This window comes from Haliotis cracherodii, unplaced genomic scaffold (assembly GCF_022045235.1).
Source record: "Haliotis cracherodii isolate W230 unplaced genomic scaffold, xgHalCrac1.p SCAF_1, whole genome shotgun sequence".
Classification (NCBI taxonomy): domain Eukaryota; kingdom Metazoa; phylum Mollusca; class Gastropoda; order Lepetellida; family Haliotidae; genus Haliotis; species Haliotis cracherodii.
In genome coordinates this window covers 5,646,934-5,791,112 of record NW_027266264.1, presented here as the reverse complement: position 1 = coordinate 5,791,112, position 144,179 = coordinate 5,646,934, and the positions used below count along the sequence as shown (strand labels likewise).

At 39.0% G+C, this 144,179-nt stretch overlaps 1 protein-coding gene across 3 annotated transcripts; it reads right to left on the bottom strand.

Moving 5' to 3' along the window:
* Positions 1-42,296: 42,296 nt before the first annotated feature.
* Positions 42,297-132,654, bottom strand: LOC139471714 (gonadotropin-releasing hormone receptor-like). Of its 3 annotated transcripts, XM_071254202.1 has the most exons (8): positions 132,126-132,654; positions 131,415-131,976; positions 116,070-116,141; positions 98,941-99,588; positions 85,141-85,345; positions 75,608-75,709; positions 71,002-71,284; positions 42,297-46,562 (listed from the first exon to the last, which is right to left on the bottom strand). In XM_071254202.1, exons 4-8 carry the CDS (start codon positions 99,547-99,549, stop codon positions 46,241-46,243), a joined length of 1,521 nt encoding a protein of 506 aa, XP_071110303.1. In that variant the 5' UTR covers positions 99,550-99,588; positions 116,070-116,141; positions 131,415-131,976; positions 132,126-132,654; the 3' UTR covers positions 42,297-46,240. The 3 variants fall into 3 exon arrangements, with proteins under 3 accessions (XP_071110303.1, XP_071110295.1, XP_071110310.1); XM_071254194.1 differs by lacking the exon at positions 116,070-116,141; XM_071254209.1 differs by lacking the exon at positions 116,070-116,141 and having other exon boundaries at positions 46,398-46,562; positions 71,016-71,284.
* Positions 132,655-144,179: the final 11,525 nt, after the last annotated feature.

The window sequence follows — 144,179 nt, the reverse complement described above, 5'->3', positions numbered from 1 at the left end:
TCTTTGAATAAATGCAAAATGTAATCAAATCAATGACAATATAAGATGTTGTTAATGTTGCTCAAATGAGCAATAGACAATCCAGTGAATGACATCGTGAGAATCAACCCAGCCATTTGGGATATGATGAGTTGTAATCAGCCAAGTCACCAAGCCTGACCACCCTATCCCTTCAGTCGCCACATATGACAAACATTGGTCGCTGGGGACTTATATTCTTGCACGGAATCCTCATAGGCATATCAAATGCATTCTACTAAATAAGTCTTCATGACTTTATAGAATAAGTAATGAATTACTTTGAAGTTGGCGAATGCGTGAGTATGGTTTTAGGCCGCTTTTAGCATATAACCCTGCAATATCACGGTGGACGGACATCAAAAATAGGCTTCTAACATTGTACTCACGTAGGTAATCGAACCAGGGTCTTCGGCGTGACGAGCGAATGCTTTAACCACAAGGCTACCCGAGCGCCCCTCATTACTTTGGGGGATTATGTATTCATTTAGTAAACCAATGTGCCTATTTTGCAATATCATTGATCATTATCCGATTGTTCGTATACTGTGCGATAAAAGTAAGCACATTTCCCAACGGCGCACCAACTGGTAGAATAGTATCACCATATTACCGCAAGGAAAACTCGTGTATTTTGGCACGCCTGTCACAATGGACCAAGATTATTTTCGATGACACATCGCTTGTTATATCTACAACACAATATCTTTCGGAAATTTCATTGATCCAGAATCAAAACTTTCAAACAAAGGGTGGTATGATTCTAATTTTTTTTTTAAAAAGAAGTGTTTTCGATGGACGGAAAATAATAAAGATATCTGAGGGTGGAAGATGGATTGTCCTGTCACTTCGGAACACATATCATAACAACCAAAGAAATGATAAACATCATGAAGAAGCTGAAACACCTAAATAATAAAAGACACATAGCCCAAATTTGTAGCCTCATTTTGTATGCATTTGAAGTTTACCTGTAGGATGGGTGTGCCATTGAGAGAAAAGACAATGAAATTAGAACATAGAAGCCGCCAGGATTATTACCGATTAACCGAATTATGTTTCTTTAAAACATTTGTATATTGAAACTATTGGTATCACTTATTCAACCTTATAAATTCAGAAATGTTCCATTACAATATCAAATATTCACATCAGTAATTTTTTCATCATGAATAAGGCTTTGGCATAAAATGCTTGCCATAGGAACAGGAAGCAATGAAACGATTGCTAATTTAAATCAGCGATAAAACACATACATTTTACTGCCTAGCCAAAATTGAACATTATTCATGCTAAATTCGTGTAGCCAAATGACTTATAATATATTCTGAGTTAGGATGAAGCAATGGAGCAATTTGAATTTTTGGGGGGGTACTTGAAGTCGATCTTAAGAACTAATCCTAACCGGCAAAGTGAATTTTTCTCATGCTGCTAATCTAAGCTATTTTCAGTCCGTCCACGATTTGTTGAACCGAAAACATCCTAAAACATCCGAAAAAGATATGCTTAAATTAGATAATATATACTTCTATTTTCATGAACGTATGAAAGCAGTCTCTGCATGATGGAAGATCTGACCAAGTTCTCAGCAAAATGTGTTTGAAATGTTGGATGTTCATCACTTGCGCATAATACATCCTACTTATCCTAACGTGTACATTTTCCATATAATTTACAGAGATGTATGACGTGTATGTTTCGTTTAACTCAGATATTTAGTTCGCTTCCACTGATACTAAGATAACGGTTTTTGAAGTATGAGAAAATATCAATTTACTTAAATCTATATTTTGCATTGCAGAGTGATAAATCCCGCGTATAATCACATTCATTGTGTAAATTGCCGGTTATCTGCAGTTGTTCTTACGTCGATTGGGACGATTGTGTGGCTTATTACATCCCTGTTTGCATGCGTTTCAGTCCATGTTGTCCCAGACATAGTAGACAGTTTTCACTGCAAGTAATATCACTTGACGAGATAATGGTGAATTGATGCATTCATCAAAGGAAATGCATTTTTCCGCAAAGAACCATTTAACATTTGCCGTTTGATGTTGACACTTTATGTAACTCACTGAGGATATTATGTGATTAAGAATGAAGGTTATCACGTCAGTAACACTTCTACATGTAGCTGTTAGAAGATTATAGACATTATTAGGACAAATGCAAAAATTATATCTGAACATGTCATATCCAGCATATATATGATGAATGCGATTCACCCACATACACGCCATTTTGTGATGTCATTTTCTTTTGGTAGGCATATCTTAGAAGTATGGATCCTTATATCGTTGTCAAGGTACATGTGACAACAATTTAAGGATGTATAGCGAAACGTCGCTATTACAGTATAATAGACCGCCTCCGTGGTCTAGTGGTAGAGCGTCCGTCCAGAGAGCTGAAGATCCGGGGTTCGATCCCCGGCCGCGTCATACCAAAAGACGTTTAAAGATGTTACTTGTTGTTACCCTGTCTGGCGCTCGGCATTAAGGGGCTAAAACAAGGTCCGGTCGGCTCGGAGTCAGTATACTGTGTCTGAGTGGGATATTCATGTTAAACTGCGGCATGGTATATCCACGTGCTAGCACTATAAATCGGCATCAGTCCAGACTAGTACAAGCAGCCACACAAACACACACACGTACATGCACGTCGCTGTATAAGTGCAATAATTCTTGACGCGACGTTAAACCCCATTTCACCTCACCTCACCTACAGTATAACATAGATGCTGTTGTCACTATGCCAAACTTACATTGTATGGTATTTGCCATATACACTGTACCTGCTGGGGCACCGATGCCCATGTCCTCTATAGGAAGTGCCAGGATCCTTGGGTCTTGGGTTCGAATGCCGGATTCGATCCGATACAAACTACATGCCAGTCAGCACCGAACAAAGCTCAGAGGTTTAATTTAAATCGTAAACGTCTTTACACCAAACAAACTCAATTTATGATTTGCTAAATAAAGAAATTCTGAGGAGTTGCCTTTACTCCATATATACAGCTGTTTCTCTTTCCTTATACAATCAGTCATCAGTATCAAACATAAAAAGGAGGAGAAAACATTTCCGCTTAAATGGTTCAGGAGTATGGCTACATTGTTTGTTGCCTGTTAAAATGTGTGAGACCCATTTCTGGTGTCCCCCGCTGAGATATTGCTGGAATATTGCTAAAAGCGGCTTAAAACCAAACTCACTCACTCACACTGGAAATCAGACGAGATGTCATATTTTGAACCTGCCCAGGAGAGGAGAATCACAAGTAAGGAGTTACTATACTCAAGTCTTTTATGTGATATTGTTACACTGTGTGGGACATATCAGTCATCATACACTGTACCACTGTGATGTTAAATCATCTGCACGGACACGGATGGCGAAATAATCTGTTGGATGTGCCAGTATCTGTTGGTGGTGGGTTCGACGAATACATGGCGGCGGTGCTGAATATCTGTTGTTGGACTGGTAGAGGAGAGATTGATGCCTCGCCTGGTGAGGATGGACATGTCTGTTTTGGTTTTCATGAATACCCTTATGTTGTTTTTATTAATCTTTATCAGATGTATACACGCCTGTACTGTGTTGTCTTACTTCACTTGCTTGACAACGTCATAAGGACCTTTACCGAAACGTCACATTATAATAAGGTAAAGAAGTTATCTCCATAAACTATTTTGTCTTAACTGTTGCTTACCAACTTTGTATACAAAAATGGCAATCAAACAGTTCAGAAATTTACAATTGTATACAAACCTGGGGTTAGATTAGGTCCCAAGCAACGCGGGCTGGTCGTAAGAGGCGACAAAATGGAGTGGGCTGACTTTTTGGTTGCGTGTCATTCTACCATGACATTCATGAAAACTTGATTCTGATAGGTTAAAAAGTGGTTTCCTTTTTGCTACGGAAACCCCTTTCAAATATATAATTAAACCTTATCACACAAAAAATGTGCGTATGAATACATCCTCTATCGATTACAAAAAAATGGCTGCCGATCTGCCCCCCACCCCACCCCTCCCAACCGCCCCCTATGAACTGTAAAACGTTACACGCTTGGTCTCAAATACAAGCCAGGTCTCTAATTCACGCCCCGTCAAGGGCTCTCGAGAAATTAATAGACGGCTTAACGTCTAACAGCGAAAATACGGCAGTTTGATATCGGATGTTTTTGGCGTTCTCGATCGCAATCCTGGCTGCTACGTTGATGACATTACAAGATTTAACAAAGGCACATCTTTTCCATACAGATGAAATATTTATGAAACCGTTAGGGACATTTTATGCCGACCAGAATCGAAACAGGCTATTTCCTCATTGAAACAACCGACAATGACAGTAAAATATAATATTATAAATCATGTTTGAATGACAACATGTTGTTTACAAACCTTTTTGTGATATTCATTGCCTTCTCCGTCTACCATCACCGTAAGGATTTAGCAGGGGAGGATTTAAAAGTCCATCAGAAAACATTTCTAGATTCTCCAGCTCACTTTGAAAGGCGAAAACAATGTCCCGACATCACTGAAGTCACAGGCCCGTGAAGATCCGGGGTAGAATAAGTCTTCAGCAACCCATGCTTGCCGTAAAAGGCGTCTATGCTTGTCGTAAGTGACGACTAACGGGATCGGGTGGTCAGGCTTGCTGACTTGATTAATGCATGTCGTATCCCAATTGCGTTGATCGATGCTCGTCAATCACTGGATTGTATGGTCCAGACTCGATTATTTACAGACCGACGTCATATAGCTGGAATATTGTATATTGACTGAGGCGTTAAACAACAAATAAACTAACAAACACACAAACAAACTGAAAAAAACACTTGATCATCGCAAGTTCCGTGAAAACTTCATCTTGACAGGTCAACCCATGCAGGTTACTCGTGTCAAAATAGCCGGCTTGTCTGCAGCCGTAAAAGCGTCTTGTCTATAGCCTAAAAAGCATACTCCACTTCGTTTGGTAATAACATTGTACCAGCAGGCTCACTCCCAGTGAATCTACGGGCTAATGTTGAACCACATCATAGATCGGTGTTGTCATCTTGCTTCGTAACCTGTCTGCTGAGGTACGGAAAATGCAGCCATATTGACGGCTTTGAAGTGTGAGTAACATTTATTTTGAACTACGGCATGTTCTTAGATTGTGGACCTTTGTACCCTGTTTTGTTTAGTTACGCGTTGCAAGAGAGCACAAAGCGTTGTTGCCGTCATGGTAGAATGGTTATAAACTTACTGTGTTTTGAAATTTGATTTAGTCCCATTGTAGAGTAAATATCTCTTATCTATACGTTTGAAACCTCACGCTAACGAGCTCCATTCGAAATTAAAATAAGAGGTATCTACATCCAATTTCAAAACACAGTAGGTTTACCTCCTAATCATACCCCTACGACGTGGATGGTTGCTCACAATACCGATCATTGCATTGTCTTATCCAGACTCGATAATTTACAGGTTGCCGTGATAAAGCTGCAATATTATGAGAATGGTGTTAAACAAGAACCAAACAAAAGCATTGTATTTGCGTGAGTTCCACATATCCAGTTCATAACACTGCATACCCGTGACGTAACTTCCACGATACCTGTCCAATGTGAACAGCCACAATACAGACCATCACAAATAATTTCCATGAGCCCAATAATGAAACTTCATCTGGCAGTCACAACACATTCCATTGTACAAGAATGGAAGACTATCAACTCTGATTCTATTCCTGGTTTCTTTTGTATCAAACCCTCACCTCATGGATCAAAGTCGAAACAGCGTCATCAACGGAGAGTCAAAGGATCAACGCTCTCTCAAACCCACTTGCATTTCTCTGGGTGATTGGTACCTCCTGTCAACGCCTCGAGACTGATTGTGAGCAACATATATACTCTCCATAACAAGTATGGGATGAGTGCCAGAGATAGTCCCAACAACCCGAAACATAGCACGTGGACCATGCAATTCCTCCGTGCACATGGGTAGGGGGTGACGCTTGATTTTGACACTGTAGTGAAAGATCGTCAAATCGCTCTGAGCCATAGTATTGTTGATTTTCGTTATCCACAGTAAACTCCCTACTACTGCTTGAATGCATTATATGTGATCAGATTGGGAATGCGGCGCCTACAACATGATGCACACATGAGGGTTATTGGCATCACTCACTCAGGAGAGCATATTGTAAATTCAGAATATCGCTACACGGTTTTAAGATTAACATGCTACGAAAGTTAAAACATACAAATGAAGACTTGAGTCTATATCTATGTACCCACTGTAAAGGGAGGCAATTAGAGGATGAATTTCATGTTTTGTTTATATGTTCAAAATATTCTTCTGTCAGAAGCCACTATTTGTCTTGGTAATCCAATGTCAATCATGATAATCACAGTTTATGTAATCTACTCAACTCCAAAAAATATCAACATTGTAAAGGCTTTGTCCTTATACTTAAATCATGTATTTAATGTGAAATAAGACTACCTGTATTTATTTTCTTGACACCACGTGACGCAGCAATTATTGTAATTGCAATTGTACTCTTGGCCACATGGCCCAAAATACTGAATAAAGAATCTTGAATCTTGAATCTTGAATCTTGACTCTATCGGCATGGTTTAAACTGGTAGAACTCAACGAGACGTTGCCAATATGTTAAATGTGTCTGTGATTTGTAGACTTTGGACCAGGTTTCTGCAGAGAGAAAGTGTTAATGAGTGGAACAACACAGGCCGCCCTGGATCAAGTCCAGGATCAGATGATACGAAACCCATCTTCTCGAAGCACGGGAATTAACTGACTATAAACGTCCAGTTTCCACCCTTGCCGAACTAGACCGGACTTTACGGGTTCGATCGTAGCACCACCAGTGGTTAGTACGAATTGTCCCTTCTATGCCTCTCCTATTGACCAATCAGATTCCACATCTTGTATCGCTTGCATTTGCTTCAAACGAAATGACGGCGCCCAGTCAAGGCGATCTGAGCAATAATCAAGATCTATGTTGTGATAAAACGGGTCTTACATCGGAAAGTGAAACAAATCACGTGAGCACCAATGCACAGACTCGTAAGTCCCAGCCAACATAATACCATCCTAGTTCGGCAAGGGTGGAAACTGGACTTTTAAAGTCTGGTAATTCCCTTGCCTCGGGAAGATGTACGAAACCATGTTTTATGTGAACTCAAACAGCCAATCAAAGTCTCTGTTTACTTGCGCCAGGCCACCGGAGTTCAGGTTACTGACCAGATGATTACCACGTCTCGAACCACCATTAACAAATCGAGACATTCTGATCAGGCGCCAATGCTGTTTAGAATGTAGAAACTGAAGTACTCGCCGATGATCTCGTGTAATGATGAGTGTAGATTCACTCTGGACTTTCTGGATAGGCATGGACGTGTCTGCATCATGCAAGCATGTTCAACACACATTATGCCATTTTTCTGAGACGTTAAATCGTCTGTTCTAATCCCACCCGACAAGGCCATGTCAACGACCACAAAATTACATGATAACAATGCACAAAACGTTTTTATTCAGACATTAAACATTACAAAACCGGTATTTTTTGTCAGATCATTGATTATTATTTGATAATAAGCAACTTTCGTCGCGTGGTTGTGTGTTAAACGGAAAATAATGGTGACAAACCGGATGCCAAAATGACGGTTGACGGACTATTAAGAACGTCATGCGAACGTCAATGTAAGGCAACAGGACAGAATTTAAGGATGGGACGTAATGGTATGGGGCGGGATCACTATGACTACCAGAACTACATATTGTCCATGGAAGAGTCACTGGACAATACTACCGGTGCCAATAGTTGTGCCGTTTGCGCGCCATGTTGATCCACAGTTTGTCTTTAAAGGCGATAACACTTGTGCCAACAATGTACGTTTCGTAAATTAACAGAAATCAACAAGACATCACCAGAATGCTACAGCCAGCTTTCCTGTCCTCTCACCCTGAGATCACGTCTGGGACATGATCGGGAGACGTGTACACCGACGTCAAATGCCACCCGCTACGTGAGCCTCCCTCAAGACTCCCTCAAATTGGCAATTGGAGACCACGCCACGCCGTATAAACGAATGTGTGACCAATCTTGGGGGCATGACCCGTTATTGATCCAGACATATCAAACGTTCATTTTGTGACTACACACCCCTGCCGTCATTCTTGGCTGCATGCACGTTTCAATTCACCGCCAACATGTTCTGTTGCTATCAAGTTATACCTAGTCATTTCTCTTCCTTATCCATTCATTACTACCACTCGATACCTCTCTGTACTTCTGTAATCATCTGTTATTTGCGAATGTCTGAATGAATAGAATGAATTCAGGCTTATACATCCCAAACTGCACCAAGCTGCCACAAGTATCAATAACGGTTATTTCAACTACGATTTCAAAATTCATTCCATGACAAAACATGTTTGTGTGTGTTTAACACGATAGAAATCAACTAAGAGAGTCAGTGTATTTCATGTTTTAGAAAAAAACGAGTTTAAAGTTTTGAATTTTTCATTATTAGACAGTGACGTCATATCTTTTGAAAAAACAATGAGCGGCATGACGTCATAACCTTCCTGAAACAATGTTCACTTTATGTTGGCTTACCACGAAACAGTGCTAATGCCACTTTTAATGCCTGTAATTTATGCGAGTAAAGTTTGGAAAAAACAATGACCATAATATTATACTATACTTTGGTTTAATTTCATTATAGGTAGTTGTTGAATCAGATCGATAACCCACACAAAACATCAGACTCAACCAATGTCGCTTCACTTAATATCTTGCTTAACATCAAATTAATTGTTCGCTTTTACTTTATCACGGTAGAACGCCATTGGGTTCAAAACTCAATTTAGCACCGTTAAATCTTATCGATAGATACAAAAGAAACACGGAAAAGGATGCCCCACAACAGCAACAGCACAGGCCAACACAACAAAAGTGATTGAGTTGCCTTTAACGCCGCTTTGAACAGTATTTCCATTATATCACGGCCAGATTGACGCTGGATCACATCCAGAAGTGGTGCTGGTCTTAGATGTGAATCCATTTGGTGAAACCCATGAGAACGGGTATGTTGCTGACAACCATATAAAAATAATTAGGACAAACCAGGATTCCAATCCACGATCATGGGTTTCTGTTACGATTGAGGGGTGCAACTCTGCATTGTGAATTGCTACAACAAGGCGATTGGGCTACAACAAGGGCAACAAGAAGGTCGCACATGAACTAGGAAACTGAGAAGTTCATTCATCATGTGTACATGCTGTCCACGGATATATTTCCTGGCGGGATCAGCCGTAGGATATCACATATAACATGCCACGAGGATATCACATGTAACATGCCACGACAGTGTGGTCTGTACATTCTTGCTGTTAACATTTAAGTATCCAGGAACTGTGTTTCGGTGTATTTTGTTTTTGTTTTTTGTTTTACGCCGATCTCAGCAATGTTACAGCTATATGACAACGGCCTGCAAATAACCGAGACCAGACAATACAGTGACTGACATAGTGAGCATTGATCCACGCAATTGGGATACACTGAAATGCATCAACCAAGTCCTGACCTGTCCACCCGATCCCGTTAGTCGCCTCTTAAGGACAAGCATTTAACTGATCATAATATAGACTTTATATACATATATGTTGTTTCTATACGATACATATCTTAATTGTGGGGTGGGCGTGATACGATACATGATTCTTTACTCGAAACTCTGACACTTGACATGTCTTGGAAACTTTTTCATTTTATAGAAAATGAATAATCTGACCTAAACATATGTTGATACCATATCCAATGTCAAACTGTCACTTCGGACTTGCCGCCCACATCAAGCTGGTACGTCGTGATGTAACTTCTATACTGTTCAAGTCAGCATTAAATCAAATCATTCACTCAATGCCATGCTTATATTTCCTTGTATCTTTTTGTGTCGATGACCGACCGAATGGCAGATATTATCACCATGGACCAAACATTCGGGATGTCTTCAACTTACCAATATTTATTTTTTTCTCAAATATCGAGCAATTTTCCATCAGCTCCAGCCTTTGGTGTCTACTTTGCACAACTTTTGAGGTACAATCGAGCATGATCTCTCTACCAATTCAAAGAACGTTGAAGAAAATTGATTGATTAAGTTTACATAATTAGTACATTAGTAATTTAAAAGCATGCAAAACGTTTTCTAACAGACTTTAGGAAGACATTAAACCTTCTTAATGATCTTTGAACTCAAGCAATCTGGTGTTCTGGTGAACACTGAATTTGCCTTTGCATGTATTTGTGACGAGTGCCACTGTTGGAGCAGGATCACCACTAATTGATAGTGATTCATAAACACGTGCTTATGATATAGTCGGAATCTTACAGGGGACTTTTGGGTTTTGTCGCCATTGCCTAATGGAATTTCTTTCAAAAACTGAATTGAAAACTTGATTGCGAACACATAATGCCTTTTAGAAAGAGGTCAAATGTAACAAATGTTATATTTGGGATTTCAGAGTAAAGTACAGATTCTCGTACCTTTTTTTGTTGAGTCCCGTCAAGTATTCGAACCCACACTGCCAGAATGAGGCACCTTATCGCAAGCACACAAAGTTAGTGATCTGACCCGTTGAGCCACCGAGGCTTCCACATAAAAGTCCGACAACTGGTTGTCTAGATTACGTACTTTGTGTACCCCTCTGACAAGTGTAAATTGGCACGGCTCCCATGGCCGAAAGCTGTGAACACACAATGCCTTTTAGTAAGTGGTCAAATGTAACAAATTGATTTATCACAGTCACTTTCCGTGACATCAGCTACATGTGTCCATATATGAGATTGTAATTCCAATTATGTTTTCCAAACCTATAAACAGTAACCAAACGTAATTCCACCAAATTCTTAATCAATAGAAGACGTGTGCAAATAAAACCTACACCATATTCCATTAGACATCGAGCCAATAACCAGAAAGGTAAATATATCAAATTTTGCTTTTTTAAAAGGTGCCATACATGTATAAGAATACATGAGAATGTTTGAGAATATTATTGTATGAGTTCTGGTCAGGTCTCGTTAGTACCACATAAATGGTTTATTGTAACTAAAAGCGCCAAAACCCTTTCCATATTCAAAAATAAGACATCTATCATTCTTCCAACTCTTTCAGTTTGTAGACAGTAATAAGCAGTGTCTTAAGTTAAAAAATACTGCTAACAGCTTCAGCAGAAGAGCCATTAGTGATTGTGACGTTATGGTAACAATAAGGTCATAATGGTCTGAAAATCTTTGCGTTTCAATTTCATTGCAGCGATATCTACAATGTAGATATCACCTGATCTCACCCATGTAATATTTCCCGTGACAGCCAGTTTTGGATGATAAATCCCAATACTCGGACTCCTATCTGAGACCACGTGAGCCCTTGCTTAACTGTGTTTAATTATACACGTAATGTAGAACTGTTATTGTTTTAAGCCACAATTCCCTTCCAATCTCATAATTAAAGAACATATAGAAAATAGAGGAATGTCGTCTTATTCAAACATTCATTTTAGTATCAAAATAAATCTGCATTAAGATATACTTTACAGATACTAGCAATTTGAGCATCGCATTCAAAACCAAACCGAAGACCGAGGAGACCAGTATCTGCTCGTTAGGGCATATTGTAACAATTGAAATTACGAAGTCAGATTAAACCGAGCGTGCTGACAACGATTCCTCTGATGTTGCAACACAAAGTGTCTATGATATTTAGGAGCATTTATTTAAATATAAAACCTAACTCTTACAGGCAGAAGAGATATTTTGTTGAAGACTCAGTCGAGGTGACATAGACCTAAGTCAAATTGATAGGTTAATACAAAGAGTTCATCGTGAACTATCTGTTCAATGTGAAGGTTATGAATAGCTAAGATCAAGGTTTCTTTGATAAGGGATATAAAGTATTTCCTCACGACAACTAGCAGTTTAACGATTACAGCCTAAGGAAATCTATTTAACTTCAATCGTTATTTGCTCAGCCATCGTGGTGTTTTTTTCTTGAAAACATCGATAACTTGTTTTATTCATTCCTGTAACATCAAAAGACATAAAACGCAAACGCTGGGGAACTGTTTGGGAATTACGGACTTCATGAGTTAAATATCGAAGTTTTAGATAATACCTGTTTAGTGTTAAGTAACGAATATTTGCTTCTCAAATAGAAGCATGTACTTTAATAGTTGGGCTATTTTACTTGAATGGATTAAATCGCGCTTTACAGTTTTGACACAGGTTTTTCTACCTTCCTGTCTCTACTTTTGACATATAAATGTAAATCAGTGAGCAAGGATGTTTTGTGTCATGTAGATTGAGACTGTAATTTGGACTGATTGCGAGTAGGAATACCGTTGTGGTGGTGACAGTTTTTCCCCGTTTACTTTCTCAAATTCTGAAAGTCATTTTCAGGGTCAGCTGTCAGTGATAGATATAACGGAAGTTAAGTATTCTACTGAAGTTAGATTAAGGTATCATTGTTCTCACAAACAAAACAAGAGTAGAAGGTGACTGCTGTGCTTCTGTCATCTGTTTCTGTGGCAGCTTCCTCCAAGAACACAATATTTAATAGCATGGTAACCTGCGCATATCTAACAGATCAGCACGTGAAACAGTAAGTTAGTTAAATGTCGGAATCAGCAGTATTCAAACCATCAACGGCGGACTGTTAATAACAAACAGAAAGAAACAACATTACAAACTGCGACTAAAAGCATGAACAACAACAGGGACATGGAAATCCTAATGGCATGCTATAAATCATCTAACTGCCACATGTGTGCATGTTTTCATATCGTACACGTATAAACACTCTCATCACGCGATGCTAATAACATATCTGTCCTCGATGTGATATCATCAGTAAATCTAATAACAGATGCAGTTGTACAATGGTTCTTATATGCTCTGCGGTCGTGTAATGGTATATTTTGCACCGAGACTGACAGATATAACGGGTTTTCCAGGTCGAGGTCATTGTCTGGGCTGCAACACTCCAACATCTGGTCTGCCGAGTCCATGTTCCCGGGCGTCTGCGTTAACAGGTTACTTCAGAAAACATAAACCTTTCAGTCAAAGCACTTAGGTATTTACAGCGGCCATAGCAGAATCATTGTATTTGGTAGCCCAAAATGTAATTTCTATGAGCCAGATGGTGAGTCTATATTGATTTTGTTTACCTTAAAAAAAAATTATTTCCCGATTGGCTGTTTTCCAAACGAAGTCACCTGTCTGATTAGACCTTCGAACTCTTGGCATACTTAACATTCATTTTATGAATCTTGTCAGTCAGGTTTCTGTCAAAAGGGACATCCAATACAAAACGGGGGGCACGGGGGGCCAAGTCGTCTTGGGCACGCCAGAAACCTATGATTGTGGGTTCAAATCCCGGTTCGCCCCAAAAATGTTTCTAGGTTTGTCAGCACCATACCCGTGCTCATGGGTTTCATTGAATTTGTACACGTCTGAGATCTGCATCACTTCGTGCTTTCCTCCCACATTAAGCTGACACGCTGTGATATAACTGGAATAATGTCACTCACTCGCTCAATACAAAACGTTATCAGAAACGGCAAGGTCAGGTTTACTGGCAGTAATTCCCTGGGGCTCTATATGGGTGTTTTCAATAGCATGTTAAAAGAATAAGTTTCCATGACTCCCTTGACATGTTCAGGGTCAAACCTTAAATGGACCTTGGGATGATAGTCTCAATCATGGCAAAGCCAATAGAAAACGCCATATAGTCATGTCGTTTAAGATATGCTGTTAGTGCAAACATACCATATTCCTCAAGAACAACCGATTACAGGTGGGAAGTAAAATGATAGCCCTGTGTTACACTTTTAAGAACAGCCGACTTCATCAAGGCAAAGGAGTCATTCAAAATCCGAATTAAGTTCAGTCTCCAAAAATCAGCTCTCTCAGACCATATCCGTGACAACCCAAGCCACAGCATCAAGTGGGACAAAGTCAAAGCCCTCACGGCCAACCTCAAAGACTTCAAATTCATTAATTTACAAGAAGCCATCAACATCAAAATACTCCATCAATCAATCGTGACCAAGGCTAATACACACCACCGGCATACCATCAGCTCATCATAGACCCCAATCAGCTTTGTTTTTTATATTACTGGCTTCACCCTTTTGTTTATATTACAGGCTTCAACGGCCAATATGTTTTACCTTTCTGTCCTCATAACCGGCTCCTCCGCTTCAGCATTGTAACTGCATCTAAAACCTACTCAACTGTATAAACATTGCCTCCAATCCAGTATATATACTTGTCAACCATACTCTACACATCACTTGCTTGATAACGGTGTTAGAACCTACACCGAAACGTCGCTCCTAATTGTAATAAAGAAGTTGTTCATCCATATATCTTATCTTTACTTTGTACTCCAACTTCTAAATGCCTATCAAAGAAGAAATTGAGTTTCTGTTTAACAACCTTGGCACGCTTTAAATTACTGTGAAATTCCTTTCTCTCATTATGAGTCTTGACATGTTTCACCAGAGGATCATTTGATATAATATGATAAAAATAATTATGTACAAGAGTATACACTAAAAGTCCATCATAAATACCTTCCACATCAATCAACCCCGGCGTTCAGAACTGGCTGGCATAAATAAACGATGAAGAGAGGGTGGTAACATATATTATCAGACATGATCTTTCTTTTGAGCCAGTCAAGACTCTTGTTTCGTCCAATCAACCACTCCAAAGGGATGCGAAAGGACAATCAAGGCATAGGTATTTTTGGCAACCTTATGCCGAGCATATATCTCCAAACGAGATGATACATGAGAGTATACCATCCACAAAGCTGTTCTTTAATTGTTGACTTACCTCGAAAGTGCGCATCTGAATATGTGTAGGCCTAATCTTCCGCTGGATAGCCAATAACTGCTCTCGACGAAAACTCACTTGACCAATCTTCTACTGCCATGTCACTTTTCATGTTAAGGATATTGTACTTTTCACGTCGAATTGTCTTGCCTGTATCTTCAGAGACCTCGACGAGGAAACTGTTTAAATGAACTAAATTTTCCTTTAGTCAAGGAGCACGATGTCATTCATGTAAAGGAGATGTTGGAGAGATGGTATCAATGATAACACGACCTGACGATAGTTTAGTTTGTGAATAATTCACTTAAACAATTGTTATATTGTTTGCTTCTTACACAAATTTGCAAGAACTTTTGAAGCCATAAAAGAATAGAACGTGTACAATTATACAGCTGATCAGATGATTTGTTGTATTATTGATTTCCTAGATTAAGATTAGATACATTTGTGCACAGAAGTACATATATAAAGAATTCACACCAGTCGCACATATATAAAGACATTTACACCCTTAGCAAATATATAAAGAAGATAAAATAGTTGTAATAACTTCTCCCTTATCATTTCGTAATTACGATAGTTGGCTTACATGTATGGTGATGTTCTGATCAAACCAGCTTAGTCTCTCTTGTAGACCCAACAGCATATTTCTGATGAAACTTTCATCTCCATTCTATTCTCACCGCTCCTCAATTCTTGTCTGGACCAGATTGATTGACATCATGACCATCGATCCACGCAATTGGGATCAATGACATGTATCAACCAAGTCAGTGAGCCTGACCACTCGATCCCGATAGTCACCTTTTACGAAAAGCATAGTCGCCTTTTACGGCATTGTCGAGTCATTTTGTAATGATATTGGGATGCCCTTTGGGCTCGACAAATGCAACTTTCTTCATCTGAAATGTGGCAAGGAAAAAGAGGGAGGATCAGACAGTTTAATTGGGGGAGGAGTTATTGACCATCGGCTAAAAGTTCAGACCTGTACGTACTCAGGGATGCAGGTTAGGGACAAACTCCAGAGTGCCCATATCAAGGATAAACCTCAGGCTGAATACAAATGTATACTCAAGAAAATCTAGAGTTTAGAGCTGAACGCTCGCAAGAAAGCTAAAGGAACAAATACTAATGTTGTATCCACCCTTTAGTATTCTTTTGGTGTTGTTGATTGGGCGAAACAAAACATTCAGGGTATTGACACTCTCGTTCTTCCCTCAATCGCTAATATATTTACCAATCATATTGGGAGGACGTGCTTTGATTAACGTGGGGGTTCTTCATGATATAATTGTATTGTGCACTTTTGCACACATTTATGTCAAGACTCATGATGAAAACAAGGCATTCAACAAACGAGCCAAGGATGCGGAACATAATCTCAATGCCAATGTTTATTTTGTTGATGGTTCTGTACTGCTGGACGGTGCAGGCATGAGTGTAAGTTTTTCAAGGAGACGCAATCTGAACGACCACTGCATCGAGTTTATGTGCAGTGTTAAGAAGGTCAGCAAGCCTGTAGAGTCCTTCGCTTGGATGAAGTCGGCTGGCCTGGAAAGTGAAACAGAAGGCTTTCTGATTGCTGCTCATGACCAGTCACGTCCACTCGAAACCGTCAATGCCAGTGAGTCCAACATATTGTCAGTGGAATCCAAGCTTTGGATAGGCTTGATCATTTTATTACCATGCTTGTGGTTTTGACACAGAGGTCCATCCATGTTACCCTGAGGGCGTCATGGAAATAATAAATACAAAACTCTTTGGAATAGGCCCGTGTACAGCCTCAGGGGCATTTATTTATTTTAATCTGTTCAATATTAATGAATGATCTAGACAAGCTTTCAACTCATCCTCAATTGCCTGGGATATATTTCAAGACGGGTTTTTTTCATTTCAGATGTTAGGAAACGTTCAACCTGAAACCTTTTGTTGTGTTTCGTCTGTTTAAGACGCCTATGAAATAACAAAACACCTCATAATAGCAAATGAATTAAAACGAGTCATTTTCACACCTGTCTATCTATTTTTCATCAAATCACCAATGATACTATTCTGAAACGTCGCTGATAAGCCTAGAATTTTTAGAATGTTTTGGAAAATACACAAACACGAACGCTGAAGTGTACTTTCCGCCATGATGGATATAGTTATTACAAAAGAACATTTGACATTTAACACCAGTTATGAAACGCCTATTACATCAAACTCTGCTGCTATACATACATCCCTGAATTCCTCATACATTTCAGAATCAAATGTCAAATGGTCTTTGTTTGTAATGTGATGTAAACAAAGCAAACTTCAGATTTTACACTGTGTAGCGTTCTCTTCTGTTTTGAGGGATGTATTTGTCTAATTGTTGCATTTATTGGCTCACCTGTGAGAGAATATGCCCGAGAAGAGTATCGTAGCACAAATGATGGAATTACGAATATATATATTACAATGTTCAGGTAAATCAACAGAAATCGTAAAAGCTTCCGTCCTGTGTGAAGCCATTATTGACTGACGTAAAATGAAGCTCAACGACGGCACTAGGTATCTGCATTCTCCTGGTTACGTTGGAAAACAAAAAACAGTACACAGAGTGAGGTGAGGTAAAATGGGGTTTAACGTCGCGTCCAAGATTATTGCACTTATATAGCGACGTGCATGTATATGTGTGTGTTTGTGTGGCTGCTTGTACTAGTCCGGACTGATGCCGATTTATAGTGCTAGCACACTGAGATACCATGGCGCAGTTTAACATGAATACCCCACTCAGACACAGTATACTGACTCCGAGCCGACCAGTCCTTGTTTTAGCCCCTTAATGCCGTGCGCCAAACAGGGTAACAACAAGTACCATCTTTTAACGTCTTTTGGTATGTCGCGGCTGGGGATCGAACCCCGGACCTTCCGCTCTCCGGGCGGACGCTCTACCACGAGACCACGGAGGCGGTCAGTTCACAGAGTGTCAGATTGTATCTGATGACTTACATGGCTCTGTATATACGATTTTTCAATGGATAAACATCCTCCTCTGAAAATGCCGCGTAGTGTACACGTTGTTTTGTAAAAGTCGGTCACCTGTAGTGATGTCATACGACAGTAAACATTGATGTACATACTTTCTTTGAGGTGAAAATTATTGACTCGGCATCCAGAGTGTTCTTTGATTTAATCTAGTTTGCATTATCACCATCGCCTTGATAATCCACAGATATGGTGGAAACCTTTTTGTGTTGGGTCACATTATTTATGAGTAGAATGAAGTACGTCGATGCCGGCACTCATGACCGTTATGTAATGTATTAAAGCGCTACTGAGATCATGAGAATTGACAAAATGCATCGATTCGATGCTAAAAATGTACGATTTTAGGGTGTGTAAGAAACAGATTACCGCACTCATGCCTGCCAGATACCATTATCTTACAACTTGTCTCAAAGCGTTTTGAATAAATGGTATCTGACAGACACTGTGTAGTAATATCTATGTATATTATGCAAAGGGAGTTGAAGATATTCTTCGACCTCAGCAGAATCAAGTCATGTCCTCACATGTCCGGGACATATAGCTCCAGCTCGTACTATGTACACTGGGCCCCATAAATCACCGAGCTCTCCAGGGTAACCCACGCTTCTCCACGACAGAAGCTTTATAGCCGCCAATACAGCCAGCAGTCGATGTTATGAGCGTCCTCACATTTACAATTGATTTGCAAATATGCCTGTCCTCTAATTGAATGCATTTGTTCAAAGTTCTAAACAGACAGGTGATACACAGCAAAAAAAATGCAGTTTCCGGTATCCGGATACCTGCCGGATACCACCGGACACTTACCCAAAACGCGTCCGGGTATCCGGTGGCAGATACCTTGCCGGATACCAGATCCGTGGTATCCGGCATGGACACCTCACCTGAAAGTATGTCGCCTGGAATCCGGGTATCCGGCACCGGATACCTCACCGGATACATCAATCTGGGTGTCCAGGGATCCGGCACCGGATACCTCATTCTGAGTTTCCAAAAACATGTCACAATTTGGGGGATGCATTTTGTTCAATTAAGTGTGAAACACCTAAAAAATATATTGGAAACTAACCATGAAAATTGAACATTGCTGAAGGTATCCGGCAGGTATCCGGATGCAATTTTTCGAGATGTCTTTCTCCTAGTAAATAATGTTAGACTGGGCATAGCAGATAGCTGTAGTAATATTCTGTGTTATTTTGGTTGTAAATATCCCCTTAAAGTGACATTTATTTTTTTACAAGTCAACCAATCATTACACGTTTTATGAGGTAAACAAAATCTAAATAGTTCACCATCTGGTTCTCATAGGAATGACATTTTGACCTACCAAATGCAATGATTCTGTCATGGTCGCTATAAATATTTAAATGCACAGCAAATTGCGGCGCCTTAGACGACTTGGCCCCCCGTGATCCCCGTTTTGTATTGGATGTCCCTTTTGACAGCAACCTGACTGACAAGATTCAGAAAATGAATGTTAAGTATGTCAGGTGTTCGAAGGTCTATTCAAACAGGTGACATTCGTTGGGAAAACAGCTAATCGGGAAATAATTCTTTTTGAAGGTAAACAAAATCAAAATAGACTCACCATCTGGTTCTCATAGGAATGACATCTTGGGCTACCAAATGCAACGATTCTGTTATGGTCGCTGTAATTACCTAAGTGCTGTGACTGACAGGTTTATGTTTTCTGAAGTAAGCTGTTAACGCAGACGCCCGGGAACATGGACTCGACAGACAAGATGTCGGAGCGTTGCAGCACAGAAAGTGACCTCGACCGGGAATATCCGATAAAATATGGCAGTCTCGGTGCAAGTTATACCCTTACGAGACCGCAGAGCATATTAGAACCGTTGTACAACTGCATCTGTTATATGAGTTGGTCTAGTCCATAGTGTAAGATGTGCATGAAACACACACGTGGCAATTAGATGATTTAGAAGCATGCCATCAGGATTTCCATGTCCCGATAGTTTGTCATTAATATTTATACCGGGTAAACAGACCTCCGTAATGGCACGTGTTGTCATTTTGTGAGTTGGCGGGGCAATCATACCGAAATAGCGAGGATTCTTGTTCATGCTTTCAGCCGCGGTTTCTTATGTTGTTTTTGCTTGGTTGTTATGTACAGTTCGTCGTTTAAAGTTTGGATACTGCTGCTATATCATGCGCAGGTTAGCATGCTATTAATTATTGTGTTCGTGGAGATAGCTGCCAGATAAACAGATGACAGAAGCACATCAGTCACCTTCTACTCTAGTTTTGTTTATCAGAACAATGGTACCTTAATCAAACAGCAGTAGAATAATTTATGTCTGTTGTATATATCATTGGCAGCTGAACCCGAATCGGGACAATTAGGTATACTGTTTAGATAATAACTTTTTGAATTTGAGAAAGTAAATGTGGAAAAACTGTCACCGCCAAAACTGTATTCCTACTTGCAATCAGTCCCATTTTACAGTCTCAATCTATATGATAAAAACCACCTTGCTCACTGATATATCATTTGAATGTCACAAATAAAAAAAGACGGAAGCAAAACCTGTGTTAAGACTGTAAAGCTCGATTTAATCCATTCCATTCAAGTAAAATAGCCAAACTATAGAAGTACATCATTCTTGTTGAAAAGCATTCGTACCTTAACACAAAACAGGTATGATCTAAATCTTCGATATTTAGCTCATGAAGTCCGTAATTCCTAAACAGTTACCCAGCGTTTGTCGTTTTATGTCTTTTGATGTTACAGGAATGAATTGAAACATTTAGCGATGTTTTCAAGAAAAACATACCACGATGACAGCAAATACGTTTGAGGTTGAAGTTTGCATCAAGGGATTTCCTTAGTCTTTAACTGTTAAACTGCTGCTTGCCGCGGAGAAACACTTTATATCCCTCATCAAAGAAACCGTGGTCATATCTATTCATAACCTTCACATTGTACAAATAGTTCACGATGAACTCTTTGTATTAACGGATCAATTTGACCTAGATCTATGTCACCTCGACTGAGTTTTCAACAAAACATCTCTTCTGTCTGTAAGAGTTAGGTTTTATATGAAAATAAATGCTCTTCAACTGCATTGACACGTTGTGTTGCAATATCAAAAGAATCGTTGTCTGCACGCAAGGCATCATCTGACTTTGACATTCCAATTGTGAATGTCACAATTTGCTTCTATGAGCAAATACTGGTCTCCTCAGACTTGCAATTGGTTTTGGTTTTGAAAGCGATTCTCAAATTATCCGTAAAGTATCTCTTAATGCAGATTTTATGTTGAGACTAATATAAATGTTTGAACACGATTGACATACCTCTCTTTTCTATATTTTCATCACAGATGATGTCGGAAGAGAATTCTCTCTTAAAACAATAAATTACGTATCAATTAGACACGATTTCGCTTGGGCAAGCCTAGTCTCCGATAAGAGTCCGAGTATTCGGATATTCCAGGAGGAAGGATATCGTGCCATATTTGCAAGGAAGCTGGGATTTACTGAAGACGGGTGCCATTATTTTGCTGGTGTTTGTGCAAGGTACAAAAGGAAACACGCGAATTTCGTGTACAAGTACGAACGATATCAAATAGCTTGCTGTGTGTATCTACTATGCAAACTACGTGTATATGAAATGCTTGACTGACCAAACTTGTATGCATGAATATGGGTCGACCGCCTACATTCCCAATGGAATATCGGTTTGCTTTGATAGTGGGAATGCAGTTCCAGTTTATTGCCAAATGTTCTACTTTTAGACATGTTTACAAACGTGTTATAAACAAGATTCGTCAAAATCGTTATATTTTACTATTTTCTGATGATATAATTCAGATCCTTTACTTTCGCTTTCCAAAGCTGAGGTTAATATGTAACGATGGAAAAAAATATCCATCAGGAACAACTGTGTACTTGTGTGGACTCTACTTGTATTGTGAGATGCCTTGGTCATAATAGCCACATTTAACTGTTCCAGTTTCATCATATGTTATCTGTTTGTTCTCGGGTGATAGTAGGACAAAGGAGAAAAGGAATGAGTTGAGGGTAAAATCAGATGGAGATATTGCTTGAGAGGGGAGGATAGTCGGATTGACAGGCGAGTAAGAATGACCTAAAAAAAAGATTGAGTGGAGAGTAGGCCAGAGACGAGAATAAGATAGCTTGGAGAAAAAGACTGAGTGGAGAGTAGTGAGTGAGTGAGTGGGTATAGTTTTACGCCGCTTTTAGCAATATTCCAGCAATATCACGGAGGGGAAAACCAGAAATTGGCTTCACGCATTGGACCCACATGGGGAATCGAACCCGGGACTTCGGCGTGACGTGTGAACGCCTTAAACACAAGGCTACCCCAACGCCCCTGAGTGGAGAGCAATATTGAGTGGCGAGTAGGACTGAGCTGAAAAAAGTATTGAGCGGAGAGTTAGCTTAAATGGAAAATTGAGTAGAGATTATGACTTATTGAAGAGTATGATTATGCCTGTCGGATGTTTTATATAATTGGGCGTGTTGGCTGACTTGACGTCAAGTAGCATGACTGAACTTTCGGTCCTTCCTTACTTCCGGTTGTGCTCAGTTCAATGAGCGCGTGTTGTCTGCTAGCTGTCAAAGTCAAAGATATTTTTTTGCATGTAAGACATCCGGCTAATACACGAAGGAGTTACATATAATCAGTGTAACATATTTGGATGTACACTAATGTTTAACAATTTTTTTCTGATAGAAATTGCATTTATAACATATATAGCCAGTTTTGATATGACAGCATTATCTTTTGAAGAAAGAAGAGAAATAAAGCAGGTACAGGATAATTTGACAATAGCGTTCTGGTATAAACTTGGTTTTTAGATCAAAATAAGAAGAAAATACAAAAGTAAAATGAATTTCTTTTTCTATAGCTGAATGACATAATGGACATTTATCTTCCTTCATTTAACATGAGATCTAACAATTAAAACCTAAACTGAATAAATGGAAGTCCAAGGGTTCTTAATATTAATGCACATAAGTATTTTAGTGGTTGAATAAGACTCTTAAGTTCTATACAAGTCATAACTTGAACTGTTTTCCAGAGTTGAATGACATTCTTGGTAAAACTTAGTTGTAGATAGTTCACGAAATTGTTTCAAAAGGCGTTTAACATCACCAACTGTTTGGTTTAACCATACAAAGCGTAGCCATGAGAAAACAAATGGTTTCTAATATGTGATGCCGATGTTACTTTGCCAATGTAATCTAAATGTACAAGCATATTATAGGCAAGTTTGGAGATTCGGCGTTCATGCATTCCAGGGACATTAAACCAGTATTTCAAGCATCTGATTTGGGAGTTGTGTATAACGGGTATCTGCACCCACTCACCATCGACCAAACATTTGGGTGTTGATGAACCAACGGATAAGACATTTTACAGGCTAAAAGATATAGCTTTTCAAGACAATCGTATCGCTGAAATCCCCATATGTCATATCCTCGTAACAGTATTGTTTGGATATCGGCATCAAATAATCAAAAACAATATATTCGGTGTAAAAGCTCCGACTTGCTGCGAGGCAGACATGACATTAATTAATGCCTTCTTTGCACGTGATGGTAATTCTGAGACACTTTAACATCATACCAAAGTATGTATAATTATTTACAACATTTCACATTTACCATCGTCATATAGTGCCACCTGACCCCAGCTTCTGAAAATGACAATATTTGTTTTATCTTAGTTAACTGATAATTGTAAAATGTTATGTTGTTTTTGTAGTCCAACAACATAATCTGATACTAAAATGACGTCATCGGCAAAAAGAAGCATACAAATTTCTGTTACATTTTGGAACATTTGAATACCGTGTTTACCCTTAGCCAAAATTTCATGAGACAATTCACTGATAAAAAATGAGAACACTATCGGGCTCAAGATACATCCTTGTCGTAAGCCAACAGGTACCGTCAAAGACATCGGTTACATCGTCACCACATCGTACACATGATTAGATATTTAAATACATATCTTTTAATATAGAGTACATTTTCCCCCGAAGACCAGTAGGTCTTAAACAATATCATAGTGTATATTGAGATTTACAACGTGATAGACATATTTGGACTATTGCATATAATATGAATATATGATTTGATTAAGTATTTTATCTAAAACCAGCTTCAGCTTCAGGAATCTTATCTCGCATGTTAGCCCAATTCGTAATCCTGGAATTAAGTACTGATGTAAACATATTTCCAGAATACTCTTTAAGGATATTCCCCTATAAGTGTCTGGGTTGTTAAGAACTCCTTTCTTGTGTATTGGTATACTAACCGAACAAGACCAGCTTCTGGGAAATATACCACTGTCAAACATCCTATTGAAACATTTTTGAAGAAAAGACATCATTTCAAATTAGGAACATTTTATCATTTCATCCATAATATGGTCAAGGCCATCAGCTTTTCCACTTTTTAGGTGCATCGGCGTCCAGAATTTCACCCTGTGATATGGGTAATTCTAAAATAAGTTTGTCAACATCAGTATAACATGAAGAGGAAACATTCAGAATATCATCAAACAAATAACTGTCAGTGTTGAAAACTCAGCCTTTGAGATACTATATTTTCTATTTGACTGCTTTTATAATGAACGTATTTGTTTCCAAAAATTTGAGGGAGAATGGAAGGTATGACTGTGTGTTTTAGCCAGATTAATAAGTCCTACAGCAGGATATGTATTGATTTCTCTTTTTGCAGTATATATTTCTATTAGAGTCAGTCCGTCTACGTCTAAATGTTCTCAGTACTTTTCGACTATCTCGTCTAGTAATCTTACATTCGTCACTTATGGTGCCATGATATGTAAATAGTGTATAATTCTAGTTCTTTTCCTCATGCAATCTGCAGAATCTAAGATATCATGGACGAAATCATCTACAGCCCCATCTAATGTTATATCCAGTTTACTCAAAACAAGTTGATTACAAGACACCACTCTTGCCTGGAGGCTGTTCAGAAACGTTTTACAAAGGGATTCATTCCAAACAATCTTTTCTTTAAAAACAACCAGATGTTGGCTTTTCATTTTGGTTGTTCATATGTGGGAATTAACATGTCAATTCTAACGGTAAATGTCCAATGTTTAACATGTCAATGTATTGAAAAAGATAAAGTTATCATTCACACCACAGTCCTGGTGACCACAATACGTATATTCCCTTTCTGCCGTTAACAATAAATAACTGGAATGAATATCACCTGTCGAACAATATCTGCCCAAATCTGTTTATCACCCTGTCGTGGGATGTACGATCATCAAGAGGTAGATCTTCCTCCTCACTAAATGGAATGTTGTGTTTACCAAAAGCATCATCAACGTTAGCAAGTTGGTTGTTTTATTCACCTATACGTGCATTCATATCACCACAAATAACTGTGTTAGAATCAACTAATTTCTGAAACGATTTCTATTAAGAACTGATCAAGCAGTTCAATGTTACATTTAAATTACTTTTGTTATAGTATGGCGAACCAGACGGTGGGATATATGTACATAAAAAAATTATATTCTGTCAACAGAGAACAACTGTTTTGCTACTTTAATGCATACACAATTTTCAATATGTGATGTTATTAACATGCAGAACTTACTAATTGAACATAATATACAAACGCCACCTGAGAGTCGACCATACAGATAATTCAATTAGGGGCTGTAGAAGACATCATAACCATCTAACCAATTAATGTCTGACATATCATATACACATGTTTCTACAAGACACACTATTTGGAATTGCGTAGATCAGATATTAAGTCGCAGTCATCCACTTTTTGACTCAATCCATTTTTGTTCTAACACAAGAAAGTTAGTTTCTCATCTTCACTCACAATAGCGCTCATAAAATCGATCGCGTTACCGGTGTCTGTCCTATTACATCCAAGTGATATACTATCCGGGCCTCGGCCATCGTCCTATGGAAGTTGAGTATTCGACAATGTTTTAATTACAGCTTGAGCGTTTCCTGTTGAGGACGGGAGGTACCATCCGGACTTTCACGAGGTTTTTGTCACAAGATTACGGTTCTAAAAGTAACCAAAAAAGGTCGGCTTCTTTAGTGAGTGAGTATGATTTTACGCCGCTTTTAGCAATATTCCAGCAATATCACAGCGGGGAACACCACAAATGGACTTCACATATTGTAGTCGGCATCTTTAAGCGCATTCAGGTGTTGATGGTGGCATGTGGTCAAGTCACTTGATATTCCAAGCTCGAACCTTGTCTGATATCAGAAGCTTGGAAATAATAGGGTGTGGTTTCTCCGCATGTCGGCGTCTTTTTCCAAGGGGACGGGCACGGATAATGTCAGATGATTGCCACGTGTTAAACGTTACGTGTTCGTTAAAATTTGACATCAACGTTTTCTTGCAAACCATCGATTTCTCACCTTCTGCTTCGGGTATACCATGGAGAATGTCATCACGTCGACTAAATGATTCCAGTTTGTCCATATTGTCATTAATCTTCGATAGACGTTCTACGACAGTTTTAATTTTATCAGTAACAGCGTCAATGTCAGTGTACTTAATGCGATGATTCTGTTTCAAGTCGTGAATAACAGATTTGAGTAGTGCTACTGTTACCTCAAGTAAGTTGACCACACTTAGAGCTGATTGCGTTCACTTCACGTTTCAAAGTTGTAATTTGAGAGTTTAATTCTGACTTGACGTCGCATAGCTCCGACAAAATAGCACTTCTTACTTCTTCTAGAGAGATAGGTCCCGGAATTGTTTGAACGTCGTTTGAACAATCGGTGTGGAAAGCTCCACAGGAAACGCGTCAATACCGAGACGATACCTTTCATGTTCAAGCCAAGCGTGGTCATTTGAAAAAACTGCGTCATAGTCCACCCTAGTGACGTCACATGGCACAAAAAAGGAACTATTTCCTTTTGACAAATACCGATCAAAATTAGTTTTTTTCGAAAAAATAAGGTGGGCGAAGAATGCAGAGAGGTGTATTGCAAATGTAATGGTGCAAATGAGCAGTCTAAAATGAACATCAGTCCCAGACACGAATCGCGAGTCGGCGTCACTAGTCGAGTTCGACTCGGGTGGATGAAAGAGCCGATTCTGGCTCTGTACACACCAATCGATACTTTGTTGTTGTCAGGTGTGTTGATCATATACAAAGTTATCTCCTAGCGTTGGCAGTGTAGTATATGCTTCCTACCAAGACATATATTTTGAAAACATTTCAGCTCAACATTACATGTTGTTGTCACATCGAGGGACGTAACTCCATCTCAAACCATCTGCATCTGAGGCATTCTTGATGTTGTTTGCCTCTGACATGTGTAGTTACGGCAAACGGACAGTAGATAAGTTAAAAACCGAGCTAAAGATAAGAGGGGCAACTGCAAAGGATAGGATAGAAAAGAAGAACTGACAAACAGGTGAGTAACGATCCCAATGTTAACTCATCATGTTGTTGTGACTGTCCAATCGTCCAGTTGTCAGTGAGTATTTACATTTTTTTCAGTTCTATCGTGAATGAATGATACTTTAAACGATAAGAAATAATATTCTCCGCTAAATTTAAATTGTAAAACATAATCTCAATGCCAATGTTGATTCTGTTGATCTTTCTGTACTGCTGGACCGTACAGAAATGAGTCAACCAAGCCAAGTGCCATATTGGCCCAGACTCAAGGAGAGGCTATCTGAACGACCACTGCACAGAGTCCTCTGTTTGGATGAAGAGTGGCTGGCGTGAAAAGTGAAACAGAAGGCTTTCTCTTTTCTGCTCAGGACTAGTCACTTCCCACTCGAAACCGCCAATGTGTGATTTTGCATCAATATGTAAATATGAAATGTAGATTATGTAATGAATTTAATGAGACTGTCCAACACATTGTCAGTGGATGCCCAGCTTTGGCACAAACACAGTATCTCAAGCGACATGATGGTGTAGCTCGATCACTTTATTACCGTCTTCGCCAGGCTTGTGGTTTTGACACAAAGGTCCTTCCATCGAACGACCCGGATATGTAGAGGGCGTCATGGAAAATGATAATTACAAAATCATTTTAATAGGTCCGTAAACAGCCTCAGACATATCCAGGCCAACAAACCAGATCTTGTCCTTTTTCATAAATCCAATGAAATCATTTATATCATTTGATTTTCTGTCCCTTTTGACACTAATGTGATTGACAAGATTGAGGAAAAACATGTCAAATATGCGGACCTCGCTTTCGAAATGTCACGCTTGCATCCCAAGTCCCCATTGTTCTCGGTGCCTTAGGTTTGGTACCTCCAAATCTGTTGACTGACATTGGGAGAGTACCCGGGTTTGCTACCAGGAATACAGCCTTTCTGTTTTATGCAGAAGGCTACAGTGTTGGGGAGTCTTCACATTCTCCGAAAAGTTCTGGGTGGGTTTGACTAGGCAGCGCTTCCTGTGAGAAATCCTATTCTCAGGGCCTAGTCTGGGCCTTGTGCTGATGATGAGCATAACCAGCCTGACTATGCCAGGATCACCCAAACCCTCTTTGCTGCATTTTTTATTTTAATATGTAAATTTTAATAATAATAACAATAACAATAATAATATTGTTGTTGTTGTTTTCATCGATAAATAACTACCGTGGCAACCACAGTGGACAGTTAAGATCATAAAAGGGTAACAATTGCAAGTTATGAAACCAGTGTAATCTGACCATAACTAGGTGCGTCATATTGCAGGTAGTTATATGTTTAAATACAGATTAAATTGTTATAGCAGAGATTTCTTATGATTATGGAGAGCTTTTGTGTGTATAAATATACAGGCTTCGTCCATATGTGATGTTAACCATCACCCTCACACAAACTATTTTGTTTACAACCAATACTACTGCAAATGCACATAAGTAGCATCTAATCCCAGTTGCTTTACACAACGTAAATGGAAAAAAGTTATATTGCACAATAATGTACGAACGTCAGCAAGACTACAGCGTCATAATGACGTGTCGGTTGAAGCAGACCTACCCGCGGACAATAACTGCTCGCAGTTGGATCTGTTTTATTTCTGGTAATACTGATTTATTGAAACGTGGGTCACTGTACATAAACATTAAGCTTGTTGCAAACAACCCTTGAAGTGGAAGAGTGAATGCAGTTAACTTCATTAATGGCATTTCCAAAACGCCCAAGGATAATTGCCTATATACATAACGTTGCAAATTATTTGTCTCGACTTGGTCACGGAATAGAAGGCATTCGTGACCCAAGGTTTCGTGAGTGACAAAAGATGCTTCACGGTCTTGCAATAACCTCGCCAAAATGAAACTATATATCATCATTAATGTTAAACCTTTGTGGGTAATCCAACAACGCTTCCGTGGTTGTTACCAATGTACCAGGTGATCTATGCGACCTGACCCCATAAAGCGGCCAATTTGTAGTCTATCCAGAGGCCCACTTCCATAGTGAACCATAAGCAGGGATTTGTCAATACGTAATAGGTCTTATGGTTCATCTCACTCGTATCCCATAATGGAGAGTATGATAGATAGACTCTAATCGGACAAGGATAATGTCCCATAGATGTGTGTCCTCGGTTACCAAGTGCTAATAACCTGTAGTGTTTCTGTCGTTGCCAAAGTTGCTAACCATTGTGACGTCATGTGGCATAGTGCTTGCATGCGTATGGTCACTAAACCTGTTTATTAATACATGGGCATATGGGCATTATGGTAAGGAGTGGATTTATGATTTATACTTGATATTCTTAAAGCTATTGTCCCATGTCGTCGTCAAGTGTTCTAAAACCCTTAATCCATAAACGGCGGTGAGTGGGTTTACTGATTTGATGACAGAATTGTTATGGGATAAATAAACCATAATGTCACCGACCTGCATATGACAAATGATATTTGCAGTGAATATGGATTATTCCTGATCAGCACATTTATGAAGAACAATCATGCAGTATTCGTGTAATCCAGGTTCTCGTTCAGGAGTTATATCGTCTGTCGTAATCTGATGCATTTATCAAGGTCAGTCAGTTTTGGAGAATAGACACAAATACACATAACAGAAATTTTACACAAAATCCAAGCAGCTACAATAAGTGACGCAAACAGATATCCACGGAGCACTGAGAATGTTCGTTTCAATACAGACGCCGAGTGCATTTGATAGCGAATTATACACGATCTCCCAAGCTGGAAATGGATTAATGTTAAATATCCTGGCAATCTTGGACATAAAAACTGGAGGCAATAACCGACTGTGTGATCTTTTGACTTCTTAGTGTCACTGAGTAAGAACTCGTAAAATAGAATAGATAGAATTGATATTAACCATGATAACTTGGTCTTCAAAACGGGAATTAGGTTTAAGTTAGTGGAATATATCCTGTATTTGAACCACGTTTTCCTGATCAAAAATGGCGTTTTGATCACATGATTTAGATATTCAACCATGAAACAGTTCCCTAAAAGTACTCCTCCTTCAAAGAACGAGCAGGGCTTTACAGCGCTCATGGAAATTATTCCTACAATATATCACAGTGGGCCTGTTTGTCTGAAATATGATATGTAGCCAACTTGATCATAGGTTTAATCATATCGGTTCTATTTTATGCCTGTTTTGTCAATGGAATCTGCTCATCTTGACATGGTATCCATTTGTGTTTTTCCGTCAAGTGTACAACTTCCCCTAAATTTAAATATTAGTATGACCTATAACCTCCACAGTATCCCGAATAGTATAATAAAATATGATTGATTGATTGAGGTCTCAATATGACATTTCATGTGAACCATTACTTTGGACGTTCCATCTCTCATTGCCCATGGTGCACTGTGCCTACAGTACAGTTCCTCTGCAATGTAGTTACTGATAGGTTCTGGTGCAGTTCGCAATCATATTGCACCTCTAAGGTTACATTTGGAGCCGCCCCCAAAACAGGTTTAGAAATTTTAGATGACAATGGTTAAGATAATGAAATTAGGAGAATTAAAATAAGTCTTATATTCATGCCTATGGGTAGTTTTATATCATACTTAACTCTAAGTGTATGTCCTGAAGTCTGATCTTTCAGGAAGACATCTCCAAACGTTATGTCAGGTGGAATATATTGAAACCCTCTCCGATAATCAGTGAAATTGAGCATGACATAATGAAGTTTTGGGCAAAAAGTCTCTTTTCGTCATCCTCCAAATAATCCACATTAAAAATCAAAACGGGAATATGCCGGTTGTGTAGCAGGAACATGTTAACAGAAACAAAGGTTGACTTTGGCAAGAATAAAGAAATGCTAACAAATTAGGGCCTAGTACAGAGGCTGTCGTCCTTTTCAAGTTTATGCACTTATACAGATAGTGGAGTTTAATTTCTCATTTAACTCGTCAATCGAGACTGTTGTTTCGCAAAGCGCAATTTTTGTTACATGACCAGTGTGTATTCTTTCGCTTCCAACAGCTAGCGGCCTCCTAGTTTTCAAGAATATTTTTTTAAAGGTGATTTTGTATATACTTATATCGAAATGTATGACAAAGAATTTTCTTGACCCTAAATATTTTCCCATACTTTTGTTTACATTTTTTAAGATTTTGCAAACACGAAACTACTTTTTTAGTCGCAAATACAAGGGGTGGTGAACCGTCCCTGTGTGCTAGGTGGGGAGAATTTACGTTTTAAGGTTTTTTAATTTATAATGAAATAATTTAATTTTCCGGGAGAAAACTACACAAAGAGAATATAATAAATAGGATATTTCATGTGTCTCGTGAAATATCATGTTTCTCTAATCTCGTGACAGGGGAAAAAAGATATTTTCACTCGTTGCTATCCTCTATATATTTCTAACTTATTTCATTTATTATTGGAGGCGGTCGGGTAGCCTAGTGGTTAAAGCGTTAGCTCGTCACGCTGAAGACCCGGGTTCGATTCCCGACATGGGTACAATGTGTGAAGCCCATTTCTGGTGTCCCCCGCCGGGATATTGCTGGAATATTGCTAAAAGTGGCGTAAAACCATACTCACTCACTCATTTATTAATGATCCTCGAAACACACCTAATTAGCAAAACACGGATACTGTGAAAATGAAACAAAGAAATTGCTAACTAACAATAGCTAACTGAAGGCTTCAGGCGTAAATAAAGACCTTCAATAAAACACTATATCTAACAAGTGTAAAGGTAAACCTCACGTTTTAAATATCCAGCCGTCTCAAAATATTTCAATTCAGAAGTGATCGCATGGCCCCGACAACACCTGACATATTACCAAGCAACTGTGGATGCACGGAACACGGTAATCGTAAACGGGAGACCGCCTTTAATTAAATGATAACGGAGTTCCTTAGCTTAGAGACAAGAGCAGATAATTTAACTTCAAAATGTACAATGACAGGAGTGAAAATGATTTTGGCAACATGAGCTCGTCTGATTTGGAAATAGTGTGTGTCAGCTGCACTTTCGATAGCAAAGAACACATTTTAGAATTTGAAGTCACAGACCACATTGAACATACATACAGCAGCAGTTTTTCTTGCAAATGCGCATATGAAATGTTGTTTTTATGGGTTTACATCCTGTAATTAATAGGTCACAAAAACATGTATTTCCATATATATGTATTAGAAGATGATTACTCTTATCAAAGCGTGTACGGATCTATGAATAAACAGACTTTTTTCGAGGAACCACCAACCAGACTGACAGCCCATATGACATTTTCAACTGAGTCAAAAACACTCTGTAGGTATAGTGGAGAACCATCTTATCAATATTCCAGGCACGTGTATGCAAACATGCAAGTATACAAATGCTCGTCTTCCTGTAACTGCTTGCACTCTTCGCGAACTCGTTCTTATCAATAATTTACCTCAATCGCTGTCTACATCTGTTAAAAAAGAAACAGTGTCATCAAGTGCATGAAAAACATAGAAGAATCATAAAAGACAGAGATAGGTATCCGGATCGGTATCATTACAGATTGTGTAAAAGTTCAGTGTTCAAATAGCTGCATATAAACGTATACGTAATGATTGATAAGTGTTTCAGGTAACAAGACTTAATTGTTAGTTCGAACGGCATTGTTTGGAATCGGCGTTTCCTTTTGACAGTTAACTAACGTTTCAGGACTATAAACTCCCAGTCCGTCAATCATCTGACGGGGACCTAGACAGCGTTACTTTCAATACATCAGCGCGACTTCATCGACTACTCTGCTAGGTTAGCGGAAGCTTCAAACTTGGAACTGTTCAGTCGACATTCATACTCATTGCGACTGGTCACTGAAATAATAGTTATGGGAACTAATTTCACTCGTTATTGATACGGCTGTTTTTCAGTTCGTGTTCGACTTCTGTAATTAGTTTTTAATTAAACTAAACAAAATGGCTTACTGGGACTGTCTTGCAATTTTGTTTGTATTAATTTGTTTAGCAAAGTTCACTCTACAAAATCATTAATTTGTTTTTTTAGGAACACGAATACCCTGATAGAATAGTAATGATGTCATGGGTGACAATAGCATAGAATCCGAGTATGATCACTTCAGGCACTTGTTTTAAGAAACGGCTCTTGTATGTGTTTACATCTGCCAAAATCACGCACCTTGTGACTTTTACCTGCGACTGAGGTCATCAGTTTCCCATTCATGTTTTAAGATCGTAATAACAAAAGTACCGGGTGGTATTCCTTATTTGTACTTGTTCTTTATGTTCCCGCCTTTGTTCAGACTTAACTTCCCTTGCCTTTGCATGTCTCTGTGACGGTTGCCATGGGTGCGACAAGATACGCTCACATTTCGTGAACATCCGGTTTCACTACTATTTGATAGTTATTCATTAACACATGCTTTTGAAATAGTTCATACGATGGATCCGAGGTGTCTTATGCTTGTAGTAAGGTTCCATCACTTTTATTTACATCATTGCATTCTAATATATTTACAAAATCATTTAATTTAAGATGGTTTGAATTCATTCCAGATGTGTTCTCATTACAACTAAGTTGTCAGCTAGGATTTCAATTCAAAGATTGGACCACAAATTACTACGTCTGACATTTGTTGTTGTTAGCAATGGTCGACGAGAGTTGTACTTTCTAAATTGACAACTAGAAAGCAAAAACCAGCATGTGTTGACAAAAATATATTTTAGTGGTTTGATAATATTTTCAACAACATAATTAAAGGAAAACGAGTGTCGAAAACCTGAATAGAACAGAGATCCCAGATCACTTCGTAGAACATTATCGGCCCTTTCCTTTCAGAAACTCGATATTCCCTCGAAGCTGAAAAAGGACGATGCACCATTTTAACTACACAGATGCAACTTGAAAGTGTAGGCAGCTACTCGGAGTTTTCCTTTAATTACCTGACTTTGACAGTTATTTGTCCATTTTTAATTGATTAAATGTTTTTCATCGTAAATCCTTTCGATTTTGTGGTTAACATCTTACCATTTAAATACAATCAAGATTGAAAAAAGACACGCTAATCAAGGCTTCAATTCGAACTTTCTTTAAAAAACATGCGTTAATAAAACAGTGCACAAACAACGATTTTAATAAATCTCATATTAATTGTATGGTTAAAGCTCGCGTAATATTGATTGCTTTCAGGTTTTTCTATATTAAAGTTTTATCGATTGACTGTGTTAATCAGTGCAACAATGTTATCGAGTTAGGTCTGCTGGTGGTCGATCATGTAGAAAACCTGCAATTTATTACATATGTGCTGGTATGCCTAGCTCGTGGCACTGGTCCGTGATGATCTCGTTACACGCTGTAGACTGGCGTAACGAGCTGTCAAATCATATTCGCTTTCCTGTATTAAGTGCTGTAATACAAGGGTAGTTTGTCATGACGACGAAGGCAACCCCAAGTCCGTTCAGGAACTACAGCCACTCACCATACTGGGTAATTGCTTAACAGGTACATACTTCATTGCTTAACTTCAGCAGAAGAAAGGGATGTGGCAGAGCCAATCATCATGTTTCCAGTGTTTGTGAATATTGAAGAAGGTTTGGTGATGAGGACACGCGATTGTTTTGTCTGGCATAGAAGGGCAAGGGCGGTTAGTGCTATGTGGTGAGGCCCTTGAACTATTCCCCGATTGCGTTGGTGTGAGTTCAGCCATACTTTGACTTGCTTACACACTAAACATTATTTTCTTGCGTCAGCCTCGCCTCTGTCGAACGTCTATATATACCTTCAACCCTAGTAATGAAAAACATTTTGACAAGTTCTAAATTTGATTCTGCTGTCATCACTGCACAGGTTTCGAAGCGCGGTGACAAACGTTGCCTTAATTGCAGCAATATAATTGAAGGCCGTTCAGTCCGTATTACAAAGGACACTAAACTTACTGTAAAACAAAATATGACTTGTGATACTAGAAATGTTATTTACTTGATTGTTTGTAGTGGATGCATGGAAAAAAATATCGGAAAGACAGAACTTAAATTAAAAAGAAGAATGAATCTTCACCGTTCACAAATAAAGCAGCCACACAACCGCACGATTCCACTCAGTAAACATTTAGATACATGTGGAAGCGGCAACTTGTTAAGTTTTCCCGCTATATAAGCTAAATTTTGATCATGAACCTACATTGTTTAAAAAAAGAGCAACATTTCATTCATAAATACGCGCCTACGTTAAATGTAAAGGCGTTAGTTATTTGTCCATTGTCACCTTGATATTGTGACTCCTAAATCATAGTTCTCCTAAATATTATGATGTCACGAAACTATATGTTACTACTTCATGTTCGTTACTCAGTTATGGCCTGATGAGACTCGTACGTGGTACGAGTTGAACGCGCTAGCCAATTAAAACTGTGTTCAATCTTACTCCACTTATTTGATTAATACTATATTGTGCCTGAGAGTCAGAACTTTACTGTGCTCTCGCTCTCGCTCTCCATCATTACCTATAAGCATTACTTTCCCCGAAGCATGATAATACTTCAATACAGAAGGCATATACTACTACTACTACTACTACTACTACTACTACTACTACTACTACTACTACTACTACTACTACTGCTGCTGCTGCTGCTGAACTGTACTGAAATGAGTGTCAACTAAGCAAAGTGCCATATCAAAGTGGCCCAGACTCGCCCAGTTTTTCAGGGAGAGACTATCTGAACGAACACTGCATCCAGTATATGTGCAGTGTGTTGAGTCCTTCGCTTGGATGAAGGCAGCTGGCCTTAAAAGTGGAACAGAAGGCTTTCTGTTTGATGCTCAGGACCATTCACTTCCCACACGAAACCATCAATGTGTTTGAAATGTAGAATACGCAAGGAATTTAATAAGACTGTCCAACACATTGTCAGTGGATGCCCAGCTTTTGGCACAAACGTAGTATCTTAAGCGACATGATGGAGTAGCTCGATCATTTTATTACCGCCTTCGCAATGCTTGTGGTTTTGACACAAAGGCCCATCCATATGGTGGCCGAGAGGGGACATCGCTTCCTCGCTTTCTCGCGGTTAATTAATATCCCATCTTGACCACTATAGGGGCTGCATGCGATATCTGCTGCAATTGGGAAGTAATGTTGAACTTTTCTCCCTATTTACTTAAAACATAATTTAACTGTACAGACGTAGGTGATTTTAAAACAATCCACAGAGGTTTTGATTGATTTATGGCCCTATTCAGTTGTATGTGACTATCACGCCAAAAGCGCGTGGCAGATCATGGCAATACGCTCTAAATCAATTAGATTAAAATCTAAATATATACTTCTTTTCAAAAGAAGTTAAGAAGACTATGGTTAATTAGTCATGGCTGGTTGTTTTGCAAAAATACAATCTTATAATTGTGGGTGTTCTATAACTTGTTTTCGGTAGTATATGTTACAGTGTGTCATACTGTTGTCCGTAAATGTTCTTTTTAACATTTGATGTATGTTTAACTTGAATTGTGTTTCTTATACACTCAGTAACAAAAGTTTAGCAACACCCAAATCTTGAGCATTATTTGAAAATGAGAAAATGTCAGAAACGGACTAATGCACTGACTTCACGGAGAGAACATATCGCACCAACACACCAAGTTACGATGATTTGTAGTGACATCTTCATTTACACGTGCATTGCACATGATTTTATTCACATCGGGACTCCCGTGAATCTCGTCACATGAATCACTATAAAACCTCGATGAAACGTTAGTGGCACTCATTGTTGAAAGGAAAACACTGGACGCTACACGATTTAAATTATGGGTCGACGCAGAGGAATGCCTCAAAATTCCAGACATGAAGCCATTGGCATGTTAAGGGCAGGGATGAGCTTGAGACAAGTTGGGAGACACTTTAATGTGCTTTACAGCACCATTTCCCGTCTACAGACACGTGTTGCACAAACTGTGACCGTGAAAGATCGAGCCCGCAGCGGTAGACCCCGTAAAACCACAGCAAGGGAAGATCGCTACATTGTGACGTCATCACGACGTAATCGACTAAACAGTGCACCAGAACTTGCTCAGGCACTTCATCGCGCAACTGGAACACGTGTACATGCACAGCTTGTCCGTAATCGCCTCAGTTCAGCCGGTTTGCGGGCTCGACGTCCACTTCGACGCATCCCCTTAACGCCACGTCACATCCAAGACCGAGTCGCCTGGACACGGATCCACCAAAGATGGCGCCACGCACAATGGAGACAAGTGTTATTCCCAGAATGATGAATCCCGCTTCTGCCTTCGGTTTACGGATGGAAGAGCCCGCGTATGGCCACGACGTGGAGAGAGATTTGACCCTAATAACGTCATTCAACATGATCGATATGGTGGAGGAAGTGTAATGGTTTGGGGAGGAATCCATTGGGGTGGGAAAACAGACCTCATTGTGCTGAACAACACTCTGACTGCCCAACGGTACTGCGATCAGGTGATAACGCCAGTGGTTCTACCGTTCATGAGAGCTTACCCTAGACACATCTTCCAACAAGACAATGCGCGCCCCCACACAGCTCAACTGACTCAGCATTTGTTGCAACAACACAACGTTGACGTCCTCGATTGGCCGGCTAGATCTCCAGATCCTGCTCCCATTGAACACGCCTGGGATATCCTTGGGAGACGTTTAAGAAGGAACCATCCTAACGTCAACAACATTCGTGATCTTGGCCTTGCCCTCCAACAAGCATGGGCAACCATCACTCTTGGTGAGATCAGGAAGCTCATTAGAGGAATGCGTAAACGTTTTGTGGCGGTACAACAGGCCGGTGGGCGTCACACTCGCTACTGAGGGATAGCAACAGTCATGTGTGAAAATGGTGAACAAACCCCCATGTCCTTTGAGAGACTTTTCCTAATCTCTCCTATTGCTGTCACAACTGTGTCGAACATTCATGAATGTCACACTGAACAACACAATGGTCAAGATAATAAAAAAAACATTTCTCTGTTGAGTTTTTCTTATTTCGTGTATTTAAATACGGTGTTGCTAAACTTTTGTTACTGAGTATATTATCTTGTGCAATCTTCGAATCTATGTACTTGCAATAAGTAATTTGATAAACACCGCTGTGAGTGAGTGAGTGAGAATGGTTTAACGTCGCTTTTAACAATAATCCAGTAATATCACGGGGAACACCAGAAATGGGATTCACACACTGTACCTCCGGGGGAGGGGGTATTATGAACAAAATGAAAATATGAACAGTGACTATCTGTATTCTGTGAATCTTGCTTATCTACTACACTACATGAAAATATACAAGCTATACGAGAAAGAATTATGTGTGTATTTTGTAACATATTTATCAACTACAAGATGTTTAAACAAATTTAATCATAAGAGGCAAAATAACGGTGAGAATTACAGGAATGGACCACTAAATATAAGCAAAAACCGTTTTAATGTACGGCATTATGGGAAATATCGCTTTCTCGCTCTTTCGCTTTATCGCTCTATCGCTTTCTCAAATGACTAACCATAGTCATATGAAAGAATTGGGTGTTCTTTAACTTCTTTTGAATAGTATGTACTGCAAATCTTGAAATTAACGTTAGATTAACTTATAAATGCAAAAAATGAGAGTAGACTTAATTAATTATACTTTGCATTTATGTCTCAGAAATAAGATAAGACGTTGATAAGACGGGTTCACTGCACACTTTGAAATATCAACTTGAATATAAAACCAATCAACTATCTTTTTCCACATTACGGTTACTGAGAACAATATGTCATCCCAAAACTAGAAATTACATAATGGACATCCGGTAGTATTACCAATGCTTGGGTGAGGACTTCCACTTTGATGACATCTACTCCGCAAACAGAATAAACATTGATATAAGCGTTGTTTTTAGGAAAACACTATTTTATGAAGTACTTACTACTCAGCGCTAATGAGCGGTGTTATTCGCTATTTGTTAACTTGGCCTAGGGGTGGGGGGATCCAATAGCTAAATTGGGCCATAAATCAATCAAAGTCTTTTTTTACGCACAAATACGTGGGTTGTTATAAAAGAACCTATGTCTGTACTGTTAAATTATATTTAAGTAAATAGTGAGAAAATTTCTACATTACGTCCATATGTATAATTTGAAATGTGACTGGAAAAATCTCAGGTCTCTTTTATAATTAAAACCCACATCAGCCTCCGCCCACGTATATACTTTTTATCGTAAAGAAACACATAACACATGCAACCCATATAGTGGCCAAGAGGGAATATTGCTATACCGCGAGAAAGCGATAGAGCGATAAGGCGAGAGAGCGATGTCCCCTCTCGGCCACCATACATCCATGGTACGACCCAGAATACGCAGAAAGCGTCATGAAAAATGATATATGCAAACGTCTTTGGAAAAGGCCCGTATGCAGACGTATCCAGGCCAACAAACCTGATCTTGTCCTTTTTAGTCATTTATATTATTGAATATATTTATTGTCCCTTTTTACACGAATGTGATTGACAAGATTGAGGAAAAACATGGCAAATATGTAGACCTCGCTTTCGAAATGTCACGCTTGCATCCCAAGTACCAAATTGTCCGATTCCCCATTGTTCTCGGTGTGTTAGGTTTGGTACCTCCCAATCTGTTGTTAGACATTGAGAGAGTCCCCAGGTTTGCTGCCAGGAATACAGGCCTTCTGACAATCTTGGTAATGCAGAAGGCTGAAGTGTTGGGGAGTCTTCACATTCTCCGAAAAGTTCTGGTTGGGTTCGACTAGGCAGCGCTTCCTGTGAGAAGTCTTATTCGCGGTCTGGGCTGCATGTAGAGGGCGCAAGGGCCTTGAGCTGATGATGACCCAGACAAGCCTGATTGTGCCAGGATCACTCGAACCCTCTTTCCTGCATTTCTATTTTAATCTGTAAATAATAATAATAAATGTATCCATAAACATAAAAGTGTTTATATTGATTTTAAAAAATATCACTTAGTTCCTATTCACAGTTATTTATTAAGCTAACCAATCCTTGGTTTCCTTTTTCTGGCTAAGCCAGCTGGACATTAACTTCTCATGGAGTGAATCATTGAAATCTAGATTCTGTTTCAAGATGTAGGATCAGTTTGAATGCAGTGGAGAGTGTATATGTAAATCTTTTTAGCATTTGCTTGAAGATAGCCAGGAACGCCGAATCAGATACCATACTCGCCTGTGTAGTATCAAGCCCATCTCCGTCAGGTACTGCCAACATCATTAACCCCGCTCCAGATTGCCGTATCTCGGTGGCAACATCCTAGAAATATATCAACACAAACACGCCAAGGACGTTGTGCAAACTCATCCAAACTTTACCTTTAGTAACACTGTTCCATTAGATCGTTTTACAGTTGCCTATCAGTTATTTAGCTCGTAGATGTTTTTCTACGATGGTTCTCAACTGGTGCTCCAGAACCAGGTCACTGGACTTGTGTTGTTGAGAAGCTGTCCATGCAATATCATATCTATCTATGATATGCAAAAAGCTTATGGTAGCCGTTTGGAGGACATGTCCAAATTTGAAGCATTAGTGACTAAAACGATGTCCGATGCAACAAGCTATTTTGAATTAAACCATAATCATGACGATGGGAGTAAAGGACGAAAGGTGTGGGTACTTCATGGGTCCTTCAGTTCATCTTTTTATATCTCTGCGTTAGAAAGCTCCTGGTTCCTTTCTGCCCCGCAATCCCAACTGAGGCTCATCCATAGACATCCTTGGCGTGTTAAATAAGCTAGAAATAAAGTTGGGTCATTGGAGACCGTTCATTGGCACAGCAGGCACAGCATCTGAAGATAATGATTATAGCTCAGCCTGCTGGGTATCTTCGCCTGCCTCAATTTGCGAACTCTCTATCAACACTGCAGTCGCAAAATGTTTAGGCTGATTCAGTTTCAATTATGCTTCTTAGAAGGGAAAAGAAAACAAGTGTAAGAATATGGAATACCATCCCTGCCACACTGATTCGACACACTTCTGCATTTTTTGTATCGTCATTGGGCTGTTATGTAATTTCTGTTTCTCAGATTAATCAAACTCAAAGGATACAACAAAGGAAATCAACAGGCCTCGCATGGAGTGATTGGTAAACTCAGCCATATAAGAAAGATTCTGCTAAAAACTCTTACCTTAATTACACGTGAACGTTATTCTGATCGTCGTGTTTTCTAAAATCATTTTGGTGAACAAAGTAATCAGCACAAAGTAGGAATATTCGGAACTGAAAGAATCAATTACTTTAACGATACTGAATTAAATCGTTATTGAAACTTGCCTCATCATGCAGTTCTCTCATGAGTAACTCGAACGAAGGGAAATGTAATTTCTAAAAAAAATTGGGTTTGTTAAAGGCAAGCGTGAATCTGTTATTAGACCAAGAGTGTCGACTTGGCTCTTTGGCATGAATTTAATGCTAAATTAACATTTTGCAGACTGTCTTATCGTGTTGAGGTGATCCATTCATGAATCCCCCCCCCCCCCCCCCCCCCCCCCCCGCGCTGTTTATGCCTTTTACGGTTGGCGGAATCTGTGTTGGTGGCTGGAAATGGTTGATCTCAGACGTTGACGCTTTATACTGGTATTTATATGAAATTATCAGTGCAACACTATCTTGTGAATAGAAGGTGATCAAAATACATTATTGGGACGAAAATGCGATTGGAATCAACAAATCCAGGAACAGCTATTGGACGTACGTCTTTGGGTTGGTATTATGTCGTTAAATACATTTAGTGATTTTTTTTATATCCACCCTGTAGGTCTTGATGATAAGATTCAAAAGGAGTCCATTTAATCCATGAAAAACACAGAGAAAAGACACTTGAACAATCGATAAGTTTATTCATAATGAACAAATACCGTACTCAAGCAATTCACCTGTAGGCAGGCAATGTCACCACTTTGAGTACTTAGCTGTGTCATATAATATGGAAAGACGCGTAGAGCTAGGACAAAATCAACAACACCTACAACCAAGTACACTGACAACAGTTGTTAACATACCACTTAGCGGTAGGTACAAGATAAACCATTGTATCCCAATACATAGCGTCAATTAGTTTGAAAGAGTGAAAGTACGGAGCCGTGTATCTTATAATACAGAGGTTATCGTTTCAGTGTGTCAGATATCTAATCTCATCTTCCTCTTTCGCTTCTTTTACTTCAAGCCCATATGTGAGGACCATCTGCTACTTATATATATTTGTTTTGAAGTCTCCAAAAGAAGAGTTTTTAAGGTACGTATGGTAAGTTTTCTGATTGCTTATTTCCAGTATTTTGTATGTGTTGTTTCAGGTTTTGGGATCATGATTTTGTATGGAATGTTAACTGAAGTTATTATGCTACAAATTTACAAATTTAAAAAGACATCTTTGTAATTATGAAGTACTAGTATCCAGCTGGTGGGAAGGGGTCAAAAGGTATATATAGTGCCGGGCAAAAGAAAGTAAACAATGGAGAATTGCCGTAGACCAACAGATTACAAACGATATCAAAACATAATAAGGCTGATAACAATCGCCGAAACACTGCAAATTAAGCCTAGAAGACAACTATGATACCCGTATCAAATACACCACCGTCGATTAACCGTTTCTTGTTTGTTTCATTTTTAGACACCATCAAACATTGGTTTATGCTTTCTTTTGTCCGGCTGTTTCAAATCAACTAATGTTAATACTTTTATCAAGAAGTCTTGTTGAAGTCTAATATCACTCGCACTGAACATTCCAAAATTTCATGAAATCATAAAACAAGTGCGTTGAACATGTAAGCTGCAACATATTTTTGTCGCGGATCAATCAGTGAACATGCTGTATAATCCTATACTCAGTAATACCAACATATAAAAAATGAAAACTGCCACATGCATGAAGGAAGTTTACAGTCCATTCGATACACATATCCTCAACAAACGTACTGTTTAACAGTTCATGAGATAAACATAACTATGTATACTCTATCTATTCTTCTTAAGCGTCGTGTATTTAATTTGTAATAACTTGTTAGTACGTGTTTGACTCACATTCTACATTTTGTTAACAAGGGACAGACCTGGGAAATAATCTTGCCAAAGGTATCATAAACATTAATTCTTTAATGTGCTTCATAATAAAAAAGAATCTGCAGAGAAAAATATATACCTTGACCGAGAACATATTCCGTCACTCACAGAAAGCCACCAGGTCGGTCCCTAACATACGAATCACAAGCTTTAGAGAATATAAATGATTTTGCAACCACATGACCCCAACTATCTTTGAGATGTAAATATATGCCTAAAAACAAAATTTATGGATTTTCATAGTACCTTCATAGTGTACTCAATCGTTTTGTTAGTTTTTAAATCAAATTATATTCTAAAAAATACTACCATATAGAGTTAGTCTTTGAGTGTTGACTGAGCGCTAGTACTGTAATTGTTTTATATGGTATATGGTCAGTTGAAATCAAGCATATGATAAAATCAACTGATAGGTACAGTTTATTTTGCCCCTCTGTATATTGGATTGTAGCTACGACAAAATTTGCCTCATCCGAAATGTTATCCAAACAGTTTTCATGTCACATAGAATATATAGTTAAGGTTAGACATGGACGCAAACTGGTAAATAGTTCTCGATCGTATCTACGTCGATATTGTCTTTATACATCACCATAAAATGACGTGCATACGTCACCCCTTGATTTATATCACAGATTCAACCAGCTAGTTGTATTATGCATAAGCGACACACAGGAATATGAATGCCGTCATTGTGGAAGTCGGCTAGTTAGGGATGACTCGTTCACTGATCATGGTCTTTTTTGTATTCGTTTCCCACGCAGAACGCCATGCACAATGCTCATTTCTCAAATACATCTTGCAGTGTCCGAGTGGTGTTATTTCTCCCGTTTGAAATAAGAGGGATGTATTCTACATATATACTTCATAGGCTTCTCGTTGTCCATACTTTCAATCAGTACAGACAATTAAGAATCATTCAGCGTGTTATAGCTAAATAATTGGATGACGTTACGAACCTAAAGCATATAGCAGCAACATTTATCTCTTCACTTGTCATGCATATACGTTCAAGTTACCTTTCCAATACTTTTTGGAAACACAATGATAGTATTATTATCAGCCAAAGTGATTTTGTGACATAACAGGATAATGCTAAATGAGGAAATGACAGTCAGACATGAAATTAATGCAAATCTGCTAACATAAACATTTGTAAACTTGAAGTAAAGAAAATATAAGGAGAATATACCTTGCTGTTACCCTTGTCTCTGAGGTCGAGGGAGTGGTATTTTAAAGAAACATATAATTCACTCCAGAAAAGGATATGTTAACACTTTAAGAAATCTTGTTTTATGTCATACTTTGTGCTATGTGTCTCATGAAAAGAGAAACCAGTGTCTCTTGTTCGAACATGATCACCCAACACCACTTACGAAAAACGTCAGTTATGAATAAATGGGACAAAGTGGATTTTAAAACTTATGTTTAAAAAATCATTAAAGAATTCCTACTGACAATAACTTATCATAATTGACATCTTAAATAAATAGAGAGAACTTATCATAATTGACATCTTAAATAAATAGAGAGAAATGATATAATGCACATCTAGGAATGTATTGATGTTGTTGAGAAAGGACACATATAAAGGTTAATATATATTCTTCTGGACACCAATATCTTATTTTAAAAAATGGCTTCTATATACAATCATGAGATATTCAATGCTTTTGGACATGTGCTCAACTGATTCTAGACATTTGGCATCGATATAAACTCATGTATTTAAATTGTCCAGTGACCTGCATATTTTACCTGTACACTTATTGATTCTGATGTAATTCCGTCTGTGGAAGTTATCAAGAAACCATTTTATACTGGCTTCATGTTAAGGTAACTAACTAGCTTTGACTTCTCTTTGACAGATTCGTTTTGTATTTACGTATGGACGGCTACAACTGATCACCAGTTAACCATCCTAACAGCAGTGTTGTTCTGTTCATGTAACGTTTCAGGTAATCAAGCTGTCCGTAGTTAGGGTCTATCCATAACCACAGAGTTCAAATTCATCAATATGTGTACAAATTATCACCAGGAAAGAACACGTGTGTTTCGCAGGACGGCGGTCGGTTCGACAGGCACCGGACGCCACGACATTGTAAAAGCTCTACTGGCCCGAGACAGTTGAGCTCATCAGCAACATAATAATGTCTGGCATATGATGACATAATATCGGATACACAATCGGGGTTAGTCAACAGCCGCAGATATGCCATAGCCGTTGTGAAGTACACAAACTCATAAGTTATCTCAGAAGAATATCATCTGTTAATTGGTATCAAACATATTTCATGAAATATTCAGGTGAAAGATCAGGAAGAATGACGTCAGTGTAGCTTCTTCGAATTGACACTGACCAAATCTCTAGTCGGTAGCATTGGAAACACAGTCCTTGAATTTGAAGATATCAGGTTTGTGTCAACATAAATGTCATCTTCGGCAATATATCATACACTTGAGCAAATATTGTTCATTGACCATACCTAAATAGGTGTGTAACTGGAGTCAGCAAACTATTTCACAATCACATGAAATCATTTCCTTTATGTTTGCACAATTACGTAAAAAGTATCGTGTACGCTCGCCAACCTCATCCCATCACAGGTATGGACGTTTCCGTTTGAATTCGGAACATCAAAATGTCGAAAACAAGGACACAATATCGTAAGTTGACAAAAACTGGTCACTACCAATGTTGATATATATGCAGTTCCTTCAATATTCTCAACATGTGTGCGTAGTAGATTAATAGGCCATTTGGAATATAGCATTCGAACACTAGTACGTGTTGGAAAAACAGCAATACCGAACATCACCAGTGGTGAACCGTCGGTTCTTTCCGTTGTCACGTTTATGCCTGCATACACCGTTCTCGCAGTGACCTTTGTAGCGGAGGCGATGGTTGTTGTTGCTGCTGTTGCTACATCGACCGCAACGACTACACCGACTAGTGAAGATAAGCCCTCGAGTAGATCCCACTTGATGCGTGTTGTACGTTGGGTTGGTGTTGAGGCTAACAGGTGTGTCTCTGATAGAGCTTTTCCCCAAATTCCCGTTCAGTTTCAAGCTTGAGTTTGGCGACCCGCCTCTTCTCCAGGAACTGTAATGATAGAAAAAGATGAAATAAGAACCAGATTGCTATCGTTTTCTTATGACCGAAATTGACGTGAAACACCGCCAATCTTTTTTTGCTGCTAGCCAAATGTTTAATAATATCAAACAAGTATTTTTCTCATCTTTACAGTTACATATGCAAACATACGTACATGCGTAATTATTTCCTATAAAGCAAGAACATACTAGGAAGTAAAGGACTATATATATCTTCACACAGCAATTGAACTATGTTATTCATAACAAATGCTGTTCTTTTTTGTTTTAAAATGTTGTGTTTGAGTGAGAACATCTGCTATTGCTCTAATTGATTCATGACTTTCTATTGTTTTCTCACTGTCTTGAACACGTGCATCAATATCTCATACATCTGAAATAGATATGTCAACTTTTACCCTATTCAAAACGGTCATATCATATGTATTTATATATTTCGTACAATGGTACCAATCACCTAAGAAAACAATTGGTTCATTCATTCTGATTCTATGTGAAATGAGGAACTAAGATGATATAACAAGCACAAGCTATATAAGCAAAATCAGAACAAGCATGCCCACACATATGTCATGAAGATAGCATGGAAATTAACAAAGATATAAACTCTTAACAAATATGCTAAAACATGTTTGATAGCCATCAAGTGTTATAAATAAATGACATGACATGGCAACTGGAAACAAATACAATACACATCGTTGATAGCCATTATGAAGTGTGGTATACACCCATGACATGACATGGCAACTGGAAACAAATACAATACACATCGTTGATAGCCATTATGAAGTGTGGTATACATCCATGACATGGCAACTGGAAACAAATACAATACACATCGTTGATAGCCATTATGAAGTGTGGTATACATCCATGACGTGGCAACTGGAAACAAATACAATACACATCGTTGATAGCCATTATGAAGTGTGGTATACATCCATGACATGGAATGATAACTGGAAATATTTAGAAACAATACTTTAACAAAACCTTGATTGCTCTTATGAAGTGGTATACATCAATGATATGGCATGACAACTGGAAATATTCAGGAGTGAATGGATGGTGTGACGTTGTGTGAATACCCACAATAACGTTATCACACATAACGTTGTGTTGGCAAAACATCATTATAGGTTTCATAGTCATGTCACATCATAATTCAAAATAAAAAAAGTGTTTCAACATCCATTCTGACTATAAGAGCTGTAATGAAAAACGGTTCTCCCAAGCAACCTTTATCATATGCCATCGATATTTGGTAGTCACATCAGCAGGTGCAAACGTAGGTAAAGAACGTAGAAAAGACCACCGCCATGCTTCACCATAACGGTAAATATAGACAGGCTTATGGAATTTTCAAAGATCTACAGGGTAATTTCTGAGTTGTGCACCTCCTTGAATAATGGACAAATAAGTGGCTGAATCGTTGTTGCAGAGAATCTGGAATCTCTGATAAACACTCCTATCTGTCTGTTTATTCAATTTGAGCAAACCTCAAGTGATGCCAGATTATCTGCGTTCGGCATCACGCGATAAAATCTACACAGAAACACCGCTCGTCTGTTAAGGGGGCCATAGAGTGTTAGTGAGAGGACAATCACCTACTGATAATCACCTGTATTGTAAACCCTTTACAAAGGCCCATAAATAGGTTTTAGTAGTTATTCAAAGCATCGGCTTTGCTTTAAGTGCCTACGGTCTGGGGAAGGGATACGGGGAACTTTGCTTTGCTTGTATCAACTACTTCTCTCTGCACAGAGATCAGATCTCTGCCAACAAGAAAACAACTCGAATTTGCCCCACTAGAATACGGAACGGATGGTTAAATTGGTTCAAAATACTTTGCTAAGGTTTCATGTTCGTAAAATTTCTCAAAGTATACCTTCCTAGACATGAGTACGACGGACAACACAGGTACACATCTATCATGAACTTAGTCATCCTTCTTTTAATCATGTCCCCCAGACAATCTCCTCTGAGCTTTGGGCAGTACATGTACTTCAAGATGGAACAGAACCGAGATATAAATACATACAAATTCAACTTAAGAGTCTTGAGTTCGTCCTTGAAGCTTCTAAATTTGGATTAGGTAAAAACGTTGTTTACCAAGTTACGTAAGACATGGGTTTCGTAGAGTTGATGAACCTAAAAGTGCATTCTTTATGTCTTCGGTCTTATTTGAATATTTTGAACTATGAGTTTTCAAATCCTTTCTAAAAAAAACCTTTATAAATTATAATCATTTCAAAATAGTCATAAGAGGCGACTGACGGCATCGGGTGGTCAGGCTCGCTGACTAGGTTGATGCATGTCATTGATCCCAATTGCGTGGATCGATGTTCATGATGTCAATCACTGGATTGTCTGGTCTAGACTTGATTATTTACAGACCGCTGTCATATAGCTGGCATACTGCTGTACGCGGCGTTAGACAACAAACAAACAAACATTTCAAAATGATGTATACTGGCATTTCTATCATACACGACAGAATTATTCAAATTGTTCTTTGACCGTAGTGAGTGACTGTTATATACATAACATCATTTTGATTATGTAATATCGAATATCCAAATAATATTGCAATTCTTGAAGCACTATAATAGTCAGATTGAGTCCATTTCTTGTTTTTCGAGCTTGTTTTACAACGGAAGGATACAGAGATGCGGGTTCAGGACAAACATATCACAGCTACATGTATGTCATCTGAGTCCCTTGAGAAAATGTTATACAGTAACATACTTATAATAAATACTTATGTGCTTATTCAAAAAGTGCAAAGTACTACATACTTAACCCTGTCAATAGATCAGTGTGTATTTAATTCTGTCAGCTCCCTGGAGAATACACAACCCAAGCAGCCTTTGAGGCGCTAGAAGGTTAACAGTCATATTACCATCAGCCCCTACCGGGTACCCATTTACTGCATAGGGAGACACAATTGATGCTTCATGTGCCTCAGGGTTGGTCGGGAGCGAAACTCTCCGATTCAGTATGCCGAACGCGTTCACCTATCCAACTTATTCACCGCGACCAGCGTTGCTTAACTTCACCCGTTTGGTGACATGTGCGCTGAACACGGGACCGCGTACTTAAACCACTAAAACATAAAGAAAACCAATACCATTGTGCATACAGGTGAGGGTATTGGTTTCATCAGGTACATATTACCTCATATTGTTGCATCCTCACATTCTGTACTAATTGAACACCACAGATAGGAGAATAATATCTTATTCCATCGCTGATAGTGTCGATTTTAAGAGGTCCTTTCTGAAGTATAGGTTCCAGGGTCCGACTAACAGTGTTTTCAAGCCATACGTTAACAGTAACTAGACAAATGTCTGTCTTCAACATACAACGTTGAGAAACAAATTGTTACTATTCTTAGTTTGCCTGAACTATGTGTACCCATTTTTTCAAATAAATGTCTGAGACATGATTTCCTGAAGAAAAAGAACAAGGTAACACAATAACGTCCGTATAATAAAAAACTAAATTAGTCCAATTATGTTTTTACAAGCGTTACGAGCTGAAGGCTTCAAATTATAGTTTGTTCCATGAATTAATCATGTAATCGTTCTTTGTTTAAAACACATTGGCTGGTAGAAGTAGGCGATGTTGGTGCTACAGCCCACGTTTCCAGACAGACACAAACTGTAAATAATTCATCAGGTATATTGTACTCACAATTAAACAGACTCCCGTCGACATATGTGATTCATGTGAAGACCACACGATGATGTACTGACTAATTGGATACTAAATATGTCCCTAGAAGAATTCAGCTGACAGGCGGATATGTGCAACAAGAATAGGAGTCAAAATAAGAAACGAGACAATGATAGATTTTTCAGAGGGTGAAATAGCTTTCAGTAACCCGTTTGTTAAAAAGCATGAAAACACTATCTTTCAGTAAGTCGAATGGAAAGTACACGAACTTTCGTGATTGCAAAATCTAAAGTGTTGTGTGAGGCCTGTCGGTTGTACAATGTTGGCGTGTCATATTGTTGTTTGTTTGTCTGTTGTCTAACGTCGCATTCAGCAATATTCCAGCTATATGACGGCGGTCTGTAAATAATCGAGTGTGGATCAGACAATCCAGTGATTGACATCATGAGCATCGATCCACGCAGTTTGGATACGATGACATGCATCAACCAAGTCAGCGAGTTTGACCACCCGATCCCGTTAGGCGCCTCTTACGACAAGCAAAGTCGTCTTTTACGGCAAGCATGGGTTACTAAAGACTATGTTGTACGTGTTGCAGACCAAGATAGGTGAATGAAATATTTTGCCAGCAGAGCCTTTGAAAGACGTGGTTTGATAACATTTCTGTTCTGTTTGTTAAACGCCCCAGCAATATCTCAGCTATATGACTGCGGTCTATAATTAATCAAGCCTGGGCCATACAGTCTAGGGAATGAAATCATGAACATCTTTTGGGATACGATGACATGCATTATTATAATGTCAGTGAGTCTGACCACCCGATCCCGTTAGTCACCTCTTACGGCAAGCATGGGTTGCTATCCCGGATGTTTACGGTGAATGGAGGAAACAAATTATATGCGAGGACACAGTGCGGAACTCGACTATAAATATTTTTTTTTTATCCTGCCTCAGACTATGAATCCATATACATAACAATCCGTGGACACTGTAATATAGGATTAAACGTCCTGGAACACTGAACACTTTCCACTGTATTCATATACCAATACATTATACAGTTATACAAAAATACAATATAGGAACTAATGCCCACCGCTAATTTGGTTTAGATAAAATGGTACTTTTGTGGTATAAACTAAAAACGGTGTGCATACTGTGTAAGTTTAAGCAAAATGCACACTTGTATATATTCATAAACGCCAAAACTTATTGAAGTCAATCCCTAAAAATAAATAAGTAAACAATTAGAACTTCACAGACTGCGTATTTAACGATGAACACACAGACATTCGAAGAAGTGCTTATTTCTTCGTACAAAGTTTGGTCAAAAGGGAGGCAATGGCCTATGGATATGCATATCTTTCATTTGGCAATGACAAGCGATTAAGGGGATGTTGTATCCTTATATATATCCTGGCTATTTTTGACAATGAATTCATCATGAATGTTAAACGATTAAGGGTTATGTCGATTTGTTACGACTAAGAGTGAGTGTGAGTTAAAGCTTTACGTCACATCGGCAATATTTCAGCCATATCGTGATTTACGACAAAGAAATAGCCCGAAAAGTTGGTGATTTCAAATACATGTATTACCCTCAAGACTATAACTTGACTATAAACACAGTTGAGAGTAAGCATATTTTATATGGTGTGTCTATGTTGAGTGTAAAGAAGAAACATTTCTGTCATTACTTCATTCTTAAACTGTGAGCTACATGTACATGTACTATCCGTTCGTAAATATTCCATGCGAAATTGGTATCCTGCTGATATGGCCTCATTTCGTTCGGACTAATTCATGAAGACCAAGGTACGTCATGATGAGAGTTCATTTATGTTTTTTTTCTGATTGAGGTTGTGACAGGGCCAATTGATTCATGACCTCTTTAAAGCCAGGAGCCACACCAGTGTCGGCTTTGATGGGAGACCACCAAGAAAACTCGTTGCATTATTCCGTTTGAATTACAGATGGTTAGATGTGAATATATAACATGAGTGCATGGCCGTGACTTTGACAAATAAGGTATGTAGAAAAAAAACAGATTTCGGTTGAAAGACGAAAATATATTTGAACAAAGTTTTATTCAATCGTTTATAACGCAATCTACTTTTTGAAATAAGAATAGGTCGAAAGGCTGTTAAAATATTTTTTATTGATATGCGTGGTAGTATGTTGTTCTTTTAAGAATGATCCGTCCGGTCACACCTTGTTGGTTACAGGGCTTATAAGCATTGTCTACGAGCCTTCATTATATAATCGGTTGTATAAAACTGCTCCCGAGAAATGTTGCACATGGAGTATCTTTGGTTTATTCGAGTAATCAGGTGAGCTAACGCCACACAAACTTCCTAACTTCACTGATGAATATAGCAAGCGATAACAGTCCGATTTTGTTGTTGCACCGGCGTTTGCTATCGATTCAATAAAACCGAGGTGTATTTCTGTTTGTTTTCCATTATGTACAGGTTGTACACTGCACTCCAAAATAAACTCTTAATGACAACAAATATCGTAAAGATCTCGTTTCTTTTCCTTAGCTTTCATCTAAATGATTATTGCCCATTAGTCTGACAATGCTACTACACTAAGTACTTCACAGCTGAGTAAAGCTTTAGAAACACAACGATGTCCCGGTGTATGGATCCCGTTACTCTGAACTTGCGATAGATAGTAGGGCATTGCTTCCCATAGATAGTAAGGCATTACTTCAGGACCAAATATTCACCTTCAAGATATCCACTATTGCAGGTGCGCCTACGTATTGTCAATTTAGCACTGTTTTCTTTTCCGGTAGATGACCAACATTCATAAAATGTATGACGCTTTTTCTCGACAGGCTGAAATATCAAGCTATCACTGTTTAACTAACTGCTACTGACATGCACATTGTCCTCCAGTTGCATTTAGAAACTGTGTTATCAATGGAGACTGGACTAACGTTTGGGTTTCAACGTCCTTATTCTTTCGATGTGACGTTTCAGTAAAAGTACAAAGCCTTATCAAGCATGAAATCAACTGCAAGGTGCCACGCTCATATATGTCGCTGTGCAACCTTCGGCATATATCCCCTGATCTCAGTATGGTGGGCACGTTCCCTCTGTTCAGAGGCGACACAATGAGGGTGCAACTCATAACTGAAACGTCTTACTGTGAACGAAAATGTATATTTGAAGTAATGGGCTCTAAATCTAGCCTCAATGAGGGTCTTCCCTACCACCTCATCCTTGTAGCTATATCCTTCTTACGTCGCTGGATTGCAATAAGCATTCGGATCATTTTAACTCGTCAGTTAAAGAAAGTAAAAAAGGCCATAAAACAGCAAGTAACACCAAAAGCGGTGTTAGACAACGCAGATTGGCCTTCATAATAAGACGAAGGCATGTGCGCCTGGGATTAATCACAACAGGTCTTTTTCACAAGCAGCCTAATTACCCAGTAATGAAAGTGAAACACGCCAAGCTGATATTAGAAAGACGAGCTAGTCAGGTCCGTGTTTTTATGTTCAAACAACACAATCATTCCTCACCAAGAATGCACGAGGGACATTAGGCTTTGCACTAGTGTTTACACTCCCTTGATTTCATGCGGAGTGTGTTCGATCAACAAGAAAGAGAAACTTGCGACGTAATACAAACATCGTAGAAATTACATACTTTCGTTATATTTATGGAGTGATCTTTGCTATTTGCTTTCTGTATGTGTCAACAAACCAACTGAATGCAATGGTGCAAAACCTTGGTGTAGGTAATTCCAGAGTTGGTAAAGGGTGAGACGGAACGCGCCAGGACGTTTGCCGATGCTGATTTGATCTCTATGCAAACAACGATTAAAAGGAGGCTCTTCGGAGACGTAGGTGAAATCAAGGATCTGAACTTAGTACAAGAACCCTAACCAATGACTAATAACAAAACAGTTCTACATCAGTTATTCATCTAAGTCTCAAAAATTGTTTTCAGTACAGGCATAGTTAATTTCAAAATACTCGGATGGGGTGAATGTTAAACTCAGTTAAACATCAACAGCCACAAACATGTTCTCGGTAGTAAATTACTGTTCACAGAAATTTTGAAATGAAGAGTGAAGCAAAAAATAATTCGTTTTTCTATGGACGACTGTTCTTCAAAAGCATGATACTTGGTTCAACTATAAGATTGGTCTCTGTCCATAAGATATATATCAATTGATATCAAACGAATTATTTCTAATGCCACACCCCACCCCTTCTTAATTATATGTGCAGATCCAAAGAGAGCATAGCTGAGCACCTCAGATCAGTTGGGAAAATTTAAGTAGATGCAAGACGTATTCATTAAAAATGGAAAATATAATAACATAAAGGATCACCCGCAAAAAGAAGTGCATCCATGTGGTTTTACTTCATTAATGTATTTATTGACTACGTAAATATACGACTCTGATCTAAGGAAATATTTAATACACGTGGCACTGAAGACCTATTTTGCACAGACATATATGAATTCTACATTCCAACAGTGGCATGACGTGAAACCTGTCTCCGAGCTTTACACAATATTGGCAAACATCGTGTTACAAAGTGTTGACTATTTGCTAGAAATGGTTACAGGACGTCTGGATTTTGTGTCCCACGTAATAATCAGTGAAACATATGCATCGTTAGTTCATAGCATGGTCTATTTTGGATTAAAGTATAACTGCATAAATAGACGTATAAATGATGTCCATAAGGCCGTGGAAAGGAGACTCGTATGAAGGTGATCTGAATCAATTGACAGTAAGATGCTGCGCAGAAAATATCAGAAGATACTATATTGTATTGACAAAACTTAGAAGACTTTAGAAGAATTGTTTTAGTGCGCGCTGATGTATATCCAAATAATTCCTATTGTAAGTGTCTAGATATACGGATGATCAGATGCATGCATGAAGCGATTTGTATTAAGGAGAACCAGAACGCCACGATTGTTGCCATCACAATATAACGGGAATTGAACGCACGCTGACGTCATCTGTGTGTTTGCTGCTTTTATAAAAAGGTGCCTTTTTCAATTGGTATAATTGACAGTTGATAAAATGATTTATGTTATCACTTTCACGTATTCATCAGCCAATTGGGATCATCAACACATTTTGATCATAATTCAGGTTGTTTAAGTGATACTGTACTGAATTTATTTATAAAGATTGGCCGTTATTATGGTTCTGTTTATCAAGTTTATGAATTGAATAACCTATATTCAAAATTCGAGGACTCATATAGTTTGCACTTGGGTTTTTCATTCAGAAATCAACGAAAAGAAATATAAAAACTACATGTTTGTTGAATTTATGGTTGAACTCGATGAACAGAAACATAATAACAACCGGTCATTATGAATATTATTGGACTTACGAGTAATCATTCTTCAGTGTATCACTTGATAACATGTTAAAGATTGCTTGATGTTGTTCATGTTGTGAAGAGAAGTATATTCTATAAACTATCAGTTTACCAATTCATAAGTGTTAAATGAGAAGGAATATCAATGAAACAAAACAATATTTTCAGATGACCAGGGAACTAATGTGCATCGTCTATTCATATCGTTCATAGATTCCCACGGTTTCAGACGCCTCATTAGGCCAATGTGTGTAATCACACGGTCGTCCGCAAACTATACATCTTCATCGTGAATATCCTATTATATTCAACTGATAGGACTGATTCATTTGCTTGATTGACATATTCCTTCACATGTCCGGAAATTTGTCATTGCAGACTACGAGTAACGACCACGCACATCTGGCGTCTGCCGGGCAAGCTGCTCGAACCACTGGAAGTATATTGAAAGACGTTGGTACGAGTGCCTAGACAGAACGGGAATTTGGTGTGTTCAATGGAGAAGAGAGGCGACAGGTTCTATGGAGAGAAGCGACTTCACTTCAGTAGCGATTAGTCTGATGATCGTTAGTGACTATTGTCTTGACAAGAAATTCAGAGTATCCTCGCCTTGTGGTCGACACACCCTGTCGATGTCATTTGCTTTCATACAGGTGCTGTTGAGTGTGTTAATCATGGCCCATACATCACCAAACTCCTCAACAACCGTGTTCAAGCCAGTCGATGTGATCTATGAAAATTGTCTCGTGTGATGAAACGTTTAGTTGACGTCACCACAAAGGCGAGAGGTGAATCAATTTAATTATCTATAAAGGGTTTCGAAAAGTACTAAAGCATATATTCGAACGGGCGTAGCGATGTATTGGTCAATACAAGCTTATCATACTAATCAATGCCTTCATTTGATTTCTTTCCTTAACATGATTCCACGCTTAATCAGAGAACTAACTCGAGGTACAATTATCTCCACTACGTATTTTAACACAGCGCTGCTCACTGTACCTACACAACACAGCTCTTCATATCATGCACTTACACCGCTAGTGACAACGCTATTGATTTATAGAGTTGAGTAGAAATAGAGGAGAATCATAAGTAATTAAATACTGTCAGTTTCTTTGTCCATTTCGGTCTCAATCATTGAAGGGGTGCACTGGTAATAGGAGATGGTCACACACCTGGAACAAGTAACAGGCATCACATATTCGTTATCTTCACGAAGCATTCGTCCAAGCATGACATGTCCTTCAGATGCAGTATCGATAGGGGTCTGGACATAATGCCGATTAACCAGAAAGGACACAAATGAAGCGTTTATGATCAATATATGCTGATAACAATTTCTCAAACAACAGTTCGGGGCCGACCATTTGATATTAGGGTTGTTGGGGCGTTTGAGGGGCTAGCGCCTGGGATTTTATCTAATTGAAAAAAATATCATGCTTCATCCGATGTCGCCTCTTACGACCGGCAATGGTTTCTGGGGATCAATTCTGGCTCGGAAACTCTCAATGGGCGCAAGTACAAGTGGTACATATCGCGCACACATAACACTGAAGGTTAAACTGTGAAGCAGACGAAGCTGTGATATCCGGACACATACTGAGTTCCCTTAGTTATATGTCCACTGATGAGACAACATCGACTCCACAACAAGTCCTGAGGATAACACCAGGAGTTCACAGATTGATCATGTCAGCCGACTCTAGACTATGTCGAACATGACCCAGCCCCAGAGGTCTTCGCTGTCGACGTTTCATGAGGGTTCACAATCATCATAGACATGAGCCTATTTGAGATAAACAGCACGCTGTTTGAGGTGACATAGTGTCAATAAATACTTCGAGTCTCTATGTAAATACGTCCATGGCTAGACTTATCATTGGACAGTTGTTAGTTTTTTTTATCTTACATGTCGACCTTGATAACGTAATGGGCCAAGATTTCAAAATTAATAATTCATATTGCTTACCTTAAAAACATTTTGTCTAAGAGGTCACTTTGTTTTATGAAACTCGCAAAAGTTAAACCGTAAATGTCGACAAATAAAAATGAGTCATTCGAACTTCTATCATGTTTCTCACCACGGGTGGCCCAGTCGTGTAAGGCGGCCCAATTCGCTGCGCAGAAACAGATGATCGTGGGTTCGCATACCAGATTCGCCCTGATTATCTTTGCCACCATACATATGTACTTGTGGGGTTTATTAAAATGAACGTCTAAGACCTGCATTACTCCGGGATTTCCGTCATGAAGCTGACGCGTTATGTTATAACTGAAATTCTTTTCTGAGAGGCGTAAAACTCATCACCCGCCTGTTTTACTGTCCCGCTCAGGATTGAAAGAAATGGTTCTTATGTCCACCCATTTACCCACCTGTATAAACACCATTCCGTTTCAAAACCTTCTCCGCATATCTTATCGGCAGGATATTACAAGAAAATAAATAACTCTCTCTACAACTTCGGTAAGTTAGCTCTCAACACCTATTTATTAAATGTAGCAGGCGTTGCACCTCGACCAAGTAAAATACAGATACCGAACGCCTGAGTTTTATTAGCACATGCACCCGTAAAGATCCGGGTTAGAATGGCTCTTTAGCAACCCATGCTTTTCGTAAGAGGCGTCTAACGGAATCGGGTGGTCAGGCTCGCAGGCTTGGTTGATGCATGTCATCGTATCTCAGTTGTTAGGATCGATTCTCATGATGTTAATCCTTGGATTGTCTGGTCCAGACTCGATTATTTACAGACCGCCGTCATATAGCTGAAATTTTGCTGAGTGCGGCGTTAAACAACAAACAAACAAAACGATTATAAGCACATCCCGAGCTGAACTTGTGAACCATATTTTTGCCACATACATGCATTTACAACGAAAGACATATTGCTCTTGTTGTTTTCATTCACACACACGCCTCAATGGCGCTTTAAATGATCTTTGCGCTCTCTGGTTGTTTAACTGATAAATAGATATCGGAAACTACCTTGACAACAGTAGGGTTACACGAGGTACCTGTCTTCACTCCTATCCAACTTGTACCACTTTAAACAATGTCGATATCACGATGGATTGGGCTGAAAGAATGTTAACCCACAGTAATCCTCAGATTCCTTTGATTGCATGGTACTGGTAAATTAAAGTGGCTGAAGTTGTAGAGATTAGAGACAAAGCTCATGGCTTTCGTGTGAGTGCCAGACGTGTTATCGTAGACTTCCGCAAATTGGTGTTGGTAATTACTATACCATGTTGGACACCGCAGCATCCTGAAATACTTGACCTAAATTGTCTTTGTAAAAGGTGAACAGCTAAGTTGGTTCTTAGTATACAAAACCGTGACTAAATTTTGTATCTTAGGGTAAACTGGAATATTTGTAATGTTTCACAACGTGTACATGGGAAATGTGTACTTTATTAGAACGTTGGCTAATAGCACTCAATTGTTTTTTTGCCATTACGAAAAAGGATTTTAAATTGGGCGGGAAATGTTGCTGAAGAAATGAATCGGGTTGTTCAAGGATCCTAGGCTTACGTCCCTTCGTGCTAAACACATTGACAGCCCAGCTCATACAAACACTACTTTATCAACTAACACAAATGTTATTACGTATATTTCAGTCTAACAGTTATATGAAGAGCAACCCTCATACAACAGACAACATAAGACTCTTATTTCGCGGGACTTCTTCAAATGCTATCATATAGTAAGACATAAGTCTCTCAGCATACTGTGACTCATCGGCAGATGGTTTTCAAAAATCCAAAGTATGTTCTTGAATATTTGCAATATCGTAAGATCAAGTTCAATTCTGTCAAAACATATGACATTCCATTTTGAACACTATACCGCCCGACATCCAACGTTTATTGGGAAAGTCAAATGGGAAATAACGGAGAACCTTAACGTGTGGCATTTTGGGATGAGGTATTTGGTCGAGAAGTCCCCACCCCAAGGACATAAATTGTGCCTCCACCCTTGCTGACCAGTGTCTCCTTGCATACGAGGGCTGATCAAAACGTTCTACGAAGAGTAACTTTCAACAGTTGGTCACAACAAAGTAGTGAACTAGTCAATGTAGTACATGGTTTAAGTAGTTCATTACAAGTGTATTTGGTCTGTTGAGGTCGTTTGTATATTCGTGACAGCCAGTTGAATGTGACAAGGGTTAAATGGACACATAAACGGAAAAGAACTAGTACCGAGACATCATCAATGTTTTTACTCAAGAGAAAACACTCCTCAAGAAATTCATGACCGCATATCACAAGCGTATGGGGATAAGTGCCCCAGCTATTCCATCAGTGAGATAGACAACCTGAAACTGTCAGAGAGACGTTTTACCATTGCTTGAGGAAGACACAGGTCTAAGCCATGGATGATCCATTGAATTGCTTGTTTGTTGCTTAACTCCACACGCAGCACTGTTCCAGCTATGAAACTATTATTCATGAACATTTAGAGATGAATAAGATATCTGCACGTTGGGTGCCAAAGTTTCTAAATTCTGATCTTGAGGAAAAGAGAACTGAGAACTGACATTGCCAGAGAAAATTTAGAGCTAATTGAGGAGGATTTCGTCAAATTCACGGGCGATGAAACATGGATCTACCACTGTGACGTCACTCCATGGAATGGCACCATTCCACTTCTCCTGCATCAAAGGATTTCAAGTCTTATAGACCAGTGAAGAAAGTTATGGCCACTGTATTCTGGGATGCAAAGGGTGAGATCCTTGTTGATTACTTAGAAAGTCAAAAGACGATTACCGGTGCCTACTATGCTCATTTGCGTCATCATCTGGGAGATTCTATCAAAGAAAAGCGGCGAGGAATGCTGACTGCTGGAGCTTTACTATTTCATGACAATGCCTCTTCTCACATCTCTCGACTTGCAAAGGCTGCTGTGCGACAACGTGGGTTTAAAGCGCTTCCTCACCCTCCAAACTCTTAGAACTGTTTGACCAGCCCTCGTATAAATCGGAATTTCTGCTCGGATTCGCAAAATCGAAACACGCGAATTTGACCTTAAGATCTTATCTTAAGCTTCAGGTATATCGATGATCTGATATTATTCAATAAGGTTAAATATCCAATTCCTTTCCACTGTTTTATCCATATTAACTAGAAATTAAGACCATGAAACCTCCTCATTTTATTTCATATTTAGATCTAAGCATAATTATTCAGAGTGACAATACCTACAATAGCAACTTTCTGTTTATATCGAACAGTTTTCAAGAAAACTACGTTTACAGCTTTTGATGTACAATCGGGGATATTATTTCTATGAAGATTTTAAGACCAACTCAGAATACTCAGTATTCACCTGATGAAGGGACAAGAAGAGTTCTGAAACGTCGTGACAAAGAATAAAAGAAGTTGCCATCCATAAAAAATGTCATGTATATATATAAATATACCCACTTTGCAGGGTATTTCCCAAGAGCAACACTATGCCCTGTGATACTCCTGCAAAACGGGCTTCAGAGCAGACCTATAAGCAGCAATATGAACCCTTTGGAAGTGATATATAAATAACTGTCAAACCATTTAGCAAGTTTCCTTAGATACCATATGATACTCTTTCCTACTCCTGCCACGAGGTCATCATTACTCTTGTATCTCCTGTAATTGATCATGGTCAGCTCGATTCAATTATCTCGACATGGAACCGAAAGCATCTGTACAGGAAATGCGGTCAAATATCGGAACTGCGCTTGTCTGAAACTTCGGTTAAATCGATGCATTTTCGATTGCTCAAAAGTGAACGAGGTGTCATTGTAAATATAAGCAACAGAGCTCTTTCCATAATAAAAAGCTTGTCATTGTTCATTGTACGATTCCGACAATAACTTTCAATAAGGTGATGATACCAGGTTGTTGTATTTTCGAAAAGGTGAGCGTATCCTGTCCCACGAGTATCACCCGTCATAAACACGTGCAAAGGCAAGTCAAGTGAACAGTTAGTCACAAACGATGCATTTACGTATCCTGCAACTGTTTATCCTTTTAGGGGAGAATGAGAAGGCGTTTTAGACAGGAGTAATATGGATGTAAACATTTCACAACATGAACATAAAGATACACTCTATATATGAGATCAACTGGTACTAACAAAAGTTTCAACAATGGTAACTGTAAGTACACACCAATACCTGGAACATGACCTGACTAAAGCAGTATATCTGCAACACAGTGATAGAAGCAGTCATCTATGTTTTCATATTACCGGCTTGTGTGTCTTTTTACATACACTTAAATGCATCTGATAACATTTTCACCGACCGAATGCAGTTTATGGGCTTAATGTTGAGATGATATAGCAATCATATCTTCAGATTAAATCTATTCTTCAGATACCTTTGCCACAAAACCATTAAATAATGACATTTAATTTGTCGTTTGATACGATCAAAAGAATTATGAATAATAACAGCGGATGCAAAAGAAGAAACGAACGTATTAGCCTTTTGTGTTGAGATGCAGATGACCTTCTCATATAAATGTCATTGAAGCGGTTCCACTGCCATCTCTGGCTGAATTAGCTCTGGGAAAGAGCTACTTTCAATGCCAATTGAGTACAACTGATTCTGGTGGCATCTATAGAATGAGTAAGTAGTGCAATGCAAGGTGAACACGGAGCCAAATATATAGAACATGAAATTCCCAATGTGCATTGTGACAAATGTTACTCTTCCATACATTGCACACCTGCACCCGGGGCTTTTGCCAAGTATTCTTGGGTAATTTAGCACCGACATAACATAAAATATGTAACACCCTCAGTTGAAAAGGATGGCTGGTACCTGATACCCGTTTGGCCTATGTTGTGCTCGGTAAGCCGCATGCAGCATAATATTTTAAACCTACGGGAAAATTCACGAACACTTTCGTGTTAAATGTTATGAAAAGCCTCTTGGGAAGTTCCCAAGTTGTATAATTTCATTTAAAGGAGCACTTATCTCTGGCTTCTTTTCGGCTGTCTGACACTGGCCGCTAGGGCCGTGAGTTGATTTGCTCGCTAACGCGACTGAGCTTAACAAGAGACTGGGCTACCATCTGCAAGACCAGCTGAATAAACTTTGAGGCAATAAAAAGAACGACGGAAGTTCATCGGATGTCGTTATTTGGAAATACCCCTGATGGTTATAGTTTAATAATAAAAAGTATCCTTGCAGTGAAAGCATTTTCGGATTTCTTATTGCGTCATTCATGTGTTCTGCCATAACCCTACACGTAAATTGTATATTCGTCGTCATTGACTTGATGCTCAGTTTAAGAATTTATTACAGGTATATTTAGTGATAACATAACTCAGATTACCCGACAAAGGTTCCCATTCGGCATTTCGTGTGTCTGGGGTAATTATTCAATCTAAATCCAGGTTTGAAGTGAGGTGAAATGTGTGTCATGTGATATGCACGTGGCAGCCCAGCAAGAGATGAATGATCAGTTGATTTACTTTTTTGTAAATCAACGGATCGTTCCTAGTCATCAAAGGATCAACAGAAAATGCGTTGACTGATTAATCACTGTTATCTTGCACAGTGGATATAAAAAGAGTAAGTGTTTAGGTGTAGGTTTACTGAAGAAAAGGGAATACACTCATTAAATGGCGTGAAGTGCCGATGTCTAAACAACACACCTTGTTTTACGGTTAAGGGTTAAAGGGTTAACCGATAATACGTTGATTGAGTGCTCATTGTTATTTGACTCAATGCATTTGTTTAAAGAACCGTTGAATATAGTTCTTTTATGTGGATATTCACAGATACATTACTCGAACAAGGAAGCTGCCTAAAATAATGACTTTGTTAGGTTGTACTTATGATATTTGCATTTTGTTTTCATTCATTTGCTGTAGTAGCATTGAACAGACTCATTCTTGTTCCTCTACGTTCTTCGATGCGCCACAGACGTTTTTTTCACAAGTCTTTTTTTTCGTAAGTGTGTATATGTTACAGTCAATGTGTAAAATGTGATTCACTCAGGCACCTATGCTAGGATTAGAAGCCAAACAATATATAAATGTACTTTTAATCCTAACATTTTCCGTCACTTGGTGATGTTATGTAACATAAAAATGTTTGGAACTCGTTATCATAATAATACAGTTGGACATATTTTCAGTCCATTTGTAAAATAACTGAATATGTAGGCGTTTAATAAATTTCCTTAGTAAAAATTTGGCACATTTTGACTAAAAATATAAACATGATAAAATAGGCAATGCTCAGGTGAAATATTTACTTTGTGTTGCAAGTCAAAATATTGTAAAAAATCGCACAATTACCAAGCAAGGGACTCATCAAAACTTCGTCACCATTACCGATGCTACCCACAAAGATACTTACATTACCTTATTATTTCCCAAACTGTTTTTCATTTTGTTGATAATGTGCCCTCATACTATCAATAAAAGTGACAAATGCGCTTACGAGTGGCGCAGCACAGGTCGCGAACTAGTCTAGATTCCTGATATATCATCCGGGTACTCACGGGGTAAAACAATAACAAAAGCAACAACCAGTCCCGGGGAATTGCTTTAGATCAGTGCCCCTTTAAATCATCATCACTAACATTGGAAATGATTATTCTGATTTTCTTTGTAACATACAATTTGTTTCATTGCCCAAGTCATATTCATGAATACAGAATCTGAGGAACACTAAATGTTACATACATATAATACTATATTTACAGAGCGACTTTGCCTCGGCGAAGTTATTACACTAGTTACAGCTTGGTAGAAGCGCACGGGGAGTATGTGACACTGGAGGATGGCTTCGCTCAATTCGTGAGCCTTAACATTTTGCAAAAGTAACAACAAGGTTATACCTGCACTCTGTAAATATACACCTGTATGCCTCATGTGTAAACGATTATGTTTCATTAATAAAGTTGTAATCTGTCCTTCAGTAACAGCCACAAAATCATTTCCATCTTCACAAGAAATCTGTGCCAAAGGCAGAGTCGATTATTCGATTCTGACCTATCAAGAGAATGTGCTTATGAATCACTATCAAATAGTGATGATACCAGGAGTTCACCAAAAAGGTGAGCTTATCCTGCCCCGCCGGTGGCACCCGTCACAAACACATGCAAAGGAATGTCACATGTTTACCTGAAAAACACCGGAACATATGGTACAAGTCAAAATAGGGAATTGCCTCGGACATATTTTTTGTCTTATTTGGAAATGTCCTCCGCGTATGTATTTATATTGATAATCCAAAGTCTTTTCAATTCTTATGTTTTACATGAGAGGGGAAAAGAAAAAGGTTTCTGTTTCTACATGTATAATATACGGGTTTGACCGAGATTTTTAGAGGACATTGCCAGTAATATATCTGCCAAATTCCCGATTATTTGTTGATGTAGTTTGTACTTATGTCTACATATAAAAATACCCTTTTATGGGATGTACTCACATTACCTACATTAAGTTAAATATTCATAATATGCTTTAGAAAATGGAAAGAAAACCAATGATTATCCTGTTGTACATCTTTGTATAAATGAGGATTCTTCCCAGTAGAAAGATTCCCCAAAAAGCGAAGACAATTTGCTTTGACAGTTGATATCACTACAAAAAACTAAACTGACAAGTTATCGTGACGCATCTCTGCCACGAAAATTGAAAGGAAGTTAATGACTCAAAGAACTATCAAATTTTGCATGCAACTTTATTTTCCATTAGTCCAAATGGGAGAAAAAAAATATCGGTCAACCTGTTTGCCTGTGGTGAAACGTATACTTGACAAAGTTGTTTGATAGAATTGGTTAAACGGTAAAGTATACCATTACTATCAAGTAAATTAATGAATTATATAGACAAAAGACATAAGGCGTATCTAGAAAGAAAAGTAAGTTAGAGTATGGATGTATTCTTACTGTGCGTCACAATGCGTCAGTGTTTATTAATTTTTGTTGTTGGTGATGATATTGACACGATTGTCATTGTATGTTTTTCATATAATCTTCACTGTTGATAATGACAATGATTCCCTTGTGTTGTACACTACAACATAATTTTGAATCTCATACAAAGATAGAGTTTTCTCGCAGGGATACCGGGTAGGTCACAAGTGACAAGTGACAAGTCATGCTCGCATGAGGTGACCAAATGGATCGGGTGGTCACGCTCGGTGACTAGGTTGATTGCATGCCATAGGACACCGACTGCGTGAATCTTTGCCCGCAATATCAGTCACTGGACTCTCTAGTTGAATAGTTGCAGATCACCGTCATAAAGATGGAATATTACTGAGTGTGTTTGTAACACAACAACTAAACACAAAGAAAGCTTACAGACACGCTATTGTTGAAAAATAATCAAAGTATAATTATTCCTATACTAGTAAACAGCTGAAAACGTTCATAACGACTTATAAGGTTTTGCTTCGTTTTTTAATTATGCAGATCTCGTGGACCAGATCTTGTATCTTCTTGTTCTAAGATATTTTGAAAGTTTTCACAGTCGTTCGAGTAATAATACACGAAGGGTAATTGAATATCGGTGGGCACTCATGGTTGGTACCATGTGCATTGACTTGAATTATTGTACAACCTGATTCAACAGTGATTAACGTTTGCAAGCTACAGTACATTTTAATTCCGCTTCTACCGAGTATTCTCATGGTCTTCAATGTCTTTGGTTGCTTCAATGGCTTTGTACTTGCTATAATCTAACTAACAACAACAAAATGGTCTTGCGCGATCCACTTGTGACATGATCAATGAATCTCGCATTCTTTTGTGAGCTGTACATCTACGAGTAATTACATTGTTCCATCGCAAATGACTTCAGATAATTAACCCGAGCAAGAAATTTAATTATCGCTGTGGGAGACATGTGATTAAGATTCCCACATGGCAAATCAGGCATGTTATTAACACCTTCTTCACTGTAATGTGTTTGTGGAGGGACATGTTTCCTTTTCAAACCACGTCCTACATGCATGGGTGTCTGGGAAAGTAAGTGTACTCGCATCGCAATGAAGAAGTATTACTGGAACTGTCATCCTCAGGAAGCAAAACGTATCGCGTTAAAAAGGTTAGCGAACATAGCTTGACAGTCTTTAATGAGTTCAGTGCAGTAACTGTTAAGCCTTCATTGGGAAGATACGTTGAAATAAATATGCTTGCTGAGCCATTCTTGGCCATTTCATAAATGCCTTCCGAGATTTTTCTTCTGGTTGAGATTAGATTTGCTGACATATAAGGAGCATGCTCACGATTTATTACCACTTCCTCTCCCTCTTTGTGGTTACAGCTCATAGGAAATTATATCCAGGGTCTTCGTGGGCACTTTCCGCTTCCACATCTGGGTCTCTCTGTTGTACTAGCATTTGCTTCTACGAGATATCAGTTTGTATGTGTGGTATGTACAGCCCATATATGGCCATATCAAATACCTCGTACAAAGACTATTTCCAGAACAAAATTTCAGTTTTCAAGAATTACTACTCATAATTCATTTCCATAGGATCGATTTCTACCACCTTGGCTTTGTGAGGCAGTATCAGGACATGTTTCATCATATTTGCATTGCAAGTAACTGAGGGTTTCCTGTCCACACAGGGTTTTTTTATACTGACTTGTGGTTGTCAAATAGAGATAGGACGCTTTCAATGTACTCTCAGTGTGAACGACTGGGTTTTCTGAAGTTGTGAAAAGCGATTTGTCATCGCAATGAACATAACACTTGATATTTCACTCCAGTGAAAATAGCAGTTTGACGGAATTATTGTCATACCAGAGCTACCTCTTGGGGTGTGTGACCCGAACACTTCCTTTTGACATTAGTTCCACATTGACAAGGCAATGTAATGACAAATGTTCATTTATGGAGTAAATGAAGTTCTTGCGCTTCTCTTGAAAAAGTTTCGTTTTAAAATGTAAATGTTTATGTAACTCGTCAATCGAAACTGTTCGTTTCGCAAAGTGCCCTTTTTGTTACTTGACCAGCGAGTAGTTCGCTTCCAACAGCGGTCTCGTAGCTTTCAAGAATAGTTTTTTTAAGTTGATTTTGTATGTTATCACATCCAAATGTATCATAAATGAATTCATTGACCTCAAATATAATTTATTACTTTAGTTTATACTTTTTAAGATTTCGCAAACGCGGGACTACTTTTTAAGTCGCCATTACAAGGCCTGGTGAAACGTCCCTAGGAGAACTTACGTTTCAAGGTTTTACATTGGTAAAGAAAACACAAATATTTTACGCTACACAAGAAGTATATAATTTATAGGTTATTCCATGTGTCTCGTGAAATGTAATTTTTGTCTCATCTCGTGTCGCTGGAAAGGAGACATTTCACTCGTGGCAACGATATCTTCTTTGCCCCGTCATTCGATGAGAGAAATATGATATTGACCTCGACACGTGAAATATCCTCTACGTATTAGCAATAAAATAGAACAATGGCCGAGCATGACTGATCACGTGATAAAGAGAGGTGTCTGCAAGCTTACGAGTATGAACAGAATAGAAGGATATACTTAACACGATAACAGTTTCAGGTTGGATTTCTGTTGAGGACCAAATTCAATTAAAACTGGTGGTATCAAAATGTGTTGAGAGACATTCCGAAGAATTTGCGGGTGCCATCGGTAGGGCAGGATACGCTCACCTTTTCTCAAACAGCTGGTATCATCACTAATAGAAAGTAATCCATAAACACATGCTCATGATATGGTCGGAGTTTTATAATCTATGTAGAATGATATGAAGAGGGGGCACGGGTCTAAGGCGCCGCGATTCGCTGTGCAGATTTGCGTCCCTTGGGCACCCTAGAAACCTATGGTCGTGGGTTCGAATCCCGCGGTTCGCCCTGATTATGTTTCTAGGTTTGTCAGCACCATACCCGTGCTCGTGGGTTTCACCGAAGTGGTAAACGTCCAAGACCTGCATCACTTCGGGATTTGCCCCCACATTAAGCTGACACGCCGTGATGTAACTGGAATACTGTTAAGGAGCGGCGTTAAACCCAACTCACTCACTCACTCACCTTATGAAGAAGGATTATATGAGTGTTACAAACACTGAAACAAAAGTTTCTATGATAAATGTTCCTCAAAAGATTTGACACCTATTTTTGGCGAAATCACATTCCATGACAACAGAGTGCATATACATAAACAAAACATAATCTGGTTTGAAATTAGAAACGAATCATACGTAACTCGTTTACATTCACCACACAATTGAAATGAAGATTAGTTGCAGCCATGAAACTGAACTAGGTACATGTATGGCACAAAAGCATAAGGGATGAGATCTGACACAAAAACAGTAGGAGGGTTTACACTTGAATGACACAGAATAAAACATTATCCGGAACATATAAAGTGTGTGACAGATTCCGGTTCTAAAAAAGGCACCTCAAGAGTAAGCCGTGGTGTGCCACACGAGGAAAGTGAGTGCGAAATGTGCCGCAATTAATACACAGTGGGGTGAATGCAAATATGAGAAAATCAATGAAAATAAACAAGATGAATAGAACCACTAGCAGGTCATTTGGAAGCTCGGTGGTATAGGCATCGTTAGTAGACCTCTCCGTACTTTCATGAATGTAGAATTATGCTTGAAAGGTGGATTTTTCTGCACCACCACATTATAGCTAATATACCAGTCTTTCTACCTTTCTTATCCGCGGTTATCGGCACGATCGTGTAAACATTGTTTTCGGTGCTACTGCATCAATATTTTGTAGGGTGGAAGTGCCAAAGGACAGCCTATACGAGCCATTTGTAAAGGAGAGGGTCATATTTCATCTACCTTGGGTCAACGTGGTTTGAATGGCACCAATGAGTACTCAGTGTTGATATTATGACAGTTAGCATTATATTAGATTACTACAATAAGTATTTAAGTTGCTATTGTGAATTGAATGAAACGTGTCAATATATTGTTATGATTAGCATTAACGTAAGCATACAAAATTTGATCAATAACGTTTTGAAAGCACAAATCTCACGTTCACCTTTCATGCACTGGACCAGAATGGGAATTTTCTGTGGCATAAATGATCGAATTATTTCTCAACATTTCGGTGAGGTATTTGTTGGAGCATACTAACTCTTCTTAAGAATATCTCATACAATTACTGTCAGAGAAACGCATAAGCTGTTTATACATAACGGTAACAAAGATACAGGAAGCAGCTCACACGCCAGTGAGTCTAGAACCACCACAGGGTATTAACCGGTCTTGTGTGGATTAAATGATGATTAGTCTGTCTAAACGTGGACGTTGAAATCAGCGCAGCTTCGCACCAACTTAAGCTCAGAAGGTTACAGCCAGTCAAGCTTTAAGGACTAGGACATCAGCAAGAACGATATATATCAAGTGTTCTAGGTCAGTTGGCATAACTAACGAATATTATAAATACAATATATGGAACTTTATGGATAAGCCAAGTGTACCATTCTTCTTTTCTGTTTCACTATCCTAGAGAAAAAAACACAAAACGTAGCTTTCAACCAGTACCATAACCTGAGATCATAGCTTTGATACGTGGAGACATTTTAGTACCCGTCCAAAATAACTAAGTCTTATTAAGCAGTGAAATTGGTCCTGTCGGCAAATAACAAATTTAGTTGTGCAAAAAAACCTTTAGAAACGTAAAGGTTTCCATCAACAGACTGATGTGAATTGTGTTTGGAGCAAATCATGCATTTCTTTGTTGTTGATAATACATTTACTGTAGGGGAACGTATCAAAATGATCGCCGCGTGATGCCTTGAAGCAAACGATAGCGTTAGGGATAAAAGAATTTAAGTGATGATAATCTCTTCTACAATGCTATTAGGAAATAAAATAAAGGAGAAAATCGTTTAGTGAGACAGGAAATCACCGACATCTGTATCGCGTGACCTGATTTTTAAAATTGAACCTGAACATTTTAATCGGGTAAGGCCCCAGACAATTAATCTTTTAAAGTTTTTTTTTCCAAAGTGAGGACACGGAGAAGAAGTTCGGCGATGGATTGTCATTGTTTGTAGGTTTTAAAGCACATGAATGACTAGATAATGATTGTTAGATTTTATTTTTTATTTTTTGTACAGACCCTACACGTCAGCTATAAATGGAGGATTAATTTTTGGAAACACAAAACATTGTTTAAATTGAATTTAAAAAGGATTGATGAAATATTTTTTTAGATATTTTGTTAACTTATTTCGGAACGAGTCGAATAGTTTTTTTTAAATAGAAAGGTAGAACACCGAAAGAACGCATATCAGGCATATATATATAATATGCTGGGATAAGTACACCATGAGTAGTAACACTGATGATGGATTAAAGGTTACTAATGGGGAATTTGTTAGTACTCGCCCTTTCAACTTCCAAATGCCTTCTCTACAAACTAACCTTGCTGTGTTCACCTTGCATAGCTGGAAGGCTCCGTAGATCATGGGATTGAGCAACGAGTTGGTCATCCCGATGAAAAATAACCACAGGTTTGTCCTTGGGTTAAATTCTTCCCAGAAGAAGGTTGAACAGATGAAGAGAACGTAATAAGGAGACCAGCAGACGACAAAAGCTAACACTATCACTATGGACATCCGGAGGGACTTCCGCTTTGCCTTGCGCAGTAGATTACTCCTCACGGGTCCTCGTGAAAACTCGTTCGATAACGATGAGGTGATAGACTCTGCAAATATAATATCATTGATGGGTAAGCATTAAGTTTAAAATTGACTCAGGTACTCGATATCCCTCCTTGATGGTATTGTTGAAGAAAACCACAAAATAAGGCATTATTAATCTTAGACTACCTTGTTGAGATACATAATAGATAATCATTGGGTCAACCAAAAACGCTTTAACACAAAACTTAATTCTCTACCGTCCGAAATTATAGTGTTAATAAGGGTCTAATACATAAACGCTGCCATTGAATCTGTTACGTATTTCCAGATAACCATTTTATAGATGAAAGGGGTTTGGCAGCATCATACCCATGCTCGTGGGTTTCACTTAAGTAGTGAACGTCTACGACCTTCATCACTTCAGGCCTCCCTCCCACATGAAGCTGACACGCCGTGTTATAACTGGAATACTGTTCAGAGCGGCGTCAATACACAGTTCACTCACTCACGCTTGAATATAACTTAAATACTTTAAATAAGAAAACACGTCTTATATGTGTAAATATCAACTAGTTCACATGCACATTGTGAAATTGCCATCACCCCCGGGAATGTTATTACCTTCACATCTCATAAAGTTCAAAGAGTTAATTAATGTTGGCGCTTAATCTTAAAGTGCAAGTGTAAATCTTTCTGTGCTCATTTGATTGGAACTTAATCGTTGCTTAAAAGACATAAAGCAAAAAACATTTAAACATTTAATACAAAACACCAAAAAAAGTGAACTAAATATGCTGCAATAACGTTTCATGCAGGAATACAATTTCAACTCGAAAACGTTGCTTTAAGGACTTAAATGGATTGTAACGGCTTGCTTGATTGAATGTATTTGCTCCTTTAAAGAGGCGTCTTTTGCATTCACGAACAAATACCACTTTGATGATTGTAAGTTACGCCTGGGGATCCTTTGAACTGTCGATGACTGATTTTACTTGAACCACAGAGTGATGGCCTGAAGAATGATGATCCAATGTCATTTAAGAGAATGTGTCTTTCAAAGCCGGGGGTAGTCTAGGCAGTCCATCGATGGTCATTTCAGTCGGCCAGAAGAGCTTAGGACCAATTCAAGCGAAAACAAATCCTTAAGACAAGGGTATCGACTGGGCAGAAGTATGATGTCCTGAGGTCAACTGCCTTGATCTACGTCGTGAATGGTTTCATGAGTTGTGAACATTTCCTTGATGTTATATCTTAATACACATAATGTGGTTATGCCTTTTATGACAGTTATTTTTTATTACGAGACATACTGTTGGAGGATATAGTCTTTCACTGTAACGCACGCGATTCAATGCCGCATAGTGGCATTAGGGGCCACTCATGCTATCTTTGTGGTTGACATTCATAGGAACAGATTGTATGGTTGTCAATATTCATGTTCAAGTGACCCCTCTGACCAGTGAGTCAGTGAAGTCACACAGCAAACAATACTTGGGATACAACATTGTTTGATTGATTTCATGTGATACTATGGTTATCAGAAAACACGTTTAGGATTAGTTTCCGTTTGCGATACGGTTTAAACGACACTCATGATAAATATCATTACATTGTCAATTGCTTCGCAAGTTGGAGCTTGGGTGTACTTGTAAAGCAGCGGATTGGATTAATACATAATAAACCACACAAAAGTAAATATTATTTAAACATTTGACCATAATCTTTTGAAACGTTGATGGTTCGAAACATGTCAACTATGAATGGTAGTATTAACAACAGCAGTTGAAATACCATCATCGCCGAGCTTTGACATAGCAGACATAATCACATCTCTAACGAACTAAGGAGTGTCTTGCGAAAAGGTGAGTGAGTGAGTAAGCGATCTTTGCTCAACGATGGACTATTCTACTCTGCAATCCTATTGAAGGTTTAGAAAAGGTTTCCTCAAGTTCACTGGGCGTTAGGATTGCCTAGTTGATAAAGCATTTGCTCGTCAAGCCTAGGGCTGGGTTCGATTCCTTCAAGGGTGTGAAGGCAGTTTCTGGTGTGCCGTGATGTTGCGGAAATGTTGATAAAAGCGGCGTAAAGCCATTTTGACTCACTCACTCACCCCTAATGTGCATTGACATTCCGTGCGTGGTGAATCTTCTGCACTGTTATAAACACAATTCAATTTTTTTTCATAGGAATGATTCGTTCTGCGGTATTAATTGTTTTACAGATTTGACAGTTCAGCAACCTCCTACTGGACCCTTGACAACATCCTTTTGCATTCCCATTAAGTAGCTCTTCAATAACCACATGAGAACTTTCACAACTTTTCTCTTTTAATTTTAATGCAATATTGCTTTTGAAACGATACCGTTTGTAGAGCATTGATCCGACACGAGTAAATCAGTATCGACGTCTTAATAGGCACGTCGCTGCATTCAGTGAAGTTTGAAGACTATGTAACCAAACTCTTGAAATAATTTGCGTTGCCAGCAGTTACATCCTTACCCTTTTAAGCAACGTGGGATTATTTATGCATGCATAACCAGCTCCTGGTGACAGAATGTGGACGGGGAACAGCAAATAAGTGACGTTTCATCATGACCACCTTCTTTCCTAATTTGATTTACTTCAGGGCTCTTCCACAAATCAACCAAAGATACATTTTTTGCAAGTCGACAGAAAGTCGGGGAATAATACACATGGGAAATAATACAGGATGAGAAGTGCTTTGTTAGGAATAAATTTCATGATTACAGTTGCATTTCTCCAGAGATATATTGGATAATATTAACAAGAAATAATAAATTTAGTTTATTATTTCTTCAAACATGTTTTGGTATGACAGCGATCACGTAAATTACGGATATTTGCGGAGAGACTTGCTGGATATAAACATTTAGACTTACGTCAAAAACAGTTTATTAAATGCCTCTGGACGGATGTGAACATCTTCCATACACGTTTGTGACCCGTGAAGATTCGGGGTGGAAAAGGTCTTCAGCAACCCATGCTTGCCGTAAAAGGCGACTATGCTTGTCGTAAAAGGCGACTCACGGGCGGTCAGGCTCGCTGACTTGGTTGATGCATGTCATCGATCCCAGTTGTGTGGATCGATGCTCATGATATTAATCACTAGATTGTTTGGTCCATACTCGGTTATTTACAGGGCGCCGTCATATAGCTGGAATAGTGCTGAGTGTGACGTTAAACACCAAACCAACCATCCACGTTTGTGGCTACTAAGTTCTGACGCTAAATGTATCACGCGTATTAAGTTTTCTCATGTCATCGTATCCCAATTGCGTGGATCGATGCTCATGTTGTCAGTCACTGGATTGTCTGTTCCAGACTCGATTATTTATAGACTGCCGTCATATAGCTGGAATATTGCTGAGTGTGGCGTTATCAACAGACAAACTAGCAGAAAGTAGAAAATGCATATGCCCATGTCAGAGTAGAGATGCTCATGTTGTTTAGGGCATGACCTTCCATAATATGTCAATCAGGAGGTAAGGTGAGGTTAAGTGGGGTTTAACGTTGCGTTCAAGAATATGTCACCCTCATAGTAACGTCATACACGTGTGTGCGTGGCTGCTTGTACCAGTCCACTGATATTCCTGACTCTGAGGCGGTCAGTCCTTGTTTTACCCTTTGCCGGGTGCCAGTAAGGGTAACAACAAGTACCATATATTAAGTCGTTTTGTATGACGCGGTTAGGGGATAGAATATTCAGGTGTCCGGGTAGACGCTCTATCCACTACACTACGGAGGCGTTTTGTCCAAGGTGTAGGTATTTAGAGGGCAGAAACATTGAATGTATCATCATTCATGCCATGCCTTGAATGTAAGGATAGGTAGATCCACAAAACACCACAACTGCCAGTTTTTACATCCCCGAATGAAATTGTAAGGGTAGAAAAAAATATTTGTCACATTGAAAATGGCTTCTTTTCTTCAAATATGCATGAATACGTACCATATGAAGCAGCTGGAACAGTCAAAGCATGTTGTGTCCAGCAGAAATCATAAAAGAGAGGTGTCATGTGCTGGACGCTAACCCAAGAGACTTACAGTAATTGTGTTGTCAAGAAAAGCATACACAACAAGACAAAGATGCAACCTTTGCTACCCACAAATAGTCTCTAACCTATCACAACAACACGCACAGAAACAGTAAAAAGAAGAAATAGTCTACAAAAAACGAAATAGGTGACTTTGAAGTAACTGAAACTGAATAATGACACCAAAAACGAAATAACAAAAAATAGAACTGAAAATCATGTGTCTAAATCGGAAAGCTGTCGGATCTGGTGATCAAGAATGATAACTGTAGTTATCAAGAACGACAACTGCGGGGTACATGCCTGGTTCTACATCTACTGTACATGTACCTTTGCTGCCGGTGCAGCCCGACATACACATGATGCCTTGGTATGTCTGCCATTGATCTGCACAACGACGCCTCTTGGCGAGGCACGATATCCCATCTAAAACTGAACAAGAAATCATTATGAGGTAAATTCATTAGATCATGTTATCCCAAGAATAAATTATACATAGCCAATTTGGTCAGGCTCTTTGATGCCGTGTTAATCTCCTCTGTTGCTGTGATGGCGGGAAGGTAAACACGCTAAAGTATCAATCAGGCAAACTTGGGTTAAGAAGTAATTGACCAGCACGATATCATATTAATTATAGAAACAAATCTTTACAAAGGATATTATGAACTCCTCTCACTAGTAGAAACTAGACAGAAACAGAAATTGCTATTTCCATTTAATGGTGTTGTGGGCGTGGGTCCGAAGTAACTCCGATAATTTAATCACACTAATAAGTACCAAGACGATACAGCGTGTACCCTGCTTGTATTTTCGTACGAAGGAGATGAACGCCATAAAATCGATGGTGAGTATTTTGAAAATAGCAGTCTTCTTCAAAACGCAACATAAATGCCAATTAACAACAGATATTCCCCCAAAATATCCAACAAAATGGATTATCACAAAAAAGAACATCCAAATGTCGGGACAATTATGATTAAGTGAAACGCACAGGCAAGCAAATATTCCAAGGTGAAAATATATTTCCTGCAAATTGTCATTTAAGCAGTCTGAATATGACTTATGGGACATACAGGGTTGTGACGTCTAACGTTTCTATACAAAACATTTCAATCCAATGAAAATATACCGCTATTGCACAACTGTTAATATATAACCCAGCAAGCCATTATAACACAGGTCGTATGTCGATCGAGGTGAGGTGAGTTACGTTTTGTTTGGTCTCTCTTATATGCGATAGCTTGTATTCTTCGTGGACTTCAACGATCCTTGATACATTTATACATGTACACTTGCTGGAGTTGGCGCAAGGGTATACTCAGCCATGACGCTATTCATTATTCGTATCCACATAATGATGGGTACTCAGCTTCGGTTCAAGTTAGTTCTTCTACTACATGATTACTCACTACACATTGTGTAATACATGTGTGGGGTCTCGAACGAAAGGTGACGTCATTCTTTACTATTTCAATGGGGCAATTCATGGCGTCATGCTGCTTATACTAACTAATCAGGATTGACGATCACTGAAATTCAGTGAAAAGTGATAAAATCGAAGTGTAATGTTTACAGTCGATATCATGAAAACTATTAACACATGCTGCTGTAAATTCTCAATTCTCAATCAAAGGTCAATTGACACTTCGCGAACGTCATGGATTGTAAAACCAGACATCACACAAACATTCTGACATCAATAATCTGGACGAGGACATAGTTAAGTGATAGGAACAAATTGAGATTAGACAACACACTGATGGCGTTCCAGACCCAGCGAGATCCCTCGAGATGTTTCAGATAATGTCTTATATATCCCACACTACGAGGACCAGGGTGGCCGTTGTTGGAATAAATATCAATCAACTAGCAGCGAAGGAATTCACGGAAGGCATATTTGCCCGGAGTTGTTGTATTCAGAGCACGGGGAAGCATAAAGCGAGATTGATCCTCAATGTTATCCCCAATGTTAGGATGTGCTAGATTAATACAAGAAAAGGAACTGACGCCAAACATCTGAATGTCATTTGCATGTCTGTGCGTGTGTATAGGCTTCGTAACGCGAAACAAGTTTATTAAGCAAATGGGTAGGCTTTCACTCCGTCTTGAACAGTATTCAAGTTGTTTGTATGTTGTTTAACGCCGCAGTCCGCAGTATTCCAGTTACATGACGAATGTCGTATTACGTAATATCACGGTGTGTCAGTTTGCCACTTTGTTGAAACCCAAGAGAGCGGTTATGGTGTAAAACCTAGAAATATAATCGGGGCGAATCTGGGATTTTAACACATGATCATAGGTTTCTGGCATGCCCGAAGGACACAACACTGCACAGCGAATTCCGGCACCTTTACCCCTGGAGAATTAAAACAATATGTATGTCCCCAGTTGATTAATCAAGAATTATCCAAACACTTTTCTAGTTCATATTATAACACAGTGACGCCTCATTAACAGAGTCAGTATAGTTGTGAGTCAAGCTAAATTAATGTATGTGTTAAACGTATTTTCCATGTAACGATAAATATACGTGATCGGCATTAATCGTCCGGCTGTCTGGGTTTTCGGATTAACAAGTTATCACTGTAATTGCTTCCAGGTCAAACTGTACATGGATTCGTAACGATTAGGTTAATAGGTGCCAATTCTATTTCTTGGTCGTCTCAAATCAATCTGGCGCCAACGGTTTATCGCGATCATTGCGCATGACTGGATATAAGCTTCATATATGGTTAGGTGCATCAGTGGCACAGGACGTGACCTTTATGCATGATGGGATACCTCAGTAGCTGAGGACGTGCCCTGCATGCATGATGGGATACATGCATGACTTTCATGCATGGCGGGGTGTACCTGACGTGACCTTGCATGATGGGAAACCTCACAAGCACAGGATGTGATCTTGCATGCTAGGATATCTCACAAGCACTGGATGTGATCTTGCATGATGGGATACCTCACAAGCACTGGGTGTGATCTTGAATGATGGGATATCTCACAAGCACTGGGTGTGATCTTGCATGATGGGATATCTCACAAGCACTGGATGTGATCTGTCATGATGGGATACCGCACAAGCACAAGACGTGACCTTCATGCATGGCAGGACACCTCAGTAGCACAGGTGATAATCCGATGCTTCTCGAGCACCTGTGGTGTTTTAATCATTCTGAGATTAAATACCAGTATATCGTTAATTGTTTTAACATATCACTTTCAGTTTATCACATCTGTTGCTATCACTAAAGCAGTTACGTTTAGAGGCGTAGTCTTACACACACACGCGTTTCACACCCTTCAGATTTGATACAAGTGAATGAGGGGATAAATATGGCTTTCTATTGTTGAATCAGCAATGTTGCAGCCATTCGCGGCAGTAGCAAATAAAAGTGACAAAACCATTTCCATAATCATAACAAACCTCCGATAAAAGTAGAGACCGTTGTACGATTTCGAATATATCATAAGCAAGTCGTTATTAATAATTACCAAATAGTGCTTACAACACTATTTTACACAACAGTACTGGTTTCCGGCCGTGTGACTCGTATTTGGGTCATCTTTCCTCAGGGACAAACACTCAATATATGCTTTGACTAAAAGTCGAAAGTGGTAACAGTTTCATTATATATTTTACTCTCAAACATAGAAAAGCTAACAATATTTTTCTGAAAAAAACTTCGGTTTTATCCATAAATCAATCTCACACCTAATCGCATACTATTTGACAAAACATTAACTACATTAAAAATAACAGGTTAAGAAATCTGCTTATCTTCTTAATTTGATTTTCGAAAGTTTTATCGGTAATAGGATAACTTTAGTCACTAAGCTGACGCTTCGGGCTGAGTTGATTATGAAAGTAATAAAGAGAATGTGAAGCTTGATTTTTTCCCCAGATTTTTGTGCAATATTACGACAACATGCATATAACTAGGGGAAGATGAATGTATAGCCCGAACAATTGACGCAAAGTCAGTAAAATTACACATTTTAAGGAAGTGTAATCAAGATCTATTCTGATAAAGCGGTTAGTATTTGCCTTGTCTAGCTTCGATCCGGTTTATCTAACATGACGTGCGCATTTCCGCGAGAGTTATTGTTGAGTGTATTTGCGAGCAGCAAGTGTCAGCTCCAGCGAGTATTTTATGTCTGTCTTTTCTGTGCACAGTCCACGTACTTGTCGTCTTTAACGACAAGAATTGTTTTCGGTTTCTTTCTTTCCTTTTTAAATCAAGTCTTAATCAGACTCCGTCTGTGAATGATGACACATTATCACCAGTGTAACCCACCATACCCACTCGATCCATTTCGACTGGTTATTGGCCTGCATTGACGTTTTTTTTTATCTAAACGGGACTGGGTCGATGTTTCATAAATTCAGCAGCATTTATCCATGCTGAGTCAACTACAAAATATATGTTTGGGCAGAAACATTAAAACTGCCCCCACTGTTTTGCAAAACGAATATATTTCTCATACATTTTTCTTTTATTATAAGAAGCAGAATCTCTGCACTTGTTCATACACAGCATACGATATTCAAAATTAACTATCGCTTTCATTAGTTTCAACAGAATCGTCAAATGCACTATCATGTCACGGGCTCTTCTGGTCGGTCCATAGATCACTTGATCACCTGCATGGCAGTAACACTGATGTCCGGCGCCAGGCAATACATCGAAAGAATACTTATTTTTTATGCAATTTTTTTTAATTTAACAGCGGATGCTACCGGTGTAGGGTGGGATTTGCCTTCCATAAACAGTGGTTGCTGGAGTTCTGTTCCAACCCAAATGCCCACGAGGTTTTACGAAAAGTATAAGGCACTGGAAACCTACGTGTACTCTGCCCACGGTCGAAAGTAATAATTGTTTATCCAGTTATTTTACCCGTCACAAGTATACAGCTTCCTCGTCAGTTCCTGACAGCTGCACATGGACTCGCAGGCGTGTCTCTTTTTCTTTCGGCTGCTTTTTGAATTTCACGGTATTACCTTTCAACACTGTACGACAAAGTCCCGCTAGCCGAGCGCCTACGTATAATGATGTTTCTAATCACAGGATTTTGTATCCGTTCCCGTTTCTTTGTACTGATCAACTTGAAAGTTTCAGACGGTAGTTGCTTCTAACTATATTTTGATCTTGACATTTCGTTACGTCGTTGTTTGCATCAAACTCGAGGACAACAATAAGCGTACATAATTGTCATACGTTGCTTTTAGACATATAACATCGCGACGGTCGAGGGACACTTAGGGCTTCATAAATGTTTTGGATGTGGTAGATCGATCATAAGATTAAAGTTTAAACACCATAATTTTATCCAAAAGTCTTTAAAAATGAAAATGGAAAAGTGCTGTTCGGCAGTTCGTTTTGTTGCCATATGACGTACTTGACGTCAATTGCATTCCCCGTGTCACGATAATAACTGGTCCGGTCAAGAATGATGTCTTCGTCTACAACATCATTCCAGAATGAGATTTCATTGACTATGTGAGTGGTACAACAGGCAATACAATACCTTCTTATCCTTACATTATACCGCTAAATGGAAACAGTGGTGAAAGGAAATATGATCCAAATTGGACTGGGTTGCACTGTTGACTCGGACAGCATCAACGAGGATTTAGAAAAATATAAATAATAGAGATACCATTATATGGATGTGTTTTTGATCTTGGGATTAGTAAAATTGATAAACCCTGCTATGCTTCTGGAATATGCAATCTGGGAAACTGTCTCTGAAGTTGATAGTCTAATGTTTTTGATGTATCACCGGGGGCGCAAAATCCCATCCAATCAAGCCGTGTAAACCTGAAGTTGATCCTTATTTGTTGACAAATAACAGCAAATCTGTTTTATGGAACACATGAAGAAAACACGATGGTTAAGATTACACTACAACAAAAACGCATCCAACTTTAACGCGTTATCCTTTAGTTCTGCCAAGCATTTCCAAACTATTACGATTAACCAAGTCATTTATTGCACAGCGCTGAGATAGACGAGAGAATGGTCAGACCACCGGCTCCACCTCTCTCACTACCTACAGGTGTGCCTAATGGTGCATATAATAACGGACATGAGAGTCTTAGGTCTTCAGGAATTGAACCAAAATCAGCGTGGGCGTAATCAGTCAGTTGAAAGAATGTTTTCTTGATGATGAATTCAAAATTTGCCTTCACATTACCTGATGGACAATATCAGTCTAAGAAACCACTCTACACAGCACCTCATCACATCAGACAATAAGGAACAACAAATGAGGGTTCACTTCTTTGATTGACATTTAGATTGAGATATATTGTTATTAATACAAACAATAAAGTTACTCGTAATACGTATCTTCGTAGATTCTTTTGGAAAAAAAACTCATAGTAAAATGGCCATTAGGGCGAAACAGATAGCAATATGGTTGCCTTTGTCTCCCATGTAATTATAACGCACCCATCAAACGGAAGTACCCTACCAGTTTACTGGATAAACATAACTACTGTTATAAAGTTATAATGTGATAAGGAATCGAGTTAACAAAAAATCCCGATACTCAGTAATGATCACTAGCACAGAAAGACGGACTTTCTGAAAATGTATTACCTCTGTCTGAGATGATTAGCAAGGATAAAAAGACTGATTCAAGTCAGTCACGAACGGTTTTCAACCGTTGTTGTCTAATGAAAAAGGGTAATTAGGTACCTACATTCCGTCATAGGGTTGTCAGAAAATGATTCTATTGCTTTATAAGGAGGCAAATTCACAAGATTTACATCACATTTGAAATCAATTGCCGTGTATGCTTTGAAGACTAACCCGAGGGACATATTTCATCGAAGGTACAGCTGAGAGTTGAAATGGCTTTGTACATTACAGATCCTAAATGAACTCGTTTTATCGTACACGGCGAAGTAATATGAATATTACATGGCTTTATGGTAATTATAGTCATTGATGTTACCGATGTAAACCCAGTCACTTTAAACTCAGTGAAAGCATAGATAAGGTGCTGTGCTGTTGGTATTTCAGTTCTCTGACTGCATGCTGATATATTAAAACCGCGACGAGAGGGTTAAACGGGACTGAGACAACAAAGGGGACACAGAAAGAATTCCATAACTTGTACCGATGTGACGGATTGAGCCTATAACATGACGCTCAAGGACTTTAACACTGTGGGCACCGGTGGCCCAATCATCTGATGGGTCGGAATTCGCTGCGCAGATTCGTGTTAGAAACCAATGATAGTGGGTTCGAATCGCGGTTCGTCCTGATTATCTTTCTTTTTGTGACAGAACTGTACCTGCGGTAGAGAGTTTCACCAAAGTGGTAAAAGTCTGACCTGCATCACTTCAGACTTTGCACTCAAATCAAGCTGACACGCCGTGATATGAATTGAAAAGTGTTCAAACCGCTGTACTGACTAACTATAATCACCAGGTTACCTAATCCACAGAATACAACGTTTATATAAGATAATCTTCAGTTGCCTGTTTTGGTGAAATTCCGATATAACGCGCCTCTGTAATCATGTTGTAATAAAGAAGGGGAAGACGGTGCATTAATCTGAGAGTTAGCTATGTAAAATAACCTTTTTGTTTCGCATGCGTAATTATGCTTTTCAGAGGCTGATGAAAAAGCCTATTCCTGGAATTTAAACGAAAGCGATTCAAACTCAACTCTAATTAGAAGATTAGAAAATGTGCCTTTCATCAAAACTTTGATCGAAAGTTAGTTTTCTTTACGACATAACACGAAGCTAATCAAGATGGAAGTATTAGATGTTTTTTTTCTTTCTTTATTTTGACAGCTGGTTCAAAATACAGATAACCAAAAATTAGGATCTTTTGTGCTGGTTGGAATCACGCGTGTTATTATTGAAGGCGAACTATTCATTTATTTTCCTTGGAACTTGAGAACAGGTGCGACATATTTTTGATCAGTACAGTGTTATTTCGTTGTTCGTATATGTATGACGTAGATAGGACAGCAGTCATTATTGGCATTTTTAAAATATCTTTGTGTCAGGTGCTACCGCTGGGGATCATAACAAGTTGATAGGGATTCCTTAACGCATGCTCAGGATACACTGGATTGTACAATCGGCCATGCGTTCAGCTGATGTTTCGAATGATCATGGAACGGGTTTTGTCGCTTTTAGTATCTGGTTTTGTTTTGATTATTTGTTGCTTAACGCCGCACTCCGCAACATTCCAGCTTTATGACGGCGGTCTGTAAATAATCGAGTCTGGACCAAACAATCCAGTGATTCATATCATGGGCATAGATCCACGCGATCCCGTTAGTCGCCTTTGACGGCAAGCATGGTTAACTGAAGACCTATTCTAATCAGGGTCTTCACGGGTCTTAAGTATCTGGTGTAACACTTGAATAGGAACATATATTTGCAATGTATCAGCAGTTTGATACCATTAGTGTTCTTTGGCATCTCTGCATGCATATATTTATTACCTGCTAGCAACAAGTGTGAGTTGTAAGGAAGTGAGACACTGTTTAGCAATATTCCTGCAATTGTGGGAACATCACAAAAGACCTTGAAGCATTGTACCTATGGACTGGCATCCAATCTGTGTATCCGACGAGCCAACATTTTAACTTTAGGGTTATATCTGACTCCTTATAAGAATAAATCGTTTCCGACCATTTGAGTAATGTTTCTGAAAAGAGCTTCAAAAGCTGTTACCACAGTATATCGTAACCCATCTCTTCGACGGTTTCATATTTTGATACATATCTATTTATTGCAATTCAGTCTAATATCTTGTATCAACAAGCAATGATACGTGAGGCTCGAGGAACGTATCCTATATCCCATACACCATTGTGTTCTTATTGATAACGCTGGTGCTACACTAGGTCAGTCAGTAGGGCCTGTCCATAGGCAACCGTAAACATATCCTTCACACGTCTCCTATGCACCCATTAAAAATGCTACATTGACCTTGCAAAATAATTCTATTAGAATCGAGAACTGTCATAAAACCTCTATAAAACCACAGTGGGGATTCAGGATCAGTATTTTTGTACGTGTACATTTTCCTGTCGTTCTCGCCGACTTAATAGAGCGTGTTGTCAGGTTTGGAGACACACCGCGACTGTGTTGGCCTTTGCTCCTAATATCAGTCACTGGTTTGTCTTGTGCAGACTCGATTATTATTAGGGTGGAATATTGCCAAGTGTGGCATATAAAAACAAACACACACATACTCTATTAAAACATCAAGTTGCACATGCATCAGCTACGATATACAGTGAAATCACGCAAATGCTGCGTGTTCCGTGACCTGTATAGATTTTCAAATCATTATCGAGTATTATGTCTCCTTATATATGGGAGCAAGTAATCGCCTAGAAGGCTGGGGTCCTAGAGTAATGGGTTCCGGTTCCGGAATAATTTCGCCACGTCATATTTTGACCGTATGAGACGTGATAATTAGATAAACGTTTCAATCCGTTGTGTGATGAACACTGTACAAAATAACAGATTCCATTGGATTCGATAATTCGAGTTTAGAGTGAATTGGCTACATCAGCATCGTAACATTCTTCTCGGCTTTAAAGAAATAATAAGGTACGCTTAATTATAGATTATAGCGGAAGCATAGCTTGGCTTATTCCGACAGCTGAATTTGCAGACTACAAACCCGCAGCTATTAAACTGCACTGGCGCGACTGAACAAAAAGAGATCTATCCAAATTGATCGTTGTACAAACACACCCAATATTTGGTGAAGAAACGAATTCAGTTATTTTAGTTAATACATGTAGTAATAACTAATATTAACTTTTGAATAATGTAACTTAATTTCATGTCAGCTATTCCAAATAAAACCACTTTATACGCACCTGTGAATTCTTTTGACTTTCTTGATATAGTGCAGAAAATTAATCCATAAGCCGTTCCTATGGTAACAAGTGGAATGACAAACATGAGCAGTAGGGAGGCGACTGTGTACAGTTGGCTCTGCCACTCTCCAGCGTACGATCCGAACGTGACACACTGGTAAAAGTCTTCTACAAATGGTCCTTTTTTCACGTTGAATATAATGGCCTGGAACGAGAAAGGGAACATTTAATTAATACCACAAACATAAATGACACATCTGTTATTAGATATCTGAATTTATCGTGCTATAGATTGAGGGACACAGGTAACATGCTTACATTCTTGGCTCACTTGGCTGAAAGTCAAATGAACTTATGTCACGGCTTACTGGTCCATTGTCCTCTGTACACGTTTTCTCTGGACCAAAGAAGCAACCATTTGCATAGATGCAAATAAAGACGTTCCTTTTTTGTGATATAAATATTTTGACCTTGGTTTGACCTTTGCAGATTGACATCACCCGTACTTTCAGAGTGCATATTTTACTTTGATAAACACCTCTACTGAAACTGCTAGGCTGATATTCGTTAAACATATTTACACGTTTCAAGCCTTGGGAAATATAAACTTTGTGTAAATGATTTATTGTAGTGACAATGTATAATCAGAAATCTGCATTCTGATTGTTCCGCCATCTACGTTAGACCATGATGTTGCTGATCACCGCATCAGCGAGAAGGAAAAGAAACACTTCTCTCGATAGAAAATTCAAACGCTGACTTTAGAAACGTTGCTGGATAAAGTGTCGAAGTCTCCAGAGTATTGATAGTGTGGCAATATGTCTTTGATGGAAAGCTCGAAGAACAACGACTTGTATCTCCAAATTAAGTAAATATGGCCCACTGCAACGCCATGTCTTTCTCGTCACAATGTTTATATTACTTGTCTTTACGACATTATGACATCATAAGAGGGGTGTGTACCTAACGTTGTAAGGGCCGCTCCATTTTCTTGAATGGGTTTTTAAAAATATTTGAACGTCATTGTTGACAAGTAATTCATTTAAGTGTCATTTTAATGTGTTAACATTATCAAGTGAGCTACACTTCATCAGCCCAACCTAGAAGTTTGTCGACTTTCAGAAACAGTTTAAACCTGAGGGGACGTCTTCTCAAAACGGGAAAATATAAACGAGTGCCTAATTTTTCGGAGTGCTGAATGTTTTGACGTTTTTACCACTTTATGAAAACCCTGGTCAAGCTTGGATTGACGTGTACGATTGATATCAAATCTGATGGATTAACTCTACGTGTAAATTCCACTTGATGATTTATACTGTTATTCGTATTTCAGTGAATTTGTATGAACTTCTAAATAACTTTTTAACTCTTCTGAATATATTTCAGTTTAATCTGTCAATAACATTCAATAAAAAGGACGTTCACACTAAATAAGTTGACAATTTAAGATTCCGATTGGATAGTCATTAGCTTCCGTCATATAAGATTGGTCTTCTGATTACATCTTTGAGTTATGAACGACCTGTCTTCAAGAAGTCTTAATAAGGTTTGTCTTTTTATACTTCAAAGTTATGTTTATGTAAAGTTTTGTATTACCAAATACTCACGAAAAGTAACAAGATATTCCTAAAACTGCTGTAAATGTCGCATAGCAAATGAAATTCGCTGTCGTATATACTCAGTAACAAATGCACAGTAAATATATTGGTGTGCTGAGGTGAAATGGGGTTTAAGGTCGCGTCTGAGATTGTTAATGACTTTTTTTATGCGAGTCCATTATCAGTATCATGTCGCTGTTTAACTTGAATAGAACACGCAGGCAGAACACACTGATTTAGAACTGGGCCGACGGTCTATCCGATACATTACGGAGGCGATCCTCACTTCTTAAAAACAGTAGGCGCGTTGGGGGAAACGAGAAAGTGTAATATATTTGTGGATATGCCACGTCTGTCCCAGTATGACTGTTGGCCTGCCATTGGGACGGTCGTACTAGCACATGTGTGAATCTTGAAATATCTTTTTCAATTTCCGTTAATTTCATGACATTTTATCTTTCAACTTCCAGATGTACTTTCAGAGCTGTATAAAGATGGATATACGCTTGCCAGGGTACACACTCGACAACACCGGTTTGTCCGTACGGTGAAGTCATGAACAGAATTATCATATTAATCTTGGCAATCAATACCAACTCTCCAGCAAATGAATAATATCTTACAGTTGAAAGATTACAGTATATGCACCTTGTTTTATGGCGGTTTTCATGTGAATCTGTTGTCGTATTTGGAACTGGATTTGTGTTAATTACCGAGATGCAGACCTTTTCTTTATTAGTCATTGTGGTAGAATAGACCAACGGGTAAATTGTGACATTTCTGTGTATATAAGGGTCTCAATTAAAACGTGATTTGAGTTTAATATAATATTATAATTCAAATTTATCATAGATACTCTTCGAAAGGAGTCGATCATTCACATCGGAGTGTCTCGCATTTTAGGATGCATTATAGATAATGAACATCAACGATCAAATGACATGCAAAATGATACCCTGACTCATGCAAGGTCCTATAATGTAGATGACTACAAGCACTTATACACCAGTTTAGACACAAATAAACATGTAAACATGTACTCTGGACAACAAACTGGACGTTCTGGAAAAAATGTTTTGTGCGCCCCCCTGCATTCTATCGCTGACACTATCCAAGTTCCTACTGTCTATGGTTTACACTCCACCACCCCAGCCTGCATTCTAACTCTAACACTATCGAAGTTCCTATCTCTCTGTCGTTGACACTGATATAGCGACCTATCAATGAAAACCTTTGTCTGAAAGAAGATTCAAAAGGCTCCCTGCCATGTGGCCATGACATGTATATCTAGAATAATTCAATTATTCTAATTGAAATATGCTTATCCCAGTTGTTAATCCTCATCCCCATTGTGGTGCACATTTAGTGTCTCCTTGACACCTACATTTCTGCTATTCTTGACAACTCTTCGTTCTTTTTCGCGGCTCCTTCCTACAACTGGCCATTGCAACATTATCTGGCACTCACACCCGAGGGCGACCCAGCACAATGTATAATGAATGTTCTTTGCCTCGGCTCATGCCCTGATAACATCGTGTCTGAACAGACCACCAAAATATTATTCTAAACGACAATTTCACACCTGCTAGATTCAATTACTTTCAAAGTTGATCTTTCTCCGCTCTAGTGAAACAAACTACTTTCATTCACTAAAGCTGACAGTTATTCAATATGCAAGTAATTGTAATTTCTACCCTCACTACAAAAGTGACATGTAACTTAAATAGCTTAATCCATCACTAGGGCTGCCTTGACAGCCGATATGTTGATACACACTTTAAAAGAGTTTCTCTTTTTCCATGTACATGGGCTTCTGATAGTAGTCTTCATATAAAAATAACACTTTCTTCATTGGTTACAATTCCATTCTTATTACAATCGGGCTTCTTCAAAGTGGTGAACGTATAAGACCTTCATCAAATGGGTTTTCGTCCCAAATTAAGTTGACACGCCGTGATATAACTGACGTACTCAATCCAATAAATGTAGTCCAAAGTTGTACGATGTTTTATTATTACTTAAATCAGGAGCCAACTTGAATACAAAGGCTACTAAAAACCTTAACTGTTGTTAAATGGCAATTCAAGGGACGGCGTCCAAAGCATCACCTGATCCGGAATCCTACATTTATCTGGCACATCCTATTTCAACCACGACGTGAATCTAACAAAAAAAAATTAAATTAATGCTTGATAATGTTTACTTAATAAACACAGTCATCGAGTATTTATTGATTTATCCATCCATATACTTGACCCATCACCTTTTTTCTTACACTTCACCGTTTAGATGAACGCTCCAATTGTCTATATAAAGTGAGGCCCGCCTCCGTAGTGTAGTTGATAGAGCGTCTACCCGGAAAACGGAAGGTCGGTGATTCGATACCCTGGTCGCGTCATATATAAAATGATCAAGCACTCAACGAAAGTGTTTATTTCTGGTAAGAAGAGTCCACTGATAGACTAGACCTTGAATTCTGTAGGGGCTTGGCAGAATTACGATTAAAGGAGTTCAATACAGATTATGTAATTGACACATATAACATAAAAGCTGTGCATTAAGTCAACTCAATACTCAGATCCATTTAAACCTCATCACCACACATAGATTAGTTTCTGATACAAGGCTGCTTAAGCGCAGCCTTATATATATTCAAAACAGATACTATCAGTAACATAATTCAGAAGGCAGTTAAATGCATTAAAGCTTGTTTAGTGTTTCCTTAATGAGAAGGTTATATCGACCACATACATCGCATGATAAGCAGTGCTCTTCGGGAAGATGCTCATTTAATACACTCATTTGCTTTGATGTGAGCACGTCAGTGTTGCATCTTATCACTAAAGTCAAATTCTCCACGCCGGAAAAGGAATTTGTAGAGATTTTATTTCCACCAAATGGCCATACAGGCACATAAAGAGCACGGTTGACCCAGATTACAGATGGGGGTGATGCTGCTTGGCACAATCTGTAGGTCCTGTTAATGACGGAATCGATAAACATCAATATAATGTTAACCATTTCCCCAGAATCTGTGGAAAATGCGGGCATGGGAAATAATTTTTATAAGAAGTTTATAAGAAGTTCTAGTTTGTATTTACGATGATACTAAGTGCAGTGGTCCGAACAGAAATCCGCCAAGTGGTCCGTCCAGTGGTCAGTACAGAGATCCGCCTAGTGGTCCATCAAGTGGTCCGTACAGAGATCCACCAAGTTGTCCGTCCAGTCATCCGTACAGAGATCTGTCAAGTGCTCCGCACAGAGATCCTCCAAGTGGTCCGTCCAATGGTCAGTACAGAGATCCGTCTACTGGTTGTTACAGAGATCCGCCTAGTGGTCCATCCAGTGCTCCGTACAGAGATCAGCCAAGTGGTCCGTTCAGTGGTCCGTCCAGAGATCCGTCTAGTGCTCCGTACCGAGATCCACCAAGTGGTCCGTCCAGAGATCCGTCTAGTGCTCCGTACAGAGATCCGCCAAGTGGTCCGTACAGAGATCCGTCTAGTGGTTCGTACAGAGATCCGTACAGAGGTCCGTAGAGTGGTCATTGCCATGGTCACACCTTTGGTGCATAACCGTGTGTACATGACGGGAACCAGAAACATTATCAATTACTCAGCAGGCCAACGCCAGGTGCCTTGATGAAATCTAGCAACGCATTATTTACATACATTTCTGTCGGGCCATAACTCATCCAACGTGTGACGTTATACATGAAAATCTGTGACAACATTGTAACAAATGTCATTATACTGAGATGCGCTTGTTGAAATGACATCATGACATTGGGTTACCAGTCGACCTCCTCTTGACAAACTGGTTGTTCTTCGTAAACGGCTTTCGATTTATTGTTCCTGTTTCCGTGAGCGTAACCAATACAAGCTCCACATTATGACAAGTTACCCCCAAGGGTTATGGAGGAGCTTTCCGGGCCGACTCGATGTCGCGAGCAACGTTAAATAAGTTGACAGTGCCTATAGGTTTGTCTGCACGGACGCACGCAACAGAACCAACCACGTGAGATCCAGAACAACAACAGTTCTGTGAAGTGATACGTGTACATAAAATAGTCAGTGAATGCATCAATATCAATGTTGCATTTGAGTATCTATACATGTTAAAAACGTCAACTGGATGCACCACACTGCGTAGTGTAGAGGAATGAACAATGGGGTCCTAAGTGTAGAACGAATACTCTTCATATGCTGACCATATTCTCTGCAATCAATCACATGTCTCGCGAACGCACGATAACTCAGGATAGCCACTTCCGCAAAAGAATCCATTTGCCAGGACTGGTCGGAATGTAAAATGAAGTCAGGGGCTAGGTCAGCCAACTATATGTAATTGTTTCGTCTCTCTCAGTTATTATCAACTGTCATCGGTATTCACGAGAGACGTGTTTGTCTGGTTGATAGTATGAAGCTAACAGTTCGCTGAATTGTTTCATTATGAACACGAACAATCGATGAACTGACCTTAATAGTCAATTTCGTGAATCCGGAATGAAAGAAGATGCACCTTTCTCATCACCAGTAAGCACACCAGAAAGTCACATCTGTAGTGTGATGTAGTTTCAGAAACATTTGGAGATGCAGTTTAACTGACAGTGGAACTTTGGTTATGATAGTAATACGTTTTGTTTGTTGTTTAACGCCGTAGTCAGCAATATTCTCAATATATGAAGGCTGTCTTTAAAAAAGATAATGCAAAATCGATAACCGTTGCCTGCCATGATATATGCCCATACTCACAGTATTTATATTACACCCACTCTTTCCATTTACAAATACTGACAACTGGTTTCATCGAATGTACCCCGTGGGACTGATACAGGATTTCTTATTCTAAGATCAAACAGAAAGGCGATACAGGGTAACAGCATTAGCTAGTTAAGGATCCCTTGGCAAGCAAAGTCAACATTTAGTCACTTAAGCTTCGCCATGTGAGCGAAGAAAGTGACATTGAATTATGGATGAAGAATTAGAATACAAATGCGACGTCATTTTAACTTTCATTACTGCTTTGAATTAACTAATTCAAAGGCAGCGGCATATTCGGTGGCGCAGTGAGCCCTGGTCCAAATAAATCATCGTGCAAATTTTAATCCTAAATGCCACATCCACATATGTTATTAAAATTAGGCGGTACCACATGAACAGATTGTCATTGATGAAACATTTAAAGTGATCTTGATATGCTTGTTTATCATTTCATCAAACCTCTTTAAGCACGAGCCTTACATAATCAGGCCACGGATGAATATTTTATTAATACCTTTTTTTTGTTTCCGAAACAAAGTCGTGAATCTATATTCACAGAGAAACATGTTACTGTCTGTCAAACAGTAAAAGTGATTACTAGGGTTTAAATTACTGTCGCAAACCTTATGTACCAGTGAGACAAGGCACGTCACATATTCTTAGTAAAGTGTTCATCAATTTTGACAAATATAGATTCATAATTTCAAAGAACATGGTGATCTCTATGTACATGAAGCCGATTAAGAAAAGTCAGGCAGTCTGGTTAATACCCTAGCTTAGTTCCATATCCAGGGCCCACTTGCACAAAGCAATCTTAGCGCTAGACTATTGTAAGCCTAAGTATGGGAGTTAGCTTAGCGCTAAGATCGCTTTGTGAAAGTGGGCCCAGGACGTCATGCAGATGTACTCGAAGACGAGCACTTGGAGGAGGCACACAATTGATTATGTTCCTGTTATATGTAACAAACGTCAAAATCACTTGTTATTCTGAAAATAAAGGACCCGCTTCTCAAACAGATCATCTATGCCAAAACATTGTAAGGCGAAACGTGCAAATGTAAATTACACAATGAATTAACACTAAGCTCAAAGAGTTTTCTGTTTTTTTGTTTTTGTTTTACGTCATATTCAGCAATATTCTAATTGTATGAATGCGGTCTGTAAATAATTCAGTCGGACCCAACTATCCAGTAATAGACATCATGAGCACCGATCTACACACTTGGGATACGATGACATGCATCAACAATATCAGCTGCCTGACCGTTAGTCGCCTCTTCGTCGTGAATACCTATTCTAATGCGGATCTTCTTTGGTGGAGTTCACAAGTTGAACATAGCAGTTCGTGCATTTATCAGCGTCCCTTTATACCGCCGAGCTACCAGTCAGTGATAGTTCTTCACACATTTGAAATACCTTAAGGTTCTTACCGTAGAGGAGACCCGTGAAGATCAGGGGTAGAATAGGTCTTCAGCAACCCATACTACGGGATCGGATGGTCAGGCTCGCTGACTTCGTTGATGCATGTCATCGACCCCAATTGCGTGGATCGATGCTCATGATGACAATCACTGGATTGTCTGGTCCAGGCTCGATTATTTACAGACCGCCGTCATATAGCTTGAATATTGCTGAGTGCAGCGTTAAACAACAAACAAACAAACCGTAGACGAAAGAGGGTTATTTAGTCTCCTCACTTCGATAAAAAATATGTGGTTCTGGCAAATGTTGTGTCCGGTCAAATCCATTATAGATTGTTCAAGAGACAAAACTTTTGAATAGGTGTTAACTACGCGTATGCCCTTTTTCGTAAAAAGAAGCTTCCGCATCCCCGTTTGCTTGATTGAAATAGAGAAAAAACATGCTATCAAACCACAAGTCTTGTGTTACGTCTAAAGGTTTTCGGCGGTGCTGAATCTTATGTATATAATAGTATTCATTTTGTGTGTAATGAATTACATTGTTGGATGAAACTACACTTACAATATTATTCGGCAAACCTCTTATTCAATTATGGTGGCGTTTGTTAAACCATTTGAAAATGGTAAAGGAAGCATGTATCAGCAATTACTTGTAATAACTCCGGTGAAACGATTTGTAAAAGCGTGGAGCCATGTATTCTAAGGACGATCCAATATTTTAAAATAAAATGTAGTTTCGATGTGCACAGGGGGCACTTGCGCAACGGTTGGCAACCACTTGCACGATTCCGTTACACAAATAAATTAACCAGACATGACCCCTCCATAAACAAAAGAATTCTCTGCTTCAAGCAAAGTCCATTTTGCGATTTCGAGTGTATAATAAGGATATGAAACCAGGTATTCGCCAAATGGTTAGCTTATCCTGCCCCACCGCAGTAACTCGTCACACCCGTCCCGGAATTATTATATTGCTCGACATAAAGGAAAAGCAGACTATTGGAAAGCAGAACTCATCCCTCATGTCATACCGACTTGCCGTGAATAGTTTGTTGTCACTTTAATGAATGTTTATGCACAGGTCTACATGTGAAACTGGGTTCTTTTTCCCGTTCAAGTGGATAAATCTATTGCATGGCATTGGCCTTTTTATCATTAGTGAACATGAGACTATCGATGTTCATAAACGTTTAAGTTATTTTTGTTGTTGAAGCTCCTGTGTTTTGATGTTGCTAATTCGAGCAAAAAGTCAGATTCATATGCATACACAAAGCAAAGTTGGTGTCGTTGGGATGCCCACTTCATGCCTAAATGTCCAATCCCCAAATTTCAGATGATATTTGCTTTAATTTTTGGTTCTTTTCTGGGATTGCAAAATCCATAAATTATTAATTTCCACTCAAATCCCTCCTCGACAGAAAAAAAGAGTAAGGTTAATGTTTAAGACGAGAATTTGTTGATTCATTTGCTGAAGCCAGCATTAAATTTATCTCATTTGCACGGATAAGGATGGACCCTTAGAATCCAATATGAAAGAGGTATTGACATGTCTCAAGGTTTCAAGGTAAATTCAAAGGTTGATAGTACTGTTACAATTCATCAGTAACTATCAGTAGTTAATTAGAAGGAAAGATATTGTGGTTTTAATGTGGAGGTACGTTACCCTTATATATATAGGTAATGTACCTCCGTATTAAATATATATATATATATATATATATATATATATATATATATATATATATAACCACGCCAAATTGAACAGAAAGTCTTAAGTCGAGAGCGTTAAATCTACAGGTAAACTTGCTCGGCATTGAAGACACAGTATCGTTTGTCATTTCTATGAAAAAGCTCGAACTCTTTGGTGGTAGAAAAAGTTAAGCTCGAACTCTTTGGTGGTAGAAAAAGTTAAGCTCAAACTCTTTGGTGGTAGAAAAAGTTAAGCTTGAACTCTTTGGTGGTAGAAAAAGTTAAGCTCGAACTCTTTGGTGGTAGAAAAAGTTAAGCTCGAACTCTTTGGTGGTAGAAAAAGTTAAGCTCAAACTCTTTGGTGGTAGAAAAAGTTAAGCTCAAACTCTTTGGTGGTAGAAAAAGTTAAGCTCAAACTCTTTGGTGGTAGAAAAAGTTAAGCTCGAACTCTTTGGTGGTAGAAAAAGTTAAGCTCAAACTCTTTGGTGGTAGAAAAAGTTAAGCTCGAACTCTTTGGTGGTAGAAAAAGTTAAGCTCAAACTCTTTGGTGGTAGAAAAAGTTAAGCTCGAACTCTTTGGTGGTAGAAAAAGTTAAGCTCGAACTCTTTGGTGGTAGAAAAAGTTAAGCTCAAACTCTTTGGTGGTAGAAAAAGTTAAGCTTGAACTCTTTGGTGGTAGAAAAAGTTAAGCTCGAACTCTTTGGTGGTAGAAAAAGTTAAGCTCGAACTCTTTGGTGGTAGAAAAAGTTAAGCTCAAACTCTTTGGTGGTAGAAAAAGTTAAGCTCAAACTCTTTGGTGGTAGAAAAAGTTAAGCTCGAACTCTTTGGTGGTAGAAAAAGTTAAGCTCAAACTCTTTGGTGGTAGAAAAAGTTAAGCTCGAACTCTTTGGTGGTAGAAAAAGTTAAGCTCAAACTCTTTGGTGGTAGAAAAAGTTAAGCTCGAACTCTTTGGTGGTAGAAAAAGTTAAGCTCAAACTCTTTGGTGGTAGAAAAAGTTAAGCTCGAACTCTTTGGTGGTAGAAAAAGTTAAGCTCGAACTCTTTGGTGGTAGAAAAAGTTAAGCTCGAACTCTTTGGTGGTAGAAAAAGTTAAGCTCAAACTCTTTGGTGGTAGAAAAAGTTAAGCTCAAACTCTTTGGTGGTAGAAAAAGTTAAGCTCAAACTCTTTGGTGGTAGAAAAAGTTAAGCTCGAACTCTTTGGTGGTAGAAAAGGTTAAGCTCGAACTCTTTGGTGGTAGAAAAAGTTAAGCTCGAACTCTTTGGTGGTAGAAAAAGTTAAGCTCGAACTCTTTGGTGGTAGAAAAAGTTAAGCTCGAACTCTTTGGTGGTAGAAAAAGTTAAGCTCAAACTCTTTGGTGGTAGAAAAAGTTAAGCTCGAACTCTTTGGTGGTAGAAAAAGTTAAGCTCGAACTCTTTGGTGGTAGAAAAAGTTAAGCTCGAACTCTTTGGTGGTAGAAAAAGTTAAGCTCGAACTCTTTGGTGGTAGCTGAGTGTAGCGTCAAGGGTTGAGTCCAATGACCAATGATAATGAGTAGGTTGTCTTTCTGACTTGAGGAAACATCGATAATAGCCATTAAGCAAAGTTTGGTGACATATGCTCAAACAACGTAAGTATATAAATGAGACGTTCAAAATGTGTAGCACGGCAACATCGTAGGCCAAGTTGACTTGGCCACGCAAGAGAAAATCAAACAAACCTGGCAATGGTTAGTTCCCCACCTGACTATTATGACGCAGAAAATATTACTTCACTGTCGGCTATATTTAAAAGAGCCAAGCTCTCTGTGGTTCCTAAAATACACTCTCTTGGTCGATTCATGTAGTGTTTTCTGCCCAACATGTATTGCCACTGTGACGCTTACCTTAAATGTTCTTGCACAATGAACTTTTCTATGAATATAGGCTTAAGAGGGGATGCGGACGTCAAATCGGCTGGTTTTATCAGAGGTAGTTATTGTGCTTTGGTATCTCTGATTAACCAATTAGATTCGAGTAATTTCCACATTGATGGTAGAATAAGAATGACAAACACTTTTGTATTGTTTAATCGAAGATATGGACTTAAGACATATTAGATAACTCAATCTAAAGCTGAGCGATGTTTCAGTCTTTATTTCGTCCCCTTTTGCAAGGCCTTGCACTCTTGCAGCTGTGTGAAAAGTACAAGCTACAATGGATGAAAATAGAAGGGCATTTCTAAATTTCATTTTTTTGTGGCAACAAGAAAAGCAAGACACAGATAGAATCTTCTCGCCATTGAGACGAGGAACGTTTGTCTAAACATTCACCAATAGTATAACGTAATGTAAAATGCAAGGCAATAGTTATAATGCCAGCAGACTTAAAACGACAAATGTTTTCTTCATGTTTAACATACTCGTAAGTTTCTTGAGAGGCGAATGCCACAAGCGTGGTAGGATAAAGCGCAAACAGGATGGTTTGGCATGTTATTGGCAGCGAAAACCTACAACAGAGACGGTTAATTTCGCGGTTAGAAAATGTGATTGAGTTTCAGATGCCTTTGGCGCACTAGAGCTTGTACTTTCTGGTCATCCTGGGAGTTGTCACATGCGCGTGCAAAAGATTCCTGAAGGTGAACTAGTCCCTGGCTGCCTGCAGACAGCTGTTATAAACTGAGTAGAAAGGTTTATATGAACGAAATGTAGTGATTAGACGAACACTTTCAAGACCAGATGTGCTGTGTTGAAACTCCTCTTTCCTCCCCTTGTCGTTGCATTGATAATTTAATAAGAGGCAGTGTAACACTGTTTACTGCTAGGTGTTAGCTTCGTTATTAGATAACATGTTTACGTTGATAAAAGCGTCACTGACGTACATTCGACAGACAGTAGGGAAGTGTTTTGTTCTTCTTGATAACGGACGCTAAGAAATGTGCAGACACATGATTATATTTAACTCAAGGTTTTTCATGTTGTACAAAACATAATATTAATATACAGCAATGAATTCATAAATATTAATGATCAAAACCAAGAATGTACGAACAACGTACTTTATAGTTTTTCCAAGTATAATTGACTAAAAGTATGTTTCACTGAACGTCCGAAATAGAATGTCCATTTTCGTTTCACTCTTGAGGTCATGCCTGAGTGATTAGTTCTCAATTAGCGTTGTCCGCGTTGTTATAACGATAGTTAATTAATAATCGATCGTATTGTCGCGCTTTACATCACTTCCTGTAATGAATTATGCATAATCAATATGCATACGCCAATTTGGGTCAAGTGGGTTCTTTTCTAAATAATTACGAATGGAGGTGGGGGTAATGCCACATAAATAAAACGTATTATTAAAACAGTGAATGGCACAAGAAAGTATACCAAGTTTTTATTATGTAATTGAAAATTGAAAGAACTGTTGTTAAATTTGATTATTTCTATTTGACAGTAACTCATGACAATCAATATAACCATAGAGAAGTATACTTTGAGTGCTGACCGAGCGCCAGGAATTTCATGTTTTGGATATAATATTACCAACTTAATACATTTTCATCTGAAAATCAAACATATGATGAAATGAACTGAGAGGTGTAGTTTTCTTTGCTCTCAGTATATCCTTGACAATCCACCTTGACAACCCGCAGCAAACCCTGAATTTGATCCAGCAATGAAATATCGTGCTTAGATTTGATTAGTCAACAGCCAACGGGGGGCGTAGATAACAGCGGTTTTCGCAATAATATAGAGTCCTCGATAAAGTCCGGGTATAAAATAATCCTCTCTTGTTTTGTCTTTGCCACCGTGCGCAGGTGTTTACTATAACCATGTTAGCTGATTTTTGCCACCTCATGATTATGGACATGTCTACGGACAGTTATGGACGATATGCAAATTTCAATTGGAGACATAAGTAAACAAGTTATTTGAACTTCATTCAAATTCTATCTTTAACGTACTACAAATGTGCTCTTTAAAGTCATCATTGCACAAGAAACTAGCTTCTAATTTGATGGGGAAACACCCTCTATGTGCAGTCATAATATTTCAAATCTGTAGCTTACTATTCATATGGAACAGGTACGAGTTTGTATAATCTCGGCTGGATTTTGTATGGAGACTAAATATTTGTTCAGCTTTATCTGCTAAAGCAGATATTTTTTCTTAAAGCTATTAGCCTAATTCTTTAAAGCAACGTGCAATAATGTTGTATTTTTGTTTCTTTGTTTCCAAACAGTCTGAAGAAGAATAATAGTTTTTCAAGCAGTTCATGGGACGATTTATTTTCTTCCATATAATAAACCCCTTCGGTTTATAACATATAACAAGCCGGTGTTGTAATAGATAAAATTCAATCATTCACTATGCTCTTACCTGAGGCACGCTGAATAAGGCACTGAATATCCATGCGAGGAGAATCATCACTCTTACTCTGACGGTTGCCCCGTTCCTTCTCATAGGATCCAGGATGGCCACACACCTGTCAAGGCCTATAGCCACAGTTATATAGGTGGAGAGGTAGAGCCCAAACACCTGCATGTATTTAACAAACTTGCACATCACATTACCCGCATACCATTGAACAGTTGCTGCCCAAACAGCCTCCCCCGCGATGCAGAAAAACGTCACAAATAAATCCGCTATCGCAAGGTTCACTATTAATGTATTGATTGTTGACTTTCGTCGTCTCATTCGGTACATCTGAATCAATGTGGCCACATTTCCGACGAGGGACATGACAAACATAGCCCAATACACAATTGTCTTTGTCATGCTGACTTCGTCAAAAGTCGGCGCTGTTGCCACTGTTGTCATGATGAGTTGGGTAATGTTGTCACTTCCGGGATCTGTACTTCCGTTGTCACGGAGGACTCGGGTCGTCATGGCGGCCATGTTGACTTCGTGCTGGAGCAGATATAGATATGACGCATTTACGCCGTCCATCGCCCCATTGTTGTCTGCGGAAGCGGGGTCCTCGTTCATCCTGACATTTGGGTTATCTTCCCCTTGATCCCAGGACACCTGAAGGAAACATATTGTTGTATTATCATGATAGTTGTCAGCATATATAAGGAAACAAGACATGTATTAATTTTGGTCAAAAGTGAGGAGACATGGAATGATGCACAAATTTGGTATAGGTTGGACGACATTTGGGTTTTAGTCTTGTTCAAGATTATTGCAATTATAAAACGGCTAGCATGCATGTGTGTGACGGGCTACTGGTAAATGGCCAGACTTTCCGGTTTTATGGTGCTACCCACTGATATACCAAATGATACCTGACTCAAACATAAAATACCCAGAGACGGCCAGTCCCTGCTTGTCCCCTTAGTGCTGAGAGTAAAGCAGGGTTATAACGTGTTTTCTACAGTGGTATCGAATTACTGACCCTCCACTACCTGGACTGACCATTGAACAAATTTGAAATATATCCTCTGACAGATATTGAAAGCTTATCAAGTAATGGTTACAGATGTTTCGCATTAGACATACAATTTTTTAGTTCTAGTTCGTGAAACCAATGATCATCATGAATACCTAATATACCCATATTACGGATATATTGTATCAAGTATACGTTTAAATACTTCAAATTACATTAGGATATATCTAGATCCTACAATTTCGCACGCGTCGAACGTTAAGGTGGTCATACCATCATCAGCATACCATTATATATCATTATCATCATTAAACAAATAAATAAATAATAAAATGTAACAAAGGTCCCTTTGAATCAAAGTCCCATGATTAATAGCATTTAAGGTCATCTTTGAAACATCAGGTCCTAAAGAATCAAAGAAAAATAAACGAGTTTCACTGAATCGATCAGAATCGCAAGAAAACAAAAGAGAATCATCGTTTGAAACATATTCCGACACTAATGAACATTACAGTAATGGCATCATGGAATGGATATGCTCGACAAACAGTTCAATGAATCATTTAAGAAGAAACAGTATTTTTACTTTGAAAGACTGCTTTCCCTTGGCCTCATCAATAGTCTTTTCAGTGAGGCAGATGTACGAATCTAACTGAGGACCGGTTTTGAAATTGAATCCATCTGAGTAAAACATACACTCTTCAAAAAAAGAAAGGCACATATAGATTTTTAGTAAATGTATTGTACCTAATAAAGTCGATATATTTAATTTTATTTCATAGATACAAAAATGACATTTTGGAGCTCGATAGTCATATATTGTTTGTCGTTGTACAATGGCACTGAAAACTGGTCATTGTCATGTCACATGAGGCAACAAGGTTGCACAGAACTCTGTATCTCGTGTGACCGCCCCGGGCAGCAATCACGGCTCTGCATCTCCTCGGCACACTGGATAAGTGTACGAATTCGACGACGATAAACACGTTGTCTTCCATCTCGCCGGTGAAGAAGAAATCGTGATTCATTGCAAAAGCACACTCCTCTCCAGTTTCTCAAATTCCAAGGCTGTAAGGTGTGGCACCAACGCATGGCCGCTGTCGATGTATCTGTTGCAAAACAGGGACGATAACTGGTCTTCTGGGTCGGATTCTTGCCTCGCGAAGATGGTTCCTGACAGTCTGGTCCGATATCCTCCTCAAACCAGGGATGCGTCCTGCAGTCTCCGTAGCTCTGGCATTGCGATGACGTAGGTGGAGCAGTCGAATGTAGCCATCCTGTGCAGGGGTGGTAACACTTGGTCGCCCGTGTTTTGGACGGTCTGCAGTGGAATTGAACTGTGTGTATCGGTCACAAAGACGGCAAATGGTGCTGTGGTTGACGTTGAAGTGGTGTGCAACAGAAGACTGCGATTCCCCTCTTTGGATACGTCCTATGGCGATGTTCCGATCGGCAGCGCTGAGTCTGGGCAATTTCGAACTTAAATAATGTTGACAATTGAATGACAAATTATTGGCATATGCTTGCCTTTTTATAGCCACTACCACGAGTTACGAATGCCATAACTTGCACGTGCATTTTGCTTAACTTTTGTTCTCCATGGATTTTTTAATAAGTATGAAAACAATGCCGTTTAAGACATTCCAAATCGACAATGGCTACATTTTGACGCACCGTTTGTCGAATATTAATATTTACAATAACATATATTCAATGTATATACCGGATTTTTTGTGTAGTCAGGTTCAATGAACTACATGCTACCTGCGCGTTTCGTTTTTGAAGAGTGTATTATACTCATTAGTCACAATGTCTTCAAACAATGTGTAAGTTATCCAACAAAGGTTTGTAGTATATTTCATTCATGACGAGATTTAGGAATAATACGGTCGGGGGCTGTAATAATAGCATGATCGATGTTGTTTCCTGCTCACGTAATGCTACGTATCATCTTGATATACGGCGTTTAAAGTAGCCTCAAACTTCAAACGCTCTGACACTCGCACACCACAAACTACACCGATACCATTTTGGCTACAGAGGAGATGGTTATCTTCGACAATCACTACCGGATTCAACGATCAAGAGACCCTTAATATGGAACACATTTATTGTGATTTATCAGTTTACTTCCTCAACAAAAAGATCCAAATACGCAAACGAAAACAGGAATCAATAGGCAATCAATTAAGCCAGTCTAAAATGATAAACAGCAGGCTACTAATGCAGTGGCTTGCAAATCTGCAACGACTTGATGTAAAATCTACACAGTTGACAAACTGACATTGCACTGGTAAGCTGCTTACAAAACTGCCTCCACGTCAGGGCTTTTCTGTACTAAATATATAACACAATGTTCCTAGGTTGTTTGATATTTCCTTGAAAGTTGGGATAGAATCGATGGACATTAACGTTAAAGGTTTATCATATAATATCACAAGCCCTACGCGGTTACCATACCACAAAAGGCCGCGGTTAAGACTTTAAAGAAACAATAATTGCTTCCCCATTTGGAAATCAATACAGCCATGATGTTTGACGTAAACATCTACATCTGCATGTTCATTAGAGCTACAGATTCCAAGCAGGTTTCAAAGTCAAAGGCAAAAACACATTACTGTGTCTTGCAGTGTAATTGAGGACGTTGATATTGCTATCCAATTTTACGAGAGACAAAAGCTTGAAAAAGAAATCTGATTGCAAAGTAACTCAATTCTATTAACTACGTGTATAGCGATGACGCATTTACATACTATTATTAGTCTTTTGTTTCTTTGATTTAAGAGACTACAGTTTCAACTTTTATATTGTACATTGATAATCTTCATTACATATCTTCTTATATACATCATCATGGCAAAATGGACAACAATACTCTTCTGAGTGAATCTATTGTGGTATTCACACCTGCGATGTTGAAATATGGGAGCAGTTAGCATAGCATTTGCAAAAAGGATGTTTCAGACATATGTAGAATATGACTACTAAATACTTTCATCACTGGAATAAATAACAAATGGATCAACCTCAGTATGTCAAATACATTTGCCATGCAGTGTGTTTCAATGCTGGTAAATGTGGACAAATGGACAGTTGTTTTAACACGGCTTTGAAGAGTATTAAGTTTTGACACAGCGTGTCAAGTCTCAGATATTTATCACTTTGGTGAAACTCACAAGCATGAGTTCGCTGACAAACCTAGACACACAATCAGGTCGAATCTTCGAGATTAGGAACTACGATCATGTTTCTGGCACGCATAATGTAAGGGACACAACTGTGCCCAGCTAATTGTGGTGCCTTTGACGACAGTGCCTACATGTGCCCACATGTGCCCCAACGTTTTCCATGTATAATATGCGTGTAATAAATTATGTATGTGCGAGCAAGCGTTGCTGCCACGTGTCTGCCGTTGCTTCATGCATGTACGCCGTGGCTACAGTTTTCAGATGGGGTGAGTGACTTGAGTCAACACTCCTCCAGGTCTACATGTAACATTATGCAATTCCATTCTCGGTTGGTGTACATTTTTGTTAAACGTAGTTTAATGTTACGTAATACGTCTCTCTTACATGAAAAAAGTTGCGTATCACAGTATAATAAGCTAATGAAAATGTACAAGAAGTACATTCAATTATCTTGGCTGGCTCTAAACGCGTTTTATTGAAACTCATCCGTAGACACCATGTAACACCAGGTCAATCGCAAAATCGAAATTGAGTATATTATGCATTTTGCTCACGGCTAAAACGGGTGTCCACGGGATCAAAATAACATAAAAGGCTCTTTTACAGAACACTCTATTTACCCATTATCTGGTGGTTAAGCCGCTGTGGCATACTAATGCTTTTCAGACGTCAAATATTACGAGACACGTGTGATATAACCTTTACGTCACTCACCCCGTAGCTAATTGCAATAATTGTTGACGCATGTAAGTTTAGCATCAGGTTTTGATCGCAAGATGTTTGCGAAAATGTGTCTGAAGTATTACCTTTATCAGCTTTCAAGAATTTCCCAAACGTGGATTCAAGTTCACACCATCCATGTTTTAATTCTGAACGAAATTTGTATCATTGATTCCCTCCAACCCAAATTCGAACCATTCTCACCTGTGATAGAATCTCACACTTACATCCCTTTGAACCGATGACGTATTTACCAGCCTCTACTGGCGAAAACATTAAAGGACCATGACATCAATCGTTTAAGTCCTATTTCTGATCGACAATCCGACCAATGTTGCGTGAAACATAAAATATAAGTAAGGTTGTCGGAATGATGTTGCGCACCGAAACAGTGCTGTTTGAGTCATAAATCGTCAGATGCAGTCACATGGATGTGCAGTTGTTATTTATCATGTACTAATGTTCTACGCATGAAAAGAACTCACAACTGCCCCGTTAGCTACGCCAAAATAGAATAAATATATGAAGAAAGAACATATACGGCCAAGGTTATGCAAAAACAGCAGGAATCACTCACGCCACCATTGGTTTCTTTTCAACTGTTCCTTTTTGTAATTTGAGACGCTTTCGGCTTCCATTCAGGTAAACCTGTAAACACTGTACAGGTGTACGTTTTTGAAACTGATGCCATTTAAACCACTTGCTGATGAAGCAACGCCCAGCGTGTCGTGAAAACCTAATATTGTTCTCTGGAGAGAAATACAACAGCTGTTCGGTCTACCTACGTCATCGTACGTCAGTTGATTTCAGGTAGATATTCCATGAGTTATTTAAAGCGGTGTTAAGAATAAATCTGAACAAACCCGATTCACTACAGACAACTTATTAATCAAATGGTGATAGTCTCATTTGTGCTGTTACGAATTCCGATGCAATCTCATTAACAGCTGAGTGAGATTTTCGAGGAACATCTCAGATAACTACAACGGCCTCCTTTCTGATAAGAGCTATATGTGAGAAAAAAACTATATTTATATATCAAACAACATATAACAATATTTTAATCATAAGTGAAATACTTTCGTGCCTGTGTTTAAACTTGTACAGGGGGTCCAGGTGATCGGAGTAACAACCTCCCAGTATTGTGTCCGGACGTGACTATTTGCACGGCGCTTCTGCATCATCGTTATGTACAACGTCGGCTTTTCGCCTGCGTGATTTTATCAGTCGTATACAAATTGTCTGCTTAGTGCCACACACTCAGCAAAGCAACTCTGAATTATCAAGGTCAGCACTCAAAGGGGGTATATGTGTTGCGTTTGGTTTTTCCCGTTTCTAAAGTAGTATCAACTGCGACTATCTGAACTGGAGTATAGTAGGTACAAAATATCGAACAGTACAGCAATGATTACCGGAAGAATTCATTCAAATCTCATATTAGAATCGGCATTTCAGGTATGTAGCCTATTCCGTATTTGGCCCCGAAACGACTTTTCGAAAATGATACATATTGACTTTCTCATGGCTACGGCTTTGTTTGGTTAAACCAAACAGTTGGTGATGTTAAACTCTTTTTGTAACAATATCGTGAACAATCTATAGATATGTTTTGTCAGGAATGGCATTCCACTCTAGAAAACAGTTCAAGGTGTGACTTGTACAGAACGTTTAAAAGTCTTATTCAACCAGAAAAATACTTATCTACATTAACATCAAGAACCCTTTGACGTCCATTATTCAATTTAGGCTCTCCATTGAAAAGTCGAAGAGGCTGTGCCCATTATGTCATTCTGCTACAGAAAGTGAAATTCATTTTACTTTTGTCTGTCCTTATTATTGTGACCTAAGAAGTAAGTTTATACAAGAACGCTATCTGTCAAATTATCTTGTACCTGCTTTTATTTCTCTTCTTTCCTTAAAAGATGCTGGGGGGGGGGGGGGGGGGGGGGGGCCTTGCATGCAATAAAAATCCTTGACTCCTGACTCTTGACTTGAAGAAATTACTATTTTTCAAAGTAAAAAAAGTCATGTAATGAATGCTTGTGTGGTGTATATGTTCATTCCAATAATCAAAAGTCGAATCTCATGTTCAAGAACTCTTCAAGTTTCAGCATTTATTTACGAGAGATTTGTGCCAAAAAAACACAGTGGACCACATTGGTAGCCCAATGATAAACGCAGTCCTTGAAATAAAATTTTACTGGACAAGATTGCACACACACAGTTTCATTTCCAAATTCCACTAACGGTATCGTATTTAAAAGGTATTCCGTTATGTTTCTTTAAAATTAATATTATAATTTGATATATTGGCATGAATATTGCTGGAAAAAATACCCACTTAAGACCAATGCGCGAGTTTAAAGCTGGTTTGACAAGCCCCTAATCAACAAACATAAAACTGGAGATTTGTCATGGTAAACTCAAATCGATGTTAGAGTCTTGTCATGCTTACAAGACTCTTATAATTAGGTAGATTTGTCTTCCTACAACAAAGCCGACTAATGCGACAACCCCAACAATATACCTAGTCAGACTTATCCAGGCTCTACTGGACATGTGGCTGTAATTGGTAAAGATGTCTACACACATATATGTTAACATCAAGGCAGCAATTACAGGCTTCGCTACGCACTGGTATATCAACGAACGCCTTTTGTAACTGCCAATTACCACACACATAGGTAACAAATGAACTGGGCTACCGTTGTTAAACCGTGACTACACCTCAATTCCAATAACACCACCTAGATACCGTTGAAGTTATATCTTGCATGTAACTTCAGTCTTTATGGATAAACTATATTAATGAGAAAAGCACTCAGACATGAATAAGCTATAATTTTCTATGTTTCCTAAATCAATTCTGATCGTAAGAATTACTAAGGTACAATGCCAAACACATCGCACCTGCTGAAAATAGGAACCTTAAAAGAATATTCATGAGCCAGCGCTATCCAATAATAGTGTTATTCTATTGATTCACAGGGTAATAAACATTTTAGATATTTATCGTTATGATATAACGGTAACTGATCAGACAAGACCAAATCTACTTGTCAAAATCAGGAGCCACACGTGTGATGGGACTATTTATTATTTTTATGTTCCGGATTCAGCCACACGCAGACAAAGTAACAGGACAAGATATATTGGCGTAGGTCCACCTTCATATAAACAGTTGGTGACGTTAGATCAACCCATTCACTGAGTGACCTTCTGAATGGCTGGAGCCGCGTGATTGCCGACTGGTACTACGCAATGGAGAAAACGAGCAGAGCGTATAGTAAAGTTTAACCAGTTCCAGTCTCCTGCAGCCTGTTCGTATAGGGACGGAACTGTTATGATAAGAACAGGATTGCACAGATTACATGGCAATCATTATATAAATTCAAGGGCGTGTGTGCAGATGACGCGATGGGACATAGGAACAGAGATATAACACAAGAATCATTTCAGATTCAGGATAAGCTTGACGGTATCGACGTTTCACAGGTGCCACAAACACATTTTACACCTCGACTTTGATCTCTATAACATTCATGTAATCAACATTGTGTATCGTATTGCTTACGGTAGACCAAAACAACTTGGCGTAATTGCTCTCCATGGATCAGTTTCGACTCCAGCCTGTCTCGCGATGTGTGACAGTGACGCCGAAAAAGGAAACATGTCCACGGACGCCCACACTGAAAACAGCCGTGAAGCAACACAACATTTCTAACTAATGTTAAACCACCCAGCCGCCATATTCCAAAGGGATACTGATGTGTATCTTGTTTGACACACGTGTTGTATTGTTAGAAGATTTATGCATAATCCATGTGTACATATGGCATGCTCCTAAAATATAACTATGATAAGTCAGTTTCTTCTTTTTCCGTTTCCTTGATACTGATAGTAAAACTGCAACCATCAATTTTACATCTTAACATGGAAGGCTGTTGGTTGGTGGGTTGGTTTGTTGTTTAACGCCGCACGCAGCAATATTCCAGCTATATGACGGCGGTCTGTAAATAATAGAGTCTGGACCAGACAATCCAGTGATTGATATCATGAGCATCGATCCACGCATTTGGGATCAATGACATGCATTAACCAAGTCAGCGAGCCTGACCATCCGACCCCGTCGCCTTTTACGGCAAGCATAGGTTGCTGAAGACCTATTCTACCCCGGATCTTCAGGGGGCTTAACATGAAAGGACCATAAGTTATTAGGTATCAGACAAATTCTTTGTACGTAATCGGTAAATACACGATACAGCGGCAATGTAAGATGCTGAGATAATAATACAAAGACATTTCATTGTGGTTCTATTCTTCAAACAAACCATCAGCAAACAATGTTTTTTGACAATATAATTAATGAATTTCTCCATCATGACCCAATGACAAGGCTGTTATTGATAATCAAAGAATATATATTTGGTACCGACCTCCAACATTCCTCTCAATCCATGGTGTTGGTGTCTCCAATGAAAATTTGTTTTACTTCAAATTGAGGGTTTATTGTATATCCATAATGTATAATTACGTATACGGATATGCAGGTGTATTCAAACATCATTAACAAGGAAACCGACATATGTTGTTTTCAAATATTTATTAATATGTTTCAGAAATAGATAGTGTTCATTGAATCCTGTGGTTAAGTGGAAAATAAAGTTGAATAAGAACGTCAGGATGTATACGCCTGTACCTCAGTGGTAGTTTATGATTAATGTGAAAGCAAAATATTCAAAAACCTACACAAATGCATCACTGTCAAACCACAATGACACATGTGTTCGTAAAGCCTTTTGGAGGGGCGGTCGGATAGCCTACTGGTTAAGCGTTCGCTCTTCACGCCGAAGACCAGGGTTCGATTCCCGACATGGGTACAATGTTTGAAGCTCATTTCTGGTGTCCCCCATCGTGATATTGCTGGAATATTGCTAAAAGTGGTATAAAACCATACTCACTCACTCACTCGTAAAACCTTTTGGAATGTCTAGCTCTAATAGTAGCTCATCGTCCACCGAGATGTTGACTTATGCTGACTTCTTCATTAACACACGTTAACTAACATCTGTTTGCAGTTTATCAGCGTTAGACTCACGCTATGAATGACAATAACCACTACCGGTTAGCAAGGAGCAAGGCATGAAGCATCGAAAATTAAATAATTGGATCTACTAACACTTCAAGCAGCACTGTTAAAATGTGTTACAGTTCACAAATACCGTATAGCAGCCCTGTGGCGGGGGAACGCAACGTGACTAACTATTAACGCAAAGATCGCACGTTCTGGATGATTGGCTGATCTCGGTGGACAGGTACAAAGCATTTACGTGTCTTGAGAACATGACTGGGAATTAGTCTATTGGTTGCTTCAACACACATCAATTACATCCGTCCGTAATTATCTTCAGTTCTGGCTCTCCTTATGCATCAAGGGGGCACGATAAGCTGGTTGGGAAAGACGCCGCAATGCAGCCAACAGACCTTCTTTCATATGATCCTTTATTTGTCAGCACCCAAGAGGGACCCGAAGTTGGCAAGACCATACTTATGCCACCAACTAAAGCCTCTTTGACTTACCCGACTTCAAACAATGCGCCATGTGATATATTGTTTGAACGTGAAATATTGTCAATCGTTGGTGTTTTATGCATCGAGAATGTCAACATGAGCCACACTTAAATACCCAGAATGATGTATTGTGACACCTCATACATAAACAAAGCAGCCTTGATTACGATAACGACACTGACTATGTCATAACAGTATTCATAATTAGTACAGTGTGTGGATAGCGTAAAAGAATAGTTATCAGTATTATCGTGGCATTAACTATGGGTTTTGGCAACATCGTTAACAAAATCAGGTCACATCCAGAAATAAACTGCAGTACGTTGAACGCGGAGAACGCATTCCTTTGAAAGACATGTCACTGACAACTTGTAAGCTCATCACAGGGTGTATCATGAGGATTTGCGTATACCCCGACAGAGATATTGTTCACAGATGTACGTGAACTTCCAAGGTGGTAAACACGAAACACAGTACTACTGTTACTATCAACAAACATGATTGACATGTAAGTTAGGTTTCTGCCTTCTGACAAGACATCCCTGTGTACATTTAAATGTATAATGGAATAAAACATTTGGTGCAAACCTGGTTAAATTAGTTTTTTTACACTCATGATAACTGGTTAAATATGTTACAGGACAACCGTGTTTGACATAGTGAAATCGAGGCTTACAATGTAAACGATAATAATTAAGTATAAATGAAATATTCTGGTTCCTGTCCCATCTCGGATAGTTTCAAATTGCGTGAAACAACATGTTCCATCTAATCGAACGGGGACATGATAATAGTCTTCCCTTTGGACATTAATAAATGTAATGTTGTAGATCAAAGGAGATAGATTTACTCAAAGGATACATAACAGACCACATCGCATGATTAAGTGCTGTCTTTGACGTGCCCATGATGTAGGTTCAGACACATATTTAGGTGGTATCATCACAAACTGACAGTGATTCATAAACACCTGCTGATGATATAGTCTGAATCGTACACTGGACTCCCAAGGTTTCTTATGTATATGGAAAGGGTTAGGCGGTCGTATTTTGCTTGCATGTGTGGACAATTTCTCTCATTTTTACCGGCATCCATCATCATGTCGTTTACCCTTGCATGTACACCTGGTGTCGTTACTGATTGTCAGTGATCCATTCATATAATTTTGCCTTTTACGATCAATGGTTTATGTTTCGCCGATAATCGTCGTTATTCGTTGTATCTGATATTTATTTTGTACTGATACGCCGCAGTTCGCTGTGTGCCCCTTAGGCACTCAAGAAACCTATGATTGTGGGTTCGAATCCCAGTTCCCCCCGATTATGTTCCGAGGTTTGTCAGCACCATACCCGTGCTCGTGGGTTTAACCAACGTGGTAAACGTCTGAGACCTGCACCACCTCGGGCAGTCCTCCCACATCAAACTGACACGCCGTGATATAACTAGAATATTGTTCAAACTGACGTTAAACCCAACTCAGTCACCCAGTAACACAGAACGTCTATAACCAAACGTCTACCTGAGCTGATTAAAAGCATTTTATTACAAATTAATTTTCTTAATGTTACAAGGAGCGAGTGAGTGATTTTGATTTAACATAGCTTTTATCAGTATTTCAGTTATATCACGCCGTGTTAGCTATAGCTTGCTATTGGAAGAACATTGATGTGATGCAGGTCGTTTTTCAATCATGTACCTCTCCTACCAAGGACAATAAGAAAGTAGCTAGCGTTTGATCTAACAATCAAATATCATGAACACAAATTAACTATTTAGTTTATTAAATACTTTCACGACCACATTGTGCTATTACATTGTTAAATGTAGCAAACTATCAAGCTATTCCGTTTTCTACTCTAGATCGTATTAAACAGGAATCATTTCAAAAGAAATCTAAGCATCACACAATAAGAGCAAAAATCAAAATTGCATGAATGAACTTTTAAATTAAATTTTCAATATTATCAAATACTGAGTTATCCCCGTTAACGTTATTTTTGTGGTCAATATTTAATCATGTATTAAAACTTTGAAGCACAAGAACTATAACCAGGATTTTACAATTATCTCTGGCAGACACAGTCCGCTTCCATAGTTCACAACTCTTGTAATCTCATCACTTGATCATTAAACACACATAGCTGCCGATCACCCCGACTTTACGGTTAAGGGCCTTTGTTCTTAACCCTTAATGTGTCCTTCAATACCCTTAACTACGACCTTTGATCGAATGTCAAAAGAATCAATAGTAGGTAGAAATGTTTCGGAAGCTTTTGCCAGCAACCCCAAGGCATTTCAAAGCAAAAATACTGGCACAAACAGTGTTAGAGAAGGAACAAATTTAAACCTAAAAAATCGCGGAACATTTTATTGCCTGTACTTTTATTATATTCTTTTCGTATATGGACCTTAAAACTCACGTATTGAAGGTTTTTATGTCCATGCTGATATGACTTCTCCAGGATAATATCAAATAATGCGCTCTGAAGCTTGTGTTACGAATGTGTCCTGGTCTGATGATTTTGAATTGTGAAGTTAAAGTTCAGGTAAACTAAACTAAAGGTATCAGGAAACTTCTACATTTCTGTCAGAGCAGCACGATGTGAGGGTTTGGAGACGTTTTGATCGTGAAGGACATTCAGAGACATAAAGATGACACACAAGGTGATCTTCAATACAGAAAACGCAGCTATGAATTCCTTAACTCCTTCCTCCTTTTCGTAATGAATGCTTTCACGACACTTTCATATATCTAAAACCGGACGCTTGATACCAAGGCATGTGATGCTTATTTCTTATGAAATCGTGCACCTGTGTTATGCAGATGTATCACATCTCCTTCAGAAAAATGCATTACAAGGTCCATTTTAATAAAACATTATATTATTATGTTTTTCATGTGGGGTTGTCACTGTTTGTTGTAATACAATCTCTGTATTTGATCGAATTGCAACAAAGCAATCAAATACCATGCCCTGATAGCTATTATGTTTAAATTTAAGTCAACACAAGACATGTTGTACTTTAAGCCTCTTGCTCACACATCAAGTTACAAAATCTTTACTTTTGTTCTTAGAAGTAAGACGTGGGATGTTTATAGCCCTAACGTTTGTGTGAGGATATTAAAGATGCAAATGAATATATTAGATACATTATGGTATCAATTCTTCTCTAAAATGTTGATATTCGACACAATCAAAATACAACATGACACTCATCATGAGCGTTAAGGTTTGACTGTTTCCTAATTTAGATTTTATCAATCCCAAGATATATGCATATACATGGACCAATATCGTTGCTTGAATCATCTCGCAATGTACATGATACTAAGGGGCGATTGTTGGCATTTACGATATCTGATCGATGTTCCAGTCACATCGTGTACATAATACAAAGGGCGAGATTGTTGGCGTTTACGCTACTTTATTAGTATCTTAGTTATATATCGGAGTGACACAGTGGTGTACATAATACTAAGGTCGAGATTGTTGGCATTTACCCTACTTGATTAGTATCTTAGTTATACATTGGAGTGACACAGTGTACATAATACTAAGATCGAGATTGTTGGCATTTACGATATCTGATCGATGTTCCAGTCACATCGTGTACATAATACTAAGGGCGAGATTGTTGGCGTTTACGCTACTTTATTAGTATCTTAGTTATATATCGGAGTGACACAGTGGTGTACATAATACTAAGGTCGAGATTGTTGGCATTTACCCTACTTGATTAGTATCTTAGTTATACATTGGAGTGACACAGTGTACATAATACTAAGATCGAGATTGTTGGCATTTACGCTACTTGATTAGTATCTTAGTTATAAATTGGAGTGACACTGTGTACATAATACTAAGGGCGAGATTGTTGGCATTTACGCTACTTGATTAGTATCTTAGTTATAAATTGGAGTGACACTGTGTACATAATACTAAGGGCGAGGTTGTTGGCATTTACGCTACTTGATTAGTATCTTAGTTATACATCGGAGTGACACAGTGTACATAATACTAAGGGCGAGATTGTTGGCATTTACGCTACTTGATTAGTATCTTAGTTATACATCGGAGTGACACAGTGTACATAATACTAAGGGCGAGATTGTTGGCATTTACGCTACTTGATTAGTATCTTAGTTATATATCGGCGTGACATCGTGTACATAATACTAAGGGCGAGATTGTTGGCATTTACGCTACTTAAGTAGTATCTTAGTTATATATCGGATTGACACAGTGTACTTAATACTAAGAGCGAGATTGTTGGCATTTACGCTACTTGATTAGTATCTTAGTTATATATCGGCGTGACATCGTGTACATAATACTAAGGACGAGATTGTTGGCATTTACGCTACTTGATTAGTATCTTAGTTATACATCGGAGTGACACAGTGTACATAATACTAAGGTCGAGATTGTTGGCATTTACGCTACTTGATTAGTATCTTAGTTATACATCGGAGTGACACAGTGTACATAATACTAAGGGCGAGATTGTTGGCATTTACGCTACTTGATTAGTATCTTCGTTTACTTATATATCGGCGTAACACAGTGTACATAATACTAAGGGCGAGATTGTTGGCATTTACGCTACTTGATTAGTATCTTAGTTATACATCGGAGTGACACAGTGTACATAATACTAAGGGCGAGATTGTTGGCATTTACGCTACTTGATTAGTATCTTAGTTATATATCGGCGTAACACAGTGTACATAATACTAAGGGCGAGATTGTTGGCATTTACGCTACTTGATTAGTATCTTAGTTATACATTGGAGTGACACAGTGTACATAATACTAAGGGCGAGATTGTTGGCATTTACGCTACTTGATTAGTATCTTAGTTGTATATCGGCGTTACACAGTGTACATAATACTAAGGGCGAGATTGTTGGCATTTACGCTACTTGATTAGTATCTTAGTTATACATCGGAGTGACACAGTGTACATAATACTAAGGGCGAGATTGTTGGCATTTACGCTACTTGATTAGTATCTTAGTTGTATATCGGCGTAACACAGTGTACACAATACTAAGGGCGAGATTGTTGGCATTTACGCTACTTGATTAGTATCTTAGTTATACATCGGAGTGACACAGTGTACATAATACTAAGGGCGAGATTGTTGGCATTTACGCTACTTGATTAGTATCTTAGTTATATATCGGAGTGACACTGTGTACATAATACTAAGGGCGAGATTTTTGGCGTTTACGCTACTTGATTAGTATCTTAGTTATATATCGGCGTGACATCGTGTACATAATACTAAGGGCGAGATTGTTGGCATTTACGCTACTTGATTAGTATCTTAGTTATATATCGGATTGACACAGTGTACTTAATACTAAGAGCGAGATTGTTGGCGTTTACGCTACTTTATTAGTATCTTCGTTATATATCGGCGTAACACAGTGTACATAATACTAAGGGCGAGATTGTTGGCGTTTACGCTATTTGATTAGTATCTTAGTTATATATCGGCGTGACATCGTGTACATAATACTAAGGGCGAGATTGGTGGCATTTACGCTACTTGATCAGGATCCACTATATATCTCGGCGAGACAAAGTTTACATAATACTAAGAGCGAGATTGTTGGAATGTACGTTACCTGGTTAGTATTTCAGTTAAACAGCGGGGTGACACGGTTAATAAATTCCTCAGTATCAGCTGGTCTTATTAGATAAAAAGTCATATACAATTAGAAACCAAAGGTCATAATCAGGGCGAATCAGCGGGTCCTTGAACAGCTAAGAAATGCATTTTTGCACACTCAAAGAAATTCGGAGCATGAGATAACTGGGTTATCAATGCCCCACCTAAAACAAAAGTTTGTCAACAACATGGAAACATTCAGGTCTTCGCAAGTGATTATACTCGCTGAACAGGACAGTTCGTAAGAACCATGATATCTCTTCAGAAAAGGGAAAGGCCCCGAGTTGCCCCTAACACTTTCAGTTAACCCAGTGTGTTTGGTAGTGCGACGACTATACAAATCCGGATCCGTGCACAAGTTTCATTTTTAAAAGGGTTTTCTTTGAATTCACATCATTTCCCATCACGAAACCATTACAAAGTCTGAACAAGGTACAATAGATACATATATAAAACAGCCACGGATGTTATGGTGTTGTACTCTCATTATGTGAACCCCTTGGCCATAATTGAACAAGGTTATTCCATTAGGAATCGTTAGCGATACAACATAGGTGTTGTGTAGGTAATGTTCCTTACAAACGAACTCCACGCATATATTGACGTGAAACATCAATAGCGATGTATCTTTAAAACAGTACCGCTTCCTCTGTGCGAACTATGCTAGTTGCGGCATCTTCCTCTATGTATAATGTATTCACACAAGAATGGCGTTCAGGCTCCAAGTGTCTGCGTTACCTAATTGGAACTGCCTGAATCGGATGCTGATTTGTGGAAAATCGGAAGCATTATGTTCAAAGGGGAGAATTAGTCTGCCGGTGCTTAATGCACACATTAATTCAATTGAACTGCTGATATCTTTTGCTGATATACATTAACAGTTAATTTGACACATACACTGCTGAACGTTAATGAACACCTGAACGACGAATCACATGTTCTATTCATTTTGTAATTACGTGTCTGGGTGAATTTTGTATGCAGCACTTCGGCGGCGTCCTCTGTCGCCTACAGCCACTTTCACAAACATCCTGAAAGAAGAATGTCATGTTACAATGACCTTAGGTGTTGTTTGTCAGTATAGCCGACATAAAGTGTCGGAAACGTAGATTGATTTCTTTTAGAATTTCCAAAAAGAGTTAAAGACCGTTGTGTTCAATCTCTTTTTTCAAAGTTAAATGAGCATTTGAATTTACATTTTTACTCCACTATTAGGCCAACTTTCGCATTTGAACCATATTTGCTTCAAGTTTGCTGCACCAAAGAAGATATTTTACATTAATAATTGGATAATTACAAATTATGAAAAATATAGGTCGGAGGGAGAGTGTAGCTAGAAACCTTAGATTTTTGTCCTTGTTCATAAACATGTTGTAGAGGATGAGTTACACTTTTTTCTTAGTATGCCCAACTTATGATATTTTTAGACACGCATATTTTTCCAACACTACCTTACAAAACAAATATTCTCTGAGAACTACAAACCCCTAACACTGAAACCTTGTCATTTTGTGTTAAATACATAAAAGATGCCCTATCTTTAAGTTCTTCATTATTATAATTCTAATTTGTACTCTGTACCCTTGTTACTGTACGACAACCTTGCATAAAATACACGTATCTATGTTGTACTTGGGCCTGTGGCCTTTATACTGAAATAAACTATTAAGATATTAATATACTCTGGTGAGATTCAACCGTCGTCTTCGTTTGCCCAGACTCGTTGCGAATATATACATCTCAATGTATATACTATGACTCTAAGGTACCTCATAAACAGCATATTTTGTTATAACATGCTCTCATTATGCCCATAATTAACTGTGGACTAGATCAGTTTTCATTCGCGGGAACGCAATATAAACAGGTAATCACGATAATATTTTTCTACACAGTGAAAACGGAGTTAAAAATGGTCTTCAGCAACCCCTGCTGGTCGTAAGAGGCGACTGACGGCATCGGGTGGTGAGGCTCGCTGACCAGGTTGATGCATGTAATCCATCGTATCCCATTGGCGCAGATTGATGCTCATGATGTCAATCACAGGATTGTCTGGTCCAGAGTCGGATTTGTACACACCGCTGTAAAAAAGCCAGTTGGAGGAATATTGCTGAGTGCGGCGTTAAACAACAAACACCAGAAACACAGGGCTACGTTTCTGCACACGTTTACTGCAGCTGCGAGCTCCAAAAGTTTTTCAGTCAGCAGGGAGGACGATCAATGTTGAAACCTACTGTATACTTGGAGGGCCAGTTGCAAGCTGTTCTGTGCCTTTCATATATGTATGGTAGTACAACAGCTGTCGTTTATTTTCAGTGAAACTCTGTTGCGAGGAATATTCATTGACGATGTCTATGAATATGTCGCAGCTGCTACCACTCAAACATTAGCAATTACGACCATATTGACTACTACTACTACTACTACTACTACTACTACTACTACTACTGGGGGCAATGGTGACCCAGATGTCAAAGAACCACAAATCTCTGTGTGGAATTGCTTCCCTTCGGCGCGTTAGAAACCTCTGAACATCTTTTCGTCAAAATACCCGTGCTTTTGGGTTTCACAAAAGTGGTAAATGTCTAAGACCTACGGCCTTTCCTTCCACATCACGCCGACGCGCTTTGGTATAACTGCAAAGATGTAACATAATGTTCTTGGCGAAAGCAAAGGTCAGCACGCGTATCGCTCCTTCTCAAACGCATGTTACACACGTAAGGCAACACGTGAGACAAATACAGTACACTACGGCTATAGCGAACTCAAATTTTAGTTCGTTATAACCGTAGTTCGTTATAAGCATCTATACAGCAAATGGCAGGGACCTAAAAACCAGTTCGTTATATTCGCCAGTCCATAAGAAGCGTGTTCGTTATAAACGTGGTTTACTGGATGATCAATACCACTGAACGCAAACTCTAAAGCAATAATATATTCTGATTGCACGAACCAAATTATGTAGTAAACGGGAGTGTGTAATGCAATCTGATTTTCTAAGAAACGTGATTGAATAGTTAAACTAACTGTGTCAGACTATGACGGTGGAAAATAGCGGGGTCACCATGGCTAATAATTATATATTACGTGATTGAATGGCCCCTAAAGTACCGTTCGTGGTCATCATACGCTACAAATAGTATCTTCTTGTAATTATACTCAGTCTGAATAGAGTGGTTAGAGAGTTCGCACAGAGAGCGGCCGGCCGGTGGTTCGTTCGATCCCAGCTGCATCATAACAAAAGACGTAAAAGGATGGTACTTGATGTTTCGCTGTCCGTCATTAAAGGGAAACAACACTCCAAGTTCGAAAGTCTTGAAATATGGATTTAAAATGTGCTTATTATGGACCATAATTTCGACTGGTTGGACTTGTGTTCGGCGCTATGCTTGCTGCGCAGCCTGTCAGAGGAATGAGAAGCCGTATATCACAACAAAGGTTTTCAGTAAAAAGCTACAGCCAAACTGACATGTGTTTTCGTTGTTGATTAATACACTAACCACTTAAAGGGGTTATGCTACAACATAAAATAATGTACAATAAAAATAGTACCACCACCACCCCCTCTCCGAGAATTAAGTAAACGAACAGGCGGCAACAAACTTCGCTACTACAAAATGTGAAATTTAAGGGTCGTTGCTGTTTTGAGAGAAGGAACTTAATATCATTGTTGCAAACAAAATACGTACACGTATGTGCTGTATACTACATAATTGTACATACACATTTACACACGCTGACGGATTTTGCGTGGTGAAAGATTTATGGGGACTCCCCCTCGCTGTCAAAGAGGTGGTCCGAAGAACCAGTTTGTTGGGTCGCTGAAGCTGATTTTCATCTGGTAATTACGCGGGCTAATTAAAACGGCGCCGGCACAAAGACTGAGAGTTGTAATGTTGTTTCCCTTTGAGGATATAAAACATGAACTGGTCGACTCGGAGCCAGCATGCCATGTCTGAGAAGAGAATACGTTAAACTGCAGCATACTCTCTCTCTCTCTCTCTCTCTCTCTCTCTCTCTCTCTCTCTCTCTCTCTCTCTCTCTCTCTCTCTCTCTCTCTCTCATCATCTCTAATGATGCTTCTCCAGTTTTGTATTACAGCTAAGACGTAGTTGTTTTCGTGCCCTGTTTCAACGGTCGACAGTGCAGTAAGGTATCTTCTTGTCAGACTACCACACAAATTTTATTCAGTTTCGCATTTGTCATTCAGGCCGTCATAACAGGTCTTTCAAAATAAGCTGCCATGGCGGAATAATGCCATAAATTGTCTCTCAATGACTGGGATCAAATTACTCTTAAGTATTATGCATCCAGACAAAGAGTTCGCTTGACAGATTCTTGTAGACTGTCAGATGACTATTTGATCGCAGGATTGGACCATATGGCCATATTTAACAAAGCGCATGAATAGGGACGTAAAGCAAACTGTAAAGGCATAGTACATATAGGTTATATATTAAGTTATTAAACGTCTCTTCATAGAAACATTTGCTTTTTTATCATAATTATTACAATGGTGTTCCATGCGTTGCAAAACGTAAACTATGTAACATTAATGTTCACAATGTTCTAAACTGTTGGTATGTCAATTTAGAACATAAAGTCGTGATTACAATGGAATAAAAATCACCGAGTATTGGTATTTTATCGATTTAAGAACATTCTGTATTATCTCAAGACTCTGAGAGTAAGTTGAAATTTAAGTCCCGTAGACAATTCAGCCATTTATCACAGATAGCATGAATTTGAATTTTATTAAATAATTTGATTTCCGAAGTTTAATTATGTATTAGTCCTAGATGTTTCATAACATGCAAATAATAAATTTGTGACGCGATAAAAGATTGTTGTGTTCATCTCGATGAACACAAAATGAAAGAAAATGCTCTGTATACTCATATCCAATCTATTTATCTGATGTATATAGTCCAGCAAGTATGTGTTCATTCGTAAACTATCGGGAATATGAGTGAGTGAGAATGGTTTTACGCAGCTTTGAGCAATATTCCAGCAATATCACGGCGGGTGACACCAGAAATGGGCTTCACACATTGTACCCATGTCGGGAATCGAACCCTGTCTTCGGCGTGACGGGCGAACGCTTTAACCACTAGGCTACCCGACCGCCCGTCGGGAATACGAACCACGAGGAGTGAAAGGTTTATGTTTAGCAATATTCCAACAATATCACCGTGGGGTGAATCATTAATTGGCTTCTTTCATTGTAACCATGTGGGGAATTCGTATCAATCCAGGCCTTCGAACGCTGCAACCACTAGGCTATCCTACAGCCCCGACGCACAAGATAGACACACCACCGGATGTAACCGGAAAGGTTTCATCTGCCACGTAGAACATGTTGTCGATACCTTGAGGGCAAACCTCATAAGTATGAATATATGCAACGGATCGCATGTCAAGCATGATGTCAATACCTTCAGGGCAAACCTCATGAGTATGATTATATGCAACGGATCGCTTGTCAAGCATGATGTCGATACCTTCAGGGCAAACCTCATGAGTATGACTATATGCAACGGATCATGTCAAGCATGATGTCGATACCTTCAGGGCAAACCTCATGTGTATGAATATATGCAACGGATCGCTTGTCGAGCAAACCTCATTCATACGTTGACTGATAAATATGCAGAAACTCAATGTGTATAATATTCCACAGGTGCGTGCCTGGTTGATATCAATTTGATCAATTATTTAAAACCAAATATGCCATTATCGTTAACCTTAACATCGAGTACTTCACTGTAGTATATAAGTATATGCTATTGTTGTTGCAAGGCGCATACTATGCGGTTAGACGTGTACACCATATGGCCGACTGTTTCATACCCTAAACGCTTACGTCAGTAATAAGCTGGTTACCAGATGCAATGAATTTGAAGTATATATTCCTTTGAATGTTTGAATGTGAAATATAATCGTTTAGATTTGACGTGAAAGTACAACATAACCACACGATATATAAACAGCACATTAAATAGGTTTCAAAACCACATACTCATCAAATGTATATATGTCATGCTCACAGATATGCGGTGATAAATAATCATACGAACACACAGATGTCAAACAAAGTAAACCTCACCCAAATTCCTCCAACCCGATATGCATTATACGTAAGAACGCCCCACTGAATCATAGCGATGATTTACCACAAGAATGTTCTTTCAGTTCTTTTCTGACCTCAAAATTAAGGTAATATTGCCGGGCACTACCCTGATCTACGCTTCTCGCCGGGCATATCATATGCTAATTGATGATCTGTAACCCGACAGATATTTCAACCATACAGACAAATAAGCCGTGCAACATACATATGCTTTTGACAAAGTAATCTCCGCTCTTGGTATACGTGTTTTTTGTGAGAGGGGTTGGCATTAATGGGGCTACTTGTTGTAACATGAACACTGTCAGGTATATCTTGCACAATGTAATCTTTCAAGTCAGGCTTATTTCATTTGCCATATGTCTATGTGACCCGTACACAAAAGCATGCGAAATATTAGGAAAATCTTTTTTCAAAATATTAGGAAAAAGAATATCTGGGAAATGTCATAAGCCATGGTGCAAATGTCCTTTGTCATGATGACGCCATGAAACAAACACAAGCAAGCGTATCGAATTGGAAATGACATTTGAGGACCTTGTATTTGATCAGTTGGCATGAATGTAACATATTTTGCTAGATAGAGTCTCACTATCTGTGAGTCTCACTATCTCCTTGTCACGTCATTGTTTTATTAACTAACAAATCGACAGTTTTAACTGCCAATTTTTTGGGTATTTTACGACCTGGTAATTTGTTCATTAGTCCGAACAAAATACAACCTCATGAATAATAATATTTCGATTTCGTAGGTCAAATATTTCAAAAAGCCCTATAACAACAATATTAATATACACTGTTGTGATAATCATTATTGAATCATTCGGCACAACGAAGTTAACAAATTCGTTACCCGAAAAATCGTTATACATTATTGCCCCATGTAATATCGAAAGTGGCTAATGTAACATTTGTTGTTGACATTTTATTGTATAGCCTTGAAAGACACATTAGACGTCTCACCTAGACACATTAGATATATTGACAAGGCTACATTACTTGTAGCCAGGTGTGGCAAGTAGAAAATGATTTATTACAAACATTAATCGTTCGTGCCCCTGTTAAAGAAATACCAGCTGTTTCAAAGTTTGACAACAATTTTATTTTAGTGTCAAATATGAATGGTCATGATCATGAGCACCTGTAAATTTCGCCTTTTATAAATTACGCCAATATTTTGTTTCATTTGAGATATGTTACTGGTTTTGTCCCTACCATGTACTCGTCAGGCCATTCATGTTATGCGCCATGCTTTATTTATAACGCAATAACACCCGGCACTAAATTAATTGAAGTTCTAAAGGTTATGATTATAACCACCATAAAACATCAAACAATCCAATAACAATTAAAGAGCTAACTCATAAGGGACTTCTATCGTGTATTCAACACGTGTATGTTCAACAGTTAATCCTAGGAAAACATAAAATATAGTTACAATTATTGAACTAACATTATATTTCCGTATTTGAGTTGTCAATCAATCAATTCTTGACTTCAATTGCTGTTTTGCCTTGATAAAAAAAACAACGACAACAAAACGTCAAAGAGATGGTTAATCATTAACACAACAATGATATTGAATTGTACTTCGTTCAAGCGGAATGTCATGTCAAGGTAAGTGCAAGGTAGATATTTTGTGTTATATCAGAAAGTTTTTTTTGTCAAACTGTTGAACTTGCGTTGTGTAACAGTTAGCTAGATAGAGTTTGTCAAACTGTGGGAATTGTCACTCTTCTTGCATTGACATTATGTCATAGTTACCTAGACAGGGATAGTGAAAATGTGCGAACCGTCACTCCTGCTACCAGCCAGAGCATGTCACACCAAGTACCCTTCCCTAATGTCACATTTCTACCAGCCAGAGCATGTCACACCAAGTACCCTTCCCTAATGTCACATTTCTACCAGCCAGAGCATGTAAAACTGAGAACCGTACCTAAGTCACATTTCTACCAGCCACAGCATGTCACACTGAGAACCGTACCTAATGTCACATTTCTACCAGCCAGAGCATGTAAAACTGAGAACCGTACCTAAGTCACATTTCTACCAGCCAGAGCATGTCACACTGAGAACCGTACCTAATGTCACATTTCTACCAGCCAGAGCATGTCACACTGAGAGCCGTACCTAATGTCACATTTGTACCAGCCACAGCATGTCACACTGAGAGCCGTACCTAATGTCACATTTCTACCAGCCAGAGCATGTAAAACTGAGAACCGTACCTAAGTCACATTTCTACCAGCCAGAGCATGTCACACTGAGAACCGTACCTAATGTCACATTTGTACCAGCCACAGCATGTCACACTGAGAACCGTACCTAATGTCACATTTCTACCAGCCAGAGCATGTCACACTGTGCGAACCGTCCCTAATGTTACACGTCTACCAGACGGAGCATGTGACAATGTAAAAACTGTACCTAAAGTTACACGTCTACCAGCCAGAGCGTGTCACACTGTGAGATATGTCCCTGATGTTAAACTTCTACCATTAAGAGCATGTCACGCTGTGCGAACCGTCCCTAATGTAACACGTCCACCAGGTACAGCATGTCACACTGTGAGAACAGTCCCTAATGTTACTCTCCTACAAGCCACAGCACGCTACACTGTGAGAACCGTCCCTATTGTTACACGTCTAACGGACAGAGCATGTCACATTGTGGGATATTTCCCTAATGTTACAAGTCTAACAGACAGAGCACGTCACACTGTGAGAGTGAGTGAGTGAGTTAATGCTTTACGTCACATCGGCAATATTTCAGCCATATAGTGACGAGATAGATTTATACAAATACATTTTGACAATATAAAAACCTGTCAACAAAGGACAGTAAAACAAACTAGACTATCACAGATATGAACATAAAACTAGCATGGAACTGTAAAAAGATGTAACAATACACAAGATATGATAAAAACGGGCTATTGATCGTCAACCACTGAAGATAGATCACCATACTGGGGACCATGGGGACTTACAGTACCTCCACACTGTGAGAACTGTCCCTAATGTTACACGTCTATCAGCAACAGAACGCTACACTGTGAGAACCGTCCCTATTGTTACACGTCTAACGGACAGAGCATGTCACATTGTTGGATATTTCCCTAATGTTACACGTCTAACAGACAGAGCACGTCACACTGAGAACTATCCCTAATGTTACACGTCTATCAGCCACAGAACGCCACACTGTGAGAACCGTCCCTAACGTTACACGTCTACCAGACGGAGAACGTCACACTGTGAGATATGTCCCTAACGTATCACGTCTACTAAACGGAACATGTGACACTGTGAGAACCGTCCCTAACGTTACACGTCTACCAGACGGAGCACGTCACACTGTGAGATATGTCCCTAATGTTACACTTCTACCTGTCATAGCACGTCACACTATGAGAACCGTCCCTAACGTTACACGTCTACCAGACGGAGCACGTCACACTGTGAGATATGTCCCTAAGGTATCACGTCTACTAAACGGAACATGTGACACTGTGAGGACCGTCCCTAATGTTACACGTCTACCAGACGGAGCATGTGACACTGTGAGAACTGTCCCTAATGTTACACTTCTACCAGACGGAGCATGTGACAATGTAGAAACTGTACCTAATGTTACACTTCTACCAGACGGAGCATGTGACAATGTAGAAACTGTACCTAATGCTACATTGATACCTGGCCACAGAAAGAAAAGATATTTAAATTATTAAATCGCGCACGATGGTCGATAGCTTTCTTGTAGCAAATAGTTTACACATCAATAACCTACTTTAAACTAAGGATTACAGCGAATATTAACCACCCATGACCACATAATGTTCTCCATTCAACCTTATCTTATTACTTATCTGGTGAACTGAATTCGAAGGGGATGTTAAAATAGAAACCAAATTACATTTTTTTCGCCTTCATTGAACGTTTAGTATGGACGCTAATATTGATTATTGCCATCTTGGATTTGACAGGAAAGGCATGTCTATGATTCATTAACGACGAGACAGTTCAAATCTATTTTTGGATCCATGATATTCGGTGATTTTGCAACCCAATGTCAACACTCTGGCAGTTGACGAAATTGAACATCCTGATTTGAATGAAAATTTTATTAGGTAGACAACCCCTGATTAACGAGAGATGTGTAAAAATAAGAATTGTCTTCATGTCCTTAACGAAATTACTGGATACAAATACTGTGGATAAAGACACGGACCGTGACCTTCTTTCTCATAATGAAGAATATATTCCAATTCTCAACCATAATATAAATCTACTGGGACTCAACAATGTTAAGCATTGATTACAGGGTACAGTGCTTAACATAAATAATGTTTTATAAATTTGTAACAGAACAGTCTAAATAATTCAAATAAGTATACAAGGTAAGAAAAGGTTCCTTCATATCTTATTTAACGTAAGTACGAAGCGATCTGTGTCGAGGAGGCACCTTACCTGCATGTTTCTTTAAAATATATAAAAAGCTATAAATTGAACCTAAAGTGTTATGCTTTGTATTTAAGTAAAATAAAATATCGTAGTCCAAACCTGTCCTTTTTCCCAGCACAGAATGGACTATCGGTTACAACTGCTTGTTAACCAAGTGAGTATAGGAAGAGTTGCCTAGAAACTATTATGCCCTTGACGATACGATTTGGGTATGCAATTGCAAAGCACTGAGATAGAAGCAATTGGATTGACAAAGCCAGGCTATCTGAGGACGTCCATACAGCCATGTGGCATCTACAGTTCTCAGGATACCTAATATACTAGTAGTTCATTTGAGTGAAACTAACTTGAACATTTGAATGAAATTTCGTGTATTGGTTTACCCAGACTCTTTCCTCATAATCGGTACAAAACCGACACATTTAAGAATGTATTTTCATAGCAATGACATTTTGCCAGTTCGTTTGTAATGAGACATGATGTTCTTAAATGAATTGACTAAACTAATTAAATATCTCGAGATGGAAATTGTTGATTATATTCCTCCTGCTTCAATGGCACAAACTTTATTGCCCACAGCCTATTGATATGAAATGTTTAATGAACTAAATATAGTTTCATGAAGAGAGCCTAAAATTATTTCAAGTATTCTTGACAAAACTCACCATGCAATAATGCAAAAAATCGCCAGAAAAACACGTAACATCATTTATTGGTACTCGTTAACGAATCTAACAGTCGCCGCCTTGTAAAATAAATCCGATAAAGACCCTTTCCATATTCACATATACCTTGGAACAACCTACCATAAAACCAACAAGTATTACATTTGTCGATTTAATCATTTCCATACTTCATGCATCATAAGTCCGCCATAACATTTGATATATTTCGAATGGTTAAGCTGATTCATTTTGAATGAAACCACACATGTTTTTTTCTAAATAACCGGGATGCTTTTCTATGCAGCCGATGTAGCACGTAAATTATATCCTCAAAGTTGTTGTTTTTTAAATATGTAAGAGTAACGTAGGTGTCTCAGATCATTATCTTACAAGAATCCATCAACTACAAATAGAAAGGTGACTAGAACCCATTAGCTCTGAACTTTATCAACGAAAAACATGAGTCACGTTTCCCTTCGTGGAAACGTACCAGATTCTCATAGGGCAAACAGGTTCCAGCATAAAATATCTAGCTATCAGACTGGCCGACTAACATTAAACGATTGGTCAGCCTGTATGGATATTATGATGTCATTTTTTTAAAGTGACGTCACGTGCTTATAACAATTGACCCTGATTTACCCTGCCAAAAGTCTGATGGCTAGATCTTAGTCTCACAAAAAACAATATTTTAACTTGTGAATTCGTTACATTTGTCACGAGGGAAGCTTCCGAGATTTTACAAGCTGAATGTGCTTGTACACCCTGAGACTGAATAATAATACCATGCATTGCCTTTCTTAGTCTGTATCAAAATCTCTTTAGTTTAACTTCTTAAAACGATATTGGAGTAACATTGTGGTATACATGTGTTCAGCTGCATTATCCGAAAAGTACTTAGTTTGAAAACCCAAGGTTTATTTGATTGATAATGACTGACGACAGACAAGCTTAAAATAGCACAAATGTTGTTTTAATGCCGTGTGTGATCCCTTTGTCGATATCATTAGATTGATTACATCCATTTATTAAGCCTTCCGACATTCCTTCACGATAATTCAATAAAATGTATTATTATCTGTCACCTTTTTTTGCGGTCTGTGAAGACACATATTTCGCCTTGATGAAAATGAGGAAAAGGGAAGGGGTTAGTGAAGTTTGAGGTTTTCTTCCAACCTAGAATTTAAATATAACTGATCTGTACCTATCATATACCAATGTTTATAGAACTGAACATAACTCAGACACTGTTTTATCCCATGTATTTCGCCATCATGACACGTTAAACTGTCTGTTGGCAATGAATGTACATGCATGTCAATCTGTACAATTCAAAGCCGAACATATTAGACCAAGCCACTTTTCATGTCGAATCATTATGTTTGTGTTTATACCAAATGGTATGCATCGGTATTACACATTAAACATTGCTCAAGCGGCGTCAGCTTTAATTTTCATCGCTTTAGTCCACATGGTAACCAATTTGCAAAAATTAACTGGTGTTTACGACATAATGGGGTAGATAGCGTATGTCCGTATTCATATATTTCTTTTTCCTAGCGATAACGATGATAATATACATTCAAGTTGATAGGAGCCAGCCAGTGGGTTCTCTTTCGGGGGCATGAAGGTGTAAATGCCTACCGTCGGGAAGACCTCGGTATTGTAAGAATATGTTTAATACAAATGAATACAGCCTGTCTCAGCCAAACCAAAGTGGTCTCAGCCGGTTCTACATACAAAGCCTGGTTCAATTTAAAGACACAGGTAGAGAAACGCACACATTGCTTTACTGCCTTCAGGGTCACTACGCCTGAAATATTCTTACCCTTATCCAAATGAAACACAATCGACAGCAGCACAAAAGAGATGAAGCACATTCATTGAATACGGAGGATAACTTGCGTGCTTGAAACTCTTACACGTTTAAGCGTCATAACGAAATGTCCGTTACCAGCATGGAAATGAATTATACATAGATTGTAAGAGGCATATGCCTTGGAACGTTAATAGACTTACCATAACACCAAGGAGTACGTATATCCGTCTATGAAAGCATTTCAGTCCGCCATAACGTTTGATATCATCGAATGGTTAAGCTGAATCATTTTGAATGAAACTATGCGTGTTATTCTGAATAGACGGAATGCTTTGATATCCAACAGATCGATGTAGCACGGAAATTATATTTTCAAAAATGTGTAAACGCAGGTGTCCAAGACCATATCTTGCAAGAATCCATCTACAAACTACAAATAGTTGGGTAACTAGAACCCATTAGATCTGAACTCCATCAAAGAAATAAATGAGTCGCCCTTCCTTTCGTGTAAGCGTTACTGGTATTCGTGGGGCACGGGACTTCCAGCTTTTACACCAATCAGAGCTGTGCTGTCTCCATTATATCGTTATGTACAGATCTGTACCGCTACAGGGAGAACTAGAACAAAGAGTCCCCAGGATGGGGACAAAAGGTCGAACTGTTCTTTGATTAATATTTCGTGAACACTTAGGGCATCGTTGAGACAATGTGCTGAACCAGTGTTGAGATTTATAAAATTACAGATATGTCGGCGAATTATCCTGAGAAACATACTGCAGATTCAGCACGGTTTTTGCCATAGTCGAATGTTTATTTCTTACACAATATACATACATAGATGATCATCTGAGGAAAGTGGAAAGAAATTACCATGTCTATTTCGCATTTCTGTGTGGCCTCATACACTTGTACCCCGGAGAGCAGAAGGTCGGGAGTTCGTTCCCCAGCCGCGTCATACCAAAAGACGTTTGAAGATGGTTAGTGTTGTACCCTGGGCGGGGATAAAACAAGGACTGACGGCTTGGAGTCAGTATACTGGGTCTATAGTTTAGGTTAGTACAGGCAGCTACACACACGCACGCACGTATAAAGATTTTACAAATAACAGAAAATGTTCTCAAAACATTATTTAGGAAAGTGTAACTATATTTCAACGATGTATGTATGTATGTATGTGCGTGCGTGCGTGCGTGCGTGCGTGCGTGTTTGTGTGTGTGTGTAACCGTCACACTATCCGTGTGAGTGCATATAAATGTGTTGCCATGGCAGCCCTGTATGTATAACTGCCACTCTATCCGTGTGAGACCGCCTACATAATTAGCACCCCACACTATCCTGGTTGCAGCTCTTAATATGTTGCTATTGTATGGTGGTAGCCCTGGGTACAACCGTCACACTATCCTGGTTGCAGCTCTTAATATGTTGCTATTGTATGGTAGCCCTGGGTATAACCGTCACACTATCCTGGTTGCAGCTCTTAATATGTTGCTATTGTATGGTAGCCCTGGGTATAACCGTCACACTATCCTGGTTGCAGCTCTTAATATGTTGCTATTGTATGGTAGCCCTGGGTATAACCGTCACACTGTCCTGGTTGCAGCTCTTAATATGTTGCTATTGTATTGTAGTCCTGGGTATAACCGTCACACTATCCTGGTTGCAGCTCTTAATATGTTGCTATTGTATGGTAGCCCTGGGTATAACCGTCACACTATCCTGGTTGCAGCTCTTAATATGTTGCTATTGTATGGTAGCCCTGGGTATAACCGTCACACTATCCTGGTTGCAGCTCTTAATATGTTGCTATTGTATGGTAGCCCTGGGTATAACCGTCACACTGTCCTGGTTGCAGCTCTTAATATGTTGCTATTGTATTGTAGTCCTGGGTATAACCGTCACACTATCCTGGTTGCAGCTCTTAATATGTTGCTATTGTATGGTAGCCCTGGGTATAACCGTCACACTATCCTGGTTGCAGCTCTTAATATGTTGCTATTGTATGGTAGCCCTGGGTATAACCGTCACACTATCCTGGTTGCAGCTCTTAATATGTTGCTATTGTATGGTAGCCCTGGGTATAACCGTCACACTATCCTGGTTGCAGCTCTTAATATGTTGCTATTGTATGGTAGCCCTGGGTATAACCGTCACACTATCCTGGTTGCAGCTCTTAATATGTTGCTATTGTATGGTAGCCCTGGGTATAACCGTCACACTATCCTGGTTGCAGCTCTTAATATGTTGCTATTGTATGGTAGCCCTGGGTATAACCGTCACACTATCCGTGTTCGAGCACATACATTTGTTGCCCCGGTACATCTGTATATTTAACCACCACAGTATTCGAGTTAGATCTCACTAACAAAAGTTGCCCGATACGTCTGTTTGTATACGACCAACGCACTATCCGTGTGGCGCATCTGAATGCGTTCAGTCAGATTTTCGTGTGGATACGCTTGTAAGTTTACCATCGTAAAAGCCGTCGAATTAGTTGTCAATCTACAGAGCCTTTACAAGGCCATGGGTCTCGTATTAAATGCACATGTAGATCCTAAAGATTGAACCGACAAATAATTAAGTGAAAGGTAACCTGAAAAAAATAAACAAGTGCCTTGAGTTTCAAACGTGAGGAATCCTCTTATGGCCGTACTAAAACACGGCACGCAGAGAGATCAAGTCCATGCATCGTTAGCCCGGAGGGTTAGTTAAAGTGTCAGTGAAATATATTTAAGCAAATATATGTTTACAGTCGTGATAAGAATTTCAGGGATAAATGTATCTGCCACACCCAATTTTAACCAACTGCATACATATAAATGAGGAATGACGCGTGCGCATGTTGCAAATTGCTCACGATATAGTCGGACTCGTACAATGGGCCCTGCTATAGCAGAGACTTCATAAAATTAAAGAAATGGTTTTGTCGCTATTATTTACACTTTAGACATATGATGATCTGTAGAAGGTAATCTATAATTATGAAAATAACGACACAAGTATCAATCATATGTGAATAACATAATATCAGTTATATCTTCGCTGCATAGACAACCTTTCTTGCAATAGTTTACATACGCCAGTGTAATCGCGTTTTTACTTTGCAAATAGATATCACGGAAACACTGAAGTACAAACTAAACAGTAAAAAACGTGCTATATATTTGACTTGTTTGTCTATATAAACAATCAACATTATCAATCAACTGGAAAACAGGTGTTAAATTTACCTTCTGGTTCGGCGAGTTCCCGCTCTCTGAAATCACTTTAAACAGAAGCGAACCTCAGGTTTATGTATCCGAATAAACTAAATACTCCTCCTGGTGTAGACGAATCCACTCGGGTAACTACGACGCTTCGCGTATATAGCTTCCGAATAATCCCAATGTTCTGTTCTCCAGTTAATATTGATCGTCACCACAGTTACTTCAGTAGCCGTTAAAGGTAATCCTGAACATTTGTGGAACGTTCGAAAGCATAAAGTTGCTGCAACTCACACAAGTTGCAAGAAAGTTGTGTAGCGTTGGAGCCCCAGGAGCAGCGCTCGCGTTAGTCCGTGTGCTCGCTCTCACTCAGTCATACTACTGTGGCAGCTTGGTTACTTCACGGACCGATGGCATTGTCGATTCAACCCGAGTAGCATTGGCTCAGTCAATGAGGCCAGAAGGCTACCTGATCACTCGCAGTGTTCAATAAGCGCTGGCACATCGCATCTTCTACTTGTTTGCACAGCGCTGGATAGCTGCGGCGCCGGACGAAGTTGTAGCCCAGAAGATACACACGAGGGATCACCTACACCGGATTAAATCATTATTGACTTTGGACCGCCTGGCATAATTTGAGATTGTTGTACTAGTTGTAAGGATATATTAACGGAAAGCTTTAATATTTAATTCCGTTTGTTAATTAACATATGGAAAAGCACGTAGCTTTATCATTACCACTTCATCAACCGAACCTTTAGTTCAACATCACAGTTTATCCACATCTCATTTGTCTCAAACACATCGCCACCACCACATGACAACCACAGCATCGCCTCAACCAGACACAACCACATGATAAACACACAATCGCCTCAACTACATCACAACACCAATCGTTTCAACTACATGACAACCACACCATCGCTTCATTCACATGACAACCAAAACATCACTTTAACTATGTGACAACCACACAATCGCGTCAACCACACCATCGCCTCAATCAGACACAACCACATCATCACCTCAGCTACATGACTACGACAACATCGCGTCAACCACATGACAACCACACAATCGCCTCAATCAGACACAACCCCATCATCACCTCAGCTACATGAATACTACACCATCGCGTCAACCACAAGACAACCACTGACGCCATCGCGTCAACCACATGACAACCACTGACACCATCGCGTCAACCAACCATGTGACAGCCACGCCATCACTCCAACCACTCAATCGCCTCGAGCACATGACAACCAACACATTCCAGCCATGCCATACAACGACGAGCGTACAACACAGGCTGCAGTCCGCCTCACAGCGTCAATGCACCAGTGCCTACACAGCCACATCATACATCCCACCGCTCCATTACGCCCAGTGCACTAAAATTGCCTTACAGTACTCAAAAGGCTGCAACAAAACGCATCTATATTGTACAAACAGTACAAACAACAAACACCACACAGCCGCACACCCACTCTTATAGCTTTTTTTGTATGCACATGACTAAGTATAACATGAACAAGTAAACCAGACGCTCGCGCACACGAAAGCCAAATACCAGTCTCAGCTATTTACTCTACCTCGGTGAATCTTTACCTTCGCACTATGGCATGTTACACCCTTCCACGTTAGATAACGTGGGTCAGCTTGGGGTGACGGACTCGACACCGAGAGCAAACCTCTTGCTTTTCCGTTGGTGATGTAGCCCTTCACCAGAACAGTTTAACGGCCTCGAGGCATTTCCAACCTGGTTTAAAAAACCCACGATAACACAACTTTGCATTAGTTTACTTGGAGGTTTCATGGCTTAAATCGAGTTTGGAAAAGATACATAACAATATCTGAAAAATATGGGCATGTGAAGAACATTTCAGTGTTTTCATCATCGGGCAAGAAAGTGTTGGTCTTTCTTTTAAGACCTTTTTCACCATAAACTGAAATGTCCTCAGGGACCGACTGGCATTGTTCGGGGATAAGAATTTGATCGGCTTACACAGAAGAAAGCGTGTTTTGAATAGTGACCGAAAAAATATCTTGTCTTTAACACCCCAACCCCCACCCCTGCTTTCACTGTTGATTTTCATTAATTTGCGATTGATTGTTTTCTAACGTTGTCAGTGTGTACAGTTATTTGTCAAATCACAGTAGCTGAATGTTAAATGGTAATGGAAATTGTCACAGAGGTGTCAGTTACGTTGGGTCATATTGATTTCTCATTAGAAAATCGTCTAATCAATGTTTTTTTCTGTATCGTGTCACGTGCGAGAATCCATAATCACGTTGACATCGATCCAAGTAGTTATCGATCTTCAAATAAACGTCAACGCCAGAGAAAAATCAGTCTCGATCAGCACCCGAAACATATTCCATTGGGCGTTAAATGCAAAATAGTGGTGAAAAATATATGAATGAGTCACTGAAAATAAGTGATAACACCAGACTTTAGTAAATAGTAAGCATGTCCTGTCTGCCGGGAAAATCCAACACACACAACTTGCATAAAAAAATATTTTTTTGTCTTGGCCTCACAGTAGTCATGCTATGCAGAAACAAATGCATGCACACTGACGAACACGCATGCACTCATGCAATCGTGCACATACACTCCCCCGAGGAGGTGACTAAGCATGTACATGACACTTGACAGACACATTGAGTACTGAGCTTGATAAACGTGGTTGTACATTTACATATGACCCGTGAAGATCCGAGGTAGAATACGTCTTCAGCAAGCCCGTAAAAGGCGGTTATGCCTGTCGTAAGAGGCGACTAACGGGATCAGGTGGTCAAGCTCGCTAACTTGCTTGATGCATGTCATCGTGTTCCAATTGTGTGGATAGATGCTCATGATGTCAATCACTGGATTGTCTAATCCAGACTCGATTTAGGGACCGCCGTCATACAGCTGAAATATTGCTGAGTGCGGCGTTAGACAACAAAGAAAGAAACAAACAACATGTACATACATGTATGTTGCATCAGTGCACGGGGCTTCGTACAACTTTAAACTGTAGTTTAGCAGTATCAGCTTCATGGAGGAGGAAAGCCCAAAGTGATACATACATGTGAAATACAAAATCTGAAATCTGCGAGCGCGAACCCACGATACAGATTTCTGGCATGGCCAAGGGACGCGCAATTGCAAGTCTTAGACGAACGGGCGACCTGTTCCGCCGATATCAGCATCTGGGGATCAATAAAAAAAATTAGGTAAGGCTGCTTTATGCCCAGTCAGTAATCAAGCCTATTTTGGACCAGCTTGTAAATAAATATTCGAATCCTAGATCAGACAAACCACAAGTTCAAGCTGAAATCTACTCTATCTACTTACTTACACTAAACACACCCCATCCTTCACCCCTCACCCTGTCCTTTATCCCCGAAGGCCTCCCTCGCTCTACCCCTGGAATCAGACACAGACTCTCCCCTTTCACCCTTCGGGGTTCATCCTGAACCCAAACTGCTTAGTCCTCGGCCTTAATATATAGCGATGCACTGACAGTCTAGTAAATTTATAGTGCGTATCTAATTTCATAATGGTTCAAAGATATACTGGTTCGAATCCCAGATTTACTGTGTTCATTATCTTTGGACTGACAGAACCATTTTTACGTTGGTTAATAAAAGTGGTAAACGCCCAACATCATGATCATCTTCACATTAAGAGGAAGCGACAAGTTAAAGTGAGTGAGTGAGTATGGTTAACGCCGCTTTTAGTAATATTCCAGCAATATCACGGCTTCACACATTGTACCCATGTCGGGAATCGAACCCGGGTCTTCGGCGTGACGAGCGAATGCTTTAACCACTAGGCTACCCGACCGCCCCGACAAGTTAAAGAGTGTTCAAAGCACTAACTTATCTTACATCCCCGAAGTACAATGTGTGAAGCCCTTTTTTCACGTTGATATTGCTGGAGTATTGATAAAAGCGGCGGAAAAAGTTACTCACTCACTCGAGGTTTACCACTAATTCGTGTCTGATGCCTACTGCCGACAGCCGACGAAACATCGTTCAATCGCGTATTCAAACACCCACCACAAGATCCAAAGGTTGACTTGTTTATCCCGTGCGTGCCATTTGCAGCGACTAGATTGGGAATCGGATTCCCAGTACCGTTTAGTGTAGATCGCGCTGGGGATGAGTATCACAACCACAAACCACCGCGCCAGTCACCTGTCTGCTTCAGCGACCACTTGCACTTCGGTGGCTGTGTAGTCTATGATTTCACAATGAGCCATGTCATAGAGCGATATCTTAAAGAAAAGTGTCGTCACGGGGCCGTTGGCCAGCCTTGAGGTTAAAGCGTTAGCTAGTTATGCCGAAGGGACTGGTTCGTCTCCTTCATGGATACAATACATGGAGCATTCATGCTGTACACCGCCGTGAAATGGTTGGAACATTTTTTAAGGCAACGTGAATCTACTCACTGCCATATACAGCCATTCAGTCATACAACGCTTAATGTTATCTCAATCCTATCCAATCGGCTTCATTATATCATCTTTGTACATTAATCCTATCCCATAGGCATCGTCGTTTTGTTGTTATCTTTGTTTGTCTGTTGTATATTCATCCCACCCTGTGTTGTGTAAACATCATATATATATATATATATCCCGTTGTACGACGCCTAGAACAACAATGCAAGTTAAAGTTTTCATTACACCTAAGGAACCGTTGAACAGCGAAAGATCTTGTGTGGATAAAGGAGTTTTGACAAGCAAGGATTTTTGGACTCTGTATTTTATATTTAATACTTATACACCTGATGAAATCACTTGTTTATATGATACTCTATGCACTTACTAAGCATTCACCTGATGAAGGAGCAAGGAACAGCGTCGTATAAAGAATAACAGAAGTTGCTAACCATAAAAAAGTGTATTGTATTCATACATGCATGTTGACAAATGTTTATTAAGTATGAACGCTGAATATGTGCCTTTTCCATGCAAATTAAAACTATACGCATGGCAACATATTCAAGTCATCATTCACATTAAGTAAATCCTGTCCTGTCGGAATAACCCTATCAAACGTTGAGCAGTTTAGGTACGCGGATGGCATTCTTTGTACGACGATCAAGCTTCCGCTTTTTTCCATGATGGAATTAATTTTTCAACACCCACGCGACTCAGCCCACAGTAGGATAACGTGTCTGATGTGCAGGTATTCTTTTAATTAACAGCACAGGTGCCAGTTTGACTTAAATCCTGTTCTTTAACTACAAACGTGAACAATGATATATGGATGGCGACCGCCAGGGAATACTTGAAAGGCAGGCAGGTTCTCAGAGGCTTGAAATACACTCAGTTTAAAATTTATACGTGTTCATGGACATGTTGTGTTTGAAGTGGCATTTATTGTGACCTTCCTGATTTAAGAGAGGGAATTTATGGATGTCAACTCCTTTATTATGAGGAACACGGCATGATGAAGGAGTCACCATTTACTCCGAAACGTTGTATTCCTCATAGTAAATAAAATGCTCTTATATGTGTATCACTTCTAAATGCCATTCAAAGACCCCTTCAAACCACTACACTGCAAAACCTTGTCCTATTGCAATACCTAGTCCAATTGAAGAACGATAAGTAGGAAACTGTTGTCCATTAGAAAATACGTATTTATTACATTGTATCTCATGAGGGGATGTTAAGTTGTACAAATTTCAGGGGTTAGTGAATAAGCTACATCATGCCGTAAAATAGCTTGATATATTAGTAAAACCCTATCTGACAGGTGTACACACCAACAGGATTGGGTACAATGCCAAGGACCACAATATAAATTTCAAATCTCTTAGCGGATCCTTCCCAGCGAATTGCAGTCATCCCTTGATCCCAGCATGCACATTGTTACAAGGTGATTTCCAAATCCAAATTGAAATGCAGAGGTTAACCCAGGCATCGGTTTGCACAGAACTAAATTGTGAAATCAGTCAATGACCAGATAAACAAATTTTATTGAAACACACAAAATGCAATACAATTGGTCAAGTAAGCGGCAGTAGCAATAATTAACAGGCCCTAGAATTAATTTAAATGCACCCGCAAATGTTCAGCATTATGTCAAGAATGTTTTGAGGGAGGCACTGAATATATTAATAGTGTTGAATGGTACTGCAGGGTTCTTGGAGCAACTATCCTTAAAGGTTTATGAAATGCTCGAAACGTCTGTGACACAATTACAGGTTTTTGATAAGCGTATGCCTAATGAAATAGTGAGAGATACAATTGGTGTAATATCCATACAAGTATACATTGATCAACAAAAGCCTTTGCTCCTTGGTAAACTATGTAATGCAAATCTAATGTATTTTTTCAAGAAAAAGTTTCTAGTCTTACTTGGAAAGTTTAGATATAAAGCAACACCAGTTAATAATAACAAGTAGGACATGAAATCACCTATGTTTTAGCATGCCACGTCTTGTCTCCAAGCATGAGCGTCTGACGAGGTTTATAAATACATAAGGTGTTCAAATGCCACCAAGAAACGATTGTGGTCAACGCTGGTGAAAGAAAAGATTCACCTATACGAAAAACAGTTATTAAACAATGCGCTTCTGAGCAGATTATCTCTATCTAGATATCTAACAATACGATCTGGACAAGAACATGGGTTATGGAAACTTGCTATAGATCGACCACAATATTTTAATACTTTAGCTAGACTAGTTCGCTTAGGTGCAGTGCCAATAGAATCAAAGGAATGCATTTGTGGAACAGTTGCGAATGATATCGTAAAATACGTTTTTATGTCATGTCAAAAGAATTTGGAAGAAAGAAATATCATGTTTGATAAAATCATTGTTTGCTTGATGTTATTATATGCGGGTAGAATCTAGACAGACGATGATACCTTTCTGTTCACCTGAACAACTTGAAGATGAATTGGGTGTGCAGTTAAAAAGTCGGATGAAGTCATCCGAAGCTGCTTATACTAAACAAAAAATGTATATTTTCTTAGATAGGCATTTAAAACATGGAGTACTAAGTCCTAACGGTGTTAGAACCTACACCGAAACGTCCCTCTTAATTGTAATAAAGAAGTTGTTCATCCATAAATTCTTATCCTTACTTAATGCCTATATTGTAAGCAAATAATGCGCCTGAAAATAACACATTTATTTACACTAAAAAAATATTATATATATCTTTATGAACGCACACATCCTATAAATGTTGTCTTATCACTGTATTCTTCATGAAATGGAGGAAATAATTATGACGCTACCTGTACGCGTGTCCGTGTTAACAGTTTCAAGCGTTGGAATGAAAATACAAGTAATGAAAACAGGAAATGAAATATCTAGAGTGAGTGAGTGATTGGGTTTAACGCTGCTTTTAACAGTATTCCAGTAATATCGCGGCGTGTCAGCTTAATGTGGGAGAAAAGCCCGAAGTGATGCAGGTTACCATTTCGGTGAAACCCAGGAGCACGGGTATGGTGCTGACAAACCTAGAAACATAATCGGGGCGAACCGGGATTGGAACCCACAATCATAGGTTTCTGGCGTGCACAAGGGACGCAATTCTGCGCAGCGAATCGCGGCGACTCAGACGACTACGTGCCCCCCGCCCCGCCCCCCCCCCCCCCCCCCCCGAAATCCGAAATGAAATATAAGTTGTATTATGAAAATACATGGATATAAAATGAAATCAGAGTAACACCGATCAGTGAGCTAAATGTAATAAATATTTAATGAAACAATATATTTTAATAATATAGTGAAAGGTCTCTAGAAACATATGTTTAAAATGTACAAAGAATGTTCTAAAAACCTACCCTTTGAACATATAATTCCTACCGAGTATCCATCACGTTTTGTTTCTGGCTGTGACGGTTGTGCACATCTTATACAACACAAATTAAACATGATTCATTCATCAATCTGTCATCATTTTTATGGTTGATTCGCCATTTATACACCAGGATGCATTCTATCTGCCATAAAACGCAGTGGGAGCTTTGATGACTCTACAGAAGTTTTACATCACGTCAAACACTTTTTAAAAATCCAAAGCTGATTTACAAAATAATGATCACAGAAACCATGGGAACTAAAATGTGTCGACAGAAATATACTTGCTCTATGCAGAATTTGCCATGAGATGAAAGCAAACGAATCTTTCTGAAAATGTATTTACCTTTGGTCGGAAAATCTCGTAAAGTGGCACCGCACCCATCATCTTTAAACTGACAGGACAGTCATAAAATGCACGAATTCTGTTCAAAATGTGAATTGATCTAGAATTAAGTAATTCGTTGATTTTCAGCTGTAAAAGACCGTGAATGTGAGCATCAAAGGCTATAAAATGTCGGGCAAAAAGGGACACACCCATGTTTGATGGTGGTTTAAAATGAAACAAACATGAAATGGATATACGATTGTAATGAATTTGATGGGGGTATCATAGTTGTGTTTTTGGACCTTACATTAGCAGTGTATCGCAGGCTGTGTTCAACCTAGTAACGTTAGCAATTTAAATAAATTCAATTTTGAATTGTACACTTGCTTTTACCTGGTGGTAGTATATACTGGTAATCAACTACTTGTTTGTCTGGTACATTCATTTGAAAAAATAAAATCTCCTAAACTTCTTTGAGCTGGATAATGAATTGGTGCATTAAAATATCTAAATCAAAAGCTGATTGTAATTGACCCTTCAGTTTGTTGATAGAATTGATAGTCCTTTTATCTACATGAAGCGCGTATAAAATCGATTCAAATTAAATCTCCAGCTCAGAAGGCTTTCTTACGCTCTGTTGTAATTGATCACGCCCAACAAACGGAGAACTGCAGGTGGTATGCCCATATATCCAAACATGAAAGAACAACGAATAGTGTCTGCTTGTCAGAGAAGATTGAATTCTACATGTAAACCAGTGCGTGCATCAACTACAGCTTGTCGTCAAGACATCATGTATATATATCCTGGCAGTGTCTGACGGCGCTCGCACAATGTTACCCGATAACTTCATATTTCCATTACGCAGTGACAGCAGAAATTGTTGCCTGTCACTCACAGGCGATGTTTGTATTTCTACACTTCCTCTAAGCACAGAAACAGATACATAGCTGTTTGACAATTGCATCTAACACATTCCGATGCTTTGTGGTCTCCGCCAGCTGTTAATGCAGAAACCGTTTAGGCTGTACATATAAGTGTAAATGCGATGGGGACTGTGATGGTTGTCAGACTGGATGGAATGTCTGTGTTACATCAGAGTTCAAATTAGTTCAAAAATGTGCGTTAAGTGCTATGCTTACATTTATGACATGTCAGTTATTTACATCGTCTTATCGAGATCACTGGCGACCATTCGACATCCTGGAAAGTGCTGGGGCTTTGTGGTTATTTGTGGCGCTAGTAGGCTGTAATATCTTTTGAAAAATATTAGTTCCACAAATCACAATACTATATGTATTCTCGGTCGAAGAAATATTTTGTCTCAAAGAAAACTCAAACCCCGAATATTGAAGGGTGGGTAGCTTCCTTCGTAACTAAGATTTATAGTATCTATAAGTCAGAGCTCGTATACCCGACTGCCTCAGGTGATCCAGAAAGGATAAAAGTACCCTAATTTACATGTACGTCAGTTATAACTAGTATGTAGATGAAGTGTATGAACGTCTGGGACCCGTGGTGATGCGGCGTAGAATAGGTCTTCAACAACCCATGCTTGCCATAAAAGGCGAATATGCTTGTCGTAAGAGGCGACTAACGGGATCGGGTGGTCAGGACCACTGACTAGGTTGATATCATATCCCAATTGCGTGGATCGATGCTCATGGCGTCAATCACAGGATTGTCTGGTCCAGACTCAATTATTTACAGACCACCGTCATATAGCTGGAATGTTGCTGAGTGTGGCGTTAAACAACAGACAAACGAACGCCTGGTATCATCACCATTCGTTGATGATTCAAAATATATTAAAGAAACGTAAAAGGCTAAATAATGGTCAACATTTAAGGCATGCTTATGTGATATAGTGGCAATCATACAATGGATTCTTCTTTAGATTGAGAGGGTCTTCTCGCTTTCATTATTGTTGTAATTACGGTATGATGCTACATGAACATAATCCTGTTCATAAGTAAGATTTTTCTTCTGCTTTAAACTGTTCACATACATGAGTCATGTTTGTCAAAACATCAAACACGATACGGCAGCTCTCTTTATTGTACCTGAAAGCAAAGTTAAACGCCTGAGGCTGATTTCTGGTATTTGCGAACAATACTTTAGCATGTGTTCACTAAGCACGTGGATGCTGAGAAAACAGTTGGGCGTGCACAATGAATCATATCGTGACACGGAACATGAAGAGGCGGATGCAACATGGCAATACCTCATCTGTTCTAAATGGCATTAGAGGTAATAAAAAATCCTGGAAAAATCACATTATTTCATCACTGGAGTCATTGCATCAGTTGAACAAATATTTTTTGAAGTTAACATATTGCATGTTGTGTGCAATCGAAAGTAATTTTGTTGAAAATGTATACGATGGCTGGTCAAAGAATTCTGAGCCTACCAAACAAAACCAACAATTGTGAAAGTGTTTTTAATTTTATTTTCAATCGAAAGTAATATTTTGTTGAAAATGTATACGATGGCTGGTCAAAGAATTCTGAGCCTACCAAACAAAACCAACAATTGTGAAAGTGTTTTTAATTTTATTTTTTAACATATTCGCCTTGCTTTTCAATACACTTCTTATATCGATAGTGAAGCTTTACAATTCTAGTCAGGAAGAAGTTTTCTGAAGCCACCCTGAAAAACTCATTCACGGCAGCTTTGAGGTCATCGTTGTCGTCATAGCGCTTTCCACGAAGGTGTTCTTTCGAAACAGATGGAAATCACTTTGTACCAGGTCTGGCGAGTTTGGGGGACGGGGAAGCTCTCTGAACCAACACTGTCGCACAGCAGCCTTTGCATGTCGAGAAGTGTGAGCGAAGGCATTGTCATGGTAGTTGAACTTCAGCACTCAGCATTCCTCGCCGTTTTTCTTTAGTAGAATCTCTTAAGCGATGAAGCAAATGATTTTTGTTTGTTTGTTTGTTGTTTAACGCCGCACTCAGCAATATGCCATCTATATGACGGCGGTCTGTAAAATAATCAAGTCTGGACCAGACAATCCAGTGATTGATATCATGAGCATCGATCCACGCAATTGGGATCGATGACATGTATCAACCAAGTCAGAGAGCCTGACCACCCGATCCCGTTAGTCGCCTTTTACGACAAGCATAGTCATAGAAGGCACTGATAATAGTGTTTTGATTTTCTAAGTAATCTCCTGGATCACACCCTTTGTGACCCAGAACACAGTGGCCATAACTTTCTTAACTGATCTTGAAGACTCGAAATTGTTTGGTGCCGGGTAGGTGGAATGGTGTCATTCTATGGATTGACGTTTAGACTCGGGCTATAGTGATAGACCCATGTTTCAGCACCCGTTACCAATCTCTATTTGAATTTGACGAAATCATCCTCAATTGGCTCCAATATGTTTCTGTCAAGAGCAAATATCTTATTTATCTGTATATGTTCATGAATAATAGTTTCAGTGGATCCATGGCTTAGACTTGTGTCTTCCTCAAGTTCAGCAATGGTAATACGACTATCTGTATAAGTTTTTGAATCTCATTGATGGAAGATGAAGGACGTCAAGACCAAGGGTCATCATCAATGGTTATTCTCCTAGTCTTAAACATAGCTGCCAATCGTTTAACAGTGGAATAACTGGGGCTGGGGAATGTGACATGCGGTCATGATTTCCTTGGGGAGTACTTTTTTCTAAACTTAAAACCTTGATGACTGCTCGGTACTCGTTCTTTTCCATTCATGTGTCCATTTGCACCACCGATCTCGTTCAACTGACTGCCACTTGTATACAAACGGCCTCAGCAAACCAAATACACTTGCTATGAACTACCCAAACAATGTACTACATTGACTTGTTCACCTTGTTGTGGCCCAGTCGAAAGTTACTCAGGCTTTGACCATTTTGACCAGCCCTCGTAATGTATCATTTTGAAGTGACATGAATTTAAAAAAAACATGCGTTAAAATTATTTTAATATGATATTCACACACGCCAATTAGCGTTTAGATGTGTCACGCAATGAGAAAATGGTCTCCTCTCCAACAGCTTACAAGAAACGCTAGGACGTTCATAGTCGATAGCGATTGCCACCAGGGCCATGCTAAAGTAATGGCACACACCTGTTGCACTCTCTGCTATTGATATGGTTCATCAGTGAAAGCATTTCAGGTTCCTATTTACTGCTTCGCTTACTTGTTGTTGGTTATGAATAATATAATGACAATGTCATTTACATCTGATTCAGGGTCGTTGACGTGTGTCGATTTCTCAATTCAAACATTGCGTTTGATGATGCCGCGATGGATGTCATTTTGCCAGTGTACGCATGTTGCTTTCTAAATGGTGGTCACTATCATTAGTGAGTTGGTGAATGTTAATTTATTACACATTCAGCAATAATACAGCCATATTACGACGGCGTGTACCAAATCGAGTCTGGACTAGACAACCCAGTGATTGACATCATGAACATCGATCTTCGCCACTTGAATACGATGACCTGCATCAACCAAGTTAGCAAGCATGACCTGACCACCCGATCCCGTTAGTCGCCTCTGTCGACAAGCATGGATTACTGAAGATCAATTCTATCCCGGACATTCACGGGGCCAGACAATCACGGATGGCATTGCATCAGTTGATATACCATTTCAA

Bases quoted from the DNA above. Each gene is read 5' to 3' on its own strand.
- LOC139471714 (XM_071254202.1), bottom strand. From the start codon at position 99,549: ATGAACGAGGACCCCGCTTCCGCAGACAACAATGGGGCGATGGACGGC. The intron at 71,285-75,607 runs GTACATGTACAG...TTATATTTGCAG, and splicing joins GGGCTGCACCGGCAGCAAAG to AGTCTATCACCTCATCGTTA. The intron at 46,563-71,001 runs GTTAGTTTGTAG...CTATCATTACAG, and splicing joins TGCAAGGTGAACACAGCAAG to TTCCTGGAGAAGAGGCGGGT.